This window comes from Hyla sarda, chromosome 2 (genome assembly GCF_029499605.1).
Source record: "Hyla sarda isolate aHylSar1 chromosome 2, aHylSar1.hap1, whole genome shotgun sequence".
Lineage (NCBI taxonomy): Eukaryota > Metazoa > Chordata > Amphibia > Anura > Hylidae > Hyla > Hyla sarda.
Genome location: NC_079190.1, coordinates 55,103,028 through 55,247,206, shown reverse-complemented (window position 1 = coordinate 55,247,206; position 144,179 = coordinate 55,103,028). Strand labels below are relative to the sequence as shown.

The 144,179-nt window shown below is 44.9% G+C and overlaps 2 protein-coding genes across 6 annotated transcripts; one reads left to right on the top strand and one right to left on the bottom strand.

Moving 5' to 3' along the window:
• Positions 1 to 51,849: 51,849 nt before the first annotated feature.
• SLC46A3 (solute carrier family 46 member 3) lies at positions 51,850 to 92,277 on the top strand. 5 transcript variants are annotated; one of them, XM_056561839.1, is made up of 7 exons: positions 51,850 to 52,124; positions 58,205 to 58,375; positions 70,154 to 70,408; positions 74,369 to 75,236; positions 81,224 to 81,307; positions 84,501 to 84,657; positions 92,140 to 92,277. In XM_056561839.1, exons 3-7 carry the CDS (start codon positions 70,217 to 70,219, stop codon positions 92,219 to 92,221), a joined length of 1,383 nt encoding a protein of 460 aa, XP_056417814.1. In that variant the 5' UTR covers positions 51,850 to 52,124; positions 58,205 to 58,375; positions 70,154 to 70,216; the 3' UTR covers positions 92,222 to 92,277. The 5 variants fall into 5 exon arrangements, with proteins under 5 accessions (XP_056417814.1, XP_056417812.1, XP_056417815.1 ...); XM_056561837.1 differs by lacking the exon at positions 58,205 to 58,375; XM_056561840.1 differs by lacking the exon at positions 58,205 to 58,375 and having other exon boundaries at positions 52,111 to 52,124; positions 70,157 to 70,408.
• Positions 92,278 to 113,129: 20,852 nt separating this feature from the next.
• POMP (proteasome maturation protein) lies at positions 113,130 to 126,583 on the bottom strand. The gene is made up of 6 exons (XM_056561834.1): positions 126,433 to 126,583; positions 122,201 to 122,301; positions 120,410 to 120,470; positions 117,365 to 117,466; positions 114,782 to 114,875; positions 113,130 to 113,219 (listed from the first exon to the last, which is right to left on the bottom strand). The coding sequence occupies exons 1-6, from the start codon at positions 126,433 to 126,435 to the stop codon at positions 113,152 to 113,154; spliced, it is 429 nt and encodes a 142-aa protein (XP_056417809.1). The 5' UTR covers positions 126,436 to 126,583; the 3' UTR covers positions 113,130 to 113,151.
• Between the last annotated feature and the right edge of the window lie 17,596 nt (positions 126,584 to 144,179).

Here is a 144,179-nt window from a genome sequence, read left to right as displayed (position 1 = left end):
TGCTGTCATGTGCTGGCGCGCGCGGCTCCGCTCTCTAGGGCGCGCGCGCGCCAGCTCTCTGAGACTTAAAGGGCCAGTGCACCAATGATTGGTGCCTGGCCCAATTAGCTTAATTGGTTCCCACCTGTTCCCTGGCTATATCTAGTCTCCTCCCTTGCACTCCCTTGCCGGATCTTGTTGCCTTGTGCCAGTGAAAGCGTTTAGTGTGTCCAAAGCCTGTGTACCTGAACTTCTGCTACCCATCCTGACTACGAACCTTGCCGCCTGCCCCCGACCTTCTGCTACGTCTGACCTTGCCTCTGCCTAGTCCTTCTGTCCCACGCCTTCTCAGCAGTCAGCGAGGTAGAGCCGTTGCTAGTGGATACGACCTGGTTGCTACTGCCGCAGCAAGACCATCCCGCTTTGCGGCGGGCTCTGGTGAAAACCAGTAGCCTCTTAGAACCGGTCCACTAGCACGGTCCACGCCAATCCCTCGCTGACACAGAGGATCCACTACCTGGAAGCCGAATCGTGACAGAAGTATCATATCAACACGACTCCGAGCAGCACAATGCCCTCATTCTTTAATTTGACCCTCATTCTGTCATCTTTATCTCCTTCCTGTATAACCTGCCTTCCTGAGACAAAGTATACACATGACAGATGCCCATGACATTGCTCTGTTATTATCTAAAACCTGTCCCACGTATAGAAGACAAATCACACAAGAAGGTGGATGAATGACTATGGGAGCACGTGGTGAGGATTGTCCTTGAGTGCCACGCTCTCACTGTGCACAGCTCAGACATGAAAGTCTGTAAATTGCTTTATACGTCTTACAGACTGCTTAAAATTCAGAAATGAGATATAAGGAGCCTGCTGTGAGACTAATATGCTTGTCACTTTCTGATAGCAACGCTTAGATGTGTTTTGTTTGGTGCCAGCGCCTTCACGGGTTCATCAATTCAGGTTGTATATAAAACCAACTAAGGTGCTTTACTAAAGGGTTTTCTAGGTGTTTCCTTAAAAAAGTACTCCAGGGAACAGTATATATGTATATATATATATATATATATATATACATATTTATATATATATCTCTCTCTATATATATATATATATATATTTATATATATATCTCTCTCTCTATATATATATATATATATATATATATATATATATATATATGTGTATATATATATATATATATATATATATGTATATACAGTAACCCCCCGACCTACGATGGCCCCGACATATGATAAAATCGACATCCGATGTCCTCTCAGAGGCCATCGCATGTCGATGTCAGCATCGACATACGATGCTTTTATATGTCGGGGCCATCGCATTAAATGCTATCCGACAGCACAAAATGCTTAAGCTGCTGTCGGATAGCAGTGTAATGTGCCCCAGCAGGTTCACTTACCTATTCCCGATGCTCCGGGTCCACTTCGCGATCCTCCGGTGTCTTGCGCATCTTCTCCAGGGTCCGAGCCTTGCTTTCCGGCGTCGTTATTATGTCACTACGCACGCCGCGCCGGCGCAGCAGCGTAATAACGTCACCGGAAAGCAAGGCCCGGAGCCTGCAGAAGATGCGCAAGACACCGGAGGATCACGAAGAACACACCGGAGCAGCGGGACAGCATCGGGAGCCCCTGGAACAGCATCGGGAGAGGTGAGGACCTGGTCCGGAGCGGCGGGGACAGGTGAGTATAACTTCCTATACTTTACATTGCACGGATCCCTCAACATACGATGGATTCGACAAACGATGGGTCGTTTGGAACGAATTACCATCGTATGTTGAGGGACCACTGTATATATAGATAGATAGATAGATATTCCAAAGAAGATGCAGTGGCACTCAAATAGTGAAAAAAGGTGAATTATTTATTCATCTTGAATGTGCAAAAAGGCGACGTTTCGGCTGACTCACTCAGCCATTATCAAGCTGAGTGAGTCAGCCGAAACGTCGCCTTTTTGCACATTCAAGATGAATAAATAATTCACCTTTTTTCACTATTTGAGTGCCACTGCATCTTCTTTGGAATATCTGCGGAGGATCCTGAGCCGGGACCCTAGCTAGTGAGCACCTATACACAGCTCTAGGAGTGCTGCTTTCTTCCTTGGAATATATAGATATACATAAGGCTCCAAAGCCATCACACTACCTGGATATGTACCCCGTAAACCATCCTGCCTGATGGTCCCTTTTGTCTTCTCTGGCTGCTTGATATTCTTTCACATTCTTCCCTCCCCTTCCTACATCTCCCAGCAATCATTGCAGCTCTGCCAGCTAGCTCACTCTCTGAGAGTAGCCCTCGCCCTCCTGCTCTGTAAGCAGAGAGGTTCAATGTCTGATTGGCTGAGACCATGCACACACCTCCCGGTTCTAAGCACTAAAGCACTTAAGAGCATGACTCATCAGTGCAGGGCAGAAACCACATGGTCTGTGTCTCTTAGAAGGGTGGGGGCTGCTTTCAGAGATGGATTTAGACAGAGAATGAGTGGATTGCTAAATAATGTCCTTCCCTCACTTTATGCATGTAAGTGACAACCAAAGAGGGGAAACTGCTCTATATAGCTAATTAATTATATTTAGACAATTAAATAGGTTGATGAGATGGAAATGATGGGCTATGGGTTCCCTGAGTACCCCTTTTAGAAAATCAGGGTGACTTTTGGTTTACATACCTCCCAATTGTTATGGATGTGGCGGGACATTCCTGCTTTTGTGATGATGTCCCACCGTCCTGGAAAGGCCCCCCCCATGTCCCACATTTAACCATAAATGTCTCTTATGAGGCATCTACAGTTCAATGCGGAGCTTGCTGGGAAGTTTGACAGGGTGAAGAGCCATTGGCTCCTCACCCTGTCAATCACTCTTGTGCTTTCTGGCTACATTTAGCCAGGGAACACATAAGGTTGGGCCGATTGGGTGAGGTGATTGGTGTACTGCGGCTGCCTGCTAGGGGGGACACTGCTGGCCTTATATGGCCCATATTAGGCCAGCAGTGTCCCCGCACAGTAGGCAGCAGTGTCCCCCATAATGGGGGATACTGCTGCCTACTGTCGGGGACACTGCTGCCTACTGAGGAGGACACTGCTGGCATAATATGGGGGACACTGCTGGCCTAATATGGGGAACACTGCTGGCCTAATGTGGTGGTCACTGCTGGCCTACTGTGGGAGACACTGCTGCCTACTGTAGATGACACTGCTGCCTACTGTAGGGGACACTGCTGCCTACTGTGGGGGACCATAACCGATGGTTTTTCAGCTGCTGCAAAACAATAATTCCCATTATGCCCTGACAGCGGAAGGCCAAAGGTTGTTATGACATAGTTGTGGGGTAACCACAGGGATGATGAGCGATATGCTGCAGGTCAGCTGGGAGTAGTAGTCCTTTAACTGCTATGTCATGTGGCAGGGTAGTGTAGATAACCCCATGTTCCCTCTGAACCTAAAAACCTTTAGGCAATTGAGTGCAGGAATGTGCTCTGAACACTTATCTTATAGTTCTGGTGCAAATCTAAAACAACACAGGATATTTTGTCACTGTCCCTTAAAATTTTACTTTTGCAACAGATTTACTGACTTTGGAAGCAGGGGGGCCACTTGTTGAACTTATTCTCCTCTGACAACAAAACTAAAAACTCCTCCTTGGAACTAAAGACTTGGAACTTTATCCTCACAGTGTGAACTGGAAATAGACAGTAACTTGATTGTAGAACAGGATTTCACCTAGAAATGACACATGTGGCCTAGGAGTAGGTATCCATAGCAAAAACAGTCTAGACTGATTCTAACAGGTTTAGGTCCACCCCTTCTCCTGAGATAGAGGTTGTACTTTCTATTGCAATCATTGGCTAAGAGAATCATGTGACAAAAGGATCAATCTTCTTTGTAAAGTAAATGCAAGAATATTAACCCTTTACAGATTTGTTAACTCAGTGTATGCAATAAACAAAGTAAAGTGCACATAAGCATATTTACATTAACTCTCCAGTACCTGATGGACATTTAGGAATTATGCAAATCACTGACTCTTAGCCACCAGACAATTTAGGATGGTATCTGAACTATTTGCACTGGGACACTGGGACAATATACCTAAAATAGACCCCCTAAATATATAATCCCACCTAATATATGATATTCAATCCCATTATTAATATTAAACCTCGAGTCCCTGAAATATCAGACAAACTATAAAACCCCCACATCTCAGGAACAGGAGGGTGTAATCAAGAAACTGTAAAAAGGGATGAGATCAGGGCACCCTAAGGCTAAGTTTCTACTTGTGTTTTTTTTTTTTTTTTTGGGGGGGGGGGGGAATGCCAAAAAACACTGCGGCCAGATGTTAGCTGTAAATCAATGAGAAATCGCAAATTAATTTTCTCACTCGCCGTTTTTCAGTTTGGTATTTTTTTTAATCCTTTTGGCATTTTTTCACTCTTTTTTGGCATTTTTCAGCTCCTTGGCGGTTTTGCAAAATCGCACCATTTTGAGCCACTTGCAATTTTTTCCCCTGAAATCGTGGCGTTTTTCTCCCATAGAAGTCTATGGGAGTAAAAAAAAATGCCAAGAAAAACGCCATGTGGGTTTAAACTTTGGCGTTTTTTCAAGCGTTTTTTATTCTCTTTTGGACTTTAGCGATCCAAAAAAGTGATACCTTTTGTAATAACATTTTGTAGGGTACCATTAAAAATAAAAATAAAAAAGATACAGTAGTTATGGAAAAAATTGTATTTAACGAAATTTATCTTTTTTATAACAACATTTTTATTAATTTTTAAACAGGGATCAATTTATGTGGGCGGGCAGGGCACTAAAAATATAGCCGACAATAATAAAAATGTAGTGTGTGTGTGTTTTTCACTTTTTATTCTTTATTTTTTAGGTGGTACTACTACTCCCAGCATGGAACACACACTGTTCCATGATGGGAGTAGTAGTACCTGTACTTCTGACACCCATTGTGATCCTCCTGTATAATGTATATACACCTTTTCATATTTCCCACAGAGAGCTGTGATTGGCCAGATGGTTCCAGCAAATCACAACTCTGTGGGAAATATGAATAGGTGTATATATACGTCAGTGCAGGGGACCATAGAAGAGCGGCCGCATCTACACATTATACAGGAGCATCAGAGCGGGTGTCAGAAGTGACATTCGCTGTGATCGTCCTTTCTATTGCAGAGATGTGGAGCGGCTCTATACAGTGATCACATCTCTGCATTATACTCTGGCCAGTGATATGAATAGAACATCACTCATTCATATTTCCCTCTGAGAGCTGTGATTGGCTGCAACCATCCGGCCAATCCCCACTCGGGGCGGAAAATATGAATGAGTGATGTTCTATTCACATCACTGGCCGGAGTACAGAGCATAGATGTGAGCGCTGTATAGAGCCGCTCCGCATCTCTACTATATTATGGACGATCGCATCGGGCGATATGTCTATTAGTACAGGTACTACTACTCCCATCACCATAGTACTACCTACAAAATGTCAAAAAAGAGAGGGAAAAAAAGTGAAGCAAACACACTTTATTAAAAATTTATTAAAATTTTGTTATAAAAAATATAAATTTCGTTAAATATTTTTTTCCATCACTACTGCATCCTTTTTTTTTTTGGGTACCCAAAAAAAAAAAAAAAAAAAAACACCAAAGGGGACAAAAATGTAATTTCAGGCGTTTTTTCTTGCGTTTTTTTCAAACCAAAAAACCCAGGACAATAAACCAAGTAGAAACTTAGCCTAATGACATTTTGGGGATTGGCTACAGGTCCTCTTTAAGCCCCAATATTTATCGGATGAATAACGGATCATCCTACTGTAGAAATCTGTGAAATAGTACCTTGTGTGCTATTTTTTCCAACCTCCCACCTTCTATTGCCATGTGTACTAATATCCTTACCTTACTTTTGCCTGATTATGTCATCTAATTCCAAAAAGCACATAACTTCTGCAATATGGGAATCTGCACTGATGTCTGTTTAAAGTTCTAGAGAACTTCACAGTGATGACGTTTATATTAGTCCCTATATAACTCCGCTTTATAGGAAGTCAACCTTCTGTAAGCTTGTTTTTGGTGTAAATAGAAGAAGCCAAAGCAAACTACTTAAATTCTGTGCAGGTTTCATCAAGGCTAGCATTGAAACCACAACCCCATTTCTCCAAATTCAAAATAGCAAACAGCTGAGTAATTATTAGTAAAATTAAGCAATAGTCTATAAGGCTACACATTTTGTTGCTCATTTACATATTATATAGGACATGATGAATCTTTACAGTGTTTTTTTTTGTTATCAAAGTGTACATGCTACATAATAAAATAAGGAACAAAAATGCTAACTTTGACCTCCCCTTGCCATCTGGTCAGCCCCGTCTGTTGTTTTTGTGGTCTGCTGACAATGTGGGACTGGAGATGAGTGAACTGAACCCAAATCCGGTCAGAACTCAAGCTTCTGGCCTTTCGGTTTGGCAGAACCTGCTAAAATAACATCACCCCCTTGACAGAAAGGAGAACAATAAATTATGACATGACCTCAGAGAATCCCATAATGCTTTTCAGACAGCACTCCCCTTCAATCTGGAGGTAGTATAGGGGTGATATCAAAGCCCCTATAAAAGACATGCACATAACTTCAGTTGCCATTTTAGAGATAGCAGGTGTTAGGTGAAGATCTCTGTGAGGGACAGTGAGCAGTGAACTACATCGATAGGAGTAGAAACATATATATAATAATTGTAGAAAAGCAGCAGATATCGTTCTGCATCTGTTCTGTCAAAATCTGTTTTCATTGGAAATTGCGGGACTTTTTAATTTTTTTATTTTACACTAGTTGTGAAAAAATAGTCAATCTAGGACTTCAATCCTGTTGCTTAGCCCTAAAATGGGAATCATTTTTCACGGCTTGTAAAAAGCCATTACTCCTTCACATTCCAGGCACAAAACTTGTTGCTACTCCGCTAGAATGCAACAGGAGGGTGCCTTACCTGCCTCCTGCTTGCCCGATCAACGATTGCTTCAAGCCTGAAATCCAGGCTTGAGCAATCAACCGCCGATTACACTGATCCCTTCCATTGCATTGCAATGGCAGTGATCAGTGTAATTAATCAATGTACTGCATGTTATAGTCCCCTATAGGGGACTATAACATTGCAAAAGAAAGTGAAAAAAAAAAGTTAATAAAGATGATTTAACCCGTTCTCTAATAAAAGTTTGAATCACCCCCCTTTTCCCATAAAAAAACCTGTGTAAATAAAAATAAATATAAACATATGTGGTATCGCCGCATGCATAAATATCCAAACTATAAAAATATATCGTTAATTAAACCGCACGGTTAATGGCGTAGGCGCAAAAAAATTCCAAAGTCCAAAACAGCGTATTTTTGGTCACTTTTTATACCATAAAAATATGAATAAAAAGCGATCAACATGTCCGATCAAAACATAAATGGTACCAATAAAAACTTCAGATCACGGCGCAAACAATGATCCCTTATACCACCCCGTACATTAAAAAATAAAAAAGTTATAGGGATCGGAACAGGACAATTTTAAACGTATACATTTTCCTGCATGTAGCTATGATTTTATCCAGAAGTAATAAAAATCAAATCTATATAAGTAGGTATCATTTTAATCATATGGACCTACAGAATAAAGATACGGAAAAATGTACTGCGTAGAAACGGAAGCCCCCAAAAGTTACAAAATGGCATTCTTTCTTCCATTTTGTCGCACAATGATTTTTTTTCTGTTTTGCCATAGATTTGTGGGTAAAATGACTGATGTCATTACAAAGTAGAATTGGTGGCGCAAAAAATAAGCCATGATATTGATTTTTAGGTGCAAAATTGAAACGGTTATGATTTTTAAAAGGTAAGGAGGAAAAAACAAAAGTGCGAAAATGAAAAATTGCAAAAAAGGGAAGGGGTTAAATAAAAATAAGTAGATAACTAATACAGATAAAGCAAGTCCTTACATATAAAAGTACAGTAACCCCCCGACATGCTATGGCCCCGACATATGATCAAATCGACATACGATGGCCTCTATCTGACAGCAGCTTAAGCATTTTGCGCTGTCGGATAGCATTTAATGCGATGGCCCCGACATATAAAAGCATTGTATGTCGATGCTGACATCGACATACGATGGCCTCTCAGAGGCCATCGCATGTCGATGTCAGCATCGACATACGGAGCATTTATATGTCGGGGCCATCGCATTAACTGCTATCCGACAGCGCAAAATGCTTAAGCTGCTGTCGGATAGCAGTTTAAGCATCCCGGACAGGTTCACTTACCTATCCCCGCTGCTCCGGGTCCACTTTGCGATCCTCCGGCGTCTTCTGTATCTTCTCCAGGGTCTGGGCCTCGCTTTCCGGCGTCATTATTACGTCGTTACGCACACCATGCCGGCGCAGCAGTGTAATAACGTCAACAGAAAGCGAGGCCCGGACCCTGCAGAAGATGCGGAAGAAGCCGGAGGATCGTGAAGTGGACCTGGAGCAGCGGGACAGCATCGGGAGCCCCTGGGACAGCATCGGGAGCGGTGAGGACGCGGTCCGAAGCGGCGGGGACAGGTGAGTACAAACTTCCTATACTTTACATTGCATGGATCCCTCAACATACGATGGATTCGACAAACGATGGGTCATTTGGAACAAATTACCATCGTATGTTGAGGGACCACTGTAATAAAGATCTGCTGGGAGCTGTGATCACTGTCTATGTAGAGGACAGGAGCTTCTTCAGGGTCCTGTACAGTACACACAGTATCCCAAAAAAAGTAACATGGAGCTGCCCCAGCTGGTGTCCAAAGGAGCAGCTAACCCTGGCACAGGTAAAGAGTACAGAACATGTAGTACTTCCCTGTACTGTAGGGGGCACTGCCAGACATCCAGTCAGTGTATATGCCTCAGTAATAAAGGGGTTTTACCAGTGAAATGCCCATTCTGATTGGTCAGTTCTTTCAGCCATTGACACCTTTCACAGGTCTGGACTGTCTGTAGCATTGTATGGTGAGTCTGGTTTCAAGTTGCAATGGTCCTGAAAAGACCATTGTATGTTGAAACTATTGTATGTTGAAGCCATTGTAAGTTGAGGGATCACTGTAGTGAGCAATGAGGCATACCGTACTGTATGCATCGCCGTTCATCTCACAGTCAGTAGCCCTCGAGGTTAACATGATGTAGCACTGCTGCAAGTATGTTGGTAGGCGCTACATGTGTATACGGCAAAATGTCACCTAAAAACTACAACTCATCGTGCAAATAAACTGGATCTTATACAGCTATGTTAACATAAAAGTCAAAAAATCTATGGCTAGGAATGTGGGAACACAAAAAAAAAATCAACACCCAAATTCTCTGCCAGCAAAATGAGTTACATTACAAACATATCCCTGGGTAAGGCTTATTAAGGCTTATTATTCCATCTGGTACTGGTTCTATTGCTTTTGACCCCACTCTACCAGGTTACTCTATAATATATATATATATATATATATATATATATATATATATACATATATATTGTGAGAAGGTGAAAGGGGCCATCGTGGACGGTCGGTATGTGTCACCGAGGTTCCTGGCCTCGGTGGAGTAAGAGCCGGTACTTTTCCAGTGTCTGAGCTGCAAATTGCAGACTAACACTGCAGTCGTAGTATAGCTGCAAAGCTAACCCGGAACCGCTCTTACTGGGAATGGCCAAGTGTTCGGTGGGGGCCATTCCCCACAATCCAGGTCGCCTTTTGTTGACCTTAAAGGGGTACTCCGGTGCTTAAACATTTTATCCCCTATCCAAAGAATAGGGGATAAGATGCCTGATCGCGGGAGTCCCGCAGCTGGGGATCCCCGGGATCATGCACGCGGCACCCCGCTTGTAATCAGTGCCCGGAGAGTGTTCGCTCCGGGTTTGATTATGGTCAACCGCAGGGTGGGCGGCGTGTGATGTCACGCCTCCTCCCCGTGTGACGTTACGCTCCGCCCCTCAATGCAAGCCTATGGGAGGGGGCGTGATAGCTATCAAGCCCCCTCCCGTCGGCTTGCATTGGGGGGCGGAGCATGACGTCACACGGGGCGGAGGCGTGACGTCACACGCCGCCGGCCCTGTGGTCGCGGGTAATCAGTCCCGGAGCTGGTGAGCAACCTGCCTGGAGGCCTGGAAAAGACTTTATTGCCACACGGTATGGACTCTGGTGTGAACCAACACCTAAAGGAACGCAGGTGTATGTTGTTTTTTCCTTTTACTGCACTAAGACTGTTTTGTTATTGCCAAGTGTGAATAAAACACTGAACTTTGATTTCAAAATCCTGATTCCTTGCCTCTATAACTGCAACCGCACCTGTCTGCAAGAGCGAGTCATCACAATATATATATTGCTACTGGCTATGCATGAGTGTGGTCAATGATTACTATATGTATACTTATTTACAGCCTTCCCTGGTATGTGCTTACCATAGAGATTTTCTCACTGTGCCATTTCTATTTTATATATGTTTTATTCTTTGGGATTTCTTAATAAAGATTTATTTTGTATATTTGTAATTACGGTTTTGGCTAGTGTCTTCTTATTTTTGTGTAGTGTAAATTGGAAAATGACCAAACCATAGTCACTAGCTGACTCCACTCGGGCCATTGAAATGAATGGGGCCTGTGCCTGTCTGAGTCATTTTGACATTTTCCCAATGTCTCTGTGCCTTGGAAGCACAAATGGCAGTGTAAACCTAGCCTATATGATTGTACAGGTTTCTCAGAATTGGGACAAGTTTTTGAATAGCTTGCTCATGGTATAAAAGTTTTGTAACCTTTGATTTTGACTTGTTCACTGTAATAAGACACATTGACAAAGGATTGTGTCATGAGACAAACAATTCCAGAATAGTTTAGTAAAGGTCCCTCAGGATATAAAGATACAAAATAGCAAATAGATAATACTGGCAAAAATCTGAAATACCATAAAATAATCTATGTTCTATCTTTTCTATTTGATTTAATGTTCACGTTGCAGAGCTGGTAAGTTGAAGCCCCATGGCAGACGCCAGAACAAATGTCACGGTTCGGCTGGCAGGAGGTGGATCCTCTGTGCCAGAGAGGGATTGGCGTGGACCGTGCTAGTGGACCGGTTCTAAGTTACTACTGGTATTCACCAGAGCCCGCCGCAAAGCGGGATGGTCTTGCAGCGGCGGTAGTAACCAGGTCGTATCCACTAGCAACGGCTCAACCTCTCTGACTGCTGAAGATAGGCGCGGTACAAGGGAGTAGACAAGAGCAAGGTCGGACGTAGCAGAAGGTCGGGGCAGGCAGCAAGGATCGTAGTCAGGGGCAACGGCAGGAGGTCTGGAACACAGGCTAGGAACACACAAGGAAACGCTTTCACTGGCACAATGGCAACAAGATCCGGCGAAGGAGTGCAGGGGAAGTGAGGTATACATAGGGAGTCCACAGGTGAACACACTAATTAGACCAACTGCGCCAATCAGTGGCGCAGTGGCCCTTTAAATCGCAGAGACCCGGCGCGCGCGCGCCCTAGGGAGCGTGGCCGCGCGCGCCGGGACAGGACCGACGGAGAGCGAGTCAGGTACGGGAACCGGGGTGCGCATCGCGAGCGGGCGCCACCAGCATCGCGAATCGCATCCCGGCTGGGGGCGGTATCGCAGCGCACCCGGTCAGTAGATCTGACCGGGGCGCTGCAGTAGCGAGGATGTTGCGAGCGCTCCGGGGAGGAGCGGGGACCCGGAGCGCTCGGCGTAACAACAAACATGTCAATTCAAAGCAGTGGGCTGGAAAGTATTAGTAGCACCAAAAGGTATTTGGGGAAAAGGACACTTATGACTACATGAGGGATCATCCAAGCAACGGACTGTGTGAACACTGAAATGGTGGCTTTGAAGAGAAAGATCAGTCCAGTCCCGGTGCCCTTTCAAGGAAAAACTGACATTGGAAATGTTATGTGACAACTCTATTAAGGATTTATAAGAGTCAACTCCGAAAGGGGAGCAAAGCCTCAGCACAAGTCAAGTCACTGACTAATATTAATTTAGCTGAAATTGAATCAGTTCTAAGACAGATGTGAGGCAGAAGTCACCCATTCGAAGGCCTATAGTGCAAGACTCAGTTCTGGTCAGAAAATCCACATTAACTGGTTTGTAAATAATTCAGACTTTTTCTTCACTGTTCACAGCACAAGGAAAAAACATCACGTGGTGTTTAGAAAACATACTGTAGAATATGTTATTTTAAAGGTACAAATTGTGCTTAACCCCTTAAGGACGCTGTAGACTTTTGTGGTGTCCCGATACCGTATTGCATCCAGTACCTAGTGTAGAGGTCCCCAAAGTCAGAGTAACTACGTTCAGGTAGGGTTCCTCAGGTGGGACAGCCCCTAGTCACCTCTCCTTAAGTCTAACTGTTAATGTTAATAAATATATATATTAATTATTATATCTATATTTTATAGAAATGTATAGTACTTACCTTGTTCAGTGTCGCAGGACCTTCGATCATGTGACCATGCTAGTAACCTCTATGGCAGCGGTACTCAACTGGCGGTCCAGATCCGGACCGCGGCCGCCAGGCACCCGGACCTCCGGACGGTTCTCTGAATCGGCCGGAGGAGGCATCCGCTGTCCCGACATTCATATGTATCGGTGTCTTTAAGATAACGATACAAATGAATAGCTGAGCGCCGCCGGAGCAAGGGAAGACACTGCTCCCTGCCCGGACAGTTGATGACAGTTGCGCTTTAACCTGTTCAGGACCAGGCACCTAGGTACGTCCTGACAGTGGGAATTTCGGTCCCCGCCGCGCACCGGACCGGGGTGACTGCTGATATCGATTAGCAGGCACCCCATGCAAATGTCCAGGGGGGTCATCAGACCCCCCATGTCGACGATCGACACAAATCGCAAGTAAATTCACACTTGCGATTTGCGCCGATTCCGGGTCATACGGGTCTATGGGGACCCGGTGACCCGGAATATAAGAGGGGTCGCATTTGTCCAAGACACCAACGATCCCCCTGAAGGGATAGGAGTGAGGTGGCAGGGGTGCCACCCCTCCTATCCCTGCTATTGGTCATCAAAAGCGACGACAAATAGCAGATCGGGGGTGGCGGGGTTAACTTACGTTTTCCCCGTTCTGCCCACCCACAGTAGGTGGGGCAGAATGGGGAAACTGAAGGGGACCGGGCGCCGAAGACCACTTACCCATCGGTGGAGGCTGCGGGACGCGATCGGCTGCGGTGATCGGCCCAGGCGGCATGTCGTGCGGCTGGCTCACTGGATCCTACGGAAGCCGGTGAGTTGCCTAGCAACATCTGGAGGGCTACTTCACTGTAGCCCTCCAGATGTTGCAAAACTACAACTCCCAGCATGCCCAGACAGCTGTTTGGGCATGCTGGGATTTGCAGTTTTGCAACAGCTGGAGATCTACAGTTTAGAGACCACTGCACAGTGATCTCTATACTGTGGCGCTCTAGATCTTGCAAAACTACAACTCCTAGCATGCCCACACAGCTGTTTGCTGTCTGGGCATGCTGGGATTTGTAGTTTTGCAACATCTGGAGGTCCACAGCTTGGAGATCACTGTGCAGTGGTCTCTAACTGTAACCCTCCAGATGTTGCAAAACTGCAAATACCAGCATGCCCAAATAGCAAACAGCTGTCTCGGCATGCTGGGAGTTGTAGTTGCGTACCTCCAGCTGTTGCTCCAGTACATGCTGGGAGCTGTAGTTTTCAACAGCTATAGGCACACTGGTTTGAAAATACTGAGTTAGGTAACAAAATCTAACTGAAACTTTTCCAACCAGTGTGCCTCCAGCTGTTGCATAACTACAACTCCCAGCATGCACGGTCTGTCAGTACATGCTGGGAGTTGATAGTTTTGAAACATCTGGAGGTTTGTCCTCCCATGTGAACGTATCGGGTACATTCACACAGGCAGGTTTACAGTAAGTTTCCTGCTTCAAGTATGAGCTGCGGCAAATTTTTCGCCGCAGTGCAAATTTCGAGCGGGAAGCTCACTGTAAACCTCTGCCAGTGCGAACGTACCCTAAAAACACTACACTTCACTACACTAACACATAGTAAAGGGTAAAACATTACATATACACCCCCTTACACTGCCCCCCCCCCCAATAAAAAGGAAAAACTTGTTGTACTGCAGTGTTTCCAAAATGGAGCCTCCAGCTGTTGCAAAACAATAACTCCCAGCATTTCCGGACAGCGACTGACTGTCCAGGCATGCTGGAAGTTTAGCAACAGCTGGAGGCACCCTGTTTGGGAATCACTGGCGTAAAATACCCCTATGTCCACCCCTATGCAATCCTTAATTTAGTCCTCAAATGCGCAAGTCGCTCTCTCACTTCGGAGCCCTGTCGTTTTTCAAGGAAACAGTTTAGGGCCACATTTGGGGTATTTCCGTACTCGAGAGAAATTGCACTACAAATTTTGGGGGGCTTTTTCTCCTTTTACCCCTTATGAAAAGGAAAAGTTGGGGCTGCACCAGCCTATTAGTGTAAAAAAAATTACACTAACATGCTGGTGTTGCCCCATACTTTTTATTTTCACAAGTGTTAAAAGGAAAAAAAGACCCCCAAAATTTGTAACGCAATTTCTCCTGAGTACGGAAATACCCCATATGTGGGCGTAAAATGCTCTGCGGACGCACAACAAGGCTCAGGAGTGAGAACGAACTATGTACATTTGAGGCCTACATTGGTGATTTGCACAGGGGTGGCTGATTTTACAGCCGTTCTGACATTTTGGAAACTGCACCCCTCACGGAACATAACAAGGAGTATATTGAGCCTTAACACCCCACAGGTGTTTAATGAAAATTCTTCAAAGTTGGATGAAAAAAAAAAAAAAAACCTAACCTAAAATGCTGGTGTTACCCTAAATTTTTCATTTTCACAAGGGAAAATAGGAAAAAAGCCCCCCAAAATTAGTAACCCCATCTCTTCTGAGTAATAACATATCCCCTATGTGGTTTAAAGTGCTCTGTGGGTGAACTACAATGCTCAGAAGAGAAGGAGCACCATTGGGATTTTGAAGAGAAAATGTGTCCGGAATTGAAGGCCACGTGTGTTTACAAAGCCCCCATAATGCCAAAACAATGGACCCCCCCACATGTGACCCCATTTTGGAAACTACACCCCTCATGTAATGTAATAAGGGGTACAGTGAGCATTTCCGCCCCACAGGTGTCTGACTGATTTTTGGAACAGTGGTCCGTGAAAATGAAAAATTGAATTTTTCATTTGCACAGCCCACTGTTCCAAAGATCTTTTCAATGCCAGTGGGGTGTAAATACTCACTGCACCCTTTATTAAATTCTGTGAGGGGTGTAGTTTCCAAAATGGGGTCACATGTGGGGGGTCCACTGTTCTGGCACCACGTCTAATACCTGTGGGGTGTTAAGGCTCACTGTACCCCTTGTTGCATTCCTTGAGCGGTGTAGCTTCCAAAATAGTATGCTATGTTTTTTTTTTTCTAATTGATGTTCTCGCAGCATAGGGGCTTCCTAAATGCGACCTTCCCCTCCAAAAACCATTTCACCAAAATTTGCTTTTCAAAAGCCAAATGTGACTCCTTCTCTTCTGAGCATTGTAGTGCGCCAGCAGAGCACTTGACGTCCACACATGGGGTATTTCCATACTCAGAAGAGATGGGGTTTAAAATTGTGGGGGGCGTTTTGTCCTATTATCCCTTGTAAAAAAAAAAATATTTGAAGGAAAACCAGCATTTTAGTGGGAAAAAAAAATCATTTACACATCCAACTTTAACGAAAAGTCGTCAAACACCTGTGGGGTGTTAAGGTTAACTGGACCCCTTGTTACGTGCCTTGAGGGGTGTAGTTTCCAAAATAGTATGCCATGTTGTTTTTTGTTTTTTTGCTGTTCTTGCACCATAGGGGCTTCCCGCCAAATACTTGACATACACATGAGGTATTTCCTTACTTGAGAGAAATTGTGTTACACATTTTAGGAAGATTTCTCTCCTTTTACCCCTTGTAAAAATTCAATAATTGGGTCTACAAGAACATGCCAGTGTAAAAAATGAAGATTTTGAATTTTCTCCTTCAATTTGCTGCTATTCCTGTGAAACACTTAAAGGGTTAACAAACCTTTTGAATGTAATTTTGAATACTTTGAGGGGTGCGGTTTTTATAATGGGGTCATTTGTGGGGTATTTCTAATATGAAGGCCCTTCAAATCCACTTCAAAACTGAACTGGTCCCTGAAAAATTGTGATTTTGGAAATTTTGAGAAAAATTGGAAAATTGCTGCTGAACTTTGAAGCCCTCTGGTGTCTTCCAAAAGTAAAAACACGTCAATTTTATGATGGAAACATAAAGTAGACATATTGTATATGTGAATCAATATATAATTTATTTGGAATATTCATTTTCAAACAACAGACTGCACACCAATTAGGTCCTGTACACGACCGATCTATTCAAAATAACCTCTAAACCAATAATCAATAATTAATTACACCAGCTGACCTACACCAGTGATAAGAGGTGGCTTAAAACATAACTTTTAATTGTTATTCTCAAAAAGATTCATATAGTACAAATAGTGCCGTTTTGTGCATGTACCCAATGATCTTTAAACCAGAGTAATACTGCTAAAAGAAGAAATCAATATTCCTTCATCAATAATATCCAAGTAGGGAGTGCTATAGTGTTATACAAGCACATCCAACTATCCAACTAGTGGTCATTCAACATACAATTACTCCCTCAGTCAACCTAAGTGGTGACTGATATGCCCAACGCGTTTCTATCGCCTATTTCAGCAAAGTCATCAGGGGAGATAACAAAGGAGTCAATCTCAGAAGACCGTCAGTATAAGTTTCACCTGAATGGACTCACACAAGGGGCCACAGCATGCCAATGCGCATATCATGCGATGGCCTCTTGTCTGCAGTACTTAGATATATATAAAAATATCAACAGAAAGCCATATGGATATATCTCCTAGAGTTCGGTGCCAATGGGGGCCTATCCTGCAAAAAAAAGAGAAAAAGGAACACGTGTATAGACAAATGGCCATATGTAACTAGTGTTTGTTTAAATCAGTCAGCATAACGTTGTTCACTCACTCAACACCTCCACAACGCCCTGTAAAAAAGAGAGACATGGCCCTATTCAATATTCAGTTGTCCATTCACCTGTAAGGAGAAAATGCTCCATATGGAGTGTACTCACTGTTCCGTGACTTCAATAGAGTATATCGGCGGCGCGCACTCTCGCAGTGGCGAAGAGGCCGGCTGATATCCAGCCCAGCGCGATGCCGGGGAAGCCGGCGTCTGACATTATATCCTGCGCGACCAACGCGTCACGTCCGGTGCGCCCGCCCTGCTTCCCTGGGCGACGCGTCCTCTGGGGGTGCTAGGTTACCAGCACACGCCGGACGTGTTAACTGTTTATGGTCCATGCAGGAAGTTCATGTATTTTCATAAAGGTCAGTAACTGAATTATCCTGGTATTTCTAATATGGAACAAGATAGTCATCTCGATTGTCACTGAGGAATCTAGATGCATATACAAATATTTAGAAACAAAATATTTGGTACCACACATTATGTGAGAACCAAATAAATTATGCATTATGTAAATAATTTATTATATTAATTAAACAGGGTCAAAAAAACAGGAGTCACATATAACTTCCAATAGGGGAGGGGCAACGTGCACGAGGCTACGAGTGCGGGGGGCTATACAATGAGCCAACTGGGTGGAGTAAATAAACAGTGTACCCTGATGCATGACTGCGGGTGAGAGGGGGAATAGGCTGGGCCCTAGGTGTAATAACCACCCTACTAGTCCCTAATGTCACAGCCCTATGCCTATGCGGCTTCACCCCTAATGGATGGCCCCGCTCTGGAACCTCCTATATACCCTGACAATCCTGAGTTCCTATTGGAGGTCTATCTCTAAGGCCCACTAGGGTCTCCCCTATCTACCTAGATCCTCCAATAAAAACTCCACCCAGTGCGTCTTTACAAAAAACATGAAAAATTGAGTTGCTCATTTAAGCCGTGGGGGGTATAAGTTTTTAACTTATGGATCCATTTGCACTCTTTTTGGAGTAACAAACGGTCCAGATCCCCTCCTCTTGGAGAGCTGCGTATGTGTTCAATACCCCTAAATCTGACACTGTACATGTCATTAGGATGATGTTCCCTCATATGTTTGGCCAATGGTGTATCCCTGTTGTTGCGGATGTCACCAATATGTTCAAGAACCCGTCTACGCAGTTCCCGTAGAGTCTTACCCACATAATAGCTCGGGCATGGACACTGGGCCAAATAAATCACGGCTCTCGAACTACAATGAATGAATTGCCTGATCTTGAGATTGCCACCATACACATCACTCGTAACCTCCTTTGTCTTGAGCACATATGCACACGCTTTACAATGGCCACATTTATAGCAGCCCAAAGGTTGTGCATATCTGTCCAGCCACGTATTGGCCCCTCTCCTCATTGGAGCCAAGTGGCTCCTCACCACTGTGTCTCCTATACTTTGCCCTTTACGGTAAGTAATCATGGGTCTCTCACCTATAACCTCTCCCAAATTCTTGTCTAACTTTAAAACATTCCAATGTTTCGTCAAGGATTCCCGAACCACAGATGCTGTATTATCAAAGATACCTATTATCCGTAACTGATTGCCCGGGACTTCCTTCGTGCTTGGTCTCAAGAGTGTCTCCCGTGGGGTCATTAATGCATGTTTATAGGCCCTTCGAAGCACATAGTCAGGATAGCACCTATTCCTAAATCTTCTACGTAATTCAATCGCTTCCTGTTGGAAGACCCTCAGACTCGAACAATTCCTCCTCAGTCGGAGGTATTGGCCTTTTGGAATGCCCCTTTTGAGGCTTACTGGGTGACAGCTGTTCCATCCCAGCAAGCTATTAGTTGCTGTTTGTTTACGAAAAATTGTAGTCTGCAGGTCCCGCTTGACATCTTTATAAATTTTGATGTCCAAGTGGAGGTGTTGAGTGGAGGTGTTGAGTGAGTGAACAACGTTATGCTGACTGATTTAAACAAACATCAGTTACATATGGCCATTTGTCTATACACGTGTTCCTTTTTCTCTTTTTTTGCAGGATAGGCCCCCATTGGCCCTGGACTCTAGGAGATATATCCATATGGCTTTCTGTTGATATTTTTATATATCTAAGTACTGCAGACAAGAGGCCATCGCATGATATGCGCATTGGCATGCTGTGGCCCCTTGTGTGAGTCAGGTGAAACTTATCCTGACGGTCTTCTGAGATTGTCTCCCCTGATGACTTTGCTGAAATAGGCGATAGAAACGCGTTGGGCATATCAGTCACCACTTAGGCTGACTGAGGGAATATTCATTTTCCTTATTAGCAGAGAGCTTCAAAGTAAAAAAAAAAAAAAAAAAAAATTTCAAATTTTTGCATTTTTCACCAAGAAATTATGCAAGTATTGACAACATTTTGCCACTAACATAAATTAGAATATGTCACTAAAAAACAGTCTCGGAATCAAAATGAAAGGTAAAAGCATCCCAGAGTTATTAATGCTTAAAGTGACAGTGGTCAGATGTGCAAAAAATGGCCGTGTCCTATAGTGAAAATTGGCTGGGTCCTTAAGGGGTTAAGAAAACAAAAGCAAAAATATTGACATATATTTGTTACCGGAATGTACTTGGAGTTATCACAGCACAGGGAATTATTTGAATGCTACACTTACCAGTAATGTGTATGAATCCTCTTCTCCGGGTATTTACTTTAAGTCTGTGGAGCAATGGGTCTTCGTCTATCTTACTCTATACTTACTTATCCTTCATAGCAGTGTCCTCCAGCTGTTGCAAAACTACAACTACCAGCATGCCCAGACAGCCGTTGGCTGTCCGGGCATGCTGGGAGTTGTAGTTTTGCAACAGCTGGAGGCACACACTGGTTAGGAAACACTGCTTTACAAGGAACTACAACAAAGATGCATGTGCCCCTTGGATGCTGTTCCTGGCTGTGACTCTGTTCTCCCTCTGTGATGAAGCAGGAGCACTGCATAACTATATTTCAGGGTGGAAAATGATTATGACATCACAGATATGACATAATCACTATTACCTCCTAAGAGGTCTATTTGGGCAGTGCTGCTCTCTGATTGGGTGAAAACAGCTTTTACCTGAGGGATTTTTCATATGAGGTTTATCAAAATGGCGCCACTCCCTGATTGGTGAAGATTCAAGTGTACTTCTTCCGTCAGCTTTGCTATTACTTTGGAGTTTTTATTACTTTCCGGTTTCCACTCTAAACTTTGACACTGCTGTTGCCAGGCAACAGAGCTCACTCTTTCCCACAATCCCCCATGTGCAGACGAGACCAACTGCCATTACTTTCAGGAGACTGCAGTTGAACTGAGCATGTGCGACCATCTCAGTGGGTCGTAACCAGGGGCAACAGTTATCAAAACAATGCAGGCCCATGGGGGATTAGTGACCTTACATCTCTTAAACAGAACATGCTTATAACAATTAAAATATGTTTCATTTCACATAATGCATCAGTTTAGACCAATTTTTATTGCAGCAGTAGTTGAGTCTAAAAAAATAAAACATATCCCCCTATAAGTGTCTGGGTGGGGGATGAGTGTCAGATCGCGGAGGTCCCAGCAGTCGCCCCCCCCCCCCCCCCCCCCCACCCCTCCGCTATCTGACACTTATCCCCCTGACACTTATAGGGGATATGTTTTTTAGACTGGACAACTCCTTTATGAAAAAAGATCTCCTGCCCGGCACCCTGACTCTCTGCATGAATGATGCTGTGTTGACCACAGCATGAAGCGGTGGTTGACATGCCCCCTCCATATATTTCTATGGGAGAGCTGGAGATACACAAACGCCAAAAATAAAAAATGCATGTTTGCAGTGTGTTTTGTAGTGTAGTGAAGAAGAAATCACACCAGGAATTGGAAATGTACTTGAATCATGTAAATGGGATGTAGGCACAAGGACATTCTATCTTAGTAGGGTGGAGACACCAGGACATGCTACCTTAGCCGAATGGAGGTACCAGGACGTCCTACCTTATCTAGGTGGAGTCCGCAGGATGTCCTATCTTAGCCAGGTGGAGGCACCAGGACTTCCTACCTTAGCTAGGTGGAGGCCGCAGGATGTCCTATCTTAACTGGGTGGTAGCACCAGGACATCCTGTCTTAGCCAGGTGGAGGCATCGGGATGTCCTATCTTAGCTGGGTGGTACCGTAGCACCAGGACATCCTATCTTAGCCAGGTGGAGGCATCGGGATGTCCTATCTTAGCTGGGTGGTACCGTAGCACCAGGACATCCTATCTTAGCCAGGTGGAGGCACCAGGATGTCCTATCTTAGCTGGGTGGTAGCACCAGGACATCCTATCTTAGCTGGGTGGTAGCACCAGGACATCTTATCTTAGCCTGGTGGAGGTTCCAGGGCTTATTATCTTAGTCAGATGGAGGCAACAAGATGTCCTTTTTAAGCCAGGTGGAGACCCCAGGACCTCATATCTTAGCCAGCTGGAGACACCAGGACCTCCTATCTTAGCTGAGTGGAGGCACCAGGACCTCCTATCTTAGCCGGGTGGAGGCAACAAGACCTCCTATCTTAGCCGGGTGGAGGCACCAGGACCTCCTATCTTAGCTGGGTGCTCTTAGCTTCTGATAAGGGCCTCATATTTATCTTTTCCCCTGTCGTATATGAATTCAATTGGTATCCGATTTCCATTCATTTTAATGCATAAAATATATTCAACATTCATGTGCTATACATTTCATGACAATTAATGTTGACCGTAAGACTTTAAAGTAGAGTCTCCATGGTTCTGACGTGTCATCTTCCATGAATTACATTAGCAATTATGGGAAACAGATTAGAAAGAATGTACTAAGAATATGAAGTCAAGTGTAACAGATATGCTAAAATCTGAATTAAAATTAAAATTCCTTAATATCACTGCAGGACACAACATCAAAATGGATGAATAATTATCACAGATCAGATGATTGCAGGCTTCCCATGAGGAAAGACAATGACATCTAAGGGATTATTGTATGACATTGTGGAGGGTAACAGGAAACATGGATAGATGTGTCGCTTGTATGGTACTGGATGTTGTTCATCTCTACAGAGAGAAGACTTTCCATTAAAGGGGTATTCCAGGAATTTAATAATATATAATGTTACGCCTAGCGCTCCGGGTCCCCGCTCCTCCCCGGAGCGCTCACGGCGTCTTTCTCCCTGCAGCGCCCCGGTCAGTCCTGCTGACCGGGAGCGCTGCACTGTGTTGGCCGTTGGGGATGCGATTCGCACAGCGGGACGCGCCCGCTCGCGAATCGCATCCCAGGTCACTTACCCGTCCCGGTCCCCTGCTGTCATGTGCTGGCGCGCGCGGCTCCGCTCTCTAGGGCGCGCGCGCGCCAGCTCTCTGAGACTTAAAGGGCCAGTGCACCAATGATTGGTGCCTGGCCCAATTAGCTTAATTGGCTCCCACCTGCTCCCTGCCTTTATCTAGTCTCCTCCCTTGCACTCCCTTGCCGGATCTTGTTGCCTTGTGCCAGTGAAAGCGTTTAGTGTGTCCAAAGCCTGTGTACCTGAACTTCTGCTACCCATCCTGACTACGAACCTTGCCGCCTGCCCCCGACCTTCTGCTACGTCTGACCTTGCTTCTGCCTACTCCCTTGTACCGCGCCTATCTTCAGCAGCCAGAGAGGTGAGCCGTTGCTAGTGGATACGACCTGGTCACTACCGCCGCAGCAAGACCATCCCGCTTTGCGGCGGGCTCTGGTGAAAACCAGTAGTGGCTTAGAACCGGTCCACTAGCACGGTCCACGCCAATCCCTCTCTGGCACAGAGGATCCACTACCTGGAAGCCGAATCGTGACAGTAGATCCGGCCATGGATCCCGCTGAGGTGCCGCTGCCAAGTCTCGCTGATCTTCCCACGGTGGTCGCTCAGCAATCGCAGCAGATTGCCCAACAAGGACAGCAGCTGTCGCAGTTGACCGCCATGTTACAGCAAATTCTGCCTCTGCTACAGCAACAACCATCTCCTCCGCCAGCTCCTGCACCTCCTCCGCAGCGAGTGGCCGCTCCTAACCTCCGCTTGTCCCTGCCGGACAAATTTGATGGGGACTCCAGACTCTGCCGTGGATTTTTGTCTCAGTGTTCCCTGCATATGGAGATGTTGTCAGACTTGTTTCCTACAGAACGGTCTAAGGTGGCGTTCGTAGTAAGTCTTCTTTCAGGAAAGGCCTTGTCTTGGGCCACACCGCTCTGGGACCGCAATGATCCTGCCACAGCCACAGTCCAGTCCTTCTTTGCTGAAGTCCGAAGTGTCTTTGAGGAACCTGCCCGAGCCTCTTCTGCTGAGACTGCCTTGCTGAACCTGGTCCAGGGTAATTCTTCCGTTGGCGAGTACGCCATACAATTCCGTACTTTTGCTTCTGAACTATCCTGGAATAATGAGGCTCTCTGCGCGACCTTTAAAAAAGGCCTATCCAGTCGCATCAAGGATGTGCTGGCCGCACGAGAGATTCCTGCCAACCTCCAAGAACTCATCCATTTGGCTACCCGCATTGACATGCGTTTTTCTGAGCGACACCAAGAGCTCCGCCAGGAAAAAGACTTAGATCTCTGGGCACCTCTCCCACAGCATCCTTTGCAGTCTTCGCCTGGGCCTCCCGCCGAGGAGGCCATGCAAGTGGATCGGTCTCGCCTGACCCAGGAAGAGAGGAATCGCCGTAGAGAAGAAAATCTCTGTCTGTACTGTGCCAGTACTGAGCATTTCTTGGTGGATTGCCCTATCCGTCCTCCACGCCTGGGAAACGCACGCACGCACCCAGCTCACGTGGGTGTGGCGTCTCTTGGTTCCAAATCTGCTCATCCACGTCTCACGGTACCCGTGCGGATTTCTTCTTCAGCCAACTCCTCCCTCTCAGCCGTGGCCTGCTTGGACTCCGGTGCCTCTGGAAATTTTATTTTGGAGTCATTTGTTAATAAATTCAGCATCCCGGTGACCCGTCTCGTCAAGCCGCTCTACATATCCGCGGTCAACGGAGCCAGATTGGACTGCACCGTGCGTTACCGCACAGAGCCCCTCCTCATGTCTATTGGACCCCACCTTGAGAGGATTGAATTCTTCATTCTCCCCAACTGTACCTCTGAGGTCCTCCTCGGTCTGCCTTGGCTCCGGCTTCATTCCCCCACCATTGATTGGACCACCGGGGAGATCAGGAACTGGGACTCTGCCTGCCACAGGAAGTGCCTCTCCCCCCCTCCCAGTCCCGTCAGGCAAGCCTCTGTGCCTCCCCATGGTCCCCGTCCTGGTGTCACACTGCTCCGTACCAGGCCTCGCCCTCTGCCCTCCCTCCCCATTCCCACTCCGGCTGTACTGCCTGCCGTTGAGGAAACCTTCCATTCTTTCCAGGTGTCCTCATCCCAGGGGAGGCAGTTACCGGACAAAGAGAAGGGGAGACCTAAGGGGGGGGGTACTGTTACGCCTAGCGCTCCGGGTCCCCGCTCCTCCCCGGAGCGCTCACGGCGTCTTTCTCCCTGCAGCGCCCCGGTCAGTCCTGCTGACCGGGAGCGCTGCACTGTGTTGGCCGTTGGGGATGCGATTCGCACAGCGGGACGCGCCCGCTCGCGAATCGCATCCCAGGTCACTTACCCGTCCCGGTCCCCTGCTGTCATGTGCTGGCGCGCGCGGCTCCGCTCTCTAGGGCGCGCGCGCGCCAGCTCTCTGAGACTTAAAGGGCCAGTGCACCAATGATTGGTGCCTGGCCCAATTAGCTTAATTGGCTCCCACCTGCTCCCTGCCTTTATCTAGTCTCCTCCCTTGCACTCCCTTGCCGGATCTTGTTGCCTTGTGCCAGTGAAAGCGTTTAGTGTGTCCAAAGCCTGTGTACCTGAACTTCTGCTACCCATCCTGACTACGAACCTTGCCGCCTGCCCCCGACCTTCTGCTACGTCTGACCTTGCTTCTGCCTACTCCCTTGTACCGCGCCTATCTTCAGCAGCCAGAGAGGTGAGCCGTTGCTAGTGGATACGACCTGGTCACTACCGCCGCAGCAAGACCATCCCGCTTTGCGGCGGGCTCTGGTGAAAACCAGTAGTGGCTTAGAACCGGTCCACTAGCACGGTCCACGCCAATCCCTCTCTGGCACAGAGGATCCACTACCTGGAAGCCGAATCGTGACATATAATATAGTGTCTGTACCTGTGTGTGTGACGGTTTTCTCACAATTCTTATGTGATTTTCACCCTAATATTTATTTTTACCAGCATACAAAATGACTGTTGTCTCAGATTTTTCCCAGGTTGCAATGCGGCCGAGATCTGACTGCTTCAATGGGTGGAGAGAGCAGTCTGCAACTAATGCAACAGCTGTAGGTACCCTGATTGAAAACCACAGGTCTTTTGAATGGATGCAGCTCATTTATGTTTCAATGGGTGGAGTGGATGATGTGTGGGAGGGAGGAAAATGGAATTATGGGATTTATAGTCAAAAAAAGAAAAATCAAACAGGAAATACCAACTTACAAAAAGCTAGCAACAATGTTGTGGTAATCTCACAACATAGCCCTTTAGCCCCAAGACAAACGCAGATCCTTCCTAAGCATGTCCATTACTGTCTGCCAGGTACGTACTAAAATCACCTTATGCAGGATAACCCCTTTAAGTTTGTTCATTAAAGGGGTACTCCACTGGCCAGTGTTCGTAAGCAAAAGTTCCGAACGCTGTTTTCGCGCAGTCAAGGCCACACCCCCTTAATGCAAGTCTATGGGAAAGGGCGTGGTCATGATGTCACCAGGGGCGTGACTGACCCCCGCAGCGCAAAAACAGCGTTCGTAACTTTTACTTCCGAACGCTGGCCAGTGGAGTACCCCTTCAAGGTCAGGATTAATATGTGCTGCAGAGTTATTTCCCTATGTTCCTGGAAATTATGTAATAAGTCATTTACTATTAGAAAATTATGCAAATTGCAAAAGTATGTCATGTTATCCATATGTTGCATCTTATACTGACAGCTTCATAGTTTTCTTAACTGTTTTTTTATTAAACAAGAAACTTGGTTTAATGGGCACCATCAGAATCAAATTATATGTTGTACATCTTGGCATAACATTAACCTTTCTAATATTCTTCATAAAAAATATTATCTCCTTTTTATAGTAATACAACCCAGAACACATCATCATCATCATCTTTGTCCCCAAGCTGAAGCACAGGCAGGGACAAAGTCCAGGATGTGAGGGCAAGACTAGCAATCCTCCATGCTCACTCCTGTCCTATCAGACTACAGCATGAAAGCAGAGAGGAGCGCAGGGGGTTACAGAGCAGCCTGCAGTGACTGGATGGAGACCCAGCACATCAGAGATTAAGTGAATGCATAGTGAGTGAGGGTGGGCTTAGGGCTTGCCTTGGACATGCCCCCTCCTGAGCAGTGGATGTCAGAGTAAGTGATCAGCAGAACGAAGGTATTTGTAAGCCAAATATAGAAGCCAGACACATAAAAAAAAAAGACATGAAAGGAATCTGCATTACCTAGTAAGTAACATATAGAAGCATAATTTTTTTCTTTGATATGACTGTTGCAACATTAAAGGGGTTCTCCACCATAAGGTGATTTTAGTACATACCTGGCAGACAGTAATGGACATGCTTAGGAAGGATCTGCACTTGTTTTGGGGATAAATGGCTATGCTGTGAGATTACCATAACACTGTGGCTAGCTTTTTGTGAACTTGTTTTCCTGTTTGCCAAGCCCACCCATTGAAACAAAAGACCTGTGGTTTTCAATCAGGGTGCCTACAGCTGTTGCATTAGTTGCAGATTGATCTCTCTCTCCACCCATTGGAGCAGACAGGCTCCCTGTCACCAGCTGACTAGTGTGTCAGGTCTCGGCCGCATTGCAAGCTGGGAAAAATCCGAGACAACAGTCATTTTGAAAGCTGGTAAAAATAAATAGTGGGGTGAAAATCACAGAAGAATTGTGAGAAAACCATCACACACAGGTACAGACACTATACTATGAACTACACTAACTTTACAGCCCCTGTAGCATAGTCAAATAAAAAAAAATCCTGGAGTACCCCTTTAAGACAAACCTATCAACTACCCTGTCATGATAATATTTTTAAAAGAGTACTCCGGCACAAAAAAAAAAAAAAAAAAAAACTTGTGCAATGGCTTCGATTCTGCTAAAACTGTCTAAGATCATCTTTGCACAATCTTTATAGTTTTTCTTTTCTTTCCGATTTTCATGAAAAAAACAAGGCTGGAAATGTTCAGCTATTTTTCATGTAAAGTGTCAGTTGTCCTATAGGCCAGTTAATAATACCGTTGTTTTTCCATCCGTAATCAGCTAAAAAAAAGGGCCCGCCAACTGGGAATTGCTGGGAGTTGTAGTTTTGCAACAGCTGGAGGCACCCTGGTGGGGAAACACTGAACTAGGGAACTGGTCCCACCTTAAAGGAGTACCTGACATGATCTTGTTAAATTTTATAATCCTCCCAGTTCACTGCCCCCATCATATTTTCACTCCCAGTTCACTGCCCCCAATATTTGTATTATTTGTTAGTTTTCTACCTTGATATTGCTCTGTATTTTCTTCTCAGACTCAGTCAGATTCACAGACTGGGAAGGGGTGTTCCCCAGCAGGCGTGACATCATCTGAGGCATACAGGGGAGAACTTCCTCCCTCACTCTGCTACACACAGCGCGGAGCAGTTCAGTGTGAGATGAGCTATGATTGGCTAAGGCTGCACCCACTTCCTGATTTTGGACTTCTGCCAGGCCAGCAGGAGTCCAAAGTCTGTGAAAGAGATGGGGGGGGGGGGGGGGGGGGGAATGTGCTCTGGACAAATAGGGAGACACCTAGTGGCAGTTTTTTAAACACAAAAGAAATCATAGAAAACTTGTTTTTTTTAAGTACATTAGAAAGATTTTTTATTTACCATGCAGGGGTGCAATAGCGATTTTTTTTTTATGAAAGTCCCCAATTTAATTCACAGGAATGGGAGTGGAGTTAGACAACTAATGGACAAGAGCTAGATATATGACCATATACTGTTCTTTTCACATTTTATGCATAGGAAACACATGCACAATTTAGAAAGCTTTAACCACTTACACTCCGCAGAGAACTCAGTGTATGCATTCTTTTAGCAGAAATATACACAAATATGCATATGCAATATAAGAACACAGTGATATACACCCTCAGCACTTCAGACACATATGTGACTATACAGCAAACCTCATAACATTACAGCCACCTGAGACCAGTTCAGTGCAGCAGCTAGTACAGATGTACTGGGCCACCACGAATATATTTTAACTGGAATTAATTAGAATGGTCAACTCTTTGTTGGGGCCACTGGGGAAGCTTTGTTTAGAAAACTAAATGTCAAGCCTGCCGCTCATGAGCATCCCAGGACAACAAATGTCAATGATATGATTGTGGAGTCATCTAAAACAGAGATTATTTTGCAGGGTATAATGCTGGGAAGTAACTGTCCCATTCAGAGAACTCCAGATCGCTCACAGTGTGAAAATTGGACACTGATACATCGCTTTAGAATAAGAAATGTGACAATACTGCTGATTTACAGGGGTACTCTGCCCCTAGACACGTTATCCCCTATCCAAAGTTTAAGATCGTGTGGGTTCCCAGCGGCCATACCCCCACGATCTCGGGCACAGCACCCCGTAATCTAATGCACTGAGCAAACTCCGCTCCATGACACGACGGACGAGCACTGCCGTCTCGCCACCTCCATTCATGTCTATGGGAGGGGGCGTGACGGCTGTGTAAAACATTAGGTAAGCAGTATAGTTCCCCCTCATTAGGTAGCCAGTATGTTCCCCCACATTAGGTAGGCAGTATAGTTCCCCCACATTAGGTAGACAGTATAATTCCCCCACATTAGGTTGTAGTTCCCCCACATTAGGGTGACAGTATAGTTCCCCCACATTAGGTAGGCAGTACAGTTCCCCCCACATTTGGTGTAGTACAGTTCCCCCCACATTAGGTGCAGTACGGTTCCCCCAAATTAGGTGCAGTACAGTTCCCCCACATTAGGTGCAGTACAGTTCCCCCACATTAGGTGCAGTATAGTTCCCTCACATTAGGTGCAGTATAGTTCCCCCACATTAGGTGCAGTACAGTTCCCCCACATTAGGTGCAGTATGGTTCTCCACATTAGGTGCAGTATAGTTCCCCCACATTAGGTGCAGTATAGTTCCCCAACATTAGGTGAAATATAGTTCCCCCACATTAGGTGCAGTATAGTTCCCCACATTAGGTGCAGTATAGCTCCCCATATTAGGTGACTGCACCTAATGTGGGGAGCTATACTGCACCTAATGTGGGAAACTATACTGCACCTAATGTGTTGAGCTCTACTGCACCATAGCTCCCCACATTAGGTGCAGTATAGTTCCCCCACATTAGATAGGCAGTATAGTTCCCCCACATTAGGTAGGCAGTATAGTTCCCCCTCATTAGGTTGTAGTTCCCCCACATTAGGTTGGCATTATAGTTCCCCCACATTAGGTTGGCAGTACAGTTCCCCCCACATTAGGTGCAGTACAGTTCCCCCACATTAGGTGCAGTACAGTCCCCCCGCGTATAAGGTGCAGTACAGTTCCCCCACATTAGGTGCAGTACAGTTCCCCCACATTAGGTGCAGTACAGTTCCCCCACATTAGGTGCAGTATAGTTCTCCAGATTAGGTGCAGTATAGTTCCCCCACATTCGGTGCAGTATAGTTCCCCCACATTAGGTGCAGTACAGTTCCCCCACATTAGGTGCAGTATGGTTCTCCACATTAGGTGCAGTATAGTTCCCCCACATTAGGTGCAGTATAGTTCCCCCACAATAGGTGCAGTATAGCTCCCCATATTAGGTGACTGCACCTAATGTGGGGAGCTATACTGCACCTAATGTGGGGAACTATACTGCACCTAATGTGGTGAGCTATACTGCACCATAGCTCCCCACATTAGGTGCAGTATAGTTCCCCCACATTAGGTAGGCAGTATAGTTCCCCCACATGAGGTAGGCAGTATAGTTCCCCCTCATTAGGTTGTAGTTCCCCCACATTAGGTTGGCAGTATAGTTCCCCCACATTAGGTTGGCAGTACAGTTCCCCCCACATTAGGTGCAGTACAGTTCCCCCACATTAGGTGCAGTACAGTCCCCCCCGCATAAGGTGCAGTACAGTTCCCCCACATTAGGTGCAGTACAGTTCCCCCACATTAGGTGCAGTACAGTTCCCCCACATTAGGTGCAGTACAGTTCCCCCACATTAGGTAAGCAGTATAGTTCCCCCACATTACGTAGGCAGTATAGTTCCCACACATTAGGTTGTAGTTCCCCCACATTAGGTTGGCAGTACTGTTCCCCCCACATTAGGTGCAGTACAGTTCCCCCCACATTAGGTGCAGTACAGTTCCCCCCACATTAGGTGCAGTATAGTTCCCCCACATTAGGTGCAGTACAGTTCCCCCGCATTAGGTGCAGTACAGTTCCCCCACATTAGGTGCAGTACAGTTCCCCCACATTAGGTGCAGTACAGTTCCCCCACATTAGGTACAGTTCAGTTCCCCCTCATTAGATGCAATGTAGTTCCCCCACATTAGGTACAGTACAGTTCCCCCACATTAGGTGCAGTATAGTTCCCCCACATTAGGTGCAGTATAGTTCCCCCACATTAGGTGCAGATTAGTTCCCCCACATTAGGTGCAGTATAGTTCTCCACATTATGTGCAGTATAGCTCCCCACATTAGGTTCAGTACAGTTCCCTTACATTAGGTGCAGAATAGTTCTGCACAATAGGTGCAGTATAGCTCCCCACATTAGGTGCAGTATAGTTCCCCCAAATTGGGTGCAGTATTGTTCCTCACATTAGGTGACTGCACCTAATGTGGGGAACTATACTGCACCTAATATGGGGAACTATACTGCACCTAATGTGGGGAGCTATACTGCACCATAGCTCCCCACATTAGGTGCAGTATAGTTCCCCCACATTAGGTAGGCAGTATAGTTCCCCCACATTAGGTAGGCAGTATAGTTCCCCCACATTAGGTTGTAGTTTCCCCACATTAGGTAGGCAGTATAGTTCCCCCACATTAGGTGCAGATTAGTTCCCCCACATTAGGTGCAGTACAGTTCTCCCACATTAGGTGCAGTACAGTTCCCCCACATTAGGTGCAGTACAGTTCCCCCACATTAGGTGCAGTAGAGTTCCCCCACATTAGGTGCAGTAAAGTTCCCCCACATTAGGTCGAGTATAGTTCTCCATATTAGATGCAGTATAGTTCCCCCACATTAGGTGCAGTAGAGTTCCCCCACATTAGGTGCAGTATAGTTCTCCACATTAGGTTCAGTATAGCTCCCCACATTAGGTGCAGTATAGTTCCCCACATTAGGTGCAGTATAGTTCCCCACATTAGGTGCAGTATAGTTCCCCACATTAGGTGCAGTATAGTTCCCCACATTAGGCGCAGTATAGTTCCCCCAGAGACATACAGCCTTCAGCCATATACAGTGTATGGCTGGAGGCTGTATGTCTGTGTACTGCCCCACTTCAGTGTTCCGACCACCACTCCTCCAGTCCTGGATCATGATCTACTGCTGTGGCCTATAGACCATGGCAGTAGGTCCCGGGACCGGAGGAGCGGGGGTCGAAACACTGAAGATGACGAGCTGCCAGCTGGTGCTGGTGACTTACCATGCCGTCCGGCGCGCATCCTCCTCCTCAATGCTCCGCTCCTCCGTTGCTATGGGCGCACGCACGGGATGTCAGTGTCGTCCCTGCGTGCGTTACCTCCCGGAGGCCCCTGCGTTTTTTAAGTTAACGTGGGGACCGCCGCAAAAAGGTAAGCGAGACATCCTTGTGTCCCGAAAAGATCTTTCGGGACACAGGGATGTCCAGTATGTGACGGGGGCCCCCTGCAAGCTGCTCAGTGGCGGACGCGGAACCCCCCCCCCCCAGGCTTGATTAGAACCCCGTGCGCACGCCTATGCTGAGCAGCCAGCAGGGGGCCCCATGGGGGCCCTAGGCAATTGGCTGGTTTGCCCCGCCCTAATGCCAGCCCTGGGTGGGGTTGTATCTGCTAAAACTACACTACACGAGTCCTGTCCATCTTGGCACTATGTACTTCAATAGAACTGAACTGCAATACCTCACACAACCTGAGGACAGATGTGGTGCTGTTTTCTGTTTTTCTTATCCCGGATAACTCTTTTATGACTGTGTTTATAAATTGCATTTTATTTGTGATAAGTTGCAGTAATGTCGCAGGACTGCTACATTTTTGCAGATTGTTTACCATGAATTACTGAAATTGTGGTAAAAAATTACACATTTTTACACTTATTTGCGTAATAAAATTTGAATAAAAACTGTAACACAATTTCCGAAAATCATCGCCACATATGCAGTGGTACCACAATAGTGATTACCAAAACAACTACCAAAAAATCTAATGTATTTAACCCCTTAAGGACACAGCCCATTTTCACCTCTAGGACGCAGCCCTTTTTTGCACATCTGACCACTGTCACTTTAAACATTAATAACTCTGGAATGCTTTTACTTATCAATCTGATTCTGAGATTGTTTTTTCGTGACATATTCTACTTTAACATAGTGGTAAATTTTTGTGGTAACTTGCATCCTTTCTTGGTGAAAAATCCCCAAATTTGATGAAAAAATTGAAAATTTTGCATTTTTCGAACTTTGAAGCTCTCTGTTTGTAAGGAAAATGGATATTCCAAATATTTTTTTTTTGTATTCACATATACAATATGTCTACTTTATATTTTCATCATAAAATTTATGATTTTTTACTTTTGGAAGACACCAGAGGGCTTCAAAGTTCAGCAGCAATTTTACAATTTTTCACAAAATTTTCAAACTCGCTATTTTTCATGGACCAGTTCAGGTTTGAAGTGGATTTGAAGGGTCTTCATGTTAGAAATACCCCATAAAAGACCCCATTATAAAAACTACACCCCCCAAAGTATTCAAAATGACATTCAGTAAGCGTTTTAACCCTTTAGGTGTTTCACAGGAAAAGCAGCAAAGTGAAGGAGAAAATTCAAAATCTTCATTTTGTACACTTGCATATTTTTGTAGACCCAATTTTTGAATTTTTACAAGGGGTAAAAGGATAAAATTTATACTTGAATTTGTAGCCCAATTTCTCTCGAGTAAGCACATACCTCATATGTCTATGTAAATTGTTCGGCGGGCGCAGTAGAGGGCTCAGAAGCGAAGGAGCGACAAGGGGATTTTGGAGAGTACGTTTTTCTGAAATGGTTTTTTGGGGGCATGTTGCATTTAGGAAGTCCCTATGGTGCCAAAACAGCAAAAAAAAAAAAACATGGCATACCATTTTGGAAACTAGACCCCTTGAGGAACGTAACAAGGAATTAAGTGAGCCTTAATACCCCACAGGTGTTTCATGACTTTTGCATATGTAAAAAAAAAAAAAATTCACTAAAATGTGTGTTTCCCCCCAAATTTCACATTTTTGCAAGGGTTAATAGCAGAAAATACCCCCCAAAATTTGTAACCCCATCTCTTCTGAGTATGGAGGTACCCCATAAGTTGACCTGAAGTGCATTACGGGCGAACTACAATGCTCAGAAGAGAAGGAGTCATATTTGGCTTTTTGAGAGCAAATTTTGCTCGGGGGGCATGTCGCATTTAGGAAGCCCCTATGGTGCCAGGACAGCAAAAAAAAATGACATGGCATACCATTTTGGAAACTAGACTCCTTGAGGAACGTAACAAGGGATAAAGTGAACCTTAATACCCCACAGGTGTTTCACGACTTTTGCATATGTAAAAAAAAAAAATTATTTTTTACCAAAAATGCTTGGTTTAGCAAAAATTTTACATTTTAAAAAAAGGTAATAGCAGAAAATACCCCCCAAAATTTGAAGCCCAATTTCTCCCGATTCAGAAAACACCCAATATGGGGATGAAAAGTGCTCTGCTGGCGCACTACAGGTCTCAGAAGAGAAGGAGTCACATTTGGCTTTTTGGAAGCAAATTTTGCTCTGGGGGCATGCCGCATTTAGGAAGCACCTATGGTGCCAGGACAGAAAAAAAACCCACATGGCATACCATTTTGGAAACTAGACCCCTTGGGGAACGTAACAAGGGGTAAAGTGAACCTTAATACCCCACAGGTGTTTCACAACTTTTGCATATGTAAAAAAAAAAAAATTTTTTACACTAAAATGCTTGTTTTCCCCCAAATTTTACATTTTTACAAGGAATAATAGCAGAAAATACCCCCCAAAATTTGTAACCCCATCTCTTCTTAGTATGGAAATACCCAATAAGTGGACGTGAAGTGCACTGGGGGCGAACTACAATGCTCAGAAGAGAAGGAGCATCATTGAGCTTTTGGAGAGAGAATTTGGCCATGTGCATTTCCAAAGCCCCCCCGTGGTGCAAGAACAGTGGACCCCCCCACATGTGACCCCATTTTTAAAACTACACCCCTCACGGAAGGTAATAAAGGGTGCAGGGAGAATTTACACCCCACTGGCATTTGACGGATCTTTGGAACAGTGGGCTGTGCAAATTAAAAATTTTATTTTTCATTTTCACAGACCCCTGTTTCAAAGATCTGTCAGACACCTGTGGGGTGTAAATGCTCACTGTACCCCTTGTTACATTCCGTGAGGGGTGTAGTTTCCAAAATGGGGTCACATGTGGGTATTTATTGTTTTGCACTTATGTCAGAACCGCTGTAAAATCAGCCACCCCTGTGCAAATCACCAATTTAGACCTCAAATTTACATGGTGCACTCTCCCTTCTGAGCCTTGTTGTGCGCCCCCAGAACACTTTGCGCCCACATATGGGGTATCTCCGTCCTCAGGAGAAATTGCGTTACAAATTTTGGAGGCTTTTTTTCTTTTACCGCTTGTGAAATTTTAAAGTATGGGGCAACACCAGTATGTTAGTGTACAAAAATGCTTTTTTTTTACACTAACATGCTGGTGTAGACCCCAACTTTACCTTTTCATAAGGGGTAAAAGGAGAAAAAGCCCCCCAAAATTTGTTAGGCAATTTCTCCCGAGTACGGAAATACCCCATATGTGGCGCTAAACTGTTGCCTTGAAATGCTGGGAGTTTTTGTTTTGCAACAGCTGGAGGCTCCGTTTTGGAAACACTGCTGTAGGATACGTTTTTCATTTTTATTGGGGGGAAGGGGTGGTGGTGGGGGGGGGGCAGTGTACGTGTGTATATGTAGTGTTTTACTCTTTATTTTATGTTAGTGTAGTGTAGTGTTTTTAGGTTACATTCACACTGACGGCGGATTACACTGAGTCTCCCGCTAGGAGTTTGAGCTGCGGCTGCAGCTCAAACTTGAAGCAGGGAACTCACTGTAATCCGTCGCCAGTGTGAATGTAACCTGTACATTCACATGGGAGGGGGGGGAACTACAACTCCCAGCATGCACTGACAGAACGTGCATGCTGGGAGTTGTAGTTTTGCAACAGCTGGAGGCACACTGGTTGGAAAATACTGAGTTAGGTAATAGAACCTATTACCTAACTCGGTATTTCCTAACCAGTGTGCCTCCAGCTGTTGCAGAACTACAACTCTCAGCATGTACTGATTGCCAAAGGGAATGCTGGGAGATGTAGTTATGCAACAGCTGGAGGCACGCAAGTACAACTCCCAGCATGCCGAGACAGCCATTTGCTGTTCCTGAATGCTGGGAGTTGTAGTTTTGCAAGATTTAGAGGGGTTCAGGCTGGAGATCACTGACAGTGGTCTCTAAACTGTGGCCCTCCAGATGTTGCAAAACTACAAATCTCAGCATGCTAAGACAGCAAACTGCTGTCTGGGCATGCTGGGAGTTGTAGTTATGTAATATCTGGAGGGCTACAGTTTAGAGACCACTGTCAGTGATCTCCAGCCTGAACCCCTCTAAATCTTGCAAAACTACAACTCCCAGCATGCCAACACAGCAAACAGCTGTCAAGGCATGGTATGGTGGGAGTTGTAGTTTTGCAACATCTGGAGGGCGACAGTTTAGAGACCACTCTCTAAACTGTCGCCCTGCAGATGTTGCTAGGCAACAGACTCTGGACACGTGGCGTCATACTTACCTCCACCGCCGCCGTAATCACAGCCGCCGCCGGGTAAGTGACCGCCGCTGCCGCCGCCGCCGCTATTGCACGGTTTCCCCCGCTGTGCCCGGACACCGATGGGTGGGCATAGCGGGGGGAACCGAACTTTACCCCCCCCGCCCCCAGTCTGCTATTGGTCGGCCGCTCCGCCGATCAATAGCAGGGATAGGAGGGGTGGCAACCCTGCCACCTCACTCCTATCTCTTCAAGGAGGATCGAGGGTGTCTTGGACACCCCCGATCCCCCTTATTTTATCGCGGCGCCGTGATTGATGGGCAGGGGGACAGCGCTCCCCCTGCAAACACTGTAGATGCCGTGATCAGAACTGATCACGGCATCTATGGGGTTAATGCTGCCGGAACCGGCGCGATCGCGGCCCCGGCAGCTGCGGTGGGACTCCGGCTGTGATTGACAGCTGAGTCCCACCCGCGATCTCCTGCGCTGCCCGCGGCAGAGCAGGAGATCGCTTGGACGTATGCATACGTCCATTTGCGCGAGCGTGTAATTCGCCTGGACGTATGCATACGTCCAATAGCGGGAAGGGGTTAAAGGGAATTTGTCATCAGTGTCATCCGCACTTACCTGTTGTACAGTCTTGTAGCGCGGATGACACTGATGTTTACCTTTGGTGCATGGTGATGTCCGGCCTGGATCTGCATGGTAATGCCTCCTCCAGCACAGGGGAGGAGGCGTTAATAGGAAGATGCCAGCCAGGAACGCTGTGCACCAAGAAGGTCATTTGTATATAAGGAAGAATGGGAATGCAGCATAATGGAGGCCTGAAGTGGGGACCGGTGTCATTGTCATCATTGTTGATGATGTAATGTCCCAGTACAGAACATGGTTCTGTACTACCCTTAGGCCCTGTCAGGTTGAGTCCCTCAGTGACCTGGGGGCTCTCCTGCAGTGTCTCCCCGTATTATAAGTGTCATTTATTGCCATAGGATTATAGTCAGTGCGTTAATGTATAGCTAGTCTAAAGGACCTTTGAGATGTCTGAAGGACTTGTGGAATGTTCCATGTTATGTTATGTTGTCACATGATGTTACCCAGAGGGCACCAGCTTAACCTATAACTCGCAGCTTGACCAATGGGCTTTGGCTCAGCTGAGGACAGCAAAGCACATACATCACAGATCCTGTGTCCAGTGCACCTGGAGGCCACAAAGCCTGCACACCAGCCACATTGTCAGTAAGTCATCTCATCTATGTCTGCCCCGGGGGTTAATACCATCTTGCCCCTCCACCTACACATTCAAGACACCAGGTCGGTGACCTTACAACCCAACACAGAGACAGTCCTTTGGTGCCGTGCACGTCCTGGAGTGAGAAACCAGGACTACCAAGCCCTGCTAGAGCCTATACAGTTAGAAGATCATCCTCTAGTTCGAGCAGCAAGAAGTCTGGTCACAGTTACCAACAGGAGAGTTCCAGTCCGACTAGTCAATTTGTCCAGTGTGGCTACCGTCTTACCGAAATACACTCCGGTCACCCAGTTGTATCTTCTAAAGTCAAGTGACATCCTATTGAAACTCAAGGTGGCTCAGCACCGGACAGCTCAAGTGACTCCTGGTTCTACTGAAAGTCCTCCTGAGCCCTGGTGGGCACAACTTCAAGTGGGAGATGAAACTACTCCGAGGGATCAAGTTAAGGGAGTCATCAATGTCGCCAAGAGGTACCAAGAAGCTTTCAGTAAGCATCCTACAGACTTTGGACGTACGTCTATGATAGGCAGAGAGAACCCTGATAACGTGTACCAATCAGTGCACACAAATAAATGAAATCATTATAAATCCATATACCTTGTTAAACTCACAAAGTTAAAACATATATAGAAAATACAGAATATATAAAATAAAAGGCACTGGATCACTATAGAAAGGCATGTATAGGTCTGTATTTAATATGATTACATCAGAAAAAATATACAAGAATAGTCACATGTATATACTGGGCAGTAAGGGCTAAGGATACAAATGAACCACAGTATAAGACTGTGACAGACATGTGTCAAGATAAAGGGATACAGCCCAATGCTCAAACAGCTTATCAAGAGTGCCAGACCATACCTACCAACCCCAACGATCGTTTCGCTTCTAAAATGCTTCCTCAGGGGGTGTGACTATCCTACAGAACAGCCTACCTTATATCTAGCCAGCCATCCAATCACATACATCCACGATTAACTGACAGGCTGGATCATGTGACCTCTAGCCGCCCGGAAATATGCAGTTAGCGTTCCGGAAGTCGGTAACTACATCTACTGGGCAGGACATTATGAGACTGGTTCTATCAGTATATGGGCGGCAATACTCAATTATCCTGGTACTAGCATTGGATGCTTAGCCTGTCAGTTAATGGTGGATGTATGTGATTGGATGACTGGCTAGATATAAGGTAGGCTGTTCTGTAGGATAGTCACACCCCCTTAGGAATCATTTTAGAATGGAACGATCGTTGGGGTTGGTAGGTATGGTCTGGCACTCTTGATAAGCTGTTTGAACATTGGGCTGTATCCATTTATCTTGACACATGTCTGTCACAGTCTTATACCGTGGTTCATTTGTATCCTTAGCCCTTACTGCCCAGTATATACATGTGACTATTCTTGTATATTTTTTCTGATGTAATCATATTATATACAGACCTATACCTGCCTTTCTATAGTGATCCAGTGCCTTTTATTTTATGTATTCTGTATTTTTCTATGTATGTTTTAACTTTGTGAGTTTAATAAAGTATATGGATTTATGATGATTTCATTTATTTGTGTGCACTGATTGGTACACGTTATCGGGGTTCTAGCTCAGAAAGTGCACTCTCACTTACTTTTCATAGTAAGGTGTTTCTTCTTTTTCGGTGTTAATGATCCAACACCGGATTCTGACAGGCGACAGCCCCCCTATTGAAGAAAGACACAGCCCGATCGTGCCAGGTATGTACCAAACTGTCAAGAAGATGCTAGTCGACATGAAAGACGCGTATGTCATTCAAGAAAGTCAGAGTCCCTGGGTGGCTCCCCTTGTCTTAGTCAAAAAGAAGGATGGGACCATCCGTTTCTGTGTCGACTACAGGAAGCTGAACAATGTCACCCAGAAGGACGCTTATCCCCTTCCAAGAATCGAAGAGTCACTCACCGCCCTTGGATCGGCCGCTTTCTTCTTCACTTTGGACTTAACCAGTGGGTATTGGAAAGTGCCTATGACTGTGGAAGACCAAGAGAAGACAGCCTTTGTGACACCCATGGGGTTGTTTGAGTTCAAGAGTATGCTGTTCGGGATGTGCAATGCCCCTGCTACTTTCCAGCGGCTGATGGAGCGTCTATGCTTGGGTCATCTTAACTCCCAGAGTGTCCTATTGCACCTCGATTTAGTCATCGTGTACTCCAAGTCCTACCAGGAGCACCTTGGTCATCTGGCGGACGTCTTCCAAGTTCTCATCAAACATGGATTGAAGATTAAGCCGTGCAAGTGCTATTTACTTAAACCTCAGGTACACTACCTAGGTCATGTTGTTAGTGCCGAGGGCGTCCAGCCTAATCCCGTAAAGTGGAGGTTGTCAAGCACTGGCCTACCCCGCGTACAGTGAAAGATGTCCGGAGCTTCCTAGGAGTTCCTACTACCGCCGTTTCATCCCTCACTTTGCCCAGGTTGCAGAACCCCTTACAGCTCTCTTAAGGGGCACAGCAAAGGAGAACTACAGTGGGAAGCTACCTGTACAATGGGCCAAGGAGCAAGAGACAGCGTTCCAAGCTTTGAAACACCTGTTGACGGAACCACCCATTCTGGCATATCCGGATTAAAGTCAGCCGTTCCGGTTATATACCGATGCCAACTTTGAAGGTCTGGGAGCTGTCTTGTCCCAAGTTCAGGAAGGACAAGAGCGAGTGATTGCCTATGCCAGTCGTAATCTGCGTGGAGCAGAAAAGAATGATGCCAATTACAGCTCCTTCAAGCTGGAACTCCTTGCCATTGTATGGGCTGTGACTGATTACCTGGCTGCCACACCATTTACTGTCTATATGGATAATAATCCGCTGGCCCACCTAAACACCGCCAATCTGGGTGCCATTGAGTAGCGGTGGGCTTCAAGGCTGGCCAATTATGACTTCACCATCAAGTACATAAGCGGCAAGTCCAATATCAACACTGATGTACTATCTCGAATGTCCCCAGGGGAAGAACCACCTGTCGATGAAGAGTGGGAAGACGTGGAGATGCCCCTTTCTACCAAAGATTTGTGAGTCAAAATATTGCGACAACCCTCGAAGAGGGCGAATCTAGGTCCAAAAAGGTCCAGGAAGATTTATACCCCAGGAGGACTCTGCAAGACGAAAGTCAAGTCATGGGGGATCTGTTGGACTACCTTCTAATGAAAAAAGTACCAACCTGTCTACGTCGGGCTCACAACGACTACGAGTTGAAGCGTCTGTTGCGACAAAGGAAGCGACTGTTTGTGCACAGGGGTGCACTGGGTATGACCAAGGCCGCTGAGCGCGGCTGAAACGCGTCACCTTGTCAACCACTCACTGTTACCGCTGAATAAAAACCGTATTGCTTGATACCCTGCGCTGGACAATCCTATTTCTTCTTTACGATTATATGGACTGTGGTCCGGTCCTGTCCGTGGAGCGGGAGGGGCAACCGAGTGAGCTGTGCCGCACCTGTTGTATCTACAATGGACTGTTGTACCGAAACTCTTTGGATCCAGTTTCAGTAAATGATTTCATCAGATCCTGGTTCCCCGAAGGGACGCGTCGATGGTCCTTAATGCCTACCATGATCAGTCGGGACACTTCGGAGTCCACAAGACCGAAGCTACTGTCAGGCGAACATTCTATTAGATTGGAATGCGGAGCGACATTGAGAAATGGTGCAGTGAGTGTGTCGTCTGCAACGTCACTAAGAATGGGCACAAGGACACCAGAGCACCCTCCATTACATCCAAAGTGAAAGGCCTAACCAGTTGGTTGTTCTAAACCATGTCAAGTTATCTCGTACCTGGTCCGGGTACTCTTATGCTCTCACCATGGTGTATCATTACTCCAAGTGGGTTGTAGTTGTGCCAGTCAAAGATCTTACAGCCAAAACCACGGCCCAGATGTTCTACTCCCACTGGGTACAAATCCTCGGATGTCCGGAGTCTGTCCTCACTGACCGAGGAACGGCCTTTGAGGCCCAACTCTTCCAGGAGCTGTGTCAATTTCATGCCTACAAGAAACTCCAGACGACTGCTTATCACCCTCAAGGGAACGGGCTCTGTGAGAGAATCAATCAACTCATTCACATGTTGCGAGCAGCGTCTGTGTCCAGACAAGAAGAGTGGCCCCGGTTGTTACCCGAACTATTGGAGATTTATAACAACACAGTGCACTGTTCCACTGGATAGACCCCATTCTATTTGATGATGGGCCGACATGGTAAGCTACCCAAAGATTGCACGTTTGGACTCCAAGCTTCATTCAATAACTCTCTGCAAGCTTCCCTTGAATGGGTCTCCAACCACCAGAGAAGAATCCAAGAAGCAAAAGAGATTGTCAACAGAAAGATGGGTGAGGCCCAACAGAGGCAACAGCAAGACTACAACCGTCATGCCTCCGCCAAACCTCTCCAGATAGGCGACAAGGTCTGGCTGCGAAAGTTCCCAAGAACCCACAAACTGGACTCCCTCTGGGAAACGGAGCCTTATACGGTGACCGCAGTACCCTATCCCGACTCAGATGTTTATGCAATCTAGAAGTCAGGGTACGAACCGCAAGTCGTTCATCGTAATTGAATCAAGTTGTGTCACAAGGAGGATCTGCCTGTGCTCCTGATACCTCCCTCACCCCAAGTAAAACCTGTGAGGGAGTATGTGCCCAGAGAGGGAATTCACCCATTCATGGATGTTCCCATGTTCCCTCCTGGCTGAGCCACACTCTTTGGTTTCATACCAACCTGTGGGCCAGTACAACCACGTCTAGTCACCCCACCAAGTCAAGTTTGTCACCATTAGCGCAGGAATACACTCCAGTCTCCAGACCACCTGCTTCACCCATGTCAGCCCCCTCAAGTCCAAGTTCTGACAGTCCAGAGTCACCACCTTCTTTATTTACTGTAGCAGAGGAACCTGTCGTGAACCCAGTTGAGTCAAGTTCTCCTGAAGAAGCCAATATTCCTGAATCTCAAGAGATGGTGCTGCGTAGGTCCCAATGGTCCACACAAGGGCAGATACCAGCCAGATATAAAGACTAATGTAGACAAAAAAGTACACATAGTCATGTACTCACAATGTGCACCATAAGTAATGTACACCTCAAGTTACATACAGTAGTACCGTATCACTCAAAATTACACAGTCTACTTGATATCATATGTCAAATGTCTCTAATGTCATATATTATTATGTTCATGCGCAGGATACTTTCCTGGCCAGAAAGTACTCCGGATACTAAACTAATGCACGTAGTCAATGTAAGGTAACAGAAATGTCAAAATGTTATCTATATCAGTTGTCTAGCATAAAAGTGTCTATAATAAACTTAAGTGTTCTGGGGAGAAGTGTTTTAAATGCCAAGGGACCCCAGTAGCCAAGGCATTGGGCAGAGAGCCTCAGGCAACCCAATCCGCAAATGTCTAGTGTGAAGTATTGAGTCTAGTCATATATAAAATGTCTAATATATAGTCGTAAGTCTAGTCATGAGTATTATGTTACATGCATTGTCCAAATGTCATGTTGTGTTTATTCCACTGTTTTGCACAGTCAAGTCATCAAATGCATAGTCAAAGGTCCTTAAAGTATAGTCATATATGTTTGTCCTAGCCATTATTAATCCTGTTCTCGGTTGAGTAACCAAAAATCAGAGCATGTATGGACAATATTACAGAGACTCTTATGTTGTCAGTTTTTACCAAAGGAAATTTACCAGCCTGGAAATGGACGTTTGTTTGCGGAAAATGCCTCAGGACTGCATCCAGCGTCACCTCGACCCTCAACTCTGAAAGAACCTGGCTCGAGGGCGACTTGTATTAAGTACGGGGGTTTGTAATGTCCCAGTACAGAACATGGTTCTGTACTACCCTTAGGCCCTGTCAGCTTGATTCCCTCAGTGACCTGGGGGCTCTCCTGCAGTGTCTCCCCTGCTGTTATTATAAGTGTAATTTATTGTCATAGGATTATAGTCAGTGCATTAATGTATAGCTAGTCTAAAGGATCTGGGAGATGTCTGAAGGACCTGTGGAATGTCACATGTTATGTTGTCACACGATGTTACCCAGAGGGCACCAGCTTAATCTATGACCCGCAGCTTGACCAATGGGCTTTGGCTCAGCCCCCATCTATATAAGGGGGCGGCCATTGCTATTCTCTCTCTTTCTGCTGAGGACAGCAAAGCACAGACTTCACAGATTCTGCTTTCAGTACACCTGGAGGCCACAAAGCTTGCACACCAGCCAAATTGTCAGTAAGTCATCCCATCTATGTCTGCTGTCCCTACTAAAGTCAAGACCCTGATCAAGTCTGTCCTAGTCTGCGTGGCTGAACTAAAGTCTATTACAATAACCACAAGTCCCAGCAAGCTGCAGGGCCCTTTCCATGTTACTGGTCAACTCTCTGTGATTCTGGCCTAGCTGTGAAGATAATAACACCTGTCTTAACTCAGTAAAGCCTCCGTTAAACCATAACTTGGTTGTATACTCTCCTTTCACTGCTTAGCCATTGGAATAGTGTAGATACCGTTTGTGTGGTTCCGGTACCCAAAAACCACTCTGGCGTCACGAACATTAGGGGTTAATATCATCTTGTCCCTCCACCTACACCGCTACACTCCGTGGTCCCGCCATACACCGTGGGTCACCACAATGACAATTATGACAGATTCCCTTGAAAGCATACATCCAGTGATGTCTCTTGTCCAGTGCTTCTGATTCTTGTGCAAAACTATGGGCATTCTCATGCAAGTCTATGGGACTTCCGCCATATCTGTAGATTAAAAGGCCTGTTGTCTCACGCAAGTCTTAGGCTCGGATGGCTCGGGTTTAAGGTTGCCACCTTTCTTGCCCCAAAATACCTGCCATTCTAATATGCATAATTAATTGTATATGCGTGACATCACATTATTCCCTTTGCCATAATCATTCCAGTTGATTCCCCCCCTGCCATATTCTTTTACTTATTTCAATTGATCTCCCCCTTCTGAACCCCGTATCATAACCATTCCAACTGATTTATCCCCCCCCCCCCCTCCCACCTATCCCCTTGTGCCATAACCATTCAACCATTTCAATTGATTCTCACCCCCTGTGCCATACTCTTTTTCAGGGCCAGAACAGCAGAGCTAAGGGCGCATCATTTGATTCTGTCCGCAGTGGATACCGCCTTTAGCATATTTTTTCTACAAAATTATCAGCCGAGGCATTAAATTACCGGCTGGGCGGCAACGAAATTTTTTTACAATATACCAAACAATTATAAGAGAATAATCAAGACAATGGTCGCCCACTGTTTGGTGTAAATGAACATTTTGTACTCTAATTAAAAAAAAACAACAGGGGAGAATTATCAAAACTAAAAGTGAAAAGTGGAGCAGTTTCCCATAGCAGCCAAATTAACTCCAATTTAGTGATAAGTTAGTAAGTGACAAGTTGTTCGCTTCAAAAGGAGGTTTTTGTTTAGCGAGACCTCTGGGACCCAAGATTTTAAGGTTATGGTCACCTTTGTAAACAATTATTTTTTTTTGTTGCTTTAATGCATATAAAATGAAAAGGAAGGCACTCTGCATCTCTTGCTGGTGTATATCTTTGCCCCATCCAGAAAGGCGCAAACGATAAATGGGCAGAGTTTTGCGTATGTGTGTCATACCAAAATACAGCAGATGGTAAATCTCCCCATTGTGCCCCAGAAAGAAAGATTATAGAGGGACATTTGTGAATGTTGGGGTGAGGTAGGATCTTACCCATATTTGCTTGGTGTATTTTTTGCGCAGTTGCTCAAAATGTACCAAAATGGTGCACGGGACTTGATATATTTTGCACAATTATAGAAACCAGTGAGCTGCAGAGCTATTGCACATTTGCACGTGTCCTATTAGGTTGTGTAGATTTGTGCAAAAAAAAGTAGGCTTTGTGCAAAAGTTGTGCACAAATAATAATTTTGTGTCTAGCACTACATAAAGTGCTCCATGGTGTCCCAAACAGTACACTTGATTAGGAAATGCTTCACCGAAAAGAACGCACAAAAAAATGCATCAACGGCAATTGCGCAAAATTTTCCGCCTAAAATAAACAAGAAAAAAGGTGTACAAGCAATGATAAATATCCCCCATAGAGTGATATCACTCCGTACGTATGGAACCTGATGGTAGATGTCACAATTCATTTTTTGTATGAATCTGAAAGCTATAACCTCCATATACCTTCATATGAAGTCAGAGGAATATGTAGGGACAGTAAGGACTAGCGAGGGTGTAATATGGCTCCATGAAACTTGTTTTATGGAGCAGTAATAGGTCGTGTGAGTAAGTCCTTTCTATTGGCTCAGAATAATAGGATTCCCATTTGCACAATAAGGCATCATTTTTAGAGACATGCACATAAACACATTGAGGGGAATTTATCATTGTATATAGAGCTTTTTTTTGGTGTATTTTTTTTACTCAAAAAGAGTTTTTTTGCAAATTTTTTGCAAATTTTTCATCCCCTTGTCTATGGTTAAGTTTACCATAGAGCACTTTCTACTGTAGAATCGAATTTATTAACTGCAGGGTTTTTTTACGCAAAAAAAATGCGCAAAAGCACTTTTCTTGCACAAATATACACCACCTCGGAGGACACGTACCAAAGTGTCTATTTTGGGACAGTAAGGACTGCTACTCCAATCATGGACAGACTCTGCCCATGATGGGAGTTGTAGTCCAGGGGCTGAGGTGCAGAGCGCAGCAGGTCATAATCCAGAGACCCGCTGCGATCCTCATTTAACTGTAAAAGCCGGCGGCACATGCGGCTACACGGTGCTGCACGCCGGCTCCAGTATACACTGTCATAATTCATAATCCCCTCCAATTATTACCCCAGGACCCACCGCCACGGGAAGAGCCACTACCAACAGGCCCGGAGCATCAAAAATGGAGCTCCTGGGCTTAGGCTGTAACAGGCTGGTGTTATTTAGGCTGGGGAGGGCCAGTAACAATGGTCCTAGCCCACCCTGGTGACATCAGGCTTTTGCTGCTTGGTTGGTATCTGGCTGATACTGAAAATAGGGGGAACCCTATGCGTATTTTTTTTTTTATAAATAAAAAAGTGTGTGGTTTTTTCAGTATCAGCCAGATGCCAACCAAGCAGCAACAGCCTGACGTTACCAGGGTGGGCTAGGACCATTGTAACTGGCCCTCCCCAGCCTAAATAACACCAGCCTGTTACCGCCTAGGCCCAGGAGCACCATTTTTGATGCTCCGGGCATGTTGGTACCGGCTCTTCCCGGAACCCCTGTGGCGGTGGTTACTGGGGCAATAATATGGAGTTAGCGCTAGCTGTTTTGGGGGCTAACACTAAGCCCCAGCTTAATAATGGATTCTGTCTACAAGACGCCTTCCACTACTAAGCCTGAAAATTCAATTATAAAAAAACACAACACATTGAAAAACATTTTTTATTTTAAAAAAACACTCCCCCCACAGCCCTCGTTAACCCTTTTATCGACATTAAAAAAACGCTGTTCATCGTCGCAACCCACCAAATCTGACATAGCCCTCCACATTCATGTATCTAAATTTTGAAGAAAAAAAAAAACAACAAAAAATTTAGTACATTTTTTTGTTTCCACACACCAGCAAAAACGCAAGAAAAAAATGCAAGAAAAACTGACAAAATGCAGGAAAAAGCTGGGACAGTTTTTCTGGCGTTTTTGCTGATGTACAAAAAAACCTCAATGGAATCCTGGCCTCAAAGCAATAGAACAAAATCCCTACGTCCACTTTTCCTGTGAGGTAGAGAAGGAGTGTACGGTAGAGCAAGGGGGGGGGGGTAGATTTGCACAAGATTTATCAAAGGAGTGCACAGCCTTAGTTCTGAGAAAGAGTGTAAATTAGACAGGAGTGTAAAGGGGTAGATCTGTGTCTACAATAGACAAATAATTATAAATCTCCCCCATTGTGAGACAGAAACGGTGGTCAAGATCACTTATATTTCCCCAATGTACTTGTCACACTAGGTTTTAGAAAGCACATTCCCTATCCTGGCAAAACTGAGTAAGATATTGGAAATCTAGGAGAGTGTTACATCTCTGGCAAGATTTAGCTTTCTAGAGACTTTTGGTAAGTTCTATTTTTGGTCCTGATTTTTTATGGAATGAAAGGCAGGATTGGCAGTGGAGATATGTCATCACGCCACGCCCCCTCCATTCATGTCTATGGTTGGGGGCGTGACAGACGCAGCGCCCCCTCCCATAGACATGAATGGAGGGGGCGTGGTGTGACATCTTGTCTCCAGTCCTGTAGACACAGAGGATTCCGAGACTGGAGCAGCAGCCCGACATAGAATGTAGGTGCTGCCCGGAGATCTTGGGGGGTCCCCGCGTCGGCCCCCTCGCGATCAGACACCTTATCCCCTATCCTTTACATAGGGGGATAAGATGTCTTTGGCCGGAATATCCCTTTAAAGGGAAATGGACATGCCTCATAATAAACTTGCTGCATCTTGGACAGTTATAGCTATGAGTAGACAGCTCTCCACGCCATGCAGGCGCAATACGGATGTCACACCATCGCCCCCCACCCCCCTCCACCACCTCCAGGTCATTTCAAAAAGCTTACACTGTGGGTTTGAAGCCTTATCAGAGCTTTTATTTAAAGTTCAACTCTCTTAGAAATAAAGGTCCTCACCATAAAGTACCTTTACGTAAGTCGTGGAAAAGATCACAAACCCTGACTATAAAGGAAAGTCTAGTTAACAGAAAAGGCTGGAATGCAGAATGAAGTCAGGATATAGACATTAAAGCACAAGTGGCACTTGGCACAGACATTAAGTAGCATGGTACAGTATGTGGAAATCACAAGTCCTCTACTGCTGAGCTTATTTCTTTTCTAAGTAGCCATCAATTTTGGAAATATTTATTAAGGATTCCTGGAAGTTTTAAATGTTCATATCTTTTTGAATTATTTTAATATGCCCCCTACCAACACATTCATATATGTTAAAGTATGTGACACTTGGGTCATTTTAACAGGTTGTTCTGTGGTGAGCCATGGGGTGTGATGTAAGGTGTAAGGGGCAGATGGTGTTGCCCAGGGGTAGATGGTATTAACCTCTTCATGTTCATGACGCCAGGGCGTGGTTTGCCTATGTAACCACCCAAAGGTAGCACCACTAGATCTAGGTTAGGCAGGGGCAAATAATAGTCCAAGGCCAGGTTAAGGTTAACAGTAGCTTTTACTGAGGTTAGACAGGTGTTACAGTCTATACAGCTCGGCCAGGATCCCAGAGAGGTGACCAGTAAAACGGGACCTCGCAGCTTGCTGGGACTTGCAGTGACTTGAGAGACTATAGGTGCAGGCCACATTGACTACAATTGACTTGACTTGACTGAAGATGATGACAGCAGATAAAGATGACTTGACTTGTGGCTGCAATTTACGTTGAGGCCTCCAGATGTGCTAGATACTGGCTCTGAGACATCTGGACTGGACTGAACCTCAGCAGGAAAAGAATCACAAGAGAGAGATTGTAGTACCTCCCCCTCTTATAAAGGGGGGCTGTGCAAGGAGCCCATAGGCCAACTGTGGGTCACCTGGTGCTCTCTGGGTAACAAACACATGACTTAAACATGTGACAAACATTTTCATGTGACTAGCAATCATGTGACCAACATCAAAGGTCCTTTGCACTGAATATATAACCTATACACTGCAGGAGAGCCCTGAGGACGTACAGGGACTCAACCTGACAGGACTGTAGGAACATATCCCATACTGGGACATCACAAATCCCCCTACTTAAGTAAAGTCGCCCTTGATTTCCAACCTGGAAGGCTTGAGGAGCGAAATGGCCACGGGGCCACATGCAGTCCTGGGGCATTGCAATTAATGTCCCTTTCCAGGCTGTTGTTGACAAAAAACTGATGATACAAGAGAGTCTCTGTATCAATGTCTATACATGCTCTGATAAATTGTATAACTGAAAAACCTTAGGATTACTGGAGAATAAGGACTATGTATAGAAATAACAACCTACCTATGACTATAGTATAAACATGACTTATGGAATATGACTATGCATATTATGACATTTGACTATGACTATGCATATTATGACATTTTACTATGTATGTAAACAACACATTATACATGTGACTAAGCCATGACACTGGCAGATTGGGTTGCCGGAGGCTTTCTGCCTAATGCCTTGGCTACTGGGGTCCTTTGGCATTACACACTTCTCCCCAGATCACTAGTTATATAGTCATTTATTAAATAACATTATACATTTGTTACCTTTGACTGTTTAGATTACGTGCTTTGTGGGTGCAGGAATACCTTCTGGCCAGCAAAGTATCTTAAGCATGTGGACACAAGAATTTCTATTAGAAAATTTGCAAGAACTTAAAGACAGTTGAATGGACTGTGATGTAGTGAGTGCTACAGCCCTAATGTATATGAGACACATGTACATGAGTTTATGTGTACTTAATGACTGTGTAGTACACGACTTGAAACTTAACCCCTTAACGACGCAGGACGAAAATGTACGTCCTGGTGAGTTGGTACTTAATGCACCGGGAAGTACATTTACGTCATGTGCATAACCACGAGCATCGGAGCGATGCTCGTGTCATGCATGGCAGGTCCCAGCAGCTGATAGCAGCCAGGGATCTGCCCGTAATGGTGGACATCCGTGATCGCGCGGATGTCCGCCATTAACCCTTCAGATGCCGTGACCAATACAGATCACGGCATCTGCAGCATCGCGGTACTTTGAATGGATGATCGGATCGGCAGCAGCACTGCCACGGCGATCCAATCATCCAGCATGGTGGCCGGAGGTCCCCTCACCTTGCTTCGGCAGTGTCCCGGGGTCTTCTGCTCTGGTCTGAGATCAAGCAGACCAGAGCAGAAGATGACCGATAATACTGATCAGTACTATGTCCTATGCATAGCACTGAACAGTATTAGCAATCGAATGATTGCTATAAATAGTCTCCTATGGGGACTATTAAAGTGTAAAAGTTAAAAAAGTTAAAAATGAAAGTAAAAAAAATGTGACAAACCCCCTCCCTCAATAAAAACGTAAATTGTCCCATTTTCCCTATTTCACCCCCAAAAAGTGTAAACAAAAAAACTATATACATATTTGGTATCACCGCAATATCCGATTTATTAAAATATAATGTTAATGATACCGTACGGTGAATGGCGTGAACGTAAGAAAAAAAAAGTCCAAAATAGCTGCTTTTGTATAACATTTTATTCCAAAAATTTTTTATTAAGAAAGTATTAAAAGTTTTATATAGGCAAATATGTTATCAATAAAAAGTACAGATCACGGCGCAAAAAATTAGCCCTCATAATGAAAAGGTTATAGGTCTTCAAAATAGGGGGATTTTAAACGTACTAATTTGGTTAAACAGTTTGTGATTTTTTTTAAATAAAGAACACATATCATTTTTACCGTAAATTGTATGGCATGAAAAAGAGACCTTCCAAAATTTGCTAAATTGCGGTTTTCTTTTTAATTTCCCCACACAAAATAGTATTTTTTTTGTTGCCCCATACATTTTATGGTAAAGTGAGTGATGGCATTACAACGGACAACTGCTCGCGCAAAAAACAAGCCCCCATACTAGTCTGTGGATGACAATATAAAAGAGTTATGATTTTTTGAAGGCGAGGAGGAAAAAACAAAAACGTAAAAATAAAATTGTCTGAGTCCTTAAGGCCCAAATGGGCTGAAACCTTAAGGGGTTAAGCTTTGACTGTACATGGTGTTGGTCATGGGGTGAAATGTTGCTTCTCCCGACTGTTCAGGATACCCCTGCGAAAACTGCCAGACACCAGAAAACACAGTACACCATGTCGTTTGGTGTACAACAAATTATATACATTTTATTTTACTACAACCATTTTAGTATGGAAACACAAATATGTCATTGTGCAGAATGGCAAGCAAAAATATATTACTATGACAATATGTACACAGATGTCCAATTGTCCATGCATCGCTCAGCAGTCCAGATACACTGTAGAGTTCAGGTTCTAAGAGCTCGAGCTTCGTCAGGTTCCTGAGAATCACGGCCGAAGCCGGGCACAACACTTACGAGATTGGTTACCATAAAACCTTCTTGACTAGTTCGTCAGGCACTGTGCTTAAACGTTGCTTGTAAACCTGGAACAACATAAAGATTGTGCTTGCACACAGCAGTCAGTTATTCATACGACCAAGTTACTGTACACGAGTACACAAATAGAACATTTCTTTTACGTATGCACTCTTCCATTCCAACTTAGTCGGTCAAACTGTTTTCTAGGCTGGGACATATACCTAGTACCGTGAGACTGGGCCCCCTCCATGGGGTTGACATGTGTGTTCCATGAGACATGGGACAAACGGGATTCAGTGATGGTCAGACTCACAGTGACCACCACTTGTGCAGCAGCAGCTTGCGCCACTGGTGGAATGACAGTTGGTGCCTGTTGGGCCGGCCAAACCTCCTGAACAGCTGGAGTAGGCCGAGGCACCCCTGTTGGTACCCGCTGGTCAGGCCAAACCTCTGTGGCAATCAGAGCAGGCCTGGGCACTTCCGTTGGTGCCTTCAAGTAATTTGTTTGCACCCTTTGGGTCATGATTTCCATCATCTTAGTGCGAATCTGACGGACTTGTTGATGCCGGGCATAGGATGCCTTTCTGATCTGATTGTTGCCTTGATGGACCCAACACAGAAGAGACAGAGAAGGTAGCAGTCTGTAGTCTCTTCATCCACATGCGCTTTAATTCAAGTCCTCCATTTGGTGACAACTGGGCCCCCTGCAACCTGGGGAGTACTGGCCCTTTAACCCCTTAACCCCTTAAGGACCGGGGGTTTTTCCGTTTTTGCATTTTCGTTTTTTGCTCCTTGCCTTTAAAAAAATCGTAACTCTTTAAATTTTGCACCTAAAAATCTATATTATTGCTTATTTTTTGCGCCACCAATTCTACTTTGTAATGACGTCAGTCATTTTGCCCAAAAATCTACGGTGAAACGGAAAAAAAAATCATTGTGAGTCAAAATTTAAAAAAAAATACGCTGTTTTGTAAATTTTGGGGGCTTCCGTTTCTACGTAGTACATTTTTCGGTAAAAATGACACCTTATCTTTATTCTGTAGGTCCATATGATTAAAATGATACCCTACTTATATAGGTTTGATTTTGTCATAACTTCATGCAGGAAAATCTTCTGACCCCTAGAACTTTTTTATTTTTCCACGTATGGGGCGGTATCAGGGCTCATTTTTTGCTTGCATTGATAGGACTTATTGATCGCTTTTTATTAATTTTTTTCATGATATAAAAAGTGACCAAAAATGCACTATTTTGGACTTTGGAATTTTTTTGCTCGTACGCAATTGACCATGCGGTTTAATTAACGATATATTTTTATAATTCGGACATTTCCGCACGTGGTGATACCATATATTTTTATTTTTATTTTAATTTACACTGTGGTTTTTTTTTATGGGAAAAGGGGGGTGATTCAAACTTTTTTTTATTAAAGAATTTTTCTTTAAAACAGATACCGTATTTATCGGCGTATAACACGCACTTTTTAGGATAAAATTTTTAGCCTAAAGTCTATGTGCGTGTTATACGCTGATACACCCCCAGGAAAGGCAGGGGGAGAGAGGCCGTCGCTGCCTGCTCCTCTCCCCCTGCCTTTCCTGGGGTCTAGAGCCCTGCTGCCGGCCCTTCTCTCCCCCTGGCTATCGGCGCCGCTGCCCGTTCTGTCCCCCTGACTATCGGTACCGACGCCCCATTGCTGGCGCCGATAGCCAGGGGGAGAGAAGCGGCGCCGACAGCCAGGGGGAGAGAAGGGGCAGCGGCACCCATTGCCGGCGCCGCTGCCCCGTTGCCTCCCCCCATCCCCGGTGGCATAATTACCTGGGTCGGGTCCGCGCTGCTGCAGGCCTCCGGCGTGCGTCCCCTTCGTCGTTACTATGCGCTGCACGGCGCATGACGTCAGTGCGCCGCGCCGTGCATAGCAACGACGCAGGGGACGCACGCCGGAGGCCTGCAGCAGCGCGGACCCGACCCAGGTAATTATGCCACCGGGGATGGGGGGAGGCAACGGGGCAGCGGCGCCGGCAATGGGTGCCGCTGCCCCTTCTCTCCCCCTGGCTGTCGGCGCCGCTTCTCTCCCCCTGGCTATTGGCGCCGGCAATGGGGCGCCGGTACCGATAGTCAGGGGGACAGAACGGGCAGCGGCGCCGATAGCCAGGGGGAGAGAAGGGCCGGCAGCAGGGCTCTAGACCCCAGGAAAGGCAGGGGGAGAGAAGCGGGCAGCGACGGCCTCTCTCCCCCTGCCTTTCCTGGGGGTGTATCGGGTTATACACGCGCACACACGCACCCTCATTTTACCATGGATATTTGGGTAAAAAACTTTTTTTACCCAAATATCCTTGGTAAAATGAGGGTGCGTGTTATAGGCCGGTGCGTAGTATACCCCGATAAATACGGTATTTGAGAATAAAAAAATAAAAGTATATAGAATAATATACAGAGTCATACAGACCAGGTTACAATATGATAACATAGATCCGGCTGTAAAGATGTTGTAAAGTCCAGATTATTTCAGGTCGGCTCTGTGAGTATCCGGGGAAGACCCCACATCAGAGACATGAAGCTTAGATAAAAGATAATAAATAAATTATCTAACAGATAATAAAGAATGAAGCGAGGATAATATGAAGTGCTATTAGAGGATACTAATAATATATCTTGACTCCGGATCCATTACACCTCAGTTTATGGTCAATAATCCAGGCAACATGCAATGAAGAAGATGTAAAATAATGTAAAAAAATAAAAAAAACAGGAGGTAAAAAGTTTGTAAGAGGTAGAAAGTTATATAGAGAAAGGGACAGGTAAGTATAGAAGATAAAGATAAAGGGACGGATAAGTAGGGAAGATAAAGAGAATAGAGAAGTATCCGCTCGGCTCCAGCTCCTCGGGGTCCGTCCACTGCCTCAGACCACTCTCAGGGCCTCGACATATTCATCCCACCGGCGCCACAAAGTATCAAAAGCATCCAGTCTGTTTTCCACCATGGCAGACATATTTTCCAATCTCTGTATATCTGCGATTTTATCTAGTAGCATCTGGAATGGGGGGGGGGCGGGTGGGGGGGGGGGTGCTGGCTATCAGTTTTCCTCCACCACTGAGCCACAAGACACTTGGCCGCAGTGAGTATATGTAAGAAGAGTTTAGACTGAATGGTAGTGATTCTGCTGGGGGGGATGTTCAGAAGATATGTCTCCGCAGTGTTGCAGTGTTATAGCTCCCATAGGGACCTATGATCTTTTACATTGATCACTGGTTTCTCATAGGAAACCAGTGATCGATGATTCTGTCGCTTGACTGCTCATGCCTGGATCTCAGGCACTGAGAAGTCATTCGGCGATCGGACAGCGAGGAGGCAGGTTGGGACCCTCCTGCTGTCCTGTAAGCTGTTCGGGATGCCACGATTTTGCCGCAGCTATCCCGAACAGCCCACTGAGCTAACCGGCATGGTTTCACTTTCACTTTAGATGCGGCGTTCAACTTTAACCCCTTAAGGACTCAGCCCATTTTGGCCTTAAGGACTCAGACAATTTAATTTTTACGTTTTCATTTTTTCCTCCTCGCCTTCTAAAAATCATAACTCTTTTATATTTTCATCCACAGACTAGTGTGAGGGCTTATTTTTTGCGTGACCAGTTGTCCTTTGTAATGACATCACTCATTATATCATAAAATGTATGGCGCAACCAAAAAACACTATTTTTGTGGGGAAATTAAAACGAAAAACGCAATTTTGCTAATTTTGGAAGGTTTTGTTTTCACGCCGTACAATTTATGGTAAAAATGACGTGTGGTCTTTATTCTTAGGGTCAATACGATTAAAATGATACCCATTATTATATACTTTTATATTATTGTTGCGCTTAAAAAAAATCACAAACTTTTTAACCAAATTAGTACGTTTATAATCCCTTTATTTTGATGACCTATAACTTTTTATTTTTCCGTATAAGTGGCGGTATGGGGGCTCATTTTTTGCGCCATGATCTGTACTTTTTTTTGATACCACATTTGCATATAAAAAACTTTTAATACACTTTTTATAATTTTTTTTTAAATAAAATGTATAAAAAAGTAGGAATTTTGGACTTTTTTTATTTTTTTTCGTTCACGCCGTTCACCGTACGGGATCATTAACATTTTATTTTAATAGTTCGGACATTTACGCACGCGGCGATACCAAATATGTCTATAAAAAATGTTTTTTACGCTTTTTGGGGGTAAAATAGGAAAAAACGGACGTTTTACTTTTTTATTGGGGGAGGGGATTTTTCACTTTTTTTTTACTTTTACTTTTACATTTTTTTACATTTTTTTTTACACTTGAATAGCCCCCATAGGGGACTATTCATAGCAATACCATGATTGCTAATACTGATCTGTTCTATGTATAGGACATAGAACAGATCAGTATTATCGGTCATCTCCTGCTCTGGTCTGCTCGATCACAGACCAGAGCAGGAGATGCCGGGAGCCGCACGGAGGAAGGAGAGGGGACCTCCATGCGGCGTTATGAATAATCGGATCCCCGCAGCAGCGCTGCGGGCGATCCGATCGTTCATTTAAATCGCGAACTCCCGCAGATGCCGGGATCTGTATTTATCCCGGCACCTGAGGGGTTAATGGCGGACGCCCGCGAGATCGCGGGCGTCGGCCATTGCCGGCGGGTCCCTGGCTGCGATCAGCAGCCGGGATCAGCCGCGCATGACACGGGCATCGCTCCGATGCCCGCGGTTATGCTTAGGACGTAAATGTACGTCCTGGTGCGTTAAGTACCACCTCACCAGGACGTACATTTACGTCCTGCGTCCTTAAGGGGTTAAACGCAGCGTCTAAAGGGTTAATAGCGCTTGGCACCACGATCAATGCCGCGCGCTATTAGCCACGGGTCCCGGCCGTTGTTAGAGGCCGGGCCCGACCCGCTATGACGCGGGGCCATGAGGACATGACGTTCCATGTCCTCTTTGTAAATGCACATGGCCTTCAATTCCAGCCAAATTCTCTCTCCAAAAAAGCAATTTTGCTCTTTCTCTTCTGAGCCTTGTAGTTCACCAGCAGAGCACTTTACATCCACATATGGGGTATTTCCGTACTCTTGAGAAAATTGTGTTACAAATTTTGTGCGGCTTTTTCTCCCTTTACCTCTTGTAAAAATGAAAAGTATGGGGGGGGGGGGCAACACCAGCATGTTAGTTTAAAAAATAAATTTTTATACAATAACAGGCTGGTGTAGACCCCAACTTTTCCTTTTCATAAGGGGTAAAATGAGAAAAAGCCCCCAAAAATTTGTAACACAATTTTCTCCTGAGTACGGAGATACCCCATATGTGGCCCTAAACTGTTGCCTTGAAATAAGCCAGGGCTCAGGAGTGAAAGAGAAGCCATGCCCATTTGAGGCCTAAATTAGGTATTTGCATGGGGGCAGACCTGGATGCAAGCATGGCGCTTGCCCCCTGCACCACAAAATATTCTACGGCAGTGTTTCCCAAACAGGGTGTCTCCCAGCATGCCTGGACAGTCAATGGCTGGAGGCTCCATTTAGGAGAGAGTGGCATACAATGCATTTTTCATTTTTATTGGGGAGGGGAGGGGGGCTGTGTAAGGGTATATGTATATGTAGTGTTTTACTCTTTATTTCATGTAAGTGTAGTGTAGTGTTTTTAGCTCAAGCTTGCACCTGGAAACTCACTGTAAACTCCTGCCCGTGTGAATGTACCCTGTACATTCACATTCCAGCTGTTTCAAAAGTACAACTCCCAGCCAGCACTGACAGACCTTGCATACTGGGAGTTGTAGTTTTACAACTTCTTGAGGGCCACAGTTGAAGATCACTTACCACCATACAGTGGTCTGTCCACGCCAATTGTCCCCACTGCCGGTTACGCGATTGTCGTTCCGACATCCTGCAGCTGCCGCCGGCAGTAAGTGACACTGTATCCTCCGTTACCCCCGCTCTGCCTGGACTTCTATTGGTCAGGGGATCTTGACTTTTGACCCCGCGCCCCCTCCTGTCATTGGTCGGTCAGTCCTGACCACCCAAAGGCAGGGGATAGGAGGAGGTGTCACCACTGCCACCTCGCTCCTATCCTTTAGGATGATCAGGGCTGTCTCTGACAGCTCCATTCATCCTTATTTTCCAGGCGATCGGGTCAACAGACAACCGATCAGCCCGGAAAAGCTGTCATTGAACTGTCAGAATTGACCGTCCAATCACAGCGATCGCCGTTATGGGGGGGTCTCAGGACAACCCTGGGCGATGTCACAGGATGCCTGCTGAATGATATAAGCAAGCATCCTGTTCCGATCACCGCCCCCGGCGAGTGGCGGTGATCGGAAATACGGAGGGCGCACAGGTACGCCCTCCGTCCTTAAGTACTAGGAAGCTATGGCGTACCTGTACGCCCTCCGTCCCCAACAGGTTAAAAGTAGTAAATTAAAACAAAGTGTGATGTCCTGGTACTGGACTTGGTCCCGTACCTTTTTCGTAAGTTCCCACAGTCAGAGTTCTTCCATGCTGGTAGGGCTTTCCCGGTGGGTTAACCCCTAGTCACCTCATAATGCCATTTAGACATGTATATATTTAATATATTTTATGATAATGTAATTGATGTACAGGACCTTTGGTCACGTGATTTCTAGTGAATTGTGTTATGCTAGATTTAAGGATCTTTGGGTCATGTGACTAGGTCATGTGATGTAACCATAATGCCTTTGTTTAGGACCGACAGGTTTGGGGACCAATAAGCTTTGATCCTACCCCTTCTGTATATAAGGGCGCTGCATCCAATAATCGCTCTCTTAGTTCCGGACTACCAGACTGAGCCGATCTGTGATCACAGCTACAAGACAAGCTAGGCCCGAAGCCTTCCACTTCAGCCGCTTTCTAAACCGTGAGTTAATCCGACTCAAATCTTACCAATCCTACGTGACTACTGAACCTACACATACCCCTAAATTCAGTGGAACAGCGTACCGCAAAATCAAAGCTTATTTTACTACAAAGTCCCAGCCAACCTGTGAGGAGCCTAAATCCCGGTCCTCTTGTAAAAGACTGTTATCATCATCTGCATAAAATCTGCAGTAAAGTTATGTATAGTTTACTACTACTTCTGCTGTGGACAGTCCTTATTCCTCCCTATCGTTCCTGGTACTGGTGGCGGTAGGACATATACATTGAGGAAACCCGCACCCTGGCGTCACGACAATCAAGGGTTAATGCTATACCCTGCAACACTACTCTCCAACACCCCTGTTCACCCTACCTCCCCCAAGCTCACCACAAAAGGCTATATAAATTGGGTATCATAATCGTATGGACCTACAGAATAAAAATAAGTTGTAATTTTGATAAAAAAATTGCACTGGGTAGAAACAGAAGCCCCCCAAATTTACAAAAGGGTGTTTGTTTTTTTCAATGTCACCTTCACAATTTTTTTTTCTTAGTTTCACTGTAGATTTTGCAGTAAAATGACATTGCAAAGTAAAATTAATGGCGCAAAACACAAGTCCTCATATATGGGTCTGTAGATAGAAAAGTAAAGAGTTTTGGCTATTGTAAGGTGAGGAGGAAAAAAACTAAGTAAAAAAAAAAAACTCCCCTGACGGGTCCAGCTATAAGTATGATAACATTTCCTTCCTGTTATTTGCGGCTCACCCGGCTCTGACTATAGAAATGCAGCCACAAAATACTTCACGTCACTGCGCGGACTGACACCGCTCTCCTCCAATCAGCGCGAAGCAGCTGCTGAGCTGAGTGGGCGGGATAACTCGGCGGACCAATGAATGCGCATTAGGGGCGGGGAATACAATGACAACAACAGTGTCTGTCAGTGTCAGCGGCTGCAGAAGCCGGGATGAGCTGCTGACTGGCACCGGCCTCTTCCTCCCGGTCACATCCCGCCGCCAGGACCCGGTCCAGGACTCCTCCAGCAGGTGACCGGCAATGGCTGACTCATTATTCTGCATTAGAAGCATTAAGTGTCACTCAACAGTGTTTACCAAGCAACCAGTGCTGCAAAACTACAACTCACTGTCCGGGCATGCTGGGAGTTGTAGTTTTGCAACAGATGGAGGCACTCTGGTTGGGAAACATGTCTCAGTGTATTTTATATATATCACTCTATAGAGTATACAGGGGACTGTCTCAGTGTATTATATATATATATATATATATATATATATATCACTCTATATAGTATACAGGTAACTGTCTCAGTGTATTATATATATATATATATATATATATATATATATATATATATCACTCTATATAGTATACAGGTAACTGTCTCAGTGTATTATATATATATATCACTCTATATAGTATACAGGTAACTGTCTCAGTGTATTATATATATATATCACTCTATATAGTATACAGGTAACTGTCTCTGTGTATTATATATATATATATATATATATATATATATATATATATCACTCTATATAGTATACAGGTAACTGTCTCTGTGTAATATATATATAAATATATATATATATATATATATATATATATATCACTCTATAGAGTATACAGGTGACTGATATATATATATATATATAAAATACACTGAGACAGTCACCTGTATACTCTATAGAGTGATATATATATATATATATATATATATATATATATAATACACTGAGACAGTTACCTGTATACTATATAGAGTGATATATATATATATATATATATATATATATATATATATATATAATACACTGAGACAGTCACCTGTATACTATATAGAGTGATATATATATATATATATATAATACACTGAGACACTCTATATAGTATACAGGTAACTGTCTCAGTGTATTATATATATATATATATATATATATATATATATATATATATCACTCTATAGAGTATACATGTGACTGTCTCTGTATTATATATATATCACACTATATAGTATACAGGTAACTGTCTCAGTGTATTATATATATATAGATATATCACTCTATATAGTATACAGAGGACTGTCTCAGTGTATTATATATATATATATATATATATATATCACTCTTTATAGTATACAGGTGACTGTCTCAGTGTATTATATATATATATATATATATATATATATATATATATATATATATAAAAATATATATATCACTCTATAGAGTATACAGGTGACTGTCTCAGTGTATTATATATATATCACTCTATAGAGTATACAGGTGACTGTCTCAGTGTATTATATATATATATATATATATATCTATATCACTCTATATAGTATACAGGGGACTGTCTCAGTGTATTATATATATATATCACTCTATATAGTATACAGGTGACTGTCTCAGTGTATTATATATATATATCACTCTATATAGTATACAGGGGACTGTCTCAGTGTATTATATATATATATATATATATATATATATATATATATCACTCTATAGACTATACAGGTAACTGTCTCAGTGTATATATATATATATATATATATATATATATATATATATATATATCACTCTATAGACTATACAGGTAACTGTCTCAGTGTATATATATATATATATATATATATATATATATATATATCACTCTATAGAGTATACAGGTGACTGTCTCAGTGTATCATACTGTTCGGGCATGCTGGGAGTTGTCGTTTTGCAACATCTGGAGGTCCGCAGGTTGAAGACCACTGATATTGGAAGTTGTACTCACGTGTCCCCGCCGCCCTGGACCCTCACCGCTGCCCTGGATGTCGCCCTCCATCGCTGCCGCCGCGTTCCCGGGGTGTCCACGACGCTTCGGCATGGCCTCTGCTTCCCCAGCATCCGTGCTCTCCGTCGCCGCCATCACGTGGCTACGCACGCCGCTCCTATTGGATGACGGGAAGGCGTGCGCAGCGACGTGATGACGATGATGGAGAGCACCGACAATGCAGAGGATCCCGAAGGACAGGTAAGTAACCATCACCGTAGCTCACGGGGCACCGTAAACGGCTATCCGGTGGCAGCTGAAGCAGTCTGCGCTGCCGGATAGCCGTTTATGCGCTGGCCCCGACATACAAAAGCATCGTATGTTGATGCTGCCTTCAACATGCGATGACCTCTGAGAGGTCATCGTATGCTGAAATTATCGTATGTCGGGGCCATCGTAGGTCGGGGGGGTCACTGTAAAACGTCTTCTTTATTAGATGACCACTTAAAACATACTGAAGTGAGGGTAGAGAAAGCGGGCTGAACCGTGAAAGGAGCGCTGCCTCGGCCGGTCAGTCAGCTAACTCTGACCGCATCTCTCTACCCTCACTTCACTATGTTTTAAGTGATCATATACCTACAAAAAATTAGCCCAGAAAAAGATTATGTAACCAACATCTCTTTATTATCACAATCAATAACAATAGGTAGAAAAAAAACATAAAAATACCCACCCTTAAATTGCCCCCCCACACACACACAAAAGGCAGGATGTGGGGAACCTGATGTATAGATATGGATAATATATACAGTGGGGGAGATTTATCAAAACCTGTGCAGAGGAAGAGTGGTGCCGTTGCCCATAGCAACCAATCAGATTGCTTCTTTCATTTTCCACAGGCCTGTGGAAAATGAAAGAAGCAATCTGATTGGTTGCTATGGGCAACAGCACCACTCTTCCTCTGCACAGGTTTTGATAAATCTCCCCCAGTGTCCCTATCAGCATGCTGTCATAGGGTGCATTCCCACAGGGCGTATACGCAGCGTATTTGACGCTGCGCAAAATTTATGGCAGCAGCGGGAAATACGCTGCGTATCCCTTGCTCACTATACACACAGGGCTTTCCGGCGGCAGCCCTATGTGTGTAGTGAGTTTTGGAGGCGGAGCCATATGCCGGCGTGTCTGTGACGCGTGGCTCCGCCTCCAAAACTCACCACACACATAGGGCTGCCGCCGGAAAGCCCTGTGTGTATAGTGAGCAAGGGATACGCAGCGTATTTCCCGCTGCTGCCATAAATTTTGCGCAGCGTCAAATACGCTGCGTATACGCCCTGTGGGAACGCACCCATACAATATATATATCAAGTACTGTACCTGTCAGTAACATGCTGAATACGTCCCCAACAATCGCCTCTTGAGAAAGGGATTGCCCGAAACACGTGTCGAGGTGGCAGGAGCGTTGGGGACGTATTCAGCATGTTACTGACAGGTACAGTACTTGATATATATATATATTGTATGACAGCATGCTGATAGGGACACTGGGGGAGATTTATCAAAACCTGTGCAGAGGAAGAGTGGTGCAGTTGCCCATAGCAACCAATCAGATTGCTTCTTTCATTTTCCACAGGCCTGTGGAAAATGAAAGAAGCAATCTGATTGGTTGCTATGGGCAACGGCACCACTCTTCCTCTGCACAGGTTTTGATAAATCTCCCCCACTGTATATATTATCCATATCTATACATCAGGTTCCCCACATCCTGCCTTTTGTGTGTGTGTGGGGGGGCAATTTAAGGGTGGGTATTTTTATGTTTTTTTTTTCTACCTATTGTTATTGATTGTGATAATAAAGAGATGTTGGTTACATAATCTTTTTCTGGGCTAATTTTTTGTAGGTATATAATTGAGTTTTGGATTAGCCGCTAGGCTTGTAGGTAATATATAGTGTTCTTTTAAGTGATCATCTAATGAAGAAGACGTTTTATATCTCCATTGGGTGAGTGCAATCTACTTTTTCTACAATCGTATTGCACATACTATCAATCTGTGGCTCCCCAGCTGTTGCACAACTACAATTCCCATCATGCTTTGGTTGTCAGGGCACAATAGCAGTTGTAGTTGTGCAAGCGAAGGCTGGTAGGGCATGATGGGAGTTGTAGTTTTGCCACAGATAGGGATCTAGAGGTTGGGAAACATTATATAACTATTATATAACTTATATTATCAGCTTTTGGGATGGGGGTGAAGGGCTTGGCTTAGTTTGGCACTTAAAGGGTCCTATGTGTAAATCTCATACTACTTCCATGGAGTATGTATGTTCTCTCCAAGTGTGATAGAAAGGTGATTTTGTGTCTGTATTAAAGGGGTCCTCCGGTGGAAAACTATTTATTATAAATCAACTGGTGCAAGAAAGTTATACAGATTTATATATGATTTCTATTTAAAAAAAATCGTAATCCTTCCAGTACTTATCAGCTGCTGTTTACTACAGAGAAAGTTCTTTTCTTTTTGAATTTCTTTTCAGTCTGACCACAGTGCTCTCTGCTGACACCTCTGTCCGTGTCAGGAACTGTCCAGAGCAGGATAGGTTTGCTATGGGGATTTGCTCCTACTCTGACATGGACAGAGGTGTCAGCAGAGAGCACTGTGGTCAGACAGAAAGGAAATTCAAAAAGAAAATAACTTCCTATGTAGTATACAGCACCTAATAAGTACTGGAAGGATTAAGATTTTTTAATAGAAGTAATATACAAATATGTTTAACTTTGTGACACCAATTGATTAAAAAAAAAAAAAAAAAAAACACCGGAGTACCCCTTTAAAGCTGCAACTTTCGTCACGCCCCGTCCCACAGACTTGCATTGAGGGGGCGGGGCGTGATGCCATGATGGGGCAGGGCTATGATGTCACAAGCTCTCGGCGCCGGCTCCAGCGTTCGGAACAGTTTGTTTCAAACGCTGAGAAGCGGAGTATCCCTTTAAGGTGTATTAAGACCCATGGGGGGCATTTACTAGATGTGTGTGATTTTGTTCATTTTATAGTTCTTTTTTTTTTTTTTTGGCGTGTTTTTTTGCATGAATCAAATTTATTACATGGTTGCAGAGCATTTGATTCATTTTGTGGAGGTTACAGATTTTCTGAAATTTCACTCTTCACATACACCAAAAAGCTACGCTAGGTCTAAGCTGGTGTAGAATTGCGCCTTAATGGTGTTTTTTTTGCCTTTTTTTGCGACAGTTGATAAATCCATTACCACTGCACAAGACTAACCCTTACCATCTGGCCTGTACGGTTTTATAAAAAAAAAAAAGGTGTCAATCGAAAAGGCGCAAACAATTGCCTGAGGCGCATTGCTGCGCCTAAATAGCGACAAATCAACGCAAAAAAAAAAAAAACGCTTGAAACACAATGATAACTGCCCCCACATAATCTTGGCGGTCTTGTCTGCTCCAGCGCTGAGCACTAGGACAGGTGAATGAGGCCTTTTTGTTCTTCTATACACAGGAACTACATCTCTACATCAGCAATAGCCGCAGATAAGCTGCCCACATGGAACTTCCTGATTAACAACCCACCATGCACCCAGCGCTCGTACTATCTCTATTTGAGTAAGGCGGGGGGTGCTGCAGAAAGGGTACCATAGTCAGTTTCACATTGTTTTTGTTACCATAGAGGAAGTTATGAACATAATAAATGTATTTGAGGAACCTAATCTACCCCTCCCTATTATACAAATGCCGGTCACTTTCTTCCCTAAAGCCCTGATGGGAAACCCCGAGCTGACTACAGTCAGCGCTCTGATTATCAGTATGTAGCAGAGCTAAGTTTGTTGTTTATATGTTGTGACGGATCCTAGAGTCACCCTACCTACTTGGATGGACTTTAGGACATCACTATTTGTACCCCTCAGTTGATGTTGTCCAGTGACATAAAGCTCAGAGTTAAAATGCTTTTATTTACTGTTTTCATACACTTTCTGCACACGGTCCACTTTCTGTGCACAATACACCTTTTTGCACATGGTCTACCTTTTGCACACTGTCCACCTCCTTTACACAATACACCTTTTGCACATGGTCCACTTTTTGCACACGGTTCACCTTTTGTACAATACATTCATTTTACAGATGCTTCTCCTTTTTGCACACAGTCCAACTTCTGCACACCTCCACCTTTTGCACTCAAGGCACTGTATATGGGGAGCAAACCACCTTTATTGGATTATCTCCCAGACTCCCTGTCATCTGTATTGTCTTTACTGACCTTCCCCCTGTGATGTCCTTCCTATAAAAGAAGACACTTGTTCCACAATAAAGAGTTCTGATTTTATACCTGAAGACTGGTGTTGCCTGGTTCTTTGGGTACAAGGATGCAATAATCTCTAGTTCTGCCTGGGGATATGGCCTGTGATATGCTGGGGTTTGTCATCTGGAAGGAGAATCACTTTTGTCGGAGTCAGTCCGTCACATATGCCATTCTGCATTGTTTTTGCATAGCAGTATACAAACAGAGATTGCTGGGATTTGCTAATAATCTGTATAGGCTGGTAGACTCCATGAGCATTCATTCTTGGGATTGGGGGGGCCGGGTAAAAGTCTTTTTAGTTCATGCTGGATTATAGTAAGGAATCATCATCTCCAGTTCCCACTAGGGCTGCACGATTTGGAAAAAATATCATATTTAGTATCATATGTAAAGAAATGGGGAAATTCCCCCCCCCCTAAACTCCAGGTCCAATCCCTCCATTTCATGTCCAATCTCCCTATTTTATGTGCAGCCCCTTATTTCATGAGCATTCCCCCTCATTTCCTGTTCATCCCCCCATTTCATAAGCATTCCCCCTCATATCATGTTCATCCCCCCCATTTCATGAGCATTCCCCCTCATTTCATGTTCATCCCCCCCATTTCATGAGCATTCCCCCTCATTTCATGTTCACCCCCCCCCCCCTATTTCATGAGCATTCCCCCTCATTTCTTGTTCACCCCCCTATTTCATGTCCAATCCCCATTTGGTGTTTTTTTTCTCCCCCCATTTTATGTCTACCCCCTATTTCATGAAAATTCCTCCTCATTTCCTGGTCATCCCCTCATTTTATGCACAAATAAAACCTGATGTTCACCTAGGCCGGTCCTCCGTTGGTCTGCCGCAGATCCCATTCTCCTCCGTGCGGTCCTGATGTCTACAGCTTATTGCAGGACCTTCCCACCAATCACTGGCCCAGACAGGACACTGCTGCTTCCAGTGATTGGCTGAGCGGGAAGGTCCTGCAACCAGCTGCTTGTCTCAGAAGAAGAAAGGACAGAGAAGACACGGGGGCCATCAGATTGCTTATTTTATTTTTCAGAGGCCAATTTAAAAATAAAATAAACAATCTGGTTGCTATGGGCAACTGCACCATTGTTGCTCTGCACAGGTTTTGTTAAATCTCCCCTGTTTTTCAGGAAAAATAAATAAATAAATAAAAAGTTGTCTGTTCTTAGACAGCATGAACCTAAACTAGACAATTAAGGCTATGCCTCATTTTTCACATTTGCTTGTCCTGTTTCATAAATAGATTTTTCATAGACTAGTGGGAAATGTATTTATCGATTTTCTGTGTAAATATCTCTGGACAGGTTTTTCCCCTCTATAATCCACAGTCCCAGAGAAATGTCTAATCTGTATCTAGAGATAATTATCCTTATCTATAAAGATCATCTTTACTCGGAATCACAGCAATAAAAAAAGGCACGGAAGGACGGGATTCTCAGGACACATAACAATTCATTGTGTCATAAGAGGCCACATCTCCTCAATGGGCGTGTATACTGTAATGATTCATTTCTACCTGAGTTGCAGTAACAAACACATTCCATGGACAGGAGTGGCGCTGCTTCTGCAATAAAGCAGCCATGTTTTTATAATCCCTTTTAATGTCTATCATATTAAAATCAAGAGGAGGCTGCTGCATTGGAATTTCCAAGCAGAAGTTCTCTACTGAGAAATTCTGTAGTGTGAATGGGCTCATACTTAAAGAGGTACTCGCCCCTAGACATCTTATACCCTATCCCCAGCAGCGGGACCCCGTGATCTCCCTGCTGCACCCAGCGTTCGTTTAGAGGGACAGGTGCAGCCCCGCTCGTGATGTCACGGCCACGCCCCCTCAATGCAAAACTATGGGAGGGGGCGTGATGGCCGTCACGCCCCCTCCAATAGACTTGTATTGAGGGGCGTGGCTGTGAAGTCACGAGTGGGGCGTGACCGCGACGTCACGAGCCTCAGCCCTGCATCGCCAGTCTTTTGGCACGGAGCGAAGTTCCCTCCGTGCACCGGATGTCTTGGGTGTCACAGTCGAGATTGCAGGGGTCCCCAACGGCAGGACCCCCTCGATCAGACATCTTATCCTTTGGATAGGGGATAAGATGTCTAGGGCGGAGTACCCCTTTTAAGATTTTTGAGTTTCTCTTTTGCTGTTTTATACTTAAAGCAGCAGAGTACCCCTTTAAAGGAAGTTGGCAGAAAGAAAACACAGTATTACATTTCCAGAATTGGTAGACGCTGGCGTGACTCAGCATGATTTTAGAACATGATCCTTGTAAAAGAGCTGCAGTCTGCAAGTGGGAGTGTTGATATTGCTATGCCCTGTAATACTTATTTATACTGTTGTATGTTTCTGTCATTTTCTTGTTATTTACACTTATTGCTAGTTAAGTCCTCCCTGTCATTTCTGGGGGTCAGTATCTGAAGTTGTAAGTGGCACCACTGCTCACCCAGAGCACCTACCAGTCATGAAGAAGAAGGTGGCTGTCAGCTGTCTTTCTTAACATAGGGTATGGCAGTGTTTTCCAACCAGTATTCCCCCAAAAGGCTCTCCTGACATACTTGCAGCTGAAGGCACACCGGTTGGGAAATACTGGGTTATGGAGTGACATGCTATTACAGTGCCCACTGGATCCCTCAGACTTTTAGGTATCTTTCTTGTGGACTAGGGCTAGGTGTTTCTGGGGTGTATACATTGGTTGGTGTGCTTAAAAATATTAATGTCCTCCATACCTTACTGTGCTTGGAATGGCGTGCCCTGACATTTAACCTTCTACATGTATTGTAGCAAGAAGCAGAGGGAAGTGTATGACCGCAGCATCAGACTACACAAGGTTTGTTTGTAGTCTGTTACCATGGAGACACATATGTCTGCATAAAAGCAGCAAACACAAAATGGTAAAATATTTGTAAACAAGATTTTTATTTGTAAGTCAACTACCTGTACTATCTATAGCTACTAGTGCAACAGTTTGAACATGATATAACCTTGCAAACATTATTATATAGGTGATATCATGACCCTCAAGTGTTCCACTTTTGTGCCTTAAAGGGGTAGTCCAGTGGTGAAAAACGTATCCCCTATCCTTAGGATAGGGGATAAGTTTGAGATCGCGGGGGGTCCGACCCCTGGGGCCCACTGCGATCTCTCTGTACGGGGGCCAGGCTCTCCGGCCAGATAGCGGTAGTCGACCTCCGCATGAAGCGGCGGCTGACACGCCCCCTCAATACGTCTCTATGGCAGAGCCGTAGATTCCCAAGGCAGCGCTTCGGCTCTGCCATAGAGTTGTATTGAGGGGGCGTGTCGGCCGCCGCTTCGTGCGGAGGTCGACACGCTCCCTTCCCGCGGGCTGTCGGGGCTCCATACAGGAGATCGCATGGGGCCCCAGCGGTCGGACCCCCCCCCCCCCCCCCCGCGATCTCAAACTTATCCCCTATCCTTAGGATAGGGGATAAGTTGTTCACCACTGGGTCACCACTGGACTACTCCTTTAAAACAAACCTCAAAGGGGACAGGGTTTATGCAGATGTGCCTTAAAACCTTAGTGTCTATGATGACCAGTGGGTATAGTTTAAGATGTCCAGTAAATAAAGTGTCAAATAATTAAATTCATAGTTATAGCCATACGCTTACTTTTGACCAAAGGGGTAATTTTTCCTTGAGGAGAGCATCATGAGGACGTGTGGAGACTTATAGTCCATTCTTGCTCCACTGGGAACTCTGGGAAGAACGCATATGCAAAGCAGTACACCTTTTTGGTCCCACAACAATAGGCCTCTTAACAACTTATCTTGCACCCTGCTTTGTACTAACAAAGGGCGATAATTCCAAAACAGCTGCCTACAGATTTGTATTCCTTCCTTCTGGCAAGATTTTTGCTTGGCATACATTCCCATTCATGTTCTAAAACTTGAAAAGAGAAAAACTGGTACATTATGGGAAAGTTGCCTTAAAAAAAGCGTCATGAGAGAGCTGCTTTACATATCCTATATGCTTACTGGAACTATTTCAGTTTGGAAGATAAATCTTCTTGTGGGGTTAAAATGGTAATATTGCTGAGAGTTCTTAAAGGGTTACTCCGCTCCCCAGTGTCCGGAACTCAATGTTCCGAACGCTGGGTGCAGGCTTCCGTGCTCATTCCCGCCCCCTCGTGATGTCACGCCCCTCCCTGTGACATCCCGCCCCCTCAATGCAAGTCATAGATTTTCATTGAGGTGGCGGGGTGTGACGTTACGACGGGCGGGCGTGAACACGGAAGCCTGCACCCAGCGTTCGGAACATTGAATACCTGATGCTGGGGAACGGAGTAACCCTTTAAAGGAGAACTCCGGCAAAAGTAAACTTATCCCCTAACCACAGTATAGGGGATAAGTTGCTGTTTGCCGGGGGTCCGACCACTGAACTCCGGGATGGGATGCTAACTCTCTCGGCATGCGCTCCATTCATTTCTATGGAAGCACCGATGATGCCCGAGTGCTGTACTCGGGTCTTTTCAGCATATAAATAAATGAAGCGCATGCAGTCTGCAGCGCGTGGTCCTCACTGAGCGCCGGGTCCTGTCCCGGTGATTGCGGGGGTCCCAGAGCTCTGACCCCCCGCGATCAGCTACAGTTTATTTTTAACAGATTTCTCCCTTAAAGAGTCAACAGAACATTTATAACTCACATTACTTTCTCACATTACTTCTTTGCAGCAGTAATACAGCAGACATGTGATTGTTCCTCTGCGAGCTGGAAACCCTGGATCTTTAGTGAAGATGGGCCTCCTATACTTGGTGGAGCCAGTGATGGCCATCTATTGCTTTGCCAGTTTTGTCAGTTACCCTTTAATGCAGCAGTACGTGTATCAGAGATTCTGGCAGGATGAGTTTAACAGCACCGTCTACTACGACGACAACATATCGCATTGTGAAACAAACCAAAGTAACCCCAACTATGTACATCAAAAGGTAAGAAGGTAACAACGGGATACATTATATATCAGTGTTTCCCACACTGTCTTTAACAGTAAGCCAGTCCTGCTGAAATCAGTGACTTTTTTTCTGATGTATATGTCAAGGTTTCCCAACAAGGGTAACTCCAGCTGTTGTAAAACTGCAACTCACAGCATGCCCGGACAGCCTTTGGCTGTCTGGGCATGCTGGGAGTTGTAGTTTTACAACAGCTGGAGGCATCCTGGTTGGGAAACATTGACATATACATTGGAAAAAGTAATCTGAACCCACTGATTTGAGCAGAACTGGCTTACTGTTATATGCTGTGTTCACACAATGTATTTTGATATTATAATTAAAAAATGCATCCATAAAATCATGGAATATTTGCATCCAGTTTTATTATTATTATTATTATTATTATTTTTAATTATTATTATTATAAAATGAATGAGCTTTATGTAAATCTATAAGTCTATTGGAAAGTGGTTGTAAGTGCGCACAGTGTAAAAAATTTAAAAAGTGGTCATAAAAATAAGTTACAAATAGGTAGCATGCTACTTATTTGGGGACACATTTTTTTAAAATGCGACTGTTTTTATTTTTTGTTCACAGGCCAAAATTATTTTTTTTAAAAAGGCTCCCGTTTTTAACTGAATCAGTTTCATCGCCCATCCCAAAAGGGTGTTAAAAGGTTCAGAAGGAATATGAAGTTTTGACTTTAGAATGTTCTGGGTATGACTCATTGGCCAGGGGAACAGGTGTATGCATAATGGGGGGAAAAATAAAAGAATTTAAAATAAATAAAAAAAAGAGCCAAAAATTTTGAGCAATAGATAAAAATGGGCGGACATTAAAAATACACCCACTAAATGAGAAGAAAATTGGTTGTTAAAATGTACGACCACATTTTTACATTAAGTCAGTAGCAGTTTTTACAATGTCAGTCACAGTTTGTTTCAATTCACCGGAAGTCCCATAGACTTTGCCTGATCGCGTCATGTCGGTCCAAGTCTTGCTCTATGAGAATGCCGTCCACTTTACACAAATCCTGCCGCCGGATGGTTGTGACAGGTACCTTTAGGGTGCGTTTACACTGAGTAATTCAAGAGGAATTTACTCGAGTAATTCCTCTTGAATTCTCCGCTTAGAAATAATTAACATCTGCTTTGCCATTGACTTCAATGTATTTTACTCTGCACTGTTCACACTGCGTAAATTCCGCTCGTTCATTCTTCTTGCGGAATACGCGAGCAGAAGTCCATTGAAGTAAATGGTAAAAAAAAATTCCGCTTGAAATTATTTCCGCACGGAATTTGCACAGAATTCACGTGAAATTTGCGTGGAAATTCAGCACGAAAAAAATTCATAAATAAAAAGGGAAATTCCAATTGGTGGTTGTAGTCCAGCAGATTTTTACGCAATTTTTACGCGAGGATTCCTCTCCTATTCCTCAGTGTGAACACACCCTCAAAGGGAAGGTCTTCTTTAATAAACCTGTAGTTCCTTATATTGCTATTCACCTGTAGTCTTCCAGTCATAGGATGATGCGGTGAAGGTGAACATGTGACTGTGATCACAATTCACCGTCTGATCTCTTAGTCATCTTGTTTTCATCCTGTCATCACCTTGGGCACATGGAATATAACTATAGGCCATCTAATGTTATCCCTGGAGGTTACTATAGGTTATCACAGTGGAGTGTTTGTCGGCAGCTGCTGCTGTTAGCGGCTGATAAAATGGTTTTCCGGGCAACTGCTATCAGGAGTCACAGTATTTGTCTGAATGGCAGGATACGGGTGCTACACAATATATTAATATATAGGTCGGTCAGATCTCCAAAAATCTACGGAGAGCAGCCTGTTATTAAACGATCAGAAAAAGGCAAAGAATTTGTAGTAGAAACAAAGAAATACAAACAAACAGAAGCAGTGCAATTGCACCCTCAGGGTAGGATCAGCCATAGCGCATCTGCAGTGAATTATATGGTGCGGAAAATCCGCTGGGCAGTGGGAAATACGCTGCGGATTCTGCTACGAGCAGACACACAGGGCTTCCCCACCACAAAACTACAAAAAGTGTTGACAAAACTGGTATCACCGTGTCTGGAAAAACTCAAAACTGTCTGCGCCTGTAAGGGGTTAATTACTATCTCATTATGTTGTTCCTTCACAACTCCTTCAGATCGTGTATGAAATCATCTGCTTGACGAAGTGCTTGAAAACCAATATCAAGCGACTCGATAACAATTTTTGTTAATGCGAAAAGCATCTGAAGCGTCTAAACAAGAAGATCAGAGTTCCTAATAGACCTGTCTAATGTGCTAATAAAGTGCGCTCCAGTGTGCGTTTACAAGACAGCGTAAACCAGAACACATGCCAAGCTATATTTGCAGAATTAATATTGATTCTCCATAGAGTACGATCATATTATTTTGCCTCAGTATATTTAGAAGGCCTTAGGTTGTGTTCACATCTAAAATTATACTAGGTTCACGGCATATGTTGGCATGCCGGCAGAACGATACACTGCCTGTGCTGAGAACATTGAGTTCAGACTGAACGTAGTCTAATTCTGACTTTATTTGGTCCATTCCTGTTATATTGTAGCATTCTGTACTTTGGAGGCCCGCAAAATAACAATATACACCTAGAGCTATGTTCAGACAGTTATGGAAATCACATGTATAAACTGCATGGAAAAACATCCAGCAAAGCAGCTTGCCAATCATTATGGATTTTACAGACATTTTTGGGCCCTTATTTTTTCAGGCTTTTTTTATGCTGTTTTGAGCGGTCCCTCTTGATGTCTATGCAAGCTACAAACTATGTGTTTTTTAATATAAAAACCGTAAAGATGAGATGAGCAAAGTGTTTTGTGCACTCAGCACTTCTTCTTTTGTATTTCCATGCATAGTTACAGCCTTTGTTATAGAGTTACAGTCAGAATTCTGCTGGTTTATATGAAAAATATTTAACTTAGGAGCAATACAAGATAAACAATAGTATTACAAAATTATAATTCAGCTTTATATACTTTATAAAGCATACCTGTCATTTCAGGTAACTTTGCAGAATAAGCTTTATATGTGCATGTATAAGAGTAACAGTACTATTCTTGCCTGATATAAAGAATAACTTTTAAATGCCATTTTTCACCAGATTTATGCTCTGCAGGGTATATAGGGTGTAGACTAGCTGCTATGATGTCTCCTATACACTCCATACACACAAAAGAGGAGATCCTGCTTCTTGTTATCTCTATTACTCACCCTCAGACGCAGCATGGACGACATTATAGAGCAGAACCAGGCAGTGTAAACTGTGAATCAAGCTTTTGTGTGGAATATCCTCATAGGTTTCTGTGGGCAGCTGTAACCCAATCCCTCAGTGAGCTGATCCATAACCAGTGAATGATTAGTAGTGAAAAAGGGGAACAGGAAGGAAATCCGATAAGTGGGGAAAGAGACATTTTTCTCTAGTAAAATATGTTTCAAAGTTTATACATTTGCTTGTTCTATTGGTTTATGAAAAGTTTGTTAAAACAACAATGATCATTTAAAGGCTTTCTCTCTTGTTCCTCAAAAACCCACCAAGTCTAATATACTTGAGGACACGACCAACAACATATGTGTACTATTTGCTTGCTGCCTTTCGCATATCATGTATGTCACCACTATAGGCACAGGTGTTGTGTGTTCATAGGTATATTCGTCCCTGTTCTACTCTTAGTAGAGAAATTAAGGGATAACATGGAGTTCCATGCCTGAGCTATTTAACCTTTGTAGTGAAGGGGTCCTTAGCTTATATACTGTTTATATGGCAAGACATTATCACATATATACGTTAGAGACTTTGCCGAATACCTTATACACATAGAATTAACCTTTCCTGATTTACAGATTTTCTGAATGTTTGTTTTTGGGAAGCCATTGTAACACTAACACTATTTTAATTATGGTACATTTTCTTTCAGGAGGTCCAAAAAAGAGCATCCATGTTCTCCACAACGCTGGATTTAAGTTCGCTTATTCCAAGTCTGTTAATGGCATTGATCCTGGTGTCCTACGGGGACCAACATGGACGTAAAGCATCACTGCTGCTGCCCTCTATAGGCGCCTTAATTACTATCAGTGCATACTGCTCAGTTTCTTTCTTCGACCAGCCCCTGGAAATCTTATACATATCTTCTGTCTTTAGTGGATTCTTAGGTGGCTTTGCTACATTTATTGGGGGCTGCTTTTCTTATATAGCAGACATAGCTAAAGATGTGCAGAAGAAGAACATACGCATCGCTTTTATTGACATGATCCTGGGGGTGTCGAGTGGAGTGGCAGGGATCACATCGGGTTATATTATCAGAGCTTTTGGATTTAAGTGGTCCTTTGCCCTTCCAGCTTTTTTACACTTGCTCAATATTTTGTACATTCTTTTTATACTAGAAGAGACTGTGATAAGGTCGGAGTTTCAGCAGAACGTGCTGAGTAAAGATGGCTTCAGGGAGCTTTTCTCTGGAGTGTTTGTCCTTTTTAAGAATGCATCATGCAGGAAGCGGGTGACCATAAGCCTGCTCTTGTTTGCTTTCATGTCCTATTTGTTTACAAATTTTGGAGCCGTGAGCCTCTTCACCCTTTATGAGTTGGACTCTCCTCTCTGTTGGGATCCAGTACGTATTGGATGGGGGTCAGCCCTGTCCACGTTCTGCTTCGTTGGAAGTTTCCTTGGTATATTCTTCTTTACACGTTGCCTGAAAGATGCCTACATCATCTTCATTGGAATAGCATCTTGGATTGGAGGCATTACTATGGCTGCCTTCTCCACCACTACAGTCACCATGATGTCAGGTAAGATGTGCTATATCCCATGTCTGCTGAAAATATTACAACTCTCATAACATCAGAAAAGTGCTGAGAAACCCCCTCATCATGAAGATAAAGGGGCATTGGTCTGTGAGTTGTATTGGACACAGCCCCATCTTTGTCTCCTTCTGAAATTGAGCAAATCTGCAAAACTGGACACAGTTCAGAGACTATAGGATAGCACTGTGTATGGAAAAGGGTAGCTGCCAACAATAGGTATCACCAGAGTGCAAGCTTTCTTCCTTCTGGTGGGAAGCAAATATGCAAACCCTTTTCCTAGGGGGGGGGGGGGGGGGGGGGGAGGGAAACACATTACCCTTCAGACTGACATCAAAACCCTTTTACCAAGCCAGCACCCTGCTCTGTACTTATGAGAGGCAACAAACCCAAACCAGCTAGCTTTGTGCTCTTTGTTCTAGAGCAGGGCTTTCCAAACTGGGTGTCGCAACACATAAGAGTGTAGGTGGCAATCCGCAGGTGTGTAGCACCACTGCTCACTGATTTAAAGTGGATGCGGCATTGGCTGCCTGTTCAATATCAGCAGCATTGGCTGTGGCTAATTCAAATCAGTGACCAGCGGTGGCTGTTGGGATGCCCCTGACGTTGCACTAAGGAGTGGAGCAGGAGGATGTCACTCATCAGACCAGCTGAGCCACCAAACCTGCACATGATCCTGGTGAGAAATGCAGTTGCACAATGGAAGGATCAGTGGGTGAAGGGGAAATGATGTGGCACAGGGGATAATAAGGGTCGGGCACTTGAATAAAGGGGGTAATTAAAGCACTGGGGGGTTATCAGAAGGGAGGATAAAAAAGCACATGGGGGATCAAGGTGGGGGGATGAAATGAAACAGTACAGATCAAAAGGGATGGAATTGTGGTACAAGGAGGGGGTTCAAGGGGGTAGAGAAATGCATTGGCACAGGGGGATCAAGAGGGGGAATTAAGTGGCACAGGGGGGGGGGTGATGAAGGGGGGAATGATTTGGCACAGAGGGGTAACAGCCACTTTTGTTATGCTGATACTGGTAACATATTGTGCATCGTAGGACACACAATGCGATACGTGCAATTGGCAGTATGGCGAGGGGTGTGTCACCAAACTATGTAAGTCTTAAAAGGGTGACACCAACATGAAAAGTTTGAAAAGCTCGGTTCTAGAGGCTATTTGGCTGATAATTGTTAGTGAAGGTTCATTTATGAGTTGGACTTTGACTTCCATGGTACCAACTTCCAATACGTAGGACAGCTTTCTACTTTCTGGAGGGGAGCTCATTTGCATACCCTTTTCCCGGGAAGCATTGTCCCTTGCCAACATGGTTGCCTCCACAAGGAGACATGCTACCCCTCAGATCCACATAAAAAGACCTCGTACCCAGCCAAAACCCAAAGGATAGGGGATAAGATGTCAGATCGCGGGGGTCCCGCTGCTGGGGACCCCCGGGATCTTGGCTGCAGCACCCACCTCAACGGCTTCCGGCAACGCTGGAGGCTTCGAATCCCGACCATGCGAGCGAAAGAGCGTGACGTTATGCCCCCTCCCATAGACTTGCATTGAGGGGCGGGGCGTGACGTCACGCTCTTTCACTCGCGTGGTCGGGATCCGAAGCCTCCAGTGTTGCCGGAACCTGAGATCCCGGGGGTCCCCAGCAGTGGGACCCCCGCGATCTGACATCTTATCCCCTATCCTTTGGATAGGGGATAAGATGTCTAGGGGCGGAGTACCCCTTTAAGTGGTACCTACTTCCAATAGGTAATCCAGCTTTCTACTTTCTAAAGGAGAGCTCATTTGCATATCCTTTTCCCAGAGAACATTGCTTGGCCTATAAGGCCTGTGCCAGACACACAACCCCATCTGACTGTGGTAAAGGTTTAGTAAAAGATGCCACATTGCACCAAAGATATTAGTGGCTTATCCGAGGGTCCTGTAAACGGGTTTCTCTGAGAGGAAGTCACCACGGTTTATTTGATGCACAAAATAGGCTCACAAATATGTTGCTATTCCGTCCATGAGGTCAGACCTTAGCAACCGAAACTATTTGAAGGGTGTTGTTTGCTTATCTAGGGATCAGAGATTGGTTATTGAATTACAACACATACCAGATTACAGTAAGTTTATTTATCTTGTTATCTGGAAACCCCTGTATTTAATTAGAACCTCTTTCTTAAATTACATCTTTTTTAAAGGGGTACTCCGGTGGGAAAAAAAAAATTCATATCAACTGGCTCCATAAAGTTAAACAGATTTGTAAATTACTTCTATTAAAAATGCTTAATCCTTCCAATACTTAGCTGCTGTATGCTCCAGAGGAAGTTGTGTAGTTCTTTTCTGTCTGACCACAGTGCTCTCTGCTGACACCTCTGTCTGTGTCAGGAACTGTCCAGAGCAGGAGAGTTTCACTATGGGGATTTGCTCCTACTATGGACAGTTCCTACTCTGGACATGGCATGCTGGAAGTTGCAGTTTTGCAACAGCTGGAGACACACTGTTTGGAAAACACTGTCTTAGTGACATGTCAGAAGTTTGGATCAGTGGGGAAGCTTCTACCAATCAGAAGCACTTGGCTGAGTGTTGTGTCCCTTCATTTCTGCTTAGCTCTTCTCGGAAAGCCGAGAGTGTGTTGTACGGACTCAATGGAAGACTCTTGAAGGCTGCATTGTGCAAATACTGTTATTCCTCCTGAAAATGTATGACTAACTTGAAAACTGTGAGTTACCGTTCCCTTTATCAATAGGGTGTGTCTATATGCAGCACTAACTGTACAGTGTGTAGAGATACGCCCCATTATGGGTAGGGTCACACGTAGCGCATCCGCTGCATATTTGATGCTGTGGATGCGCTACTGCCTGTCCCTAGAGTGTGCCTCCAGCTGTTTTCCCCCTGTATTCTGCTCGCAGCAGCAATCTTACGCTACAAGAAGACACAGAGGGAGCTGTGAGTTGCGAGCGATGTCTGGAGTACATTGTGCATGCATGCTCGTGAAACACAGCTCCCTCTGTGTCTGCTCGTAGCGGCGGATTGCTGCAGAACACAGGGAAAACCAGCTGGAGGCACACTCTAGGGACGGGCAGTAGCGCATCCGCAGCGTGACCCTACCCTATAAAGAGGAATAATCACACCCATTTGTCCATTTACACATACATTTCTACGAGTAACAACTTAGGAAAACCACAATGCAGAATCAGGCCATGTTCACACGGGCTAAAATGTGCGGAAATTCCGCACATTTTAGCCCGTGTGAACATGGCCTGATTCTGCATTGTGGTTTTCCTAAGTTGTTACTCGTAGAAATGTATGTGTAAATGGACAAATGGGTGTGATTATTCCTCTTTATAGGGTAGGGTCACGCTGCGGATGCGCTACTGCCCTAGAGAGGAATTTCCGCCCAGAAAACACGGACTGACATTCCACACATTTGTACGATCCGGCAGGTGCAAGGACCGCTTGAAAATGCACCGTCTTATAGACGACAATGCATAACCATAGGCATGTTTATTATTTCTGTGGATGCCGTAATCGGGATTTCTGCGGCGGAAACATCTCCCGTGGAAATTCCGCCATGTGAAATCAATGGGAATGCACTCTGCTGCAGCGGAATTTCAAATCGGAATATTCCAATAAAATTCCACTCGAAAATTCCGCCTTGTGAACATGACCTAAAAGGGGAATGCTTACACCCAGCTGTCCATTTATATACACATTTTCAGGAGGAATTTTCAGGAGTAATCGCACACTGCAGAATTACAAGAAAATATGTTTCCTAATTGTTATTTCATAGGGGAATACAGGTGTTATCTAAAGGAGACAATGGAGATTTATCAAAATCTGTGGAGAGGAAAAGTTGTCCAGTTGCCCATAGCAACCAATCAGATCGCTTCTTTCATTCTTAACAGGGCCTATGAAAAATGAAAGAAGAGAGCTGATTGGTTGCTATGGGCAACTGGGCAAATTTACCTCTCCACAGGTTTTGATAAATCTCCCCCAAGGCCTGCATGCGATGTCCAAACACTGCACAATGGTGTCAGTAATACAGGGACATTGTGCGGCTATTGGACACCGGACATGGTTTTATAACATACCAGCAACATATAAGTCACTTCTGTTTACATGTCCAGAAAAGATAAGATTTACAGTCTGGGCTGATCCTATCAGCATTTACTGCACACATAGAAAATGGGCAATAGGTTTTCTTCATGTCAGGTAGAATGAATCCGGAGTAATAAATGGCCTATGGAAAACGTACCTAGTGGTTACATAACAATGTATATGAAACTCTACCTACAAGTGCTGGAGTGGTAAATAACTCAATGGGAGAGATTTGTTATTGTCTTGGCTGTTTGCTACTTTCGTACCCACAAAAGTCACACAAAAAAAAAAGTGCTTCGGCCCACGTGACATTTTGTGTGCTCAGACTGCAGTGTTTCCTAACCAGGGTGCCTCCAGCTGTTGCAAAACTACAACTCCCAGCATGCCTGGACAGCCGAAGGCTGTCCAGGCATACTGGGAATTGTAGTTTTGCAACAACTGGAGGCACCCTGGTTAGGAAACACTGACTCAGAGCAAACAAAACTAAAAAGCTCTAAATGCAATGATAAATCCCCCTCCCCAGCCTTTGGCTGTCCCGGCATGCTGGGAGTTGTAGTTTAGCAACAGCTGGAGGCACCCTGGTTGGGAAACACTGGCTCAGAGCAAACAAAATTAAAAAGCTCTAAATGCAATGATAAATCCCACTCCCCAGCCTTTGGCTGTCCCGGCATGCTGGGAGTTGTAGTTTTGCAACAGCTGGAGGCACCCTGGTTGGGAAACACTGGCTCAAAGCAAATAAAACAAAAAAAGCTCTAAATGCAATGGTAAATCCCCCCCAGCCTTTGGCTGTCTGGGCATGCTGGGAAGTGTAGTTTTGCAACAGCTGGAGGCACCCTGGTTGGGAAACACTGGCTCAGAGCAAACAAAGCAAAAAAGCTCTAAATGCAATGATAAATCCCCCCCAGCCTTTGGCTGTCCAGGCATGTTGGGAGTTGTAGTTTTGCAACAGCTGGAGGCACCCTGGTTGGGAAACACTGGCTCAGAACAAACAAAACAAAAAAGCTCTAAATGCAATGATAAATCCCCCCAAATGTGTGTGAATATAAGTATTGTCGTCCCAGACATATTTTCACAGTATTTTGGCAGTTTATGTTGTGATTTTCCGAAATTGGGTTAAAAATGCCAAGTGTTTACCGTAATTTGCACAATTGCAGTAAAATATGACCATTTTGCCACAATGTTGGGAAAACCAGCAAAATTGCAGCAAAAAAACACACAGTGTGTGAACACAACCTCAGGGGAGATGTATAACAACTATATATCCTGATCCCAAAGAAATAGCAGCATTATACAGATCTGTGTGGGAAGGGGTCTGGGAGCTAGCAGGAGGGGATCTGGTAGGTGGGGATGTCATCCTGTTGTGCACAGGAAGTCAGCTGACCTAGAACTGACATCCTCTGACATACATTAAGCACAGTAACTTTATGAGAGTCAGACTGGGGATCACATGACCCAGTTACAGTAATAAAACACATGGATGCAGCTGTACTGGAATCCAAAAAACGGTGCTGTATGACTTGTGATGGTGACTGTGCATAATATGGGCAAAAAACAACAACCCGCAGTGTTTCTTTAAGCAGCACGGATAGCTTCCATTTTGTGGAATGAATTGTTATTTATTAGCCCTAGCTTACTTCTGTCATTCTCTATATTTACTTCACCGACAGTTATTGTTAGGACAGTTTTTTGTGTTTTCAGCTGATTTTCAAGCTAAACATTAAAGGTTAAAAAAGAAGCAAAGCAAAGTACAAAAAAAGTTAACTATTACCTGTTGGCAAGGATGACTCAACAATATAAGAGGTGACTTATTAAGCTGAAAATGTTAAAAACTTGTTTTAAAAAAACTTGCTAATTGTGTTTTATGTTTTTTTTTTTTTTTTTTTATAGTGAGGCTTCTTCTGCTCTTTTCTGCAATGCCACTTCCTGTGCTGAGGTCAATGATGTCCAAAGTGGTTTTGGAGACTGAGCAAGGTAAAGAAGACAGACTTCAAGAATGACTGACCTAGAATGTCTGTATTGTCTCATAAAACCATTTTGTAATACTAGCATGCTGCCATAAGATGGAAAAAAAGGCCAGCAGACCTACAGCGGGTGAAATAAGTGTTGAACATGTCACCATTTTTCTCATTAAACAACAGGTAACAACCCAAATAATCCATACATACAAAGAAACCAAAACAAATAAGCTCAGAAATTAAATTGTGTGTAAAAATGTGAAATGACACAGGAAAAAAGTGTTGAACACAAAGAAAGTCAGGTGCAAAAATGCAAGGAAAGCCAAGACAACAGATGAAATCTATCAGTAATTAAAAAGCAATCCAGCCTCTTGTCAGTGCCAATTATTATCAGGTGGTTCAGTACCAACTGATGGCTACAAAAAGGTCTCATTGCCAAGGTGTCACACAAGACACATCTGATGACGGGTAAAAGCAAAGAGGTGTTTTAAGACCTTAAAGGGGTACTCCGGCGCTTAGACATCTTATCCCCTATCCAAAGGATAGGGGATAAGATGCCTGATCGCGGGGGTCCCGCCGCTGTGGACCCCCGTGATCTTGCACGCAGCACCCCAGTTAAAATCAATCCCCGGAGCATGTTCGCTCTGGGTCTGATTACCGGCGACCACAGGGCCGGCGCGAACATGCTCTGGGGATTGATTTTAACTGGGGTGCTGCGTGCAAGATCACGGGGGTCCACAGCTGACAGCTGCCACGCCCCCTCCCATAGGCTTGCATTGAGGGGTGGAGCATGACGTCAGTCAGGGGGGGAGGCGTGACGTCACACGCCGCCGGTCCTGTGGTCGCCGGTAATCATGCTCCGGGGACTGATTTTAACTGGGGTGCTGCATGCAAGATCACAGGGGTCCCCAGCGGCGGAACCCCCGCGATCAGGCATCTTATCCCCTATCCTTTGGACAGGGGTAAAGATGTCTAAGCGCCGGAGTACCCCTTTAACACCATAATTGTTGTAAAATATAACCATAGTGTTGGTTACAGGCGCATTTCTAAGCCTCCGAATGTTCCAGTGAGCAATGTTAGGGTCACAATATGGAAGTGAAAAGACAAAATCATTTCACTATAAATTTGGCTCGACCAGGTGCTCCTCACAGAGGAGTGAGAATAATCAGAAGAATTGTCCAAGAGCCAAGGATAGCTTCAAAAAGACCTAGAATTAGCAGGTACTGTTGTCTTAAAGAAAACAGTAAGTGGTGCACTCCGCCAACATAGCCTGTATGTACACTTACCACGTAAGACTTCATTGATGAATAAAAAGCATATTGAATATAACAGAATATAGTGTGGTCAGATGAGAGCAAAATGGAGTTGTTTGGATGCCATAATAAACACATGTTTGGAGGAGAAATGGCACTGCACATCATCCTAAAAACACCATACTAACAGTTAAAGCAGTACTCCACTGGAAACATTTTTTTTCTTAATCAACTGGTGCCAGAAAGTTAAACAGAATTGTAAATTACTTCTATTTTAAAAATCTTAATCCTTCTAGTACTTATCAGCTGCTGTATTTTCCACAGGAAGTTCTTTTATTTTTTTAATTTATTTTATGTCTGTCCACAGTGCTCTCTGCTGACACTTCTGTCCATTTTAGAAACTGTCCAGAGTAGGAGCAAATCCCCATAGCAAACCTATCCTACTCTGGACAGTTCCTAAAAATGTACAGTGGTGTCAGCAGAGAGCACTGTGGTCAGAGAGAAAGGAAATTCAAAAAGAAAAGAACTTCCTGTGGAGCATACAGCAGCTGATAAGTACTGGAAAGATTAAGATGTTCAAATAGAAGTCATTTACAAATCTGTTTAACTTTCTGGCACCAGTTGATTTAGAAAAAAAATGTTTTCCAGTGCAGTACCCCTTTAAGTTTGGAGGTGGGAACATCATGCGGTGGGGCCACTTTTCAGCTCATGGTACTGACAAACTTCATATCATTGAAGGAAGGATGAATGGGCAAATTTATCAAGAGATTCCTGACAAAAATCTGCTGCCATCTACCAGGATGGTAAAGATACAATAAGGGCGGACATTACAGTAAGACAATGATCCTAAACACACAGCCAAAGAAACTCTCAAATTGTTTTAAAGAAAGAAAATAAAACTGCTAGAAAGGCTCAATTACCTGACTGAAATGCTATTGAAAATCCATGGAAAGAACTGAAGATCACAATTCATAGAAGAGGCCCACAGAACCTTCAAGATTTAAAGATTGTGTGAAAGAATGGGCCAAAATCCCACCAGAGCAATGCATACAACTAGTTTCTCCATACAGGAGGCAATTTAAAGCTGTCAACACCAACAAAGGCTTTTGTACAAAGTATTAAATAAATATTAGTAAGTATAGTATAGAAAAAAGATTGTTTGTGCAGCTCACAACAAAAATAAGCCAGGTTAACTGGGATACTCTCACACCCAGAAAGTAATGGGGAAAAATAATAATAGAAAAAAAAGATTTCTGAGGAATGAGAAATCTTTTTTTCTATAAATATCAGTAGGTATACTTTTTTTTCCCTGTGTCATTTAAAATTTTTACACATAACTTAAAGTGGTACTCCACTGCTCAGCGTTTGAAACAAACTGTTCCGAGCGTTGGAGCCGGCACTGGGAGCTCGTGACGTCAGGCCCCGACCCTTCAATGCAAGTCTATGGGAGGGGGCGTGACGGCTGTCACGCCCCCTCCCATAGATTTGCATTGAGGGGGCGGGGTGTGACATCATGAGGTGGTGGGGCTATGATGACACGAGCTCCCGGTGCCGGCTCCAGCGTTCGTACTTACTTGTTTTGGTATATTGTTTTGGTTTTCTTTGTATGTATGGATTACTTGGGTTGTTACCAACATCTGGTGAAAACTTGTTCATTGAGAAGAAAATAATGTTCACCCGTTCACCCCTGTATATCAAAGCTTACCCACGACGGGCCCATTTACTTTATTAGACCAAACATGTATACATTGTCATACTTTCTGGCACTATCCCAATGGATACTGACAACTTACCACCCAAACAGGTTGGGAAATCCAGTCTTAGCCAACTGCCCATGGTGATTATGGTCGCATATTATAACATTTCTTCCAATATTACAATTTTACTCATTTCTGGTTCTAAACCACTGTGGACATTGTAATTTCCTCCCTATAACAACCCATTACTGTCTTACAGGAGCTCTGTTTGCTTGCATTGCTTGTCTGGAGAGTTTAATAGGAACCCTGACCCTCGCCGTGTTTAACAGCATCTACTCCGCCACCGTGCTGTGGTTTCATGGATTCTGCTTCCTGTTATCGGCTGTCCTCAGCCTAATCCCATTTGGCGTGGTCTGGTAAGAACGTCCATTGTATAGAATAGTGTCATTTCTGTCCGTAAAATAATTTTTTCCCACTAATGAAATCCGTTTCGGATAGTTTCATATTGGATAATGAAGTTACAGTAATGTAATAATGTTCCTTTCCGACAGTGAGCACGAGCTTTACATTAACTTCCTTATTGTATTAGCAATAGAAAGCACGCAGTCCTCTGCAGAAATATGGAAAGTTATAAAGAATTACGGTGATTCTACTTAATATGCACTTATATAAAAGACTTAATACAACTGCAATGGATTGGATGCCATTTTCCCCTATACCCCAATTCAGTGACCTTGTACTGTTAGTAGTTCAGTTCCTCTAGAACAGTGGTTCCCAACCTTTTTTTAGCAACCCATTTCCAAAAATTGTACCCCCCCCCCCCCCCCAATAATGAATATAATTAATATAGTTGCTTTTATTTCAAATAGCTATGCTTGTCTTTATTCCATATCCTCTTCCCAGGCCCCCTGCTCCTCTTCCTATCTCCCCAGGCCTCATTACTCACCGGTTACTTCTCCTCCGATCGGAGTCATTAACTTTTCCTTTTCTTCACCATCTGGCCTAGTCCACCCTTAAGAACATTTTAGGCAACATTCCTCAGCACCATGCCCACCTCTATATAAACTTCCTATGTGTATTGCCTCACACAGTAATTGTGCCCCCTCTGTGCTCCCATGAGTAGTAGTCAGCTCCCATACTGCTTCCATAGAGAAGTAGGCCCCCTCTGTGCCACCATATAATTGTAGGCCCCCCACACTGCCCTCATATAGTTGTAGGTCCCACTGTGCCCCCATTTAGTTGTATGCCCATTCTGTGCTCCCATATAGTTGTAGACCCCAACACTGCCCTCATATAGTTGTAGGCCCCCCACTGTGTTCCCATTTAGTTGTATGCCCATTCTCTGTTCCCATATAGTTGTAGACCCCCACACTGCCCCCATATAGTTGTGGGCCAACATACAGTTGTATACTGCCTCACTTAGGTGCTCCTCTGGTTCAGGGAACCTACTTCTATGGCATACATTAGTTCCCCGGTCCGAAGGAGCATTGGAACGCTAAAGCTGACACAGTAGTTACTTTCCACAGCAGCCTGGTGCCCGTGTTTCTCTTCTGCTGTCCTCCTGTTCTGCCTCTGGGTCAGCGACGTCAACTAGTACCAGCAACCACTGCTCACTTTTCTGCTTTTGAAGTAGTGATCTGAGACTGCGACCACCGTTGCAGATTTTTTTTCGCGTATCCACAGGGGAGCTGCTAAATACCCTAGGGGTCCACGTACCCAGGTTGGGAACCGCTGCTTTAGAGCAGCGTTTTCAACCAGGGTGCCTCCAGCTCTCTGTCTATGTTTTCTAGAGGGACACTCTGCAGATTTTTTCCCTTTGTGAACATAGCTTTAGTTCCGAACGCTGTGTGTGTGCGCTGCAGGGGTTGGCCATGCCCCCTTGTGATGTCACGCCCCCTCACTGCAAGTCTATGGGAGGGGCATGGCGGCCGTCACACCCCCTATTATAGACTTACATTGAGGGGTTGTGACGTTATGAGAGGGCGTGGCCTACCCCCGCAGCGTGCACACAGGGTTCGGAACTAAATGTTCTGAACGCTGGCCAGTGCAGTACCCCTTTAAGAAGGGTCTTATAACAATAAGCAGATCAGAAAGTGCTTCCTTGCTGGGATCCCAGTGATCATCTGTGGGGCTATTTTATATTAAATGTTTCATTTGCCTGTAGCGCCAGCACTGGGGAAAATAAGCATTACACAGTCCTAATTGAAATCAAAAGAATATATGTGTAATGCAAGACTAAGAGATGTTTAAGCCACAACTATTAACTCCAAATATCCAAACAATCCTGGATAATCTCTTTTAATATGTTGGCAATAGGCATAAATATATATATATATATATATATATATATATATATATATATATATATATATATATATATATATATATATATATATAGTAAGGATTCCTCCTTGGGGATTAGCTCTGGGATCGTCCTGGACCACGCCACAGGATGCATTTCTTCTCAATAAACCAGCAAACAAACGCTTATAATGCAAATCTGGCACCTTGCCAGTTTTATTAGACAGGTTGCAGGGTAAGAAATAAACAAAAAGCAGGAACAAACAAAATCCTAGACCGTCTGGTCACTGACTACACAGATCAGCTTGTCCTGACTAACAACCGCTGAGCTTCCCTCAGCCGGTTAAACATATGTCCCCTGCAACCTTTTACTCACAATTCATGTCACTCTCTTTGAGCCACTCAGCTCGGGCTGTGTACTCCTCAGCAGCCTCTGTCTCTTCCCTACAGCCCACATGCTGTCTCCTAAGAGCCCCAACTATTCTGTTCCTTTTCCTTTTAAACACACACTTTCCCTTCCTGATACCTCATTAATCAGGCCACAGGTTGAGCATTCTGCAGAGATAGCAAGGGAAATACACCCTTTCCTTGCCACACTGCCACATATCCCCCCCCTCTGCTCAGACCACCGGGAAGGAGCACTTGTATTCAAAAGGCAGAGTCCAACTGCCTTTCCTTTTCCTTGAACAACTACGTCCAACAGATTTTGAGGCACTTGGCTTCCTTCATCAGTAGATTTTATCTGCACCACTTCAATGGTGCACCCTTCTTTCATTCGCACTTTCATCAGCCACCGAGCACAAGACTTTTGGTCACCTTTGACAAATTCCTTGTAAAAAGCTCCATTCATGTCACACCTTTCCAACACCAGGTTCTTCATCTTGGTCTGTGCAGTGCTCTGGACTCTAGGTGCGGACAAGGCAGATGCTCTAGGCCATTGTCTTCTTCTGTCACTGGTATGACCATTGCACGAACTTTGCTGGTGGCCAACCGAGCCTGTATCACCCATTTGCAGGTCTTCTAAGTCATCCTCCACAATTTCAGGAGGCTTCCCTTTAATGCACCTGTCCATCTTCTCCTTGAGACGGACTCTTCTCCAAATTCTACTTCTGCGGACTTTCTTCCAGTGTTTTCTAATCCAGTGCCTCTCAGGGTTTCCACCACGACCCAGTCTTCTATCACAGTGACCTCTTTTTAAGGACTCTGCTTTCTTATTAGCCCTTTCTTTAGGGACACCGACTTTCACAGGCTCATTTTTAGGCTGAAAACTCTTGGCTCCTTTAGTCAGTTTTTCACCTGCACCTTCAGATGTGTCACTAACTTTACTTGCAGCTTCTGCAGTTATCTCTGGTTTAACTTCTACCTCAGAGAACTTCTCTGCCTCAGAATTTTCACCATGCAATGTTAATATCTCTGCAGCTTCAGAGGACTTCCCATATGGTTTCACCTCAGTCTCAGCTTCAGAGGACTTCCCATATGGTTTCACCTCAGTATCAGCTTCAGAGGACCTTTCATATGGCTTCTTCTCATGGTCTTCAGACTCTAATGTTTCTTGCGTCCATTGTTCAGACTCCGCCTTTTTTAGAGAAAGCATCCCTGTCTCCAGTAGCTTTTGCCTCACAAGCAGTTTTTCTTCTTTTACACGGACGGCTGTGGCTTTGGCCTCAATTTCCATCTGAGACACTTTTAACCTCTCGTTAGCCAGTTCTGCTATAACTTGGTCACGGCTTTCTTTTAGGACCTTCATGTCCCCTTCCAGCTTTAAACATTTCTGCTGCTCACTCTTGAGCTTAGAAGAGTTCTTCTTCTCACTTTCCAGCAATTCTGTCAAGTTTTTGACAGTATCCTCCAGGGACAGCAGTTCTCTCATCTGCTCATTGTCTTTATTCAGTTGCGCCATCTTGGACACTTTCTGCTCATAGACTTTTAGCTGAGCCTCTTGTTCAGAGAGCTGAGTACCCAGTGCATCCAAGGCAGCTGCGCGAGACTTAATATGCGTTTCGTTCTGCGCCTCCAGGCTCTGCACCTTATGAGCCATTACCACTTTCTCCTTCTCCAGCTCTTCCATGGCTACCAACCTAGCCTTGTGATCACTTTGTAGAGCCAGATATGCCCCACACAGGACATTCACTTCTTCATCCTTGAATGAGATCTGCTTGGCCAGAATCTCCAATTCTCTCTCCTTGCTGGTCATAAGACCCTGGGAGCGGGACAGTTCATCCTGCAGAGCCGCCAACTCACTTTTGTGGCGCTCCATATCTTTCTGCAGCTGAAGCTTCGCTTCCTGCTCTTTATTCAAGTCTGCAAGCGTTTTTTCTTTCTCCTCTGTCAGGTGATGAACTACTTCTTCCTTTTGAGACAATTTAGCAGAAACCATCTGTAAGGTTTCTTCAAGGTTCTGGATCTGCTCCCTTTTTTTACCAAGACCAGCGTGTTTTTTCCGAGATCTCTTACTTACAGCGGTCTCCTTACTCTCGCTGCTGGACCTTGTGACATTCTCTTGTCCTCTGACAGTCACCTGTGCTTGGCCTGTCTCTTCCTTCAAGCAAACTCGTTCAGACTCTTTTCCACCTGTAGGAGTAGTCTCCCCCTTTTCAAGGGTCTTGGCCACTTGGGCTTCAGGGTAGTTCCTGGACAGTCTCTCTGGACTGTCTCTCTGCTCACTGGCAGACTTCTCTTTCACTTCAACACTGTCTCTCTGCTGCCCAGCAGAAAGGTCTAGGGCTCCTGGGTCTGCAACAGCATCTGGTCCAGTGGTTCGACCTTCCTGGTCACGATCCATCTCTGGTCCAGACATCACATCGCCTTCACTCAGGACTCTGTCTGTGACAGTAAGCGCAGCACCCAGCTCCACATGTACTCTCTTCAGTACTTCTGCATTATCCACAGACATCTCTGTAGCTTCTTTTCCGGTCACCTCTTCCAGATGACCGCGCAACTCTAGCCCCACCTTGGGCTCATCTTCAGCTGGCGGATGGAACCCATGTTCCTGTACCTGATCCGTTTCTGGTTTCACTGAAGATTCTGTTTCAGTCAGAGGCACACTTGTCACTTGAGTCGCTGGATCCTCTTGGACTTGACTCACGGTCTGGTCTTCAGCTCCCCCAGCAGTCTGGCAGACCCCTATCTGACCTACATCTAGTGACTGCTGACACTCCCCGTCCTCAGCCTCTGCTGAGTAACTCTCCTCTAATGTGTGATGCAAGTCAAGTGTTGTGGGCCTATCAGGTGTTCCTGCTCTAGTCACCTGACAGTCTTCCCATAATTGCTGAAAAAATTGAAAATCCGTCCCCAGTACTACATCATACTCCAAGGAGGGCTCTATTGCAACCTTATGACCTATAGTACCATAGGGAGTAGAAATACAGACATTAACCGTTTTATAACCCCAAATACCAGCCTGCATAGACACTATAGCGGGGTCTGGCTTTCTCCTGCTGGACTTTACCAGACTTATTACACATCTAGGGTCTAACAAAACCGTCATCTTTTTACCTTCTATTTCCAGCTCACACAGGTTTTCTTTTGTCCTGTCAGAGGTGGCAGCAGTTCTCTTTACATCTGAACACATCAACATAAGTTTTTAAACAAAAACATTATCAGATTGCACATGTTCAAAATTTACAGGACAGTTCATAGCACTAGGACCTAACTCAGGCAAAGTGTGTTTTGTTACATTTTCTCCCAGTCCTGCATTTAACATTTTCTGTTCACCAGATTTTTTCTATCCGATCTGCACAGTGTGAACAGTCTCATCAGTCTTCATGAGGGGTTCTCCACCCTCACATGATTTTGCAACTGGACATAGGTTGGTACCACCTTGAACACTGTTCACACAGTCAACTAGGGAGACACCACCCTCCGACTCAGCTTTTTTATGCACAGTCCCATCATTCTTATGCACAGTCTCATAGTCATTAAACATGGCCCCCATAACCCCTGGAACAGTCTTACCAGAATCTCTTGCCGTCCAATCAGTTAAGGGCTGGTGCTGGACACCTCTCACCAGCTTCTCTGCTGCAGAACATCACTCCACTTGCTCTTTAAGTAGCTCTGCAACTTTAAACCCAGCATCACTGTTAGGCTGCAGTGCACACTGTAGTCTTGCAGCTTGGCTTACTCCCACTTTAGTCAGGATCTCTGTCTTGACTTTCTCATAGTCCCGTAAGATCTTTGGATCCAGTTCACAATGAACTTTTTGGGCATCTCCTCCAATGAATCCAAACACCAAGTTTCCCCAGTGTGTCTTGGGCCATGCCTCATGTGTAGCAATCCTTTCAAACTCTGCAAAGCTTGCTTCCTCTTGTGCTGCAGCAGCCTGCAACAAAGCACTTATCAGGACATCCATCTTGCAACACTTCAAACCTTGCAAACACAACACAGTCCTCTGCCGAAATGTTAGCCGCTTGCCAACAAAATTTTTCCGTTGCCCCTAGCAACGCCTTTATACACAGTCTCAAAACGTAATCTGCACTCTGCAGGTGGCCCGTCCACCTGTCTCCTTACTTGAGAAAGAGTGCCCACTCGCTTGATGCGATCTGTTGCCCCTAGCAACAACTTCACCACAGGCGCAGTCCTGCTCTTGTACTCCACAGCTGGGCTCGTCCCACTGTCTCCTCTCTGAGAAAGAGTACACCCTTGCACCATGCACGGTAGTTTTCTCTTGGCAACAACTTCACTGCAACTCGACCACTGGTTGCTCCTAGCAACGTGTTTGCCCGCATCAGACACCAATTGTAAGGATTCCTCCTTGGGGACTAGCTCTGGGATCGTCCTGGACCACGCCACAGGATGCGTTTCTTCTCAATAAACCAGCAAACAAACGCTTATAATGCAAATCTGGCACCTTGCCAGTTTTATTAGACAGGTTGCAGGGTAAGAAATAAACAAAAAGCAGGAACAAACAAAATCCTAGACCGTCTGGTCACTGACTACACAGATCAGCTTGTCCTGACTAACAACCGCTGAGCTTCCCTCAGCCGGTTAAACATATGTCCCTGCAACCTTTTACTCACAATTCATGTCACTCTCTTTGAGCCACTCAGCTCGGGCTGTGTACTCCTCAGCAGCCTCTGTCTCTTCCCTACAGCCCACATGCTGTCTCCTAGGAAGAGCCCCAACTATTCTGTTCCTTTTCCTTTTAAACACACACTTTCCCTTCCTGATACCTCATTAATCAGGCCACAGGTGGAGCATTCTGCAGAGATAGCAAGGGAAATACACCCTTTCCTTGCCACACTGCCACAATATATATATATATATATATATATATATATATTTATATTTATTTACCTATTGGCCTTTCTGGAGGACTATAGGTCCTTGGTGTGTGTAATTCTGTGGGTTCAGTACATAGTAAATATTGTGAGCCACTGGTCTCCAAACTGTGGACCTCCAGATGTTGCAAAACTACAACTCGCAGCAGCTGTTGGCAGTCTGGGCATGCTGGGAGTTGTAGTTTTGCAACATCTAGAGGTCTACAGTTATGAGACCAGTGTTTTATACTTATACCAGGGCCTGTATCACTCCTATGGGTTTATAATACATTGGCTTTGTTAGCAATCTCTTCAGCTATGTTCTCACTTCTCTTCTTTTAGGCTTTTGCTGTGCATCGGCCATCAAGAAAGAGACCACGTTCTTCTGATCAACGAAGAATCCAGTACAGAAGCGGAATCGTGAGATAATGTCTGAGTCTCGAGCACTTTAAGAGAATCAGTAAAACTCTTATGACATTACTAGGTTCATTTTATTATGGCATTCTGGTATCTTAAGACCATCAAAGACTTGACATGACAATCTATGGTAATTGTAATGCAATGTAATGTCTATAGACCAATGGAAATGACCAGAAGTAGCGATCACTATAGGTATGGGTCTCACTTCTTCACGTATACTGGGAAACCAACCTAACTAACCTGTCCTAAAATAAGGATTATTTAACATTGATTAATTTTAAAGGGGTACTCCACTGGAAAAATTATATTTTAAATGAACAGGTGCCAGAAAGTTAAACAGATTTGTAAATTATTTCTATTAAAAAATCTTAATCTTTTCAGTACTTATCAGCTGCTATTAGCTCCACAGAAAGTTCTTTTCTTTTTGAATTTTCTTTCAGTCTGACAACAGTGGTCTCTGCTGACACCTCTGTCCAATTTAGGAACTGTCCAGAGGTGTCAGAAGAGAGCACTGTGGTCAGACAGAAAGGAAATTCAAAAAGAAAGGAACTTCCAGTGGAGCATACAGCAGCTCATAAGTACTGAAAGGATTAAGATTTTAAAATAGAAATAATTTACACATCTGTTTACCTTTCTGGCACCAGTTGATTAAAAAAAAAAGTTTTCCATTGGAGTACCCTTTTAAAGGGAACATGCACATTGTTATAGAGAAGAAGATAAACAGATTTATGTACACTGTTTAGGAAGAGATTCAATATAACTTGAATATTATATTTTGAATTACACTCCTCAACATTAATATTGCAAGACCACGAAGGATGAGCCTTAAAGGGGTACTCTGATGGAAAACTATTTTTTTTAAATCAACTCGTGCTAGAAAGTTAAGAAGATTTGTAATTTACTTCTATTTAAAAATCTTAATCCTTCCAGTACTTAAACAACAACAAAGATGTGGTCTCAAATGGCTGAAGGTGCTCAACCCCAAATGCAGTTGTGCATATATAGTGGGGGAGCAGATCCTGCCCTTGTAGTCCTTTGCTAAGGGCGATCCCCAGCATAAAAATGCATACAATGGAGGATGCCTGCAGCGGACTATAAGTGCCACAATAGAATCCTACACCAGATAGACGGTGTGGATGTGTAACAATTAGAACAATACAATACCGTAATATGGGTGCACTACTGTGGTAGAAATATACACTGACATTGGCTATCCCTCAACATTGATGTTAAAATTGAGACATTCGCCAGTATATCCAGTACTTGTCAGCTGCTGTATACTACAGAGGAAGTTCTTTTCTTTTTGAATTTATTTCTCGTCTGACCACAGTGCTCTCTGCTGACACCTCTGTCCATGTCAGGAACTGTCCAGAGCAGGAGAGGTTTGCTATGGGGATTTGCCCGTGCTCTGGACAGTTTCTGAAATGGTGTCAGTAGAGAGCACTGTGGTCAGACTGGAAAGAACTACACAACTTCCATTGTAGTATACAGCAGCTCTGAAAGTATTAAGATTTTTTAATAGAAGTAATTTAAAAATCTGTTTAACTTTCTGGCGCCAGTTGATTTTAAAAGAATAGTTTTACACCAGAGTACCCCTATAAGGTTATGCAAATTGAGAAAGTAGCAGGTGTCGCTAAGATCTGCCAGTGATCATATTTTCAAGCCCCCTAGCTCCAATGTGTGGCATGTGGCAGGAGCTTTAAAGGGGTACTCCGCTGCTCAGCATTTGGAGCAAACTGTTCTGAACGCTGGAGCCGGCGCCGGGAGCTCGTGATTGTCATTGCCCCGCCCCCTTATGAAGTCACGCCCTGCCTCCTCAATGCAAGTCTATGGGAGGGGGCATGACGGCTGTCATGCCCCCTAACATAGTCTTGCGTTGAGGGGGCGGGGCGTGATGCAATGAGGGGCGGGGTTATGACGTCACGAGCTAAAGGCTCCAGCGGAGTACCCTTTTAATGGTAAATGGTAAATCGTCATTATGATTGTGTGATGCCTCCCGTTGGTCAGCGTGCCAGTTATTACAACTTGTCACAAACTGAGAAGGACAGAATCCTTGAACTGATAGACCTTGGGTTATTACTCTGCCAGATTGCTACACTCGTAAGCCAAGATTTCAGCACTGTTCAACGTTGCGAAATTCTAATGTGTGAATAGTGCAGCAGAAACCCAAAGGCTGTCCACGCATGCTGGGGGTTGTAGTTTTGCAACAGCTGGAGGCACACTGGTTGGGGAACATTGACCTAAGCTCACTCCATACTGACTAAATCAAGATTTTTTTTTTAACCATTTGCATATCATTAACATGGCTATCGATCCTATGATTTCCATAGTTTAACAATGTCTTCTTTTTGCTATTGCAATGTTGAGGAGTGCATGTATTTCAATCTGGGCTAAGGAGTCAAGCATTTCTAGGGTATGTTCACATGTGGGAATTTGTGTGGAATGTACGCACGGAATATTTTGCTCAGACATTCCACTGCAGCAGAGTCCATTTATTTCAATGGGATTCTGCTGCACTATTCACACAGCAGAATTTCCGCGCCAGATGTTTCTGCTGTGGAAATTCTGATTTTGGCGTCCGCAGAAAGAATACATTGCAAGGAAATGCACTGTTGTCTATGAGGCGCACATTTCCAAGTGGTCCTAGTGCCCTCTGGATGGGGAAAATCTGTGGAATGTCCGCCTGTGTTTTCCGTGCACAAATCCCGCCGTGTGAACCTAGCCCTAGTCTCTCTCCACTGGATCTGTAGGCACAAGCAGGGATTTCAGTCAATAATTTCTAAGTTATTCTTTAAATTTTCCTACAATGCTAAAGAAGTTACCCAGGTATAGAAAAAGAGCTATTTTTTCGCCAAAAACAGTGCCACACCTTCAATGGAACTGAGCTGCAATACCACACGCAACCTGAGGACAGGTGTGGTGCTGTTTTTAAAAGAAATCATCTGTTTTTCTAAACCCAGCTAACCCCTTTAAACATCAATCTGCTCGGTTTCCTCTACTCTATTACATGCGGCCTGTAATAGGTTTAAATTGACACCTTTTTATGTTTAGTATACATATATGTGGGATTGAAGTTCAGTTCCATTGAAGTGAATCGAGCCAAGTTGTAATACCACATCCAACCTGAGGACCAGGGTGGTGCTGTTTTCATAAAAATTTTGCTCTGTTTTTTTATTCCTGGATAACCCCTTTAAAGGGCTACTCCGGTGCTCCAGCGTTCTGACGTCTCGACCACGCCCCCTCGTGACAACACACCCCCTCCATTCATGTCTATGGGAAGGGGCATGTCGGCAGGGGGTGTGGTGTGGTGGGACATCACAAGGGGGCGTGTCCATGATGTCACCACCACTGCCACAGGAACCCGGCTTTTGTTTAGAACGCCGGGTGCTGCGGGAGATAGAGGGGCCACAGCAGTGAATCCCCCCCCCCCGATTAGACATCTTATCCCCTATCCTTTGGATAGGGAATAAGGCTGCATTCACATCACGATTTCTCCAATTTCTCCATCTGACCTGAGTACACAATTTTTATAACTTAAAATCGTATGAAATCGTGTATAAAGTCGGATCCATTGTCCTCCATTAAAAAATCGGAACCATTACACACATCCGATTTGATCCGCATCCGATTTCACACGATTTTTGTTCAGGTCTGAAATTGTGGTCAACCCCGATTTCAGACCCAAACAAAAATTGTGTGAAATCGGATGCGGATCAAATCGGATGTGTGTAATGGTTCAAATTTTTTAATGGAGGTCAATGGATCCGATTTTATATACAATTTCATATGATTTTAAGTTATAAAAATCGTGTACTCTGGTCGGATGGAGAAATCGTGATGTGAATGCAGCCTTAGATGTCTAGCAGAGGAGTACCACTTTAAATGGTACTAAAATAGATTTCTTTTGCCCATATTTTATATTTACCAGGGTTTCTTCAATAGTACTTCTTGCTACTCAGTTTTAAAGTGGAATGAACTCAGACTTTGAATTTTTGGATCACAATTTTTAATAGTTCATTGCAACACATTGTCTAGACTGCTGCATCACCTTCCTTTGTAGTTTGCCAAAACAGACTGCAGCTGGTCATACACATTAACTAACTAATCCGCTGGAGGTTGCCCACATCTGAAAATCCGCAAGCGGAATTTTCGCCATGAAAATCCGCTAGTAAATTATGCTGCTTCCCATTGAATTCAGTGGGTAGCAACATAATCTGTTTGGGATTTTCCGCTTGTGGAATTCCGTAGTGGAAATTCAGCAAAAAGAATTTCAGCAGTGTTCCACCTGCATAGGATAAGTTACGTGTGACTGTACCCTAATAGGGTTATCCAGGTTTAGAAAAACAGAGCTAATTCTTCTAAAAACAGCACTACACATGTTCTCAGGTCGTGTGGAGTATTACAACCCAGTTCTATTTACTTTAATGAAACTGAGCCGCAATACTGCATACAACCGGAGGACAGGTGTGGTGCTGTTTTTGGAAGAAATTTGCTCTGTTTTTCTAATCCTGGACAACCACTTTAAATATGTGTTTATATATTTGCTGCAGTACTTTAATGTAGAGTATTACCATATATACAGTTATCTATAAAATAGTTGAACATGCACTTAAAAGGGATTTATGTGGTTATATGCAAAGCTTAAAGGGTTGTCTGGCAAATTAAGCAACTTGTGCATGGTGTCAAAAAGTATTATAAAGCAACTTACTAATATAATGTTATTAGCCATACTGCACAGATCTTCCATATCAGTTGTGCTCCCTTGTAAGCTGTACCATCAGTTTACAGGCTCTTAATGCAGAGTTCCCTTCCCACCTGTCAGTACAGGACATTACGGGTATAACTGCTCATTAGATTTCTGACTCATTTGATAAGGCAGCAGGGAGCCTGTTCTCACAAACTACTGTGAATGAGAACGGCTTCCTGCTGCTTTATCTAATAAGTCACAAATCTAATGAGTAGTAACATCAGCTCTCCCATTTACATCAATGGTCTGGTCCCATGCTGACTGGAGGGAAGGGGGTAGAAGTGACTGAGCAGAGCTTTCAGAGCCTGTGACATGACCTCACTGCTTACAAGGGAAAGGGCTTTGCTGATATGGAGAGATCTCTGCACTATGGCTAATAGCATTATATTTGTAAGTTGCATTATCATATTTTTTGACACCGTACACAGAACCTGACTGACCCCTTCATAAGTCGAGTCCATCTGGGGCTGTTGGTATGCATCATAAATATATAATAACAATATACACTGCTCAAAAAAATAAAGGTAACACTTAAACAACACAATGTTACTCCAAGTCAATGACACTTCTGTGAAATGACACTGTCCACTCAGGAAGCAACACTGATTGACAATCAATTTCACATGCTGTTGTGCAAATGGAACAGACAACAGGTGGAAATTATAGGCAATTAGCAAGACACCCCCAATAAAGGAGTGATTCTGCAGGTGGTGACCACAGACCACTTCTCAGTTCCTATGCTTCCTGGATGATGTTTTGGTCACTGCCAGAGCCCTGCAAAATGATCTCCAGCAGGCAACAAATGTGCATGTGTCCACTCAAATGGTCTGAAACAGACTCCATGATAGTGACATGAGGGCCCGACTTCCGCAGGTGGGGGTTGTGCTTTCAGCCCAACACCGTGCAGGACATTTGGCATTTGCCAGAGAACACCAAGATTGGCAAATTCGCCACTGGTGCCCTGTGCTCTTCACAGATGAAAGCAGGTTCACACTGAGCACATGTGACAGACGTGACAGAGTCTGGAGACGTCGTGGAGAATGTTCTGCTGCCTGCAACATCCTCCAGCATGACCGGTTTGGCGGTGGGTCAGTAATGGTGTGGGGTGGCATTTCTTTGGGGGGCTGCACAGCCCTCCATGTGCTTGCCAGAGGTAGCCTGACTGCCATTAGGTACAGAGATGAGATCCTCAGACCCCTTGTGAGAACATATGCTGGTGCGGTTGGCCCTGGGTTCCTCCTAATGCAAGACAATGCTAGATCTCATGTGGCTGGAGTGTGTCAGCAGTTCCTGCAAGAGGAAGGCATTGATGCTATGGACAGGCCCACCCGTTCCCCAGACCTGAATCCGATTGAGCACATCTGGGACATCATGTCTCGCTCTATCCACCAATGTCACGTTGCACAACAGACTGTCCAGGAGTTGCCGCCCCTCATCAGGAGCATGCCCAGGCATTGTAGGGAGGTCATAGGGGCACGTGGAGGCCACACACACTACTGAGACTCATTATGACTTTTTTTAAGGACATTACATCAAAGTTGGATCAGCCTGTAGTGTGGTTTTCCACTTTTATTTTGAGTGTGACTCCATATCCAGACCTCCATGGGTTGATAAATTTTATGTCCATTGATAATTTTTGTGTGATTTTGTTGTCAGCACATTCAACTATGTAAAGACGAAAGTAGTTCATACGATTAGTTCATTCATTCAGATCTAGGATGTGTTATCATAGTGTTCCCTTTATTTTTTTTGAGCAGTGTATAAACAAGGCGCAATCTCAGGACAGACTTCAGTGGTGTATCACTAAGATATAAGATCAATATCAGATTAATGGGGGTCCAGCCAATGGGATCTCCCCCCGATCATGAGAGTGACATGGCAGTGACACTGGAAAAGTGCTTATCCACTTTACCCAACCATTGGCGATAATGTCATCAGCGTCTGCCCTAAGATAGCTGCAGCTTTTGTATTTTTTTGCCAAAGTTTTGTAATACTTTTTATGTACAGATGTATATTTTGTTTAAATACAAAATGCATTTTATCTATGAATATTGAGGAAGAGATGTTTATTTTATTAAAATAAAAGAATGGTCATAAGATATATTGATAATTATATGTGCCGTATAAAAAATATGTAAATAAATATGTAAATAAAAATGTCAAATATTTTCATTTAATTTATTTTTCGAAAGTAAAGATATGTACATATAGATGCATAAACTTTGTACATCCTGATCTTTAACCCCTTAAAGGGGTACTCCACCCCTAGACATCTTATCGCGGGGGTCCCGACGCTAAGGACCCCCACGATCTCCCTGCTGCACCCGGTGTTCGTTTAGAGCGTCAGGCACAGCGCTGGAGGCTCGTGACATCACGCCCGTGTCCCGCTCCTGGTGTCACGTCCATGCCCCCTCAATGCAAGTCTATGGGAGGAGGCGTAAGGGTCATCACGCCCGCTCCCATAGACTTGTATTGAGGGGGCATGGCCGTGACGTCACAAGCGGGGCATGACCGTGACGTCACGTGCCTCCACTTCACATCGCTAATCATCCGGCACAGAGCAAGGTTCACGCCGTGCACCAGATGTCTGGGGTGCCGCAGCAGAGAATGCTGGGGGTCCCAAGCGGTGGGCCCCTCGCGATCCGACATCTTATCCTCTATCCTTTGGATAGGGGCTAAGATGTCTAGGGACGGAGTACCTCTTTAAGGACAATGGACGTAAACGTACGTCCTGATGCCCCGGTACTTAACACACAAGGATGTACATTCATGTCCTGAACATGAAGCGACCGCAGGAGCTGTGCTCTCTCTATGCACAGCGGGTTGCAGCTGCTATCAGGATCTCTTTTTTCCTGGATAACCCCTTTAAGGTAAGTGCAGGTCACAGATGTAGGACCTGTATCTATCAGACATTTATGACATATCCTGTGGATGTCTCATAAATTTCCAAGATGGAAACACCCCTTTAAATTAGAATTTGTAGTATTCCACAAATGACATGAACCTTTTATGCCATGTGGGATATAAAAAAACATGTATTTGTATCCACAATATGACACTAGCATGGATAGGGGATCTTTCTTCTGCCACATTGTGCCTAAATCACTGTACACAAGAGTTCTTTTTTTTTCCTTAAAGGGAACCTGTCATCTCTTTCATGCTGCCTGGACCACGTGATACAGAAAGTAAATGGGAAAATTGTATAACTTTCTAATATACAAGAAATGATCGTTTATTTGCAGAAACATGAAATACTGCTTTAATCACTTTTCATTTTTGCTAGAAATACCTGAATGCAGTCACGTACAGCTGAAATTACACCCTACTGGCTACAGTCAGAACGTTTAACCCTTTGGCTGCCAGGGATTTTTGGACATTTGACACCTGGAACTATTTTCACACTGTACAAATAAAACCTACATTGTACAATAAATCTAAATATTTTCTCAATTGGCAATCTTTCACTGTACTTGTTACGGTGCCCCTTTGTGTTCTTATGATTCTCAGAACGTCCACCTTATGTGACCAGTGCCAGTGGCCACACATGACTAGTAGCCAAGGCTCACTGCCCTGATGTGGAGTGATTTCTGCTATTGTACAGGTCAAGTCAGCCAATGAGAATCAGTGCATTGAAGCGAATTCTCACCTGCATTGGCCACGTTAGATGGGAATCAAAAGAACTGTAGGGGGCGCCACAAGTATGTACAGCAATAAGCAGGCAGCCTGGCCATGTTTTTAGAAACACACCTTATGCCGGGCAACCTCTTATACAGTGGGGCAAAAAAGTATTTAGTCAGCCACCAATTGTGCAAGTTCTACCACTTAAAAAAAGATGAGAGAGGACTGTAATTTTCATCATAGGTATGCCTCAACTATGAGAGACAGAATGAGAAAAAAATCCATAAAATCACATTGTCTGATTTTTAAAGAATTTATTTGCAAATTATGGTGGAAAATAAGTATTTGGTCACCTAGAATCAAGCAAGATTTCTGGCTCTCAGACCTGTAACTTCTTATTTAAGAGTCTCCTCTGTCCTATACTCGTTACCTGTATTAATGGCTCCTGTTTGAACTTGTTATCAGTATAAAGACACCTGTCCACAACCTCAAACAGTCACACTACAAACTCCACTATGGCCAAGACCAAAGAGCTGTCGAAGGACACCAGAAACAAAATTAAAGACCTGCACCAGACTGGGAAGACTGAATCTGCAATAGGCAAGCAGCTTGGCGTGAAGAAATCAACTGTGGGAGCAATTATTAGAAAATGGAAGACGTACAAGACCACTGATAAACTGCCTCGATCTGGGGCTCCACGCAAGATCTCACCCCGTGGTGTCAAAATGATCACACGAACAGTGAGTAAAAATCCCAGAACCACATGGGGGGACCTAGTGAATGACCTGCAGAGAGCTGGGACCAAAGTAACAAAGGCTACCATCAGTAACACACTACGCCGCCAGGGACTCAAATCATGCAGTGCCAGACGTGTCCCTGCTTAAGCCAGTACATGTCTGGGCCCTTCTGAAGTTTGCTTGAGAGCATTTGGTTGATCCAGAAGAGTATTGGGAGACTGTCATATTGGTCAGATTTAACCAAAGTAGAACTTTTTGGTTAAAACTCCACTCGTCGTGTTTGGAGGAGAAAGAATGCCGAGTTGCATCCAAAATACACTATACCTACTGTGACGCATGGGGGTGGAAACATCATGCTGTGAGGCTGTTCTTCTACTAAGGGACCAGGACGACTGATCCGTGTAAAGGAAAGAGTGAATGGGGCCATGTATTGTGAGATTTTGAGTGAAAACCTCCTTCCATCAGCAAGGGCTTTGAAGATGAAACGTGGCTGGGTCTTTCAGCACGACAATGATCCCAAACACACTGCCTGGCAACGAAGGAGTGGCTTTGTAAGAAGCATTTCAAGGTCCCGGAGTGGCCTAGCTAGTCTCCAAATCTCAACCCCATAGAATACCTTTGGAGGGAGTTGAAAGGCCTTGTTGCCCAGTGACAGCCCCAAAACATCACTGCTCTGGAGGAGATCTGCATGGAGGAATGGGCCAAAACACCAGCAACAGTGTGTGAAAACCTTGTGAAGACTTACAGAAAACATTTGACCTTTGTCATTGCCAACAAAGGATATATAACAAAGTATTGAGATTAACTTTTTTTATTGACTTAATACTTATTTTACACCATAATTTGCAAATACATTCTTACAAAATCAGACAATGTGATTTTTGGGATTTTTTTTCTCATTATGTCTCTCATAGTTGAGGTATACCTATGATGAAAATTACAGGACTCTCATCTTTTTAAGTGGGAGAACTTGCGCAATTGTTGGCTGACTAAATACGTTTTTTGCCCCACTGTAATTTAAACCTTTAATGCTGCAGACGGACCCTAGGGTGTGGCACCTACATTGCCCGTGTGTCCTTGTTTGTCTGCTCATAGCAGCAATATGCTGCTACGAGCAGACACAGACTGAGCTGTGAGTCTCGCGCACATGCGCAGTGCAATCAAGGACATCGCTGCCGCCCGGCCTAGCGAGTGACCGCGACGACTGAGTACATTGCGCATGCGCGCTACTCCCAGCTCGGTCTGTGTCTGCTCATACAGGCAGATTGCTACTACAAGCAGACAAACCAGGACACACGGGCAATGTAGGCGGCACACCTTTAGGGACCGCCAGTAGCGCATCCACAGTGTCAAATACGCTGCAGATTTACTATGTGTGTCCCTACCCTAGAGAACTTAGGACAGGCCATTGATATCTAATGGGGGGTGCAATTATTTAGGATGAAATAGAATCACCATGCATGTCAAATAGTGCCATGCATACAACGAGCATGCCTCCAGCTGTTGCAAGACTACAGCACCCAGCATGCCCGGACAGCCAAAGGCTGTCTGGGCATGCTGGGAGTTGTAGTTTTGCAACAGCTGGAGGCACCCTGCTTGGGAAACACTGCAATATACAATACGTTGTCAGATGTCTGTTTATTTGTAGCAAGATTTGCAGCTTATTTTTTGCAGCTTACTTTTTGGGGAAAATCCTTGCTTTTTAGCAATGAAAATAACCCAACTTTTAATCAGAATACATTTGCACAATAAGATGACACAAATCTGCTTACTACGGAGGTTTATTCATTTCCTCTGATTAATGTAAAGTGAGAATAGCTCCTGCCTCCCATCCAGATCAGCTGCACTCCCCGGTCGCCTCTCATTGCAGCTGTAGTATTGACTAAGCAGATTCTGGGCCTGAAAATATAGACTTTGCAAAAAAAACTAAACTGCAAGATCACAATGAGCTAAAAGCTACATTGGAAATAAGAGCGCTCCTCTCAGGGGAGCAGAACGAGGACCTGCAGTAAATGAAACCAATGATCTGCTGTGTCCTCATATGACTCTTTCCAATATTACGAAGTCTCGTACTTGCTTCACACCAACACAATGCCAAAATTTTTGCAGCTAATAATTCACATTAAAAGGGAACTCCGGTACATGACATCTTATCCCCAGGATAGGGGATAAGTGTCTGATCGTGGGGGTCCCGCCGCTGGGACCCCCTGCACGATACCTCGGCTCTCCTGATGCACAGAGAGACCTCGACCCAAAGTGGTGGTCAACACCCCCCTCCATGTATCTCAACAGGAGAGCCAGAGATACACGAGCGCTGTATATCCGGCTCTCCTGTAGAGATATATGGAGGGGGAGTAACAACCACTGCTGCTCAGAGCGATAGAAGAGCCAGTGTTCTGAAAACAAAGCTTCAGAAGACCAGGGCTCCAGGAAGATCGCAAGGGGGGGTAGGTAAGTGTCCCAAAACTAAGACCCCCCCGCAATGAGACACTTCGTCCTGTAGATAGGGGATAACATAAATTACTCTTACCGGTAAATGTTTTTTGTTGAGCCCACGACAGCACCAATGGAGAGACAGCCTCCTCATCCACAGGACAGGAAACAGGAACAACTTGCATATAAGGGTGACCTGAGCTGCTATTCCCCAGTTCTTGAGCAAGTATCAAAGAGTAATAACCAGAAATGTTTAACAAGCAGCACATTAACCAGAAACATCTATAATAGTAAACAAAATATATTTTATATAAAATAATATATTTATATATATATATATATATATATATATATATATATATATATACACACACATACATACACACACACACACAATTGTTATTAGTGGGTGCTGTCATGGGCTCAACGAAAAACAATTACTGGTAAGAGTAATTTATGTTTTCCCTATCGCCCACGGCGGCACCCATGGAGAGTAGACTAGATCATTAGGGGGGACTACAGCCTAGAGTACTTTACGACCAAAAAAGAGACCTTCGTCTCTCATCAGGTTTAACCTATAGTGTCAAAAACGTATGAGGAGAACTCCAAGTAGCTGCTTTACAAATCTGTTGTATGGTGGCAGAGGCCGTCTCTGCCCAAGATGTAGAGACTGATAAAGTAGAGTGGGCTGTGAACCCTGACGGGGGGGTCTAACCCTGCAGCAGAATAGGCTAGTTGAACGGACTGCTTGATCCACCTAGCCACAGTACTCGCGGCAGCTGCTCTACCCTTGTTTGCCCCCTGAAAACTGAAGAAGCAGTTGTGGTGATAGCCGCCATTGCTAGGATACTTCTAAATAGTGAAGCAAACACCTTCTGAGATCTAAAAAGAGCAAAAGAAGGAAAGACCGACGGAAAGGCGCCTAGTGTGATACCGTTGATGACAGGTGGGAGGGGTTAATCGAAGAGTAGATGATGGGTGCTCACCTTGAGCGAGCAACAAACTCGCATGTAGACCCACAGTGGGGTTAGTAGTATGGATAATAGTCCACCGGATACAGCTGCTAAGCCCAGGGTACAGGACAGGACTAGCCAGTCCTGGATAGATATGCAGTGGTAAGGAAGAAAAAAAACCTTTTCAAAGGGCGCTGCTGTTGTCCTGGTGAGATGAAGATGAAAAGTCCGAGGCAGAAGTATTTTGCAAGATATAGCTTCTTTATTGGTGTAGAATCATAGCAAGCAGGGATACAGGCTAGATAACGCGTTTCGGGGGACAGCGCCCCCTTCTTCAGATCAGTGATGACAACTGGTGGTGCTTACATGGTATATATACACTTAAAATGGGCGCCAAACATAAGGGGGAGGGGCTACAGTAAACAGGGGCACATACTGTAAAGGCATGGTAAATACATCAAAATAGACATGCAAATCATGAAAACCTATTCTGACACATAGAACAGCCTGATGAAATGGAGCTATTACAAAAACTCTAAATAAAATCATTGGTGAACAGTAGGTAATATGCGCGCATCTGGAGCCGCTGGCCGCAGCTCCGGAGTGTGCGGCGGAAGTGGCCGTTGCTACAGACGCGTATCCATGCAGTCTGTCGGAAGCGTCCGGCCAGAGAGCGTTGCCCGGGAGACGCACGACGCGCAGAGGCGCAGCACGTCACGGGCAGCGCTCAGGAGGCCGGCTCACCCATGATGACGGGCACTGAAGTCCCTCGCTGGAACCAACAGGAGAGAAAATGTCAGCATGATAGTATATGATGAATAGGCAGTGGTAGTTAATGAATATGGACGTCAATAAAAGTGTCACTGAATATGGACATCTTAAACTAGAGCCAGTGATGTGGCAATGAGAAAAATGGGGGGGGGGGGGGGGCTTAAGGGGTGGAGGGAAAGTATTTCTTATTATTTCTAATTTTATTTCTATTTTTATTTATTTTTCATTATTATTTCTACCATCATAGATCGTTTTTCTGTTTCAGCCCATAGTTCCCCCCCCCCCCTCATTACTTTCCCTCCACCCCTTAAGCCCCCCCCCCCCATTTTTCTCATTGCCACATCACTGGCTCTAGTTCAAGATGTCCATATTCAGTGACACTTTTATTGACGTCCATATTCATTAACTACCACTGCCTATTCATCATATACTATCATGCTGACATTTTCTCTCCTGTTGGTTCCAGCGAGGGACTTCAGTGCCCGTCATCATGGGTGAGCCGGCCTCCTGAGCGCTGCCCGTGACGTGCTGCGCCTCTGCGCGTCGTGCGTCTCCCGGGCAACGCTCTCTGGCCGGACGCTTCCGACAGACTGCATGGATACGCGTCTGTAGCAACGGCCACTTCCGCCGCACACTCCGGAGCTGCGGCCAGCGGCTCCAGATGCGCGCATATTACCTACTGTTCACCAATGATTTTATTTAGAGTTTTTGTAATAGCTCCATTTCATCAGGCTGTTCTATGTGTCAGAATAGGTTTTCATGATTTGCATGTCTATTTTGATGTATTTACCATGCCTTTACAGTATGTGCCCCTGTTTACTGTAGCCCCTCCCCCTTATGTTTGGCGCCCATTTTAAGTGTATATATACCATGTAAGCACCACCAGTTGTCATCACTGATCTGAAGAAGGGGGCGCTGTCCCCCGAAACGCGTTATCTAGCCTGTATCCCTGCTTGCTATGATTCTACACCAATAAAGAAGCTATATCTTGCAAAATACTTCTGCCTCGGACTTTTCATCTTCATCTCACCAGGACAACAGCAGCGCCCTTTGAAAAGGTTTTTTTCTTCCTTACCACTGCACACCTTCTGAGATCTAGGCAGTGAAATTCCCTTTCCCTGTCATTTTTAGGATTGTCACAAAAGGAAGGTAAGGTAACAACTTGAGTCCTGTGGAAGTCAGAAACCACCTTAGGGAGGAAGGCCGGATCTGGAGACAAAACTATTCTATCCTCTAAAATAGAAAAATAGGGCTCATTTATGGAAAAACTAGTAATCTCCCCAACCCGTCTGGCAGATGGGACTGCCAACAAGAACACAAGTTTAAGAGTAAGCATTTTCAAGGGCATATCTGACAATGGCTCAAACGGGGCTTTAGTGAGGCTATTTAACACTATAATTAACCCCTTAAGGACCAAGCGGTTTTCTGTTTTTGCACTTTCGTTTTTTCCTCCTTACCTTTTAAAAATCATAACACTTTCAATTTTGCACCTAAATATCCATATGATGGCTTATTTTTTGTGCCACCAATTCTACTTTGTAATGACATCAGTCATTTTACCAAAAAATTTACAGCGAAACGTAAAAAAAAAATCATTGTGCGACAAAATTGAAGAAAAAACACCATTTTATAAATTTTAGGGGCTTCTACTCTGTACATTTTTCGGTACAAATTACACTTTATCTTTATTTTGTAGGTCCATACAATTAAAATGATACCCTACTTATATAGGTTTGATTTTGTCGTACTTCTGGAAAAAAATCATAACTACATGCACGAAAATTAATACATTTAAAATTGTCCTCTTCTGACCCCTATAACTTTTTTATTTTTCCGCGTACAGGGTGGTTTGAGGGCTAATTTTTTGCGCCGTGATCTGAAGTTTTAATCTGTATCATTTTTATTTTGATCGGACTTCTTGATCACTTTTTATTCCTTTTTTTATGGTATGAAAAGTGACCAAAAATAGGCTATTTTGGACTTTGGAATTTTTTTGCGTGTACGCCATTGACCATGCGGTTTCATTAACGATATATTTTTATAGTGCAGACATTTACGCACGCGGCGATACCACATATGTTTATTTTTATTATGGTTACATATTTTTTATATGGAATTTGGGAAAAGGGGGTGATTTAAACTTGGTTTAATAAGGAAGGGGTTAATGTGAGTGTTTTAAAACTTTTTTTTTATACACTTTTAGTCCCCTTAGGGGACTTTTAGGAGGAATCATTAGATTCCTCATACAGATCATTGAGGTTTTATAAAACCACAATGATCTGTGTGCTCTGCGCTCGATTGATAAAGCCTGGCCCTGCCAGGCTGTATCATTCAGAGCACTGGAGCTGGCAGTGAAGGAGAGGTAAGCCCTCAGGCTACCTCAGTAGTGGATCGCTCCGCCGCGATCACGCTGCGGGGGGGGGGGGGGGCGATCCACCCCACTGGACCACCAGGGACGGGATACAGGCACCTTTAGGTGCCGCAGTCAACTTTGACAGCGGCGATCTAAAGGGTTAATAGCCGGCCGCGGCCAACGCCGCATGTCGGCTATTAACGCCGGCCCCCAGCTACAAGAATCAGCTGGGGGCCGGCCGGTATGACGCGGGCTTGAGTCGGGAGCACGCGTCATACCCCGGTAACGGCCATTGGACGAGAATAGACATCCATGGTCGTTATCGGGTTAAGTCCCAGGGGGGAACAGATGATTTCACTACTGGTGACATCCTTACTGATGCTTTTAGAAACCTTTTTATCCATGGGTGATCAGCTAATTTATAATCAAAGAGAGCAGACACCTGAACTTTTAAAGTGCTAGGTCTAAGCTTTTTATCAAGACCTGCCTGCAGGAAATCCAAAATCTTAGGAGATATTTGGGGAACTAAGAACATCAATAGGCTCCTGCACAAATCTACCATAAGCCTTCCAAGTTCTTAAGTAAATCTGAGAAGTTACCTTCTTCCTACTCGCCAGTAGGGTCATGATCACGTGGTCCGAAAGACCCCTCTGAGCTAGGATCACCCTTTCAACAGCCATGCCATCAGATTGGAGGTCTCGGCCTGCAATACTGGTCCCTGACGTAGAAAGCTCGGGGATTCCGGAAGGATCCAAGGGGTTGCTATGGACATCTTTCTTAACCACGTGAACCAAACCCTCGGGGGCCAGAATGGGGCAATAACTATAACCAATGCCCTGTCCTCTCTTGTTTTCTTCAGGACCCCCAGGAGCAGCCTGACTGGAGGGAATGCATAAAGGAGAACCCTGCCCCAACACTGGGATAAAGCATCTATCATCAAGGGATGGTCTGTCGGGGACAGGAAATACAACATTTTCAGTTTTCTGTTTAACTTGGACACGAACACATCTATCAGCGGGGTTCCCCAACGCTGGCAAATCTGAGAAAATACCAACTGATCTGACTCCCACTTACCCTGGTTCAGGCAGTGTCTGCTTAGGTAGTCCGCAATGCAGTTTTGGGATCCCTTTAGGTGGAGAGCAAATAAGGAACTAAGATGAATCTGCCAGTCTGAAGATGTGGTGACAGGTTCTCATGAGAGAGGGAGATCTGGTTCTTCCTTGATGATCCAGGGAGGCTGCCACCGTGGAATTGTCTGTCATTATCTTTAGATCCTTTCCTGCAACCAGGGGAAGGGACTGAGATATGACAAACAGGACAGCTTTTAATTCCCTCAAATTCTGAGACTCCCTGGATACCTCTCGTCTCCACTGACCCTGTAGAAATAGGGACTCCCACTGTGTATCCAAGGGGCTTGCATCAGGGGTCAATATAAACTCGTTCTCTTTTATCCAGGGGACCCCTACTTCCAGTTTTTTTTGGTCTAACCACCAGAGAAGGGATCTTTTTACTGTGTCTGAGAGGGCTGTCTGACTGTCCAATGAGCTCTGGGCTCTGTCCCACTGGCTCAGAATTTGCTCTTGTAACCTCCATGAATGGTACAACGAACCGCTGGGATACAGGAGGTTAAAAGACCCAGCACTGACATTGCTAATCTTACTGAAATCTCCTTTTGCTCTAAGAACTGGGAGACTCTCTTCTGGACCAGAACTATCTTGGACTGAGAAAGGAAGCATATTTGGTGGGTTGAATCTAGCCCTATCCGCAGGAAGGAACATACTTGACTTGGAACTAGATGGGATTTCTCCAAGTTCACTCTAACCCTAGATTCAGCAACATTTTTTGCACTCTGTGGACCTGTTGTATCAAGAGCTCCCTTGAATCTGACACCAAGAGAAAATTGTCCAGGTACGGGACTATGCCAATGTCTTGTTCTCTCACATGGGCCATCACCTCCGCCATGAGCTTGGTGAAAACCTGGGGTGCTTGGGACACACCAAAGGGGAGAGCTCAAAACTGCAGGCGCATCAAGGAATTCCCTAGGAAAACTGCAACCCTGAGATACTTTTGGTGACCCTGGAAAATGGGGACATTAAAGTCTGCATCCCTCAGATCCAGGGTGACCATGAAACAGTTCTGACTCAGGTTCAGACTGAATTGTCTCCATACAGAATTTTCTGTATTTCAGGAAACGATTCAGTAACTTCAGATTTATTATTGTGCGGAAGGAGCCATTTGGTTTCCTTATCAAAAAGAGGGTTGAATAGTATCCTGGTCCCCTCTCTGTTTCTGGAACCTGAGTCAGAACTCCCATCTGTAATAGGGAATAAACTTCCTTCTCCAGGGCAGCTTGTTTCTCTGGAAATGCTCGAAGATCTGTTTGAACAAACCTGGAGGTCGGGAGACATAAAAAGATACATTTTTAAACCATGGTTTTATTGTTGATAACACCCAGTGGCTTACAGATAACCTGCCTCCCACTGGGAACCACCAGTCATGGCTGACCGGGCTTTTTGGCAGTATCAAGGGTATCAGTATCAGTACCCCTCCCCTCCCCTCTCCCCTGAAAGGGCTTCTTGTTCTGGGAAGGAAAGGAAGGGATAGAAGGGAAACTTTTCTTCTTATCAGAAGCTTTTTTCTAAAACCTGATCTAATTCCTTGCCAAAGAGAAAGGAACCTTCACAAGGTATAGCACAAAACTTAGATTTAGAAGTGAGGTTCCCCTTCCACTCTTTTAGCCATATGGCTCTCCTGGCAGAATTGGAACAGGCAGAGGCTCTGGCAGACAGCTTTAAAGTATCTGCGGATGAGTAGGAGACAAAATCCGCAGCTACTGCCAGAGTAAAAATTGATGCCATTGGGGTACCATCTCTAATCTTCTCCTCCAATTGATCAAATAGACCACAAGAGATCTGGCTACTGATGTGGTTGCAATCATGGGTCTAAAGGAGCCAGCAGCTGCTTCCTAAGTCTTTTTCAGGAAAGGATCCGCCCTTCTATCCATCGGTTCCTTTAGTGAACCAGTATCCTCAAATGGAAGGGCTACTTTCTTAGCCACAGGCAGATCAATTTTAGTGGATCTGTCCCAGTTAGCACAGTCCTCCTCCTGAAAAGGATATTTCCTCTTGATAGAACCTGGCACAACTGCAAACTTTATCTGGTTTCTGCCACTCATACTTAATAGAAGATAAGGATTCATGCACTGGAAAAGCAATTATCTTCTAAGTTGTAAGACCTTCAAACATATGGTCCTGTACTGACATTGGCTCGACCTTGTCCTCCAACTTCATTGTTGTTCTAACCACTGACTAAGCCATCCACATTCTTGGTTGGAAACAGAGCACCACTATGACATTCATCCAACCCCTCAGAATCCTCCTATTCTTCTTCCATCTCAAAACATTCCATCTCATCTGAGGTAATTAGCAAGGATAGGCGATCAAGAGCAACTCTATTACTAGCACCTGGCTGTTGGGATGACCAAGCCGACATACATGCTCTAATCTCTTCTCTGACTACGTCTTGCATGCTTTTATAGTAAAGGCAGGAGACATCCCCCACAATCTTAACACAAGATTCACAATGTGAGCCCACATAAGCAAAATACAGCTTTCTTCTACATAACACACACTCCTTTCTTTTACACTTAATCTTTTTCCATTTTCCCAGCAGGCATGACATCACTGAAGCTTGCTGAGGGACCACTTCCGCCCTCACATGATTGCAGTGCTGTGATGAATAGAAGACCTCAGGCTCTATGCATGTTTCAGTCTGTGTTGCTATCTGAGGTTCTCCTGCAGCTTTCAGTCTGTGCAGCTTTCTGTGAGAACCTGTGGAGCTTTCACTTTCTCTGCAGCTTTCTGTGAGAACCTGTGGAGCTTTCACTTTCTCTGCAGCTGTCAATCAAGCTCAGTGAGAAGTACTTCCTGAGTTTGGACTCCAGAACTCTCTATTAATTGTGGCAGGGAACAGAAAAGAGCCACCTAGTGGACGTTTTTTCAAGGAATGCGGGTATTACAAGACAAGCCCATTCAGGAAAATACATATAAAGGGGAAACTATACAGATGGTAAGGGGGGGGGGGGGGGTTTATCATTTTAATTAAATAGGAGGTTTTTCTTTTTTTCCCCTCTGCTTGGCCCTTTATGGGTTTTTCTTTTTCAGGGGGGGGGGGGGAGGGGTTAGCGGGCAGCTATGATATATCATTTAATATTCTAAAAAAGGTGATTATTCTTAATTTTTTATTTTTTACAAATTTTGTACAACATACATATTTTTATAATATGCTGTGCTATTTTTCATCAACAAGTATTTTGAGCTAATTTTTTGTCGGTATAGTTTAGCCAAAACCAGGAGTGAAATTGACAGAAAAAAAAAATTATATATACATAAAATGGAAAAGTTTTCATTTGTATTTGCATCTGTGTTTCAAAAGAAAAATTGAGTGAACCCAGCCTATAAGAATAGCTTGTTATTATTGGCTCACCCGGGGGTGTGGGTGGGAGGGTGAACTTGGGCTGGGTTAACACTATGGAATTTCCATCTATAATTTAAGTCGGAAATTGCAGTGCAGCAGAGTTCCATTGTCGGCAATGGGATTCTGCTGCACAGTGCACACTACTAAATTTTTAAAGGTGGCCGTTCCGCTGCCAAAAGAATGTTCTCGTATATTCTTCAGCATGGATCTGCCCAACAGACATTGCCGTCTGTAGGGACAGAAAGATACGCACGGTCCTAGCGCTGACTGATTCAAGTTGCCACTGGCCTCACTCAGTCTCCGGTTGGAGATTCTCAGTGTGAACCTAGCCATACCGTAGACTATTCCTGTGGCTCTGTGCATTTTATTTACCTTGTAAGGCAGTGTTTCCCAACAGGATGCCTCTAGCTGATGCAAAACCACATGCATGCTGGGAGTTGTTTTTGCAACAGCTAGAGGTACCCTGGATGGGAAACACTGTTACGATTTCACAGTAAGATACTGTATATTGGTAGAAATATTATATTGATATGAATAAACAGGCACAAAAAGGTGCAGCAATGAAAAGATTTGTCAGGTAATGATCTGCAGCAGATAAGCCTACACAATAGACCGGTTTAGCCAGTGATTTCGCCATCTACAATGAATTACATGTTTAATGTAACAAGAGACCAGAGATTTTGAAGCATTTTTTTTTTTTACTCTGCAGTTGTGTCAGCAAATCAAAAAAAGGCTGAATAATACTCTAAAACTTTGTTATGCAGCTTAAAATAAAAGATTACAAAACAGTCCACAGATTTTTACAAAAGAATCAGAACATTGAATTCAAGTAGCTGAAATAATTTATTATAACAGGCCAAACTTGTGCTCCATCATCATGTGCGGCTCTCCCATCATCTCGCACTGAGCAGGATCTGCAAAATACAAATGGAAGCCGGTGAGCTATAGACACCGCTACATACAGAAACACGGGCAGGGCTCTGGAAGACAACTATTAACCCCTTAAGGACACAGGGCATACCTGTATGCTAACAGCGGGTCGGGCCCAGCCTCTAACAACGGCCGGTACCCATGGCTAATAGCGAGCATTTCCGCAGCGTTTAAAGTTGATCGCTGTCAAGCTCACCAAAATTTTTAACATTTATCCAACCCAACTACTGTATAAATACATTTCATAACCCCTGTGATAGCGGACCTGACGTGTTGTCCAGCTTGCCAAGATCATTGTGAGAACCTGTTTGCCTTTGGATCACTCGCACTTCGGCAAATAAAAATGGTTTCCACAATTCCACTGCCTACGTCCATTTCTTCCACCTCCTGGTGCAGCGCCACTCCCGCAACCTGGACCTTTGGGACAACCCCCGCCAGGGACTCCCGCACCACCTCCTGCTATGTTCTCGACCACCGCGTGCGGTACCGACGACCGGCGGCTCCCAGACCGTGCCGCTACTTTTCAAAGCGCTAAACAGAGTTGTGCCTGCCGACAGCACAACCCCGCAAGGTAAGCGGCATTGCTCATTTACTCTTCATTTTTAAACCTACTGCACTATCAGAGAGCTGTTTCTCTTGTCTTTTCTTATCCTCCTACTACTATCCACAGGACAGGGAATAAGTGTCTGATTCTGACTGCTGGGGCCCACCGCAATTTCCTTTACGGGACTCTCCCTACTCACTGGTTTATCACCCTCTGGCCCCCACATTTCTGGATGTGGGCAATTGATGTCAGCAGCCATAAAAAGGGAAGGTAACCCCATTCGGTTGCTGTGATAGGATCGTCGCACCCCCCCCCCTTACAACCCAAAACACTATACCAATGATATTTTAAAATACCATTTAGATACAGCTGTCAGCATATCTACAGTACAGTGATCCCTCAACTTACAATGGCCTCAACATACAATATTTTTACCATACAATGGTCTTTTCTGGACCATTGTAACTTGAAACCAGACTCACCATACAATGTACAGACAGTGCAGATCTGTGAAACGCCCCCTACAGTACAGGGTGGCCACAGTTAGCTGCTCCTTTGGACACCAGGTGACGACGGCTCCATGTTACTTTTTTAGGACACTGTGTACTGTACAGGACCCTGAAGAAGCTCCTGTCCTCTACATAGACAGTGATTACAGCTCCCAGAAGATATTTCTTTTATATGTAAGGACTTGTTTTATCTGTATTAGTTATCTAATTATTTTTCTTTAATCCTCACTTTTTCCTATTTTTGGATGACATTTTGGGGCTTTGGAACCAATTATCAGGTTTCCATAGAGTTATGGTCTCAACATACAATGGTCGTCCTGGAACCAATTAATGATCTAACTCGAGGGACCACTGTATATTATTAACTGGAGGAAATAACCACCACCCCCACAACAACAACAACCCACCACCACCAAAGTTTAACCATAAGTTGGACATTTTTCACATGAAGTTTGTACACCTGGTCCCAGTAATAGAACATGAGAATTTTTACCATTGAGAATATCTTCAAAGCCGATACATTCGTCGTTCCCTCTCAAGGTGTCCAGAGCGATGTTAGAGCTCTGCAGGAATGGAAGACGCTGAATCTACCAGAGACAAAAAAAAAAAAAAATCACCGTCAATGCAGTAACCAGAGGCTCAAATAATAGAATTGGAAATGAGAAAAACAGGGAAGGATGTGTAGTATTCACTGCTATAAAATCCTTGATGAGGAAGCCAGAACATTGTATATTTCACATAATAGAGGATTATCAGTGTGTGTTCTGTGATCGTGTCTCCCATGGGGGCCCAGATATTATTGCTATTTCCTTTCCCTTCTATGGTGGCATGTGTTACATCTGGGCCATTCTTTTGCATTTTGTACTTCTATTTGATATTCGCCTGTCCTTTTGTTGATCCCCTGATGAACTGTTACTGATTTGGAAAACAAATTGACACATTACATAAGCATTTCCCCAAACAGGGGCCTCCAGCAGTTGCAAAACTACAACTCCCAGCATGCCCGGACAGCCTATGGCTGTCCGGGCATGATGGGAGTTGTAGTTTTGCAACAGCTAGAGGCACCCTGGTTAGGAAACACTGTCAGATTATGGCTTTTGAAGGGTGTGATAGGGATAGATTACGGCCCTACCATCTTTAAAATTCCCAGCTCTGTTCGGAGTTCCTTCCTTACAGTAGACATGCTTGTATCTGTTTCTATGTTATGTTGTTTGTGTTTTATGTATATATCTACTCAAGTTTTGAGAGTCCACAGTACTCATCATTAGCCAGTAGGATATTGCTAGGAACCTCCTGATTTTTGTTACTGTATATGCTTGTACTGGTCAGTGGTTTTGGTTATTTTAACTAAAAGCATTTTACTCATTGTACACTAAATTATATACAGTGATCCCCCGACCTACGATGGCCCTGCCATACGATCATTTCAACATATGATGGCTTCTCAGAGGCCATCGCATGTTGAAAGCATCATCAACATATGATGCTTTTGTATGTCAGGGCCATCGCATAAACGGCTATCCGTCAGCACAGACTGCTTCAGCTGCCACCGGATGGCCTTTTAATGTGCCCCATTTAATGTGTCACTCACCTGTCCCCGCCACTCCGGACTGTCCTCTTCATGCTCCGCTCCATAGCAGTCACTCTCCGTTGTCATCACGTCGTTGCGCACACCGTCCAGTCATCCAATAGGAGCAGCGTGCGCAGCGACATGATGGCGGCAATGGACAGCGACGATCCAGGGCAGCGGTGACGGTCCAGAGTGGCGGGGACACCTCGGGGACGTGATGACGGGCGATGGAGAGCGATGACTGTCCGGAGCGGCAGGGGCACATGAGTATAACTTTGTATATTATTATTGCACGGATCCCTCAACATACCATAAATTAAAGTAACGATGGTTCATTTGGAACGATTATTACTATCGTATGTTGAGGGATCACTGTATATAATTACTTTAACTGCATATTTATCAAGTCTATAACATTGAAAAATAAAAGTAAGAAGCTTTCAAATCGGAGGCAAATTGGAGTGAATGGAGCCACAGTGTGCATGCTCAGCCAATCCTCCATTCATTCTCTAAACATACAGGCACTGAGAAGGAAGTCAAAGAGAATGAATAGGGACTAGTGGCTGAGCGCACACACAGCTGCTCTATTTATTCAAAGAGCAACTGGCCTCTATTTTGTCCCCCATAAATCAGTAGGGTATCCCCTATACTGTGGATAGGAGATAACACCCGTAAGAAAGTAATCACATTTTAAAAGGATATTCTGGTTTAGAAACAAATCTAGAAATCAGAGCATTTCTTGAGAGCTCCATATAGACATGCTTAAAGGGGTTATCCGGTGAAAACTATCTTATCCCCTATTCACAGGAAGGGTAATCGGGGGCGAAACTATTGTGGGGAAAACTCTCTTATCCCCTACTCATAGGAAGTAGCTGATCGTGGGGGATCTGACAGCTTGGACCCTCCGTAATCTTCATAACGGGACCTTGGCTCTAATTGAGGAGAAGCAGTAGACGCCACATGCTCCATTCATTTCTATGGGAGCGTCAGAGATGCCCGTATGATTTACTCTGGTCTCCTCACTGAGAGCTGGGACTCTCCTGCCATCAGCTATCTACGCCTTTCCTGTGTGTTTACTTAACAACCCCTCCAGGGGTCAACAGTCATCATAAAAAGCTATTCACATTTATCTCTATACCTCAATAAATATCTACATATTAAAAGGATACTCTGCCCCTAGACACTCTCTATCCAAAGGATAGGGGATAACATATCTGATCGTGGGGGGTCCGGCCGAGGGACCGACGGCGATCTCTGGGCCAGCACTGCGGCGTTCTGAACACGGGAGCTTGGGGCTTCAGTGTTCTTGATGTCACACCCCCTCCATTCATGTCTATAGGAGGGGGCATGACTGCTAGTACACTGCTGTCACGTCTCCTCCCATAGATATGAATAGCGGCCCGGAGATCGTGGGGGTGTCACAGCGATCTGCGATCAGACATGTTATCCCCCTATTTGGATAGGGAATAACATGTCTAGGGGCAGAGTACCCCTTTAAAAACTTACCTGCTTTGCTGCTTTTAATTCCATCTGCAGCTTCAAGGGAGCATGTAAGCCTTGGATGTTTCTTAGACTAGAGAAATTGACTTTCTCTTGGTTGATCTGGAACTATACAAAAACAACAAAGATACACATAAGGATTTCTTAGTTGAAAATTTTACAGTACTGTAACGCAGTGTTTTCCAAACAGTGTGTATCTCCTGCTGTTGCAAATCTACAGCGCTCAGCATGTCCGAACAGCTTTTGGCTGTCCAGGCATACTTCGAGGCACACTGTTTAGAAAACACTGCCATAATGGCTGTCAACCTTTACACGAGTTCCTGTCCCCACTGGGGCTTGTCACCTAATTTCCCTATATCTGACACACATGCTAGGACATTAGAAGTCTATTAAACTATCACTATGTGGGAGAGAAGCTGGAGGAACCCCACCAAAACATGGAGATAACATACATTGATGTTTTCCTTGGTTCGACTTAAACCCAGGACCCCACAGCTGCAAAGTGACTGTGCCGACCACTGAGCTAAAAGGGCTACAAGAAGTCACTGTTTAGACCATGTGAGGCGTCCAACTATTGGTGGCGTCTTAATTAGGGATCGACCGATTATCGGTATGGCCGATAATCACGATTTTGGGCATTATCGGTATCGGCAATTACCTTGCCGATAATGCCCCGCCCCCAGCACCCACCGCACCGCGTCGCACCCCCCACCGCACCCCCCCGGCCCCATTGCCTCCCCCATCCCCAGTTTTATAATTACCTGTTCCCGGGGCCCACGTTACTTCTTGCTCTTGCTGCGTCCTGCGTTACGCTGTGCGCAGTGACATCACCGTCAGTGCGCACAGTGACAGTTCAGGAGGACGCCACCGGAGCCAGTTGTAGAGTGGACCCCGGGAACAGGTAATTATAAAACCGGGGATGGGGGAGGCAATGGGGCCGGGGCGGTTGCGGTGAGGCGGGTCGGGGGGGGGGGGGGGGGAGCGGTGGCAGTGATAGGTCTCAGGACCCCCGGACAGGCAGGAGGAGAGAAGCGGGTGGCGACGGCGGTCTCTGGCACCGCAAAAGCCACTGCAGTGCATTGATTTAAAGCGCCAGATTTAAATCAATGATCTGCAGCGGTGTCGCGGGGGGATAAATAGCCGATAACTTACCAGAATATCGGTATAAGTTATCGGCTATCGGCCCTAACCTCCACAGATTATCGGTATAGGCCCTAAAAAAACGATATTGGTCGATCCCTAGTCTTAATGTTCAGCAGAGTAATTGTGGATGACCCCCTCCATGGATTTTGTATAAACACGATTCCAGTGCTATCCTAGGTGACAAAAACAAAAAAAAGTTGTCCAGGAATAGAAAACCAGAGCTAATTTCTTAGCGCCACTCCTGTCCTCAGTTTGTGTGTGGTATTGCAACTTGTCTCCATTCACGTTAGGGAAACTGAGCTGCAATACCACACACAACCTGAGGACAAAGGTGGTGCTTTTTTTTTTTTTTGAAAGATTAGTTCTGGCTTTTTTTCTATTTCTGGACCACCTCTTTAAAGGGGTTCTCCCACGCTAAACATCTTATCCCCCATCAAAAGGACAGGGGATAAGATATTAACTTGCGGGGATCCCAACGCTGGGGACCCCTGCGATCTCTCCTGCAGGACCCCCGTTTTTCAGCTGCACAGAGCGAGGATCACTCTATGGCTGATGACGGGCTGAGCAAGGGACAGAGTATCATGACATGACTGCTCTGCCCCCTTGTGACATCACACCCCACCCCCTCGACGCAAGTCTATGGGTGGGGGCGTGGCGGCCACGGCGTGGGATCTCCGAGATCTAACATCTTATCTCCTATCCTTTAGATAGGGGATAAGATGTTTAGCGCCGGAGTAACCCTTTAATGACTGTTTTGTTTAGTGGATCGGGTGTCTCGATAGATCACGGAGGCCCTATTTGTGTGAGTCCAACCTGCGGCTTGCAGCAAAACTACAACTCCCAGCATGGTCCGGGCATGTTGTTAGTTGTAGTTTTGCAACATTTAGAGAGCTGTATGTTGGTCACTAGAGATGAGCGAACTTACAGTAAATTCGATTCGTCACGAACTTCTCGGCTTGGCAGTTGATGACTTTTCCTGCATAAATTAGTTCAGCTTTCAGGTGTTCCTGTGGGCTGGAAAAGGTGGATACAGTCCTAGGAGGCTCTTTCCTATGACTGTATCCACCTTTTCCAGCCCACAGGAACACCTGAAAGCTGAACTAATTTATGCAGGAAAAGACATCAACTGCCGAGCCGAGAAGTTCGTGATGAATCGAATTTACTTTAAGTTTGCTCATCTCTATTGGTCACCCTTACCTTAGTTCAACATGGAAGCTATAGTTCACAAGTGTTAAACTACAGCAATAGTAATTGAGATACCGCAGTGGGGGCCATTGCTTCTACATATGCCTCCACACATTTCATGTGTACAATTCCTATTCATACTGTAAAACTATCTAGACTCCGTGTGAGGTTTTACTTCTATGTAATTCAATAACTTGTGGTTACTCTACACAGCTAGTATATCTTCATTAGTTTCCACCAATGTTAGCACACAAGGAAATAGTTCTATCTTGCACCATATTTACTTCTATGTAATCTCACAATAAATTTCTCCTTGAGCAATGTTGTCCTACTCTGCTCAACTGGCCCTGCTGCTAATACATGTGCCAACAATGTGCGTTTTCCGGGTGGAATGTGACTCTGAATGATCCGGCGGGTGCTAGGACCACTCGGAAAGGCACTGTCAGACGGCAAAGCATTTCTATGCGGACCCCACGGAAAGAATAGACATGTCTATTCTTTCTGTGGACTCCGAAATTGAGACTTCTGTAAAACATCTGCCTCGGAAATGTTGCTGTGTGCACAGCAGAATCCCACTGAAATCAATGGGACCCTGCTGCAGCAGAATGGCCGTGCGGAATATTCCTGCGGACATTCCGCTGTGTGAACATGGCCTTATAATCAATTCAGAGGTAGATCTGAACACACAATGAGCTGTTTTCCTGTCTTTCTGCTGATACTTACATTTTTCTCTGACATTTCTAAGGGATGACTTGGTAAGAGTTCACTCTGCACGCTGGTAAATCTGCAATAAAAACAAAACAAGATATGAACTGTTTTTCTGATATATAATGTGACCCAAAAACTGCATTTCTGGGTTGTTTTTTCCCCCTCTTTACATTTACACAGTTTACCGTGCAGGATCATGATTATATTTTAACAGCTCGGACAATTCTGCATGCGGCGATACTAAATAAGTTTATATTTACTAATTTATTGTAAAATGGTTAATGATTTACATTTTTTTTTATTTTTTTAGGGGAGGCACTTTTATATCAGTTTAAAAATCATTTTTTAAATTATTTATTTTACGTTTTTTATGTTTCCATAGGGAACCGTTATATGCAATAACTGGACTGCATTCACTCTACTGATATAGCCTAACTCTGCCATGCTGTATCAAAGGAGCGATGATCCAGTGGTAGACCTGGCACAAGACCGCCATTGCCAGTCATTAGCAGCGAGAGCGCCTGTAACTCACCACCTATGAAGTGGACACAACTCCTTTTATAGACACTAAACACTTAAAGACGTATGTGTAAGAAAAGGCGACCAAGGGGGTTACAGGTAGACCCTGTGTGGTATAGGGGTTAAAAAGGTTATCAAGGATTAAAAATATAGCTGCTCTCCTCCAGAAACAGCACTGCTCATCTGTAGGTTATGTGGTATTGCTGGTCAGTTCCATTAAAGGGGTACTCCGCCCCTAGACATCTTATGCCCTATCCAAAGGATAGGGGATAAGATGTCAGATCGCCGGGATCCCGCTGCTGGGGACCCCGGGGATCTCTGCTGCAGCACCCCGCTATCATTACTGCGCAGAGCGAGATCGCTCTGCACGTAATGACGGGCAATACAGGGGCCGGAGCATCATTACGGCTCCGCCCCTCGTGACGTCACGACCCGCCCCGTCAATACAAGTCTATGGGAGGGGGCGCGGCGGTCGTCACGCCCCCTGCCATAGACTTGCATCAAGGGGACGGGCCGTGATGTCATGAGGGGCGGAGCCATGACATCACACTGCTCCGGCCCCTGTATCGCCCGTTATTACTCACAGAGCGAACTCGCTCTGTGCAGTAATGATGGCGAGGTGCCGCAGCGGCGATCCCCGGGGTCCCCAGCAGCGGGATAGGATAGGGGATAAGATGCCAGGGGTGGAGTACCCCTTTAAAGGAGGAGGAGGAGAACTGCAGCCACAATTAACTTATCCCTTATTCACAGGATAAGTAGCTGATCGCAAGGGTCCGACTGCTGGGTCCCCTGTTATCTCCTGAACAGGTTCCCGGCTCTCCGTGAGGACCACGTGTTGTCTACCGGTAGATGTCACAGGCTCCATTTATTTCTATGGGAGCAGCGATGATGCCGGAGTGCTGTACTCTGGTCTTTTTGGCACTCTAATAGAAATAAATGGTGCACGTGCCTCCTACTGCACACGCTCCACAATGAGAGCTGGGCCCCATTCCAGAGTGCGCGGGGTGTCCCATCAGTTGGTTTAATTGTGGCTGGAGTTTTCCTTTGCAAACCCCATCAAATTGAATAGCTACATTGTCCATAAGGTTGAAAAAAAAAGACAAGAGTCATTCAAGTTCAACCTGTAACCCTACTGTGGTTATCTGGAGGAAACAAATCCTAAAAGTGATCTCCCCCTCACAAATCCTCCTCTTCTCCATGTGCACCGAATTATAGGTTGTCAATATTTTTAACCCTAATGCTGGTATAAGGATTAGACACATGCATGGTAAAGTGCGATTCTCATACCCAGCTCGGAGAGTATCCTGAACTCCATATCCACCATACTCAGTAGAGAGCTCAGCGATTGGGACACTGTCCTTCAGCTGTGAGGAAAGAGCCTTGGAGTTCTGGAAAACAAATAAGACTGATATGAATGTATGATCATATAATATACAATATTTTAAATGTACGGCAGCATAAGAATTCATTCATAAGACCAAGTTTAGAGCACAAAAGGACGCTGGAAAAAAGTAAAGCTCGCCATACACTTCTGTGGGACCATGCACAGTTTTATATATTAAATACCTTTTGATCTATGTAATACTACGCCCCCTCTCCTTGCAGACCTCCTGAAGGTTCGGGGCATTTCTTCAGGACCATGACAAACTTGCTCCTTTCCTCCCCCTCCCATGTCATGACTTGATGTCTGCACAAACATTTTTACATTTGCAAAAGTTTGTGCCTAAAGTGCATGCTTTATATAAGTGCATGCTTTATATAACTCTAATGCAGCCATGTGGAACCTAAAGTGTTACAAGTACACAAAAAGAAACTCAATTTTTATGCCAAAACATTTATTTTTTTTCACATTAGCAAAGCTTTGTGCCCAAAGTGCATGCTATTTATAACCCTAAAGCAGCCACGTGAAACCTATATGGTGCTAATACACAAAAAATAAGTTCATAAAATGACCAAATAGAAATAATTTTGCATATAAATAATTTCTTAACACCTTGTATTGTTTGTCAGTGTTCATGGAAATGTTCCTCTTCTGAAACGACGGCAAACTGTCTGGATCTCACAGGGCTCCAGCTCATACTGGTGAAAGCTGGATTTTACACTGCTCAGAGAGATAACCACACCCCCTGATCGAAATTATCTTGTTGTTAGGACCAAAAAGACTTTGTTACCAGGGTTGGTTTGCCAAATTTAAAGGAGATGTCTGGTGCAGACAATTCTTATTCCACCCTGCCCAGGCTACCAAAAAAAAAAAAAAAAAAAAAAAAAAAAAAAAAAAAAAGAGAAAACAAACTTCACTTACCTTCCTACGTTCCCCCGGAGCTCTGCAACAGCTGATCAGTCGGCCGGGCTGTCTACTACCTACTTCCCTTAGCCCAGGACGTCACACGGCGCTGCAGCCTATCACCGGCAGCAATTGTTCACATCTAAGTTATACTTACCTAGTCCCGTCTTCTCAGGCTGTAATCATGCCTCTTCAGCACAACTGACAGCCCGGGTATTGCCAGCGTCATCTCTCTGCTCCAACCCTCACTGCATCCCCCCAAATTTCCTGTACGGAGCCCCAGCTACTTACCCGTCCTCAGCGCACTCCATTCCCCACCTTCCTGAACTGACACAAGTGACTGCCTGCTCAGCCAATCACTGGCTGAGGTGGGACATGGCTGCGGTTGGCGATTTGCTGAGTGAGATGTTACTTGTGTTCCTCCAGGAAGTGGAGGGGGGTTCTTTTTGTTTTGAGGACATGTAAGTAGCCTGGACCCATTTTGGAGACAGCGAGGGATCCTAGCAGTCGAACCCCCCCCCCCCCCCCCCCAATGATCAGACACTTATCTCCTAGCCCCCGGATAAGTGTCTAAAAGGTTCAATTCCCCGGACTACCCCTTTAATCCCTTAAGGACTCAGCCCATTTTGGCCTTAAGGACTCAGACAATTTAATTTTTACGTTTTCATTTTTTCCTCCTCGCCTTCTAAAAATCATAACTCTTTTATATTTTCATCCACAGACTAGTATGAGGGCTTGTTTTTTGCGCGACCAGTTGTCCTTTGTAATGACATCACTCATATCATAAAATGTATGGCGCAACCAAAAAACACTTTTTGTGGGGAAATTAAAACGAAAAACGCAATTTTGCTAATTTTGGAAGGTTTTGTTTTCACGCCGTACAATTTCTGGTAAAAATGACATGTGTTCTTTATTATATTGAGGGTCAATACGATTAAAATGATACCCATTATTATATACTTTTATATTATTGTTGCGCTTAAAAAAAATCACAAACTTTTTAACCAAATTAGTACGTTTATAATCCCTTTATTTTGATGACCTATAACTTTTTTATTTTTCCGTATAAGTGGCGGTATGGGGGCTCATTTTTTGCGCCATGATCTGTACTTTTTTTTGATACCACATTTGTATATAAAAAACTTTTAATACATTTTTTATAATTTTTTTTTAAATAAAATGTATTAAAAAAGTAGGAATTTTGGACTTTTTAAATTTTTTCTCGTTCACGCCGTTCACCGTACGGGATCATTAACATTTTATTTTAATAGTTCGGACATTTACGCACGCGGCGATACCAAATATGTCTATAAAAAATGTTTTTACGCTTTTTGGGGGTAAAATAGGAAAAAACGGACGTTTTACTTTTTTATTGGGGGAGGGGATTTTTCCCTTTTTTTTTACTTTTACTTTTACATTTTTTTTTTTACACTTGAATAGTCCCCATAGGGGACTATTCATAGCAATACCATGATTGCTAATACTGATCTGTTCTATGTATAGGACATAGAACAGATCAGTATTATCGGTCATCTCCTGCTCTGGTCTGCTCGATCACAGACCAGAGCAGGAGACGCCGGGAGCCGCACGGAGGAAGGAGAGGGGACCTCCGTGCGGCGTTATGAATGATCGGATCCCCGCAGCAGCGCTGCGGGCGATCCGATCGTTCATTTTAATCGCGAACTGCCGCAGATGCCGGGATCTGTATTGATCCCGGCACCTGAGGGGTTAATGGCGGACGCCCGCGAGATCGCGGGCGTCGGCCATTGCCGGCGGGTCCCTGGCTGCGATTAGCAGCCGGGATCAGCCGCGCATGACACGGGCATCGCTCCGATGCCCGCGGTTATGCTCAGGACGTAAATGTACGTCCTGGTGCGTTAAGTACCACCTCACCAGGACGTACATTTACGTCCTGCGTCCTTAAGGGGTTAAATGGGCACTGTCACCAATTTTTTTTTGATCTGTTGTACTACATCATATCTCTAATATACTTTTATTTTATTTATTTTTTCATTAAAATAGATTCGTTTACATTTAAAAACCAGCCACTAGGGGTCTCCCTCCTAGTGGCCGGCTGCAGCCTGGCGTGGCGTCACGCTTGAATTCGGACCGATGCCGGCCCGGCATAGGTCCAAATTCAGTCAGGCTGCGCTCGCTCGCTGCCTGTCAGACAGGCGGGAGTGAGCGCTTTGAAGGAAGAGGATGCGCGCAGGCTCCCTGGCCTCGCACGCAGGCCCTGGAGACAGGTAAAATATTTGTTTGCGGGCTGGGGAGCGGGATGTGCTGCGATCACACATACTGTGTTCACCTAAACAGTATGCCTCCAGTTTCCCCACTAGTCAATAGATGTCAGGGCAAGCTGGGAGTTGTAATGGGGAAACTGCTGGAGGTACCCTGAATAGGTGAACTAAGGAGGGAGTGGGTTGACCGGAGTGGCGCAAAGGGGCCGGGGGGTTGCGGGCTGCGCAGCAGGGAGGGGGTACACTGAATAGGTGAACTAAGGGGGGGGGGGTGAGTGGGTTGCGCGGCGGGGAGCGGGATGTGCAGCCATCACAGATACGGTGTTCACCTATACAGTATGCTTCCAGTTGTTTCCCCCCCTACAACTCCCAGCATGCCCTGACAACCAATAGATGTCAGGGCAAGCTGGGAGTTGTAATGGGGAAACAGCTGAAGGTACATTGAATAGGTGAACTAAGGGCGGAAGTGTGCCCCCCCAGCAGGCATCAGTGACGTTGTGCCTGCTGGGGAAGTCTGCCTGGTAGTGAGCACACGACCAGGCAGACAAAAGGCATTTTTAATATGTTAAAAAAAAATTAAAGGCAGGGAGGGGGTTAGGAATAGATGGGCAATAGGCAGGGACAGAAAAAAAAATAGATGGTTGGAGCTACTCTTTAAGGGGTGCACATACTTTTTACTAACACCAGTTAGGCTGAGCCCTTCACTAGTGAGCAGACCCTTCTATAGTGTCACCTTATGGTTCCTCAAACAACACACAAACCCCTCTAGAGAGGTAGAGATCACACTACGGATCCCAAAGACCCTCACACTACCTCCGCTGCATGCACAGGTTATAGGCTCCTCAGCCAGTACCAGGCGGGAGGCCGGTGACACAGCAAGACAGTGCCCGGCAAAAGAGAAACCGAAAGCAAGCAGGAGAGATGTATTCTCCTCACACGGCTCCTACATCCCGGTACATAGTGACAAGGTGCCGGTGATACCGCACATCGCTCACCATAATGACGATAGCTTCTCCGGTTATAAGTCGCTGATTCCCATTCAGTGCCCGGAACGCAAAATCACTCTCGAGCTCTAAAGCGCATGCGCAAGAAGCAGGACGTTGCGTGCTAAGGTACACGTGCGCGCGTCAATACTGCTTGCGTAAATGCGTAGGGGGCGGAGCTAGTATTGTAACCTTCGAAGTGGCGCGTTATCTGTAGTCGCTGTCATGCAGTGACGTCACGCCGTTCAGTTGTAGTGAAGTCCTGTACTGACCGTAAAGCGAGCTCTGGCGTAAAGCTGGATACATCCTGTTGTACTCTGTTATCACCGATTTGTAGTTTTGATGCCGCTGACTGCTGTGGTTTATTATCATGTGGTTTATTATCTCTTTGGCCCTCGATTATTATTATAAAGTGCAGTGTTTCCCAAACAGGGTGACCCCAGCTGTTGCAAAACTACAACTCCCAGCATGCCCGGGCAGCCTTCGGCTGTCCAGGCATGCTGGGAGTTGTAGTTTTGCAACAGCTGGGGGACCCTGGTGGGAAAACACTAAATTAGTGTGTTCTTTTCGTTTCTGTTTGTCATTTCCATATAAAATGTATTTAGTGTTTTCCCTCATATTCTTAACCCCTTAAGGGCTCAGTACATTTGGGCCTTAAGGAGGCAGACAATTTTATTTTTAACTTTTTTGTTTTTTCCTCACTTTCAAAGAATCATAACTCTTATATTTTCATCCACAGACTAGTATGAGGGCTTGTTTTTTTGCGCGACCAGTTGTCCCTTGTAATGACATCACTCACTTTACCATAAATGTATGGCACAACCAAAAAAATACTATTTGTGTGGGGAAATTAAAAAGAAAAACGCAATTTAGCAAATTTTGGAAGGTTTTGTTTTCACGCTGTACAATTTACGGTAAAAATGAGGTGTTCTTTATTCTTTGGGTCAGTACGATTAAAATGATACCCATGATAACATACTTTTCTATTATTGTTGCGCTTAAAAATAATCACAAACTTTTTAACCAAATTAGTACATTTAAGATCCCCCTATTTTGAAGACCTATAACTTTTTCATTTTTCCGTATAAGCGGCGGTATGAGGGCTCATTTTTTGCGCCGTGATCTGTACTTTTTATTGATACCATATTTGCTTATATAAAACTTTTAATAGATTTTATATACATTTTTTTTGGAATAAAATGTTATTAAAAAAAACTGCTATTTTGGACTTTTTTTTTTTCTTTACGTTCACGCCGTTCACCGTACGGTATCATTAACAATTTATTTTAATATTTCAGATACTTACACACGCGGCGATACCAAATATGTATATAAAATAATTTTTTAACACTTTTTGGGGGTGAAATAGGGAAAATGGGACAATTTACGTTTTTATTGGGGGAGGGGTTTTTCAATTTTTTTTTACTTTTTAAACTTTTATTTTTACACTTTAATAGTCCCCATAGGGGACTATTTATAGCAGTCACTCGATTGCTAATACTGTTCAGTGCTATGTATAGGACATAGCACTGATCAGCGTTATCGGTCATCTTCTGCTCTGGTCTGCGGGAAGGAAGATCAGAGCAGAAGACTCCCGGAAGGCAGTGGAGCCAGGTGAGGGGACCTCCGTCTGCCGTGCTGGATGATCGGATCGCTGCGGCAGCGCTGCGGGCGATCCGATCATTTAAGTGACCACGATGCTGCAAATGCCGTGATCTGTATTCATCAGGGCATCTGAGGGGTTAATGGCGGACATCCGTGGGATCGCGGATGTCCGCCATTACCGGCGGGTCCCTGGCTGCAATCAACAGCTGGGACATGCCGCGCATGATCCGGGCATCGCTCCGATGCTCGCGGTTATGCTTAGGGCGTAAATGTATGTCCTGGTGCGTTAAGTACCACCGCACCAGGACGTACATTTACGTCCTTCGTCGTTAAGGGGTTACAGGGGTACTTCGGTGGAAAACATTTTTTTTAATCAACTGGTGCCAGAAAGTTAAACAGATTAGTAAATTACTTCTATTAAAAAATCTTTACCCTTCCAGAACTTTTTAGCAGCTGTATGCTACAGAGGAAATTCTTGTATTTTTGAATTTTGTTTTTGCCTTGTCCACAGTGCTCTCTGCTGACACCTCTGTCCGTATTAGGAAATGTCCAGAGCAGGAGAAAATCCTCATTGCAAACCTATGCTGCTCTGGACAGTTCCTGAGGTGTCAGCAGAGAGCACTGTGGACAAGACAAAAACTAAATTGAAAAAGAAAAGAATTTCCTCTGTAGCATACAGCTGCTAAAAAGTACTGGAAGGGTAAAGATTTTTTTTTAATAGAAGTCTTTAGAAGAACTTTCTGGCACCAGTTGATTAAAAAAAAAAATGTTTTCCACCAGAGTACCCCTTTAACCCTTTGAGGACACAGTGAATTTTCATTTTTGCGTTAAAATTTTTTCCTCCTTGCCTATTCTAATCCATCATTCTATCTATTTTCCACCTACAGGATTATAAGAGGGCTTGTTTAATGCGCAACCTATTGTACTTTGTAATGACAAAGTAACAATATAATCACTAATTTTACCAGATAATCTACCGCGAAATGAAAAACTTTTTTGTGGGGTTACAATAAAAAAAATTCAAAATAATATTGTTACTTCTGGAGGGTTTCATAGTTACATAGTTACATAGTTAGTACGGTCGAAAAAATACATATGTCCATCAAGTTCAACCAGGGAATTAACCCCTTAAGGACGCAGGACGTAAATGTACGTCCTGGTGAGGTGGTACTTAACGCACCAGGACGTACATTTACGTCCTAAGCATAACCGCGGGCATCGGAGCGATGCCCGTGTCATGCGCGGCTGATCCCGGCTGCTGATCGCAGCCAGGGACCCGCCGGCAATGGCCGACGCCCACGATCTCGCGGGCGTCCGCCATTAACCCCTCAGGTGCCGGGATCAATATAGATCCCGGCATCTGCGGGAGTTCGCGATTAAAATGAACGATCGGATCGCCCGCAGCGCTGCTGCGGGGATCCGATCATTCATAACGCCGCACGGAGGTCCCCTCTCCTTCCTCCGTGCGGCTCCTGGCGTCTCCTGCTCTGGTCTGTGATCGAGCAGACCAGAGCAGGAGATGACCGATAATACTGATCTATTCTATGTCCTATACATAGAACAGATCAGTATTAGCAATCATGGTATTGCTATGAATAGTCCCCTATGGGGACTATTCAAGTGTAAAAAAAAATGTAAAAGTAAAAGTAAAAAAAAAGTGAAAAATCCCCTCCCCCAATAAAAAAGTAAAACGTCCGTTTTTTCCTATTTTACCCCCAAAAAGCGTAAAAAACATTTTTTATAGACATATTTGGTATCGCCGCGTGCGTAAATGTCCGAACTATTAAAATAAAATGTTAATGATCCCGTACGGTGAACGGCGTGAACGAAAACAAATTAAAAAAGTCCAAAATTCCTACTTTTTTAATACATTTTATTTAAAAAAAAATTATAAAAAATGTATTAAAAGTTTTTTATATGCAAATGTGGTATAAAAAAAAAGTACAGATCATGGCGCAAAAAATGAGCCCCCATACCGCCGCTTATATGGAAAAATAAAAAAGTTATAGGTCATCAAAATAAAGGGATTATAAACGTACTAATTTGGTTAAAAAGTTTGTGATTTTTTTTAAGCGCAACAATAATATAAAAGTATATAATAATGGGTATCATTTTAATCGTATTGACCCTCAGAATAAAGGACACATGTCATTTTTACCAGAAATTGTACGGCGTGAAAACAAAACCTTCCAAAATTAGCAAAATTGCGTTTTTCGTTTTAATTTCCCCACAAAAATAGTGTTTTTTGGTTGCGCCATACATTTTATGATATAATGAGTGATGTCATTACAAAGGACAACTGGTCGCGCAAAAAACAAGCCCTCATACTAGTCTGTGGATGAAAATATAAAAGAGTTATGATTTTTAGAAGGCGAGGAGGAAAAAATGAAAACGTAAAAATTAAATTGTCTGAGTCCTTAAGGCCAAAATGGGCTGAGTCCTTAAGGGGTTAAAGGGTAGGGGTGTGGCGCGATATTGGGGAAGGGATGGGATTTAATATTTCTTCATAAGCATTAATGTTATTTTGTTCCAGGAATGTATCTAATCCTGATTTAAAGCTGTAAATTTTTCCTGCTGTGACCAGTTCCTGAGGTAGACTGTTCCATAAGTTCACAGTTCTCATGGTAAAGAATGCGTGTCGCCCCTTGAGACTAAACTTTTTCTTCTCCAGACGGAGGGAGTGCCCCCTCGTCCTTTGGGGGGGTTTAACCTGGAACAGTTTTTCTCCATATTTTTTGTATGGGCCATTTATATACTTATATACGTTTATCATATCCCCCCTTAAACATCTCTTCTCAAGACTAAACAATTGTAACTCCTTTAATCGCTCCTCATAGCTAAGATGTTCCATGCCCCATATTAGTTTAGTCGCGCGTCTCTGCGCCCTTTCCAACTCCGCAGTGTCCCTTTTATGGACAGGTGCCCAAAACTGAACAGCATATTCCAGGTGAGGCCGTACCAATGCTTTATAAAGGGGGAGTATTATGTCCCTGTCCCTTGAGTCCATGCCTCTTTTGATACATGACAATATCCTGCCGGCCTTGGAAGCAGCAGCCTGACATTGCATGCTATTCTGTAGTCTGTGATCTACAAGTACACCCAGATCCTTCTCTACCAGTGACTCTGACAGTTTAATCCCCCCTAAGACATACGACGCATGCAGGTTATTAGTACCCAGATGCATAACTTTACATTTATCCACATTGAACCTCATTAGCCAAGTGGATGCCCAGACACTTAGTCTATCCAAGTCATCTTGTAACTTATGCACATCCTCTATAGACTGTACCGTGCTACAAAGCTTGGTGTCATCTGCAAAGATAGAAACAGAGCTGTTAATACCATCCTCTATATCATTGATAAATAAATTAAACAACAGCGGGCCCAGTACTGAACCTTGGGGTACACCACTAATAACCGGGGACCAATCAGAGTACAAATCATTAACCACCACTCTTTGGGTACGATCCATGAGCCAGTGTTCAATCCAGTTACAAACTAAAGTTTCCAAACCCAAAGACCTTAACTTACCTGTCAGACGTCTATGAGGGACAGTATCAAACGCTTTAGCAAAATCCAGAAACACTATTATGGACATTTATCAACGGGTTTAGTCAGGTTTTCTTTACTATAATTGTCGCAAAATTGTCGCAACTGCGACTACACGATTTTTCGTGCAACATTTTGACTGGAAAGCGAGAAAAGCAAGTTTTCCTAAAATTTACTATGTAGTAATAATTTTAAAATGGACTACGGGTAGTCAGGTATTTATTAACTGCGACAGTCGCAACTGCGCAAAAAAAAGTCGCAACAGGGTTAAAAATTGACTTAATTTACTCCAGCTCAAACATGGAACAGAAAAAGCTACTACCAAAGTAGAAAAGGAAAAATTGCTTACGTGAAAGAAAATTATCAACAAGCTGAAACTAGTTGATAAATAAGTCACACATAAGCAAAAAAAAAGTAAGGAAAAAATTACTAAAAAAAAGAATGCATAAGCGAACATTGATAAATGTCCCTCGATTTCCACAGCCATTCCTTTGTCAAGGCTTCTACTCACCTCTTCATAAAAGCAAATTAGATTGGTTTGTCAACTTCTATCCTTAGTAAACCCATGCTGGCTATCACTTATAATACAATTATCCCCTATGTATTCCTGTATGTAATCCCTTATAAGTCCTTCAAACAATTTACCCACAATGCACGTTAAACTTACCGGTCTATAGTTTCCTGGGGAAGACCTAGAGCCCTTCTTGAAGATTGGTACCACATTCGCCTTGCGCCAGTCCCTTGGCACAATACCAGACACCAGTGAATCTCTAAATATCATGAACAAGGGTACAGATATTACTGAACTTACCTCTCTAAGAACTCTTGGGTGTAGTCCATCTGGTCCTGGGGATTTGCTTACATTTATATTACTTAACTTACCTTGTACCATCTCTACATTAAGCCAGTTCAGTACATTACATGATGTGTTACCAGCACTGACCTGGCCAATGTCAGCTCCTTTTTCCATAGTATATACAGAACTAAAGAACCCATTCAGTAGCTCCGCCTTCTCTTGATCGCCTGTGACAACCTCCCCATTATCATTATTAAGGGGTCCTACATGCTCTGTCCTTGGTTTTTTTGCATTTATATATCTAAAAAATATATTTAGGATTAGTTTTGCTTTCTTTGGCCACCTGTCTCTCATTTTGAATTTTTGCTGTTTTTATTACATTTTTACAGATTTTATTAAGCTCTTTGTACTGTTTAAATGTTATAGCTGACCCATCAGATTTGTATTTTTTGAAGGCTATTTTTTTGTTGTTTATTGCTCTTATAACATAATTTGTCAGCCATGTAGGATTTAGTTTTAATCGTTTATATTTGTTCCCCTTTGGTATATATTTAGCTGTATAGTTATTTAGAGTTGATTTAAAGATGTCCCATTTACCTTCTGTATCAGTATTTGAGAACACCTCCCCCCAGTCTATGTCCTGTAGTGCAGCTCTCAGCCCAGGGAAATTTGCCTTTTTAAAGTTATATGTTTTTGCCTTCCCCACCTGTCTTTGTTTTCTACATTTTAAGTCAAAAGTAACTATATTGTGGTCGCTATTACCAAGGTTTTCCCGCACAGTTACATTACCAATCAGCTCTGCGTTGTTGGAAATGATCAGATCCAACAAGGCATCACTTCTTGTTGGGTCCTCCACAAACTGGCCCATAAAATTATCCTGCAATAAATTTAGGAATTGTCGCCCCTTTGTAGTTTTAGCCAACCCCTGACCCCAATCTATATCTGGATAGTTAAAATCTCCCATTATTACCACTGTACCTGCCCGGGCGGCCCTCTGTTTATGCAGCCGACCTTGTATCTCTTCAGTGATATTAGAGGGTCTGTAGATTACACCAAATATTATTTTTCAGTATTTCCCTCCTTTTGTAATTCTACCCACAATGATTCCACCTCCTCAAAATCATCACACACTATGGCATCGTTCACACTGACTTTCATACCACTTCTTACATACAGACAGACTCCACCACCTTTTCTGTTCATTCTATCCTTGCGAAACAATGTAAACCCCTGCAGATTGACAGCCCAGTCATGCGAGGAGTCCAGCCATGTCTCAGTGACCCCAACTATATCAATATGTTCCTCCAGTATCAAGGCCTCAAGCTCCCCCATTTTATTTGCTAGGCTTCTGGCATTTGTGAACATATACTTTACATTTCCATCCTTTATGTTATTGGGGTTAATGGGATTCAAGGGTGTAAGTTTTATTTTCCTATGAAGCCTATTCCTATTAACTATTCTAACCCCTCCCTCCGCTCCACCCCCAGGTACATTTATAATTCCCACCTCTCTATCTACACTATCTTCCCCCTCTTTGCTGTAGGTTCCCTCCCCCCAAGTCCCTAGTTTAAACATTCCTCCACCCTTCTAGCCATCTTCTCCCCAAGCAAAGCTGCACCCTCCCCATTGAGGTGCAGCCCGTCCCTACGGTAGAGCCGGTATCCGACAGCGAAGTCAGCCCAGTTCTCCATGAACCCAAACCCTTCCTTCCTACACCATCTTCTGAGCCACTTGTTTACCTCCCTGATCTCCCGCTGCCTCTTTGTGGCTCGTGGTACTGGTAGTATTTCAGAAAATACTACCTTGGAGGTCCTTGCCTTAAGCTTGCCGCCTAAGTCCCTGAAATCATTTTTAAGGACACTCCACCTACCTCTTACTTTGTCATTGGTGCCAATATATACCATGACTGCTGGGTCCTCTCCAGCCTCGCCCAACAACCTGTCAACCCGATCCGCGATGTGCCGAACTCGTGCGCCAGGCAGACAACACACTGTTCGGCGATCCCGGTCTTTGTGACAGATTGCCCTGTCTGTCCCCCTAATAATAGAGTCCCCCACTACCAGTACCTGTCTGGCCTGCCCTGTACTCCTCCCTCCCTCCTTACTGGAGCAGACACCCCCCTGGCGGTCAGAGGCGGTATCCTGCTGCAGTTCTGCTAGCTCTGTAATGGCATCCCCCTCATCTGCCAAGTGGGCAAACTTGTTGGGGTGTGCCAGTTCAGGACTAGCCTCCCTGACACTTTTTCCCCTACCCCGCTTTCTAACTGTAACCCAGCTAACTGCCTGACTGTCCTGCAACTCCGTCCCACTGTCCTCCCCCACCTCTACTCCCAAGAGTGCCTGCTCAGTGAGCAGGAGACTCCTCTCCATGTTGTTAATGCTTCTCAGTGTTGCCAGTCGCCCCTCTAGATGCAGGATCTGGGCTTCCAAACGGACAACTAGCACACATCTCGCACAACAATATGCACCCTCAAACTGTTGTTCAAGGATTGCATACATTGAACACGATGTACATTGGACTGCATTTTCCAACATTTCGTTTTGACGCAGTACACTTTACAGTAAAAAAGACACACTGGGGGAGATTTATCACAACCTGTGCAAAGGAAAAGTTGGGCAGTTGCCCATAGCAACCAATCAGATCGCTTCTTTCATTTTGCGGAGGCCTTGTTAAAAGTGAAAGAAGCAATGTGAATGGTTGCTGTGGGCAACTGGGCAACTCTTCCTCTGGACAGGTTTTGATAAATCTCCCCCACTATCTTTATTCTGTAGGTCCATACGATTACAACAATACACAATTTATATGGGTCTTGTTTTATTTCACAACTTTTAAAAACTTTTTTTTTCCAAGAAAATAAATATACTTAAAGGACAACTGCAGCGGAATTACACTTATCCCCTATCCACAGGATAGGGGATAAGTGTTTGATCGCGGGGGGGTCCGACCGCTGGGACCCCCCTCGATCTCCCTAAGGGGGCACCAGCATTGGCGCCCATGGTGACGTAGCGTCGACCTAGAGGTCGATGGTGACGCTCCATCTCCTCCACGTCCCCATACAGTTCAATGGGGGATGCGGGGAGGCACGAATGCTGCCGCAGCCCCATACAGGAGATCACAGGGGGTCCCAGCGTTCGGACCCCCCGCGATCAAACACTTATCCTCTACCTTGAGGATAGGGGATAAGTGTTTGTACCGCTGCAGATGTCCTTTAAAATTGCCCAATCCTGACCCCTACAACACTTACCTTTTTTTTGTATATGGGGCTGTATAAGGGCTCCTTTTTTGCTCCGTGATCTGTATTTTTAATTTTTTTTGTACCATGTTTGTTTAAATGGGACTTTTTATTATGTTTTTTGTTTTCTGAGATGTTATGTGGCAAAAAAAAAAAAAAAAAAATGCAGGCAAGCTGTCACGTCAGGCTATAGGGATAAGTGCAGCCTTGAGCTCACCCGTAGCTAAAGGTTGGGGAACAATGCTCGATAGGAAACAGATAGATGCCAAAGCATACATAAAAAAACACTCACCTTGCCCTCATTTACTAACGTGAAACCGACAGTTTTTGTCGGGTTGTGCGACCAAATTTGTGTCACATAACCCGACAAAAGATATCATCACTCTGAGTGTTTTTTAAACTCGTCAAAATGGGCGTGGTTATCACAAAAAGGGGCGTGTTCCCCCCCAAAAAAAACTCGGAGTATGATGAAAAACTCACAGGAAAACCTGTGAATTTTTCTTCACCAAAATCCAACAGCTCTGAGCTGTCGGGAAATTACTGAAAACCGAGTGAATCCTACCCCCATCATGGAACAGGGTCTGTTCCATGTTGGAGGTAGTAGTACAGGGGTTGATCGCATCGGGTCTCACTTCTGAGACCCGATCCGATCAAAAGTTATTAAGCAGGGGAGCGGGCGGCATGGTCCGCTCCCCAGCGATGTATGATGTGTTTTACTTTCATTTTCCCAGCCGGGATCCCTGAATATCCCGTACTGAGGAGCCAATCAGGGATCCCTGCGAGCTGCGGTGGGGAAAGATATATAGAATCGCTGGGGGGAATGTATATGTCCTCACAGCTTCTATATATCTTGCCCCCCGCTGCACAATATGTCTTGTCCCCTGCCGCTCTATTATATACCCCCGCAGCGCATGTGTACACATATATAATATATACCCCCACATAGCACTATTATATACCCCCCGCAGCGCATGTGCACACCTATATATATATATATATATATATATATATATATACTATATACCCCCCCACATAGCGCTATTATATACCCCCCGCAGCGCATGCAGATATATATTATACATGCCCCCATACAGCGCATCTATATACACATGCCTCTGAAGCGCTATCAATGACTAATGCAGTGGTCTCCAACTGGCTGACCTCCAGATGTTGCAAAACTACAACTCCCAGAATGCTCCGTGCATGCTGGGAGTTGTAGTTTTGCAACATCTGAAGGTCCGCAAGTTGGAGACCACTGCATTAGTTATTGATAGCGATTCAGAGGCATGTGTATATAGATGCGCTGTGCGGGGCATTTATAACGCGCTTTGCGGGGCATATATAACGCGCTGTGCAGGGGCATATATAAAGCGCTGTGCGGGGCATATATAACACGCTGTGCGGGGCATTCATAACGCGCTTTGCGGGGCATATATAACGCGCTGTGCGGGGTATATATACAGGCGCTGTGCGGGGCATATATAACGCGCTGTGCGGGGCATTTATAACGCGCTTTGCGGGGCATATATAACGCGCTGTGCAGGGGCATATATAACGCGCTGTGCGGGGCATATATACATGCGCTGTGCGGGGCATATATAACACGCTGTGCGGGGCAGATATACATGCGCTGTGCGGGGCATATATAACACGCTGTGCGGGGCATTCATAACGCGCTTTGCGGGGCATATATAACGCGCTGTGCGGGGTATATATACAGGCGCTGTGCGGGGCATATATAACGCGCTGTGCGGGGCATTTATAACGCGCTTTGCGGGGCATATATAACGCGCTGTGCGTGGCATATATAACGCGCTGTGCGGGGCATATATACATGCGCTGTGCGGGGCATATATAACACGCTGTGCGGGGCATTTATAACGCGCTTTGCGGGGCATATATAACGCGCTGTGCGGGGTATATATATACAGGCACTGTGCGGGGCATATATAACGCGCTGTGCGGGGCATTTATAACGCGCTTTGCGGGGCATATATAACGCGCTGTGCAGGGGCATATATAACGCGCTGTGCAGGGGCATATATAACGCGCTGTGCGGGGCATATATACATGCGCTGTGCGGGGCATATATAACACGCTGTGCGGGGCATTTATAACGCGCTTTGCGGGGCATATATAACGCACTGTGCGGGGTATATATACAGGCGCTGTGCGGGGCATATATAACGCGCTGTGCGGGGCATTTATAACGCGCTTTGCGGGGCATATATAACGCGCTGTGCGGGGCATATATACATGCGCTGTGCGGGGTATATATAATGCACTGTGCGGGGCATTTATAACGCGCTTTGCGGGGCATATATAATGCGCTGTGCGGGGCATATATACATGCGCTGTGCGGGGCATATATAACGCACTGTGCGGGGCATATATAACGTGCTGTGCGGGGCATATATAACGCGCTGTGCGGGGCATATATAACGCGCTGTGCGGGGCATATATAACGCACTGTGCGGGGCAGATATACATCCACTGTGCGGGGCATATATAACGCGCTGTGCGGGGCATATATACATGCGCTGTGTGGGGCATATATAACGCGCTGTGCGGGGCAGATATGCATGCGCTGTGCGGAGCATATATAACGCGCTGTGTGGGGCATATATAACGCGCTGTGCGGGGCATATATACATGCGCTGTGCGGGGCATATATAACACGCTGTGCGGGGCATATATACATGCGCTGTGCGGGGTATATATAATGCACTGTGCGGGGCATTTATAACGCGCTTTGCGGGGCATATATAACGCGCTGTGCGGGGCATATATACATGCGCTGTGCGGGGTATATATAATGCACTGTGCGGGGCATTTATAACGCGCTTTGCGGGGCATATATACATGCGCTGTGCGGGGCATATATAACGCACTGTGCGGGGCATATATAACGCGCTGTGCGGGGCATATATAACGCGCTGTGCGGGGCATATATAACGCGCTGTGCGGGGCATATATAACGCACTGTGCGGGGCAGATATACATCCACTGTGCGGGGCATATATAACGCGCTGTGCGGGGCATATATACATGCGCTGTGTGGGGCATATATAACGCGCTGTGCGGGGCAGATATGCATGCTGTTACGCCGAGCGCTCCGGGTCCCCGCTCCTCCCCGGAGCGCTCGCTTCTCTCTCGCTACCGCAGCGCTCCGGGCAGCTCCACTGACCCGGTGCGCTGCGATACCGTCTCCAGCCGGGATGCGATTCGCGATGCGGGTAGCGCCCGCTCGCGATGCGCATCCCGGCTCCCGTACCTGACTCGCTCTCCGTCTGTCCTGTCCCGGCGCGCGCGGCCCCGCTCCCTAGGGCGCGCGCGCGCCGGGTCTCTGCGATTTAAAGGGCCACTGCGCCGCTGATTGGCGCAGTGGTTCCAATTAGTGTGTTCACCTGTGCACTCCCTATTTATACCTCACTTCCCCTTCACTCCCTCGCCGGATCTTGTTGCCATTGTGCCAGTGAAAGCGTTTCCTTGTGTGTTCCTAGCCTGTGTTCCAGACCTCCTGCCGTTGCCCCCGACTACGATCCTTGCTGCCTGCCCCGACCTTCTGCTACGTCCGACCTTGCTTCTGTCTACTCCCTTGTACCGCGCCTATCTTCAGCAGTCAGAGAGGTTGAGCCGTTGCTAGTGGATACGACCTGGTCACTACCGCCGCAGCAAGACCATCCCTCTTTGCGGCGGGCTCTGGTGAAAACCAGTAGTGACTTAGAACCGATCCACTAGCACGGTCCACGCCAATCCCTCTCTGGCACAGAGGATCCACTACCTGCCAGCCGGCATCGTGACAGTAGATCCGGCCATGGATCCCGCTGAAGTTCCTCTGCCAGTTGTCGCCGACCTCACCACGGTGGTCGCCCAGCAGTCACAACAGATAGCGCAACAAGGCCAACAGCTGTCTCAACTGACCGTGATGCTACAGCAGCTACTACCACAGCTTCAGCAATCATCTCCTCCGCCAGCTCCTGCACCTCCTCCGCAGCGAGTGGCCGCTTCTGGTCTACGACTATCCTTGCCGGATAAATTTGATGGGGACTCTAAATTCTGCCGTGGCTTTCTTTCCCAATGTTCCCTGCACTTGGAGATGATGTCGGACCAGTTTCCCACTGAAAGGTCTAAGGTGGCTTTCGTGGTCAGCCTTCTGTCTGGAAAAGCTCTGTCATGGGCCACACCGCTCTGGGACCGCAATGACCCCGTCACTGCCTCTATACACTCCTTCTTCTCGGAAATTCGAAGTGTCTTTGAGGAACCTGCCCGAGCCTCTTCTGCTGAGACTGCCCTGTTGAACCTGGTCCAGGGTAATTCTTCCGTTGGCGAGTACGCCGTACAATTCCGTACTCTTGCTTCAGAATTATCCTGGAATAATGAGGCCCTCTGCGCGACCTTTAAAAAAGGCCTATCCAGCAACATTAAAGATGTTCTGGCCGCACGAGAAATCCCTGCTAACCTACATGAACTCATCCATCTTGCCACTCGCATTGACATGCGTCTTTCCGAAAGGCGTCAGGAGCTCCGCCAGGATATGGACTTTGTTCGCACAAGGCGTTTTTTCTCCCCGGCTCCTCTCTCCTCTGGTCCCCTGCAATCCGTTCCTGTGCCTCCCGCCGTGGAGGCTATGCAGGTCGACCGGTCTCGCCTGACACCTCAAGAGAGGACACGACGCCGCATGGAGAATCTCTGCCTGTACTGTGCCAGTACCGAACACTTCCTGAAGGATTGTCCTATCCGTCCTCCCCGCCTGGAAAGACGTACGCTGACTCCGCACAAACGTGAGACAGTCCTTGATGTCTACTCTGCTTCTCCACGTCTTACTGTGCCTGTGCGGATATCTGCCTCTGCCTTCTCCTTCTCTACTATGGCCTTCTTGGATTCCGGATCTGCAGGAAACTTTATTTTGGCCTCTCTCGTCAACAGGTTCAACATCCCAGTGACCAGTCTCGCCAGACCCCTCTACATCAATTGTGTAAACAATGAAAGATTGGACTGTACCATACGTTTCCGCACGGAGCCCCTTCTAATGTGCATCGGACCTCATCACGAGAAGATTGAATTTTTGGTCCTCCCCAATTGCACTTCCGAAATCCTCCTTGGACTACCCTGGCTTCAACTCCATTCCCCAACCCTGGATTGGTCCACTGGGGAGATCAAGAGTTGGGGGCCCTCTTGTTTCAAGGACTGCCTAAAACCGGTTCCCAGTACCCCTTGCCGTGACTCTGTGGTTCCCCCTGTAACCGGTCTCCCTAAGGCCTATATGGACTTTGCGGATGTTTTTTGCAAAAAACAAGCTGAGACTCTACCTCCTCACAGGCCTTATGATTGTCCTATTGACCTCCTCCCGGGCACTACTCCACCCCGGGGCAGAATCTATCCTCTGTCCGCCCCAGAGACTCTTGCTATGTCGGAGTACATCCAGGAAAATTTAAAAAAAGGCTTTATCCGTAAATCCTCCTCTCCTGCCGGAGCCGGATTTTTCTTTGTGTCCAAAAAAGATGGCTCTCTACGTCCTTGAATTGACTACCGCGGTCTTAATAAAATCACGGTAAAGAACCGCTACCCCCTACCCCTCATCTCTGAACTCTTTGATCGCCTCCAAGGTGCCCACATCTTTACCAAACTGGACTTAAGAGGTGCTTATAATCTCATCCGCATCAGAGAGGGGGATGAATGGAAAACGGCATTTAACACTAGAGATGGACACTTTGAGTATCTGGTCATGCCCTTTGGCCTGTGCAATGCCCCTGCCGTCTTCCAAGACTTTGTTAATGAAATTTTTCGTGATCTCTTATACTCCTGTGTTGTTGTATATCTGGACGATATCCTGATTTTTTCTGCCAATCTAGAAGAACACCGCCAGCATGTCCGTATGGTTCTTCAGAGACTTCGTGACAATCAACTTTATGCCAAGATAGAGAAATGTCTGTTTGAATGCCAATCTCTTCCTTTCCTAGGATACTTGGTCTCTGGCCAGGGACTACAAATGGATCCAGACAAACTCTCTGCCGTCTTAGATTGGCCACGCCCCTCCGGACTCCGTGCTATCCAACGTTTTTTGGGGTTCGCCAATTATTACAGGCAATTTATTCCACATTTTTCTACCGTTGTGGCCCCTATCGTGGCTTTAACCAAAAAAAATGCCAATCCCAAGTCTTGGCCTCCTCAAGCGGAAGACGCCTTTAAACGGCTCAAGTCTGCCTTTTCTTCGGCTCCCGTGCTCTCCAGACCTGACCCATCTAAACCCTTCCTATTGGAGGTTGATGCCTCCTCTGTAGGAGCTGGAGCGGTCCTTCTACAAAAAAATTCTTCCGGGCATGCTGTTACTTGTGGTTTTTTTTCTAGGACCTTCTCTCCGGCGGAGAGGAACTACTCCATCGGGGATCGAGAGCTTCTAGCCATTAAATTAGCACTTGAGGAATGGAGGCATCTGCTGGAGGGATCAAGATTTCCAGTTATTATTTACACCGATCACAAGAACCTCTCCTATCTCCAGTCTGCCCAACGGCTGAATCCTCGCCAGGCCAGGTGGTCTCTGTTCTTTGCCCGATTTAATTTTGAAATTCACTTTCGGCCTGCCGATAAGAACATTAGGGCCGATGCTCTCTCTCGTTCCTCGGATGCCTCGGAAGTTGAACTCTCTCCGCAACACATCATTCCTCCTGACTGCCTGATTTCCACTTCTCCAGCCTCCATCAGGCAAACTCCTCCAGGAAAGACCTTCGTCTCTCCACGCCAACGCCTCGGAATCCTCAAATGGGGTCACTCCTCCCATCTCGCAGGTCATGCAGGCATCAAGAAATCTGTGCAACTCATCTCTCGCTTCTATTGGTGGCCGACTCTGGAGACGGATGTCGTGGACTTTGTGCGAGCCTGCACTGTCTGTGCCCGGGATAAGACTCCTCGCCAGAAGCCCGCTGGTTTTCTTCATCCTCTGCCTGTCCCCGAACAGCCTTGGTCTCTGATTGGTATGGATTTTATTACAGACCTACCCCCATCCCGTGGCAACACTGTTGTTTGGGTGGTCGTTGATCGATTCTCCAAGATGGCACATTTCATCCCTCTTCCTGGTCTTCCTTCAGCGCCTCAGTTGGCTAAACAATTTTTTGTACACATTTTTCGTCTTCACGGGTTGCCCACACAGATAGTCTCGGATAGAGGCGTCCAATTCGTGTCAAAATTCTGGAGGGCTCTCTGTAAACAACTCAAGATTAAATTAAACTTTTCTTCTGCATATCATCCTCAATCCAATGGACAAGTAGAAAGAATTAACCAGGTCTTGGGTGATTATTTACGACACTTTGTTTCCTCCCGCCAGGATGATTGGGCAGATCTTCTACCATGGGCCGAATTCTCGTATAACTTTAGAGTCTCTGAATCTTCCTCCAAATCCCCATTTTTCGTGGTGTACGGCCGTCACCCTCTTCCCCCCCTCCCTACTCCCTTGCCCTCTGGTTTGCCCGCTGTAGATGAAGTGACTCGTGATCTTTCCACCATATGGAAAGAGACCCAACATTCTCTTTTACAGGCTTCATCTCGCATGAAAAAGTTTGCCGATAAGAAAAGAAGAGCTCCCCCCATTTTTGCTCCCGGAGACAAGGTATGGCTCTCCGCTAAATATGTCCGCTTTCGTGTCCCCAGTTACAAACTGGGTCCACGCTATCTTGGTCCTTTCAAAGTCTTGTGCCAAATTAATCCTGTCTCTTACAAACTTCTTCTTCCTCCTTCTCTCCGTATTCCTAATGCCTTTCATGTCTCTCTTCTTAAACCACTCATCATCAACCGTTTCTCTCCCAAATTAGTTTCTCCCACTCCTGTCTCCGATTCTTCTGACGTCTTCTCAGTGAAAGAGATACTGGCCTCCAAGACGGTCAGAGGAAAAAGGTTCTTTTTGGTGGATTGGGAGGGCTGTGGGCCTGAAGAGAGATCCTGGGAACCTGAGGACAACATCCTAGACAAAAGTCTGCTCCTCAGGTTCTCAGGCTCTAAGAAGAGGGGGAGACCCAAGGGGGGGGGTACTGTTACGCCGAGCGCTCCGGGTCCCCGCTCCTCCCCGGAGCGCTCGCTTCTCTCTCACTACCGCAGCGCTCCGGGCAGCTCCACTGACCCGGTGCGCTGCGATACCGTCTCCAGCCGGGATGCGATTCGCGATGCGGGTAGCGCCCGCTCGCGATGCGCATCCCGGCTCCCGTACCTGACTCGCTCTCCGTCTGTCCTGTCCCGGCGCGCGTGGCCCCGCTCCCTAGGGCGCGCGCGCGCCGGGTCTCTGCGATTTAAAGGGCCACTGCGCCGCTGATTGGCGCAGTGGTTCCAATTAGTGTGTTCACCTGTGCACTCCCTATTTATACCTCACTTCCCCTTCACTCCCTCGCCGGATCTTGTTGCCATTGTGCCAGTGAAAGCGTTTCCTTGTGTGTTCCTAGCCTGTGTTCCAGACCTCCTGCCGTTGCCCCCGACTACGATCCTTGCTGCCTGCCCCGACCTTCTGCTACGTCCGACCTTGCTTCTGTCTACTCCCTTGTACCGCGCCTATCTTCAGCAGTCAGAGAGGTTGAGCCGTTGCTAGTGGAT

Coding starts and splice junctions, on each gene's coding strand:
- SLC46A3 (XM_056561837.1), top strand. CDS start 70,217: ATGGGCCTCCTATACTTGGTGGAGCCAGTGATGGCCATCTATTGCTTT. Junction 75,237..81,223: donor TACAGTCACCATGATGTCAG/GTAAGATGTGCT, acceptor TTTTTTTTATAG/TGAGGCTTCTTCTGCTCTTT. Junction 84,658..92,139: donor ATCCCATTTGGCGTGGTCTG/GTAAGAACGTCC, acceptor CTCTTCTTTTAG/GCTTTTGCTGTGCATCGGCC.
- POMP (XM_056561834.1), bottom strand. Junction 120,471..122,200: donor CAGGATACTCTCCGAGCTGG/GTATGAGAATCG, acceptor TTTTTATTGCAG/ATTTACCAGCGTGCAGAGTG. Junction 113,220..114,781: donor CTTTGAAGATATTCTCAATG/GTAAAAATTCTC, acceptor TGTATTTTGCAG/ATCCTGCTCAGTGCGAGATG.